The following is a 144,179-nucleotide window of genomic DNA, read 5'->3' as shown; positions in this document are numbered from 1 at the left end:
CAATGATTAATAGGCATATTAGAAGGGCAATCAACATAACATAACACTGTCAACAAAGTAGAAGCAAACTTAAAAAATAAAAGCCAGGAAACAAAATAGCTGGTAATGTATATATTAACTACATTGTTTTGAAAAGACCTTGATGCTGTCCTTCACAAGGAAATACTGTAGAGGGAATACCACTAGAATAAATGTGCCCAGACTTCCAAGTGAAGAAAAAGAAACTCTTGCATAAATTCAGATGACCACAGTGGGACTAAAAGAGCCTAACATGAGTGGGATCCAATTCTGCATGAGTGCAAGGATGCTTGCAGAAGAGGAATTCCCCATTCCCTCCTCTCCTACTGCAGACTCTTTGCTTCCACCCAAAAGCTTCTGAGGATCAAGATGCAAAGAGGAGATCGAGCAGAGGCAGTTTTTTAATGAGTGAGTGTAGGATCAGACCATCACACATGCAACTCTGGGTATTGTGTGCATATGTGTTTAAGTATTTGTGAGAGGGAGGTTCTTTTTATGCTATCAGTAAGGGGTTCAGATGAATGCCCTCAAATGTGAGGGGGGCCATGAGACTAGCTTCCCCTCACCACACATGGAAGACACACTCCTGCCATCCATGCATTCAGCTGACATGTGAAGGATTTTTACTGTGTGCACAGAGTATCCTTTGCATCCTAGCTGAATGTGCAGGTGGCGGTGCTGGGGAGTACAGAGAGTGGGGGATATAACCACTGCATGCACTCTGTAGGCAACATGTGGGCCACCTGCCACTCACTTGGTTCTCCTTGTGGCTTCTCAAACTTCCACCGCAGCTAATTTGCAGTGCAAATATGAAGGGGAAACAATTGTGATAGAGTCTGTAGTGCACAGGGAGAGTAATTTCTCTCCACATGCTGCCCTACCCATGTTAAGCTGCACTTCCCATGGGTCTGCCAAACAGCTGTAGGTAATGAGTTGCTAGGGAAGATATCATCCTAAAGCAACAAGGTATAAAACAATTTCCACGTGCCATTTTAGTGCTATGCTCACCATTCTTCATTTCTACATTTTCCACCATAAGATGCTTTCCTCCATACGTATCTGCACAGCATCCCACTTTAGAATTGTAAAAACTCGAGCATTTTATGAAACTCAAGACACCCACCACCGCCCGCCCTCAGCCTACCATTAATCAATCAAAGTAGTATAAACAAATGGCACATGGCTTTGAGTGAACGTGCTCTAACAAACTATTCCTGCACAAGTCTGTCAAGCTAGCAGCTTCTGTACCTGGCTTTTCCTTGCATCCACATACTTGATCCCTTGTCTTTCCAGGTCCAGACAAGCTGCAGAATCAGTAGGCTTTCCTAGCAGCTGGCAGTGCACGGCTGCCACGCTGTGTACAGGGTTGGTGCCCATGCTTTTTACTATTCTGCTTTAATGGGTTTTTCTAACAGGCACACACTTAACTCAGCGGTTGGGATCTATATCACGTTGAACAGTACAATTATCAATGTAAAGAAAATGCAATATATCCTGTGTGAATTTAAGCTTCCTCCTTTAATATGACTCCCTGCAGGGGCAATTTTCCTGATAAAAATTTATAGATGCAAGGGTCACTCTCGCTGCTGTGATCAGATCTGGTAATTTATTTTTTTTCCCTTAATGTCTTCTTTTTGACAAATGAGAGGAACTGAAGAAGGATAATGCTTTCTTCCCAACCACCCCCAAAACAAAGCACTTTAGTTTGCAATGTCATTTTAAGAAAAACAAGGGGAAACTTTACAATGCAAGATATTTGCATAAATTTAATCTGTGCTGTGCATTTTACACTTTGATGTAATCAATGCATGTGACAAGAGAAAATTAATCTCCTTAGACTATCACCCCAAAGAATACAGTGAGAGCAATGTTTTAGAGCAACAAGTGATTATGTGCTTAGGTTGCCGTAAACTGGACCCATCTAGGGCACAGAAGTTTATTGGAAACATTGTTTCCCCAAGTTTCATTTGAATGTTTGAGCAGCACACCAGCATACACTTACTCTTTCACTAGCCCAGTAAGTATTCTGCACCAGATTTCTAAGTGAACCTGTCTCAGAGAGTCCTGTATATTTTAAGTTAGAATGGCTGGAAACATATCTAGTCTACTGCATATGGGAAATGTTCTTGTCCCTTATGGTAACCCTTTTATTAGCTGCAACTCATCTATTGGGACCCATGATTCTCTTAAATCCTCAAAACACACAAACATTACAGATATGTATTGTTAGGTAACTGAGAGTGGAGTTTGGCATGGAGGTGGAGCAACTGTGCAGTCACAAGAATTAAGCCTTTCCACTTACTTTAATTAGATTTTTTTTTAATGATTAGCCAGTGAAACATTGTATAAAAAAAGAACTACACTATTCCAACTCAGAAGCTGTTAGTCCAGCTATGGCCTTCCTTGAGACATGTATCAAGCAGTTGCCTCAAATGCACATTTAAACTGACGCATGAGTGAATTCTCCTAGGACTTCATGAAGAAGATCCTGCCAAAGTGGACAAACACAGTAAGTGTGATCACTCAACAAATTCCCATCAAATGCTCAGTCATTTTACAGTTTATGGAACCATGGGAAAATCCAAGATGATATGTTACCATAATTTACCTCATAAATGGGGCACTGAGGAATACCAGCAACTAGGCTTCAAAATCTCCAGCTGCCAGTTGATTTGGGGAACTTTGATCATCATGTTTCCTTCCATCAGAAGAACTATCTGATCACAATCTCCTAAGTTTTTCCACAGAGTCAGCCCCATATACGCAAGTAGACCCAAGCCCATGTAGACAAGTATTAACCCAAAATTACTTAAACAACATGGAAATCGATCCATATTTGCCTGGGTGGGTTTGAATCTCTTTGCACATATGGGGCTGGCTCTATGTAATAACCCAGAAATTCCTAAGGAATGTTGAATAGGGCTGAATAGCCAAAGGAATCTGTTGTCTATCTCACTGTATTGAGAAATATATTTCTTCTGCTTTGGGAGGAGTTAAATTTGCCTCCTATGGCAGCATGGCAATATATTCAATATGTCTGGTTTCAAATTTTGGCTCAGAGGTATGTACTAGTACTTCAGACCACTTTCTCCTTTCTATTATTTTCAGACTTTGCGTTGAACATCTAGACCACTGTTTTGATATATAACTTTATGATGGATAAAATGAAACTGGATTTTGATCCAGTACATCTTACATGGAAGACTGATTCCAAGCACAAAAGCCTGTTAAGATTTTGATGTCTCGAAGCTAGGATTTTTCAGCATGAATAAATGAGAGTCAAGTCACACCTGTTCCCTCAAGCCTTTTAAGGAGTTTCTCTGGTTAGAAGACCACCACAAAACCAATCTCATTAGACAAGACCAAAGAAGATTATGCCATTCCCAACCTCCCAAACTTCAGTTTCTGACTCTAAATCAAACAAGCAGTTGAACTGTATGGGAAATAATCTGACAAGAAAGTGACAAATTCTTCAAATAACAGATAAAATATCTCAGCTTCTGGGTAGAAGCATATAGATATTCCATGCTGTTGAACAACAAATACAGAATTGTCAGCATTCTCCAGACTCTAACGAACTAAAAAAGTATGCAATATAGATGCTGCCCTTGGTCTTAGGGTTGTTGTTTTTTTAAGGGATAAAATCAGTCACTGTGACAATGTGCCATCAGTGCTCTGTGCTACTTATTCCTTTAACATTTCTTGTATTATTCAACTTCAGTGAAGATTAATGTTTGCTGCTTTTGATGCAGTGGTGGGTGCAGAAGAAGAGTCATTAGGCATTACGAATGCCTGAAAAGGCACTGAGGATTGGAGTCCAATATATAATAATGCTCAATTAAAGCATTATCTAGCATTTTATTAGTAAGATATGTCCACACAGTGTTTTCTAAAAACACTGTGTAAAAACAAGTGTTGATATGCAAGCCTTCAGCTAAGAATGTCTCAGCCAAACACTTCTCATCTTAAGCAGAATAGCTGAACTTGCAGATGCAAGTTGCACTAACTGATCCTAACACTATCTGCCCTAGAATCAGCATGGCATAGTTTTAAGCATCGTTATTCAGAAGTTCAGTTGCTTTATTGGAACTTATGCAAAGGCTGGGGTGGAAAGTTTGAGGCAACACACAAGGCCTTCATGCAAAAAACTTTGTAATGCCTTTGTAATGCCCTGAATGGTGGGAGTGGAATAGAATACAGAAGCTTGAATGGGAGGAGGGAGCAATGGAAATATAGATATAAAGATGAATAGACAATATCATTGTCTGATTATGTAATTTCCAGATTCACACAGAGAAGCTACTGTACTTTAAAACATTGTCAAGGACAGAGCTGCTCCAAACAATGGAGAAATCTATTATCCTAAAAACCTGGCCTTTTTCAGCCTGAGGCTTGTATTAACTGGGTGAAAAGCTCATAGGGGCTGCATTCCAGTAATGGGTGGGACCAAACCCCAAATGAGGCAGGGCCAGACAATCTTAGCACATAACCCTTGATACACCTTAACACAGTGGTAGTCAATATGGTGCCTTCCAATTGTTATTGGATGGCAACTCCCAAATCCCTGACCGCTAACCATGCTGCCTTGGGATGATCCAAGTTGGTGTCCAACAACATCTTGAAAGCACCACGCTGGCTACACTTGCCTTAATACATTGTTAATTGACTAGTATTAATAGAAATATTAACACGGTCATCCATTTGTCAAACAATTGTTAACTTTATCACTACATCTCACCTTCAAAAGACCAATGTAGGTGAAACAATAAAATCTGCACAATTGCATTATTGCTGCATTTCCTTGCTTACCGTACTTATTCTAGATCTTATTCACACATACCACAGAGGCACACATAATTCAAGAAGTGAATCCACACATAGCTGAGAATGGGTGTTGGACTCAAATTTTCACCAGCCCCAGGCAGCATAAGCAGGGGTCAGCTTTGATGGGAGTTGTACTCTATCTAAACCAGGAAGGCCACAGACTCCCATCCCTGATATTTAGAAATGACTGCAAAGCCTCTGGTGAACATCTCATTTGGTATATAATTCCCCATCCCAATTTAGGAGCAAACAGATGAAACCACTCCTTTACAAATGACTGCTGAAGAAACTCTACCAGAAGTAGATTTTACCATTTTCATTTGACTACTGTAAGAGGTCCTCAAAGTTTTCATCAACTTGACTCCCTGGGATGATGAAGCTTTGAACTGTTGCAGTGAGCTGGACTCTGGCAAGAGGTTAAATCTGATGTCAATTTTCTGAGATAGTTCAAATCTGTTACTTCACAGAACGATCTGTATGCTCCAAGGGAACTGACATCAGAAAACCTTTCCTTGCATTGCTCAGCATGCTGGAAAGAGAGGCACCCATTCAGAAATACTCTAAAGAAAAGAGTAATCTCCAATTTTACAGCCTTATTAGAAGCTTTCAGTTGCTGGAAGACTTGGTGACCTCTCACGTCTTTAGAGCTACATATGTGCAGCACTGGGCCTGGCATCAATAAAAGGACAATGAAGGACAAGAAGAGCAACGTACCACCAAAGATTTCACCTCCCATAATTGCCACAAATCATAATGGTCATAAACCTCTTTGAAATGTTCTAAATGATCTTGACACCAAATAATAAAATGCAGTTCAAGTTCCTTTGTTCTAGTGTCGGTGCACTACTTTAGTCGCTATAAACCTTGGTTTGCAAAAGCAACAGATGTGCTCAACAAATATAATTAATAACATGAAGCTAAATTAACTATTTTCCATCTTGGTTAATTTAAGGTAACTCTAATGGGCAAAGAGGACAGGTTAGCCTGGATTCACACTGTTGACAAAGTGCAAAACCTCAAAAGTCCATAAAAATCCTGTAACCTTCATTTCTCCACAATCTGTTGTGCAGTGACATATCCAAAGGATATAAATCACTTAAATTGCCTCTTGGCAGAATCCTAGCCTGGTTATTAGGAAAGGATTAGGCCCTTTCTTCCCTGTGTATTATCAAGAAAAGTGGTGGTTTAGATGGGCAAGCACACTCTCTACTGATGCCTCTCAATCTTTCAGTGTTGAACTTAAATAATTAGCACACACTTCCCTTTTTTAGCATTCAGGGCATTTAATCTTGGAGGGGTTTTCTTAGAATGTTAAAGATAAGTGGGTGGTGAGGTTCTTTCTTCTACAGGAAATAGATTTGCAGGCACTTCAGGAGGTGGCTAGGTTGCCCCCACTCCCCCATCAGCCTTGTGGCATTGCATTCAGAGTGTCCACTGGGGGTGACATATTTTCCCTCAATAATATATCTTGAAGTGATGCTGTGTCTAGCCACAGCAGCCTAGCCATTACTTGACGTGGCAACAAAGCTCCACATTCTTTCGTCAGTTTTACTGCATTTACTGCATAGAGGAGGAAGAAAGGTTGTTTTCTGCTGCTCCAGAGAAGCGGACATGGAGCAATGGATTCAAACTACAAGAAAGAAGATTCCACTGAAACATTCGGAAGGACTTCCTGACAGTAAGAGCTGTTCGGCAGTGGAATTTACTGGCAAGGAGTGTGGTGGAGTCTCCTTCTTTGGAGGTCTTTAAATGGAGGCTTGACAGCCATCTGTCAGGAATGCTTTGATGGCGTTTCCTGCTTGGCAGGGGGTTGGACTGGATGGCCCTTGTGGTCTCTTCCAACTCTATGATTCTATGATTTCTTGTTCATATTGTGAAGAAGAGGCATCAGTAAGTACCACCTGCTGACTGATGACTCTTCATCCAAAACCACTGATTGATGATCATGAGTTGTGCTTCCTGTTTCTACACTTCTTCCCTGATGTTGCTGTAAGCAATGAGCCTGTGGGTCAGTCAGGAGGTGGAAACAAGTTGTAGCCCTAAGGCAGGCATCCCCAAACTCGGCCCTCCAGACATTTTGGGACTACAATTCCCATCATCACTGACCACTGGTCCTGTTAGCTAGGGATGATGTGAGTTGTAGTCCCAAAACATCTGGAGGGCCGAGTTTGGGAATGCCTGCACTAAGGCGTCAGAACTGAGGTGCAGACCAAAATGCACCAGATCCAGGAAGACCACTGCTGCTTAGGCAAAGCCCTAGCCCAAACCAGGAGTCCTTTAAAACCTTTCTGCACACTGAATGACTAGTCTGAGTGCGCAGAACCAGTCCAGAGCCTGGGAACACTTCACTGCATAAGAAAGTGCTCCAACTCCTTACTATACAGGATAGCTGCGCACACAGAGCTGATAGATTCCCCACATCCCAATCTAGCCCCTACAGCTCCTGACACTCAGGAAATGGGAGCTTACGTTTTCTCCACTCTACAGAGATATGTGTGTGTTGTCTGTACATTGAAAGCTCCCTGCTCAGACATTGTAGAAGAAGCTCCAAAGTAGGAAATGTCACTCTGGCTGCATACACACCATATATTTAAAGTGCGTGTGTGCGTGTGTGTGTGTGTGTGTGTGTGTGTGTTATGGATGTTGGGAATTGTAGTTTGGTGTGGCTAAACTAGTTTCCAGAATTATTTTTGAAATGTATGATGCACAGGAAGCTGCCTTATATGAGTCAGACCATTGGTACCTTAGTACCATCAGCAATGACTGACACCAGTCTCCAGGGTTTTAGAAAGGGGTCTCAAAATCATAAATATAATGTCAAAAATAAAGTAAGATTAAACTACATATTTCATAGCTTAACATTTCAGTATTGGTTCCAGCTTTCATTTCAACACAAACACTAAAACCAAGCACACATAAAAGAAATGCTGCATCTTTTCTTTTTAAATTGACCTGGAAATAAGCTTGTAAAAGTTACTATGGTTTCATTGCCTGCAGTACTATGATGTACAACAAATGAGGAGAGATGCCAAGTTTTACACCTCAAGTTGACATCAAGTGTTCCACTTCTAGTCTGCGTGTGCGCTTTTAGAAAATTTTATCCTCTCAATAAATCATAACAATAAAATTCTATAGTAATAGACCAGGAGGTCGAGTGCAAAAGTCATTTCTCAACACTGTATTCTTCAGCTATAGGTTTTTATATACATAATGGTTCTCCCTAGTTGTCCCCCTCCCCAATAATTTTGAAATATTTATTCTTCCGATCCTATGCATTAGAACAAAGTCATAAGGACCAAATATGCAAACTTTCTTCCCCCTCCTATTTTACTTGCTAACTCATCCAATCCATAAGAGTACCAAGCCCTTCAAAGAATTGAGCTCTTAATTGAGATGTGCATATAACTAACCAGGCTCAGACTTGCTCAGCTTTAGCAAGGTTGCTCCATCGTGTGCCGATTTAGACCATGGCATAAGACAGTTTGGATAGTGTCCAATACAGGTCCAGCTAAGCATGTCTGCTCAGAAGAAAATCCCATACAGTTCAGTGGGTGTTACTTAGCACTGAAACAAAAATGCTTCCTCATAAGGACACAAGCACCATCCAGCATCCTGTTCTCATAGTAGGCTAACCAACCAGATGCTCATAGGGAACCTGCATGAGGAACCTGAGCTCAGCAGTGTTTCCCCCACTTATGATTCCCAGAAACGAGTGTTGTGGAAGTAGAATATAGCTGTTGTACCTAGTAGTCGTTTAATGCCTTGTCCTCAATTGATAGCAATATATTCTGCTTTTCTGTTCCTGTTCTCACACTGCAAGGGTGGTGAGGCATTTCAGTGGAGAAATTCTAGGATTTTTTTCTGGGTGGGGGAGCTTATGGTAGCTTTCTGCCTGGTCATGCTTAAACTTAATTGCATTCATAAGCAGCAACAGAGGTGCAACAATTTGTAGCCCAATGGGCCACCATGTTTCCCCACAATGCCTCACTAAAGATAACATGACTTCATGACATAGTATCCTTCCAGGATGAGAGGGTAATATGGCACACCCCCATTGGCTATTAGAATCATCAAAATCTATTAGGGCTTGGAAACCCCTACTTCAATTCCCCCATATATTTCTCAGTCTGTGGAGCGATGATCTGAACAAAAAATGGTCTCCCATGGTGCTATTTGCCTTAGAAACCAAGCTTCCAATGGTAACCTCCCACCCAAAGGCTGCATGGGGTGATTTTTGCTGGGATAATGGTTTAGTCACGAGGGAAGAATTAAACCACCCTGCATGCTGTAGTACTTGATGTGGTTTCTAATGATGCCCTGAGCATCATGTCCATCAGTGAGTTTTGGTTTCCACTTCTACTGCTCATTCCTTCACTTGCACCTCAGTCTGGGATATGAACATACTGAAGTTATTGTCTACCTATTTCCCCATAACCACTTAAACGTTTCTCCCTGCTTCCCTGTAAAACCAGGCCTACTGTCCTTCATTTGCTAGTCCTTCCTGTTCCCTAATAATGGAAGTACATGCAATGATACAGTGCTGGAAACTGAGAAAACCCTTCCATCTATTCCTGCAGTGTGAATGCAGCCTTGGATACCAAGTCGGGATAACCAGTTTCAGGCTAGTCTTAATTGGGACTTTGGGCAAAGGCAGAGTGCTTCAATTTGACTCAAACTTTCCCCGTTGCCTTGGGAAAAAAGAAGAGCTGTTTACTTCTTTTATAAGCCATTTCCAATTCTTCCATATAAAATCATCATCATCAGAAGCAGCAGTATTTAGATAAGTGTCATTTCCATATCCCCTCCAGCAGATCTCTGCTCATTGGGAAGAATGTTTTGTGTGTATGTGTGTGCATTTCCATGATTATGTTACAGCAAAGCATTGTGGGATTGGCCCTTTGCACTAAAAAGTAACTTCTGTATTACTAAACTCTAATAAACTGCAAACTAGGTCAAAAAAGTCAGACTGCTGGGTATAACTGTAGCCACTCACTCTATCATTACACAAAATAACAACCATTAGAAATGGTTGAACAGACAGAGATGTTGTTCAGTCTGCTGCATTGCTACTCATAAGTAAGTCTCATTTGTAATCCCTCATTAGTGTACATATGACTGCAGCCTGAGAGTTATGAGGGTGACAGCAAGGGGTTAAGGCCCAAGTGTGGGAACCTTTTTCACTGTGAGGGCCTTTGGGCAACCTTCTGAGGGCCATATGCCAGTGGTGGGTGGAGTCAGAGGCAAAAGTAGGCAGAACAATTAATAGAAATTTGGCCTTTGTACAGTGGGCTAGTTTCTACACACCCCTCTTTATCCTCCATCCAGACAAGCAATAGGGATTGTATCTAGTTCAAGGACACATTCCAGCTAGGCAAAAACAGTTGGGCGTGAGGTGGGGCAGTGAGGAGTGAAGCCTGGAGAGAGTTCTGGGGGCCAGACAGAGAGCCTGGAGGGCCATATTTGTTTGCTAAGCCTTATATTCCCCATTAAGACAAATTGCAATGGTGACAAAAAAAAGAAGGAATCCTGTTCACAGGGTTTGCTAACAACTTTGACTGGATAGTCTGCTGGAATTGATCCAGGAAACCAAATCCTTTATTGTAATTTGCATTGTACACTATCTACTGGTAGCAAATCTGTGCAATGCCACAGCTTGGTAGGTACTACGGTATTCACAAACACACAGGCCACATTCCAACTCAGAGTTAGTTGTGTTTAAGCCTATTAATTTCAGCAAGATAAAGCATCTGTACCTCTGCTGGATGGTTGCCATGATATATAATGCAAGTCCTATATATATACTGTATTGGGTGCACATTCTAGGGCTTGTTTTATGACTTTTATTGCATCCAAGCTCAAGACATTTCCTCAAGAGTGTGCATAATGCAATTTTGCAGCAGATGAGGATTAAAGGGTGCATGTGCCCTTGTTTTAATCCTTTCACAATCACATTTTCCCCCCATTAACTCACTCGTTGAGTTCCTCAATGAGCTGTGAAGAAGCTGGAGGTTTGACAAAAAGCCTCGCTATTTCAGCATAATACAGGTCCCTCACTTTCCCCTTCTAGGCGACTTTGGCGGTGCTGTGTCCGCCCTCCCCTTCATCACCCACGCTGCCACCCTGAGCTGCCTTACTGCTTCGGAAATTGCAAGTTGGTAAAGTTTCAAGGGGGTTCGGAGCCGCGCAGCGAGGGGAAATGGAGCGAGTCCCTTACGACTTCCAAGCCAAATGCAATCGACACTCTTTCGAGGACTGCCCGCCTGACTGATGGGGTCCTCCGATCCTCCTCCATCCTTTTCAACCTGAGAACGTCTTCTCCATCACATTCAGTGGCGCTTGGTCATAACATGGACTGGGAAAATACCTCAATTTCTGGATTCACTTCCCACCTGCTCTCCACCCACCCACCCTAGTAAGGAACAAGCCTACAAAACCAGGGAAACGGCAGAGAGGGACAGCGTCGCATAGTGGTTAGTGTGTCGGGATAGAGCCTGGGAGAACAGGCTTAGAGTCCTCACAGCCCCACATGAAGCTGACTGGGAAACCTTGAGCTAGCTTCTCAGCTAGCTACCTCACAGGGTTGTTGTGGAGGTTAAATGAGGAAAGTGGGGGGCGGAGAACCGTGTCCGCCACCTTGAGCGCCTTGGAGAAAAAGGTGGGATATAAATGCAAGAAATAAACAGGACGCTTCACCTTCCTGGCGAATAGAGTCAAAGTTACTCCGAGCCCCACGTTGCCGCCCTTCCCTAAATAGACCACGGAGCTGAGGAGACTTCAGCACCAGCAGACTTTAGGGGAGCTTCTCTCTCTCTCTCTCTCTCTGGCTGCCGAGGGCGTTCCCGAGCCCCGCCTGCCCCTCGACAGGCTCCCCCCAGAACTCACCTCAGCCACCTTCCTCGCCCGGCGCCCTTCCAGAAGAGCCCAAAGCGAAGCGCGGTCCAGCAAAGAGGAAGGAAACGGGAGCCGCTCCCGTTTCTTCAGCTGCTGCTGCTGCTGCTGCAGCCACCGTTGCTCGTTGCCTGGTTCTGCGCCTCCACCTGAAGGGGAGGAGCCGCAATGAAGCCGCCGCCGCCGCCGCCCTCTCTGCAAAGGGTCCAGCAGCACTTTCCACGCACGAGTCCTGGCAGCCCCACGTTGGACGCACGACTCGAGAAGCTCTCCCCTCTCCCTCCGGGGTTGGCGGAACAAGCCCTCTGGGTTCGAGGCGTCCCTCACAGGCAACCCTCTCTTGTGCCAGGGAGAGGTCGCCCACAAGAGCTGTTTTTGAGAGGAATTGGAGAGGGGCAGACCTGAGGGGAATAGAGGCATCTGCCCTGAGCAAACGACGTCTGACCCGGGCCAATCAGAATGCTCCCCACACAAACACGCGCGCGCACAGGTGTGGTGGGCGTCACTCACGTGTGCCACTGAGGAGTGTTTGTGCGAGTACTGCAACTCTGGGTTGCCTGGATCCAAGGAGAAGACAGATGTAATGGATGCTCCCCAAATATTTTCTACTGCCTTTCCCCACCCTCATATTTTTCACCAGCCGAGTCTCTTCTCCAAGGCTTTGAACGACAGCACTATGTTTCTTTATTTCATAAAATATGTACGCTGCTGATTGTAGAAACAACAACGACCCTCAAGGCAGTGTACAACCCCCCCCCAAAAAAAAAATTAAAATTATCAGTAAGAAATGTTAACAAGAATTTAAAACTTTCAAAAAGTTAAAATAGCAATAGACTGAAAACAGATTAAAAGTGGTGAAAAGATTCTGTGCCACCTGAATGCAATCCTACCTTGGCCTTCCGCAGGACTGGATTAACCATTAAGCAAAATAAGCACGTGCTTAGGGCATCAAGGGAAGGGGGCTCTACAGGAAAAAATAAATAAAGTGGAAGTATACATTATTTTCCATATTATTATAGGTTTTATTTCATTTTTATGGTTTATTGTTGTTTATATTTTAAATTAGATATATATGGGGGCACCCAAATCTTTTAAGTGCTTAGGACCTCTAAAGGTCTTAATCCAGCCCTGGTCTTCTGGTCATCGTTTTTGCTGTTCCTTCACTTCTCCTAATTGGGCTCGTTTCGGGAGTCCCTTTCCCCTGTGGTGCAACCACACAAGTTCACACTGGATCCTAAGAATCAGGGCCAGACCCATCAGCATTGCTGAAATGTGAACATACTCTCCAACATCATAGCTGCCAAGTTATCCCTTTTTTAAAGGGATTTTCCCTTATGCTGAATAGGCTTCCTCGCGAGAAAAGGGAAAACTTGGCAGCTATGTCCAACATGGAATTGCACCACAGGGAGGTCTATCCTAAAGGCAATTGATATGAGCTCAGTGATATCACTTTCAGCCACTACACTCTTGTGGAACTCTGTCAGAAGGATATGTGGAGGCTGATTGTGGTTACTCTGTGCTGAAGGTAAGGCACTCTGCAGCTGCACAGAAGACCTCTCTATCTGACCATATATTTTAATGCTTCAGTAATAGCTTTCAGTACATTTCTCTAGCTTTGAAAATAAGAACAGGAAGGTTAAGACTGAGCCATAGTGAGCTCTGATTCAAATTATGGTATGTCCTGGATATATAACTGCCTCTTAAAAGATCTAATGTTTCTAAGAAATGGTTCAGCTTGGAACAATTCAGCTTGAAGTCAACTTGATTTGCTATGGCATGTCAGGACATCATAGGCATATGGGATATGGTTGATGGAACAAAATGGTCACTCATCGTTTGTCCAAAACTGTGCAATCGTGGTTTTCAAACAGCTATTGCAGTGCTGCACTTTGAAGAATACAAAGAAAGCAATCATAATTTCAAAGTCCTAATAATCTATTGTGGGGAAACTATGCAAAGAGCTTTAATAAAAACAAGATCATTTGTGTGGGAAAGTTTAATTGGAATGTTTCAAGTAGTTGCGCAATTGGCCTTGCCCATACTTCACATTAAGAGACTTAAACAGCTAATTAGCTGGGACATATTGGGAAATAATAGGAGAAAATTAGTGGTAATTTATTTCAGCTTGAAGTTTATATGGGGAAGTTTATTGTCACGGTGTGCCACCATCCTGGGCAGCTGAAGGAGGAGCTTATTGATATTCAAATATACTTAAAATAGCAGTTCATTTTAATTCAGTGGTTTATATTAATTATATATGAATACCTAATAGCTGGAAAGCTGGCCTTTTCCAGGCACATAAGCTTCTAAAAATGCAAGGAATGTTCTTTGGGGATATCCTTTAGCATACACAGGCAAATCATATTAACTACCAGAGATTTGTTTATTTTTTAAATTGATGAGAAGTCCAAAAATATTTCAGTACCATAGACAACAGCAAAACACTAATGGGAAAAAGTGTTGTAAACCTTCAGAGCCACAAGAAACAAAACATTGCAACCCTAAAAATATGGTCACATGGTGATACGTTAAAATAAGAAAGCATTTCTCATTAGAGTAGGTATAAAATGCATGATGCAATCTTAACTTCAAATGTCAAAATATGAGCCAAAGTACCAATGAATTCAAATGACAAGAAAGAAGAATTTGACTAAACAATAGGAAGAACTTTATGATGGCTGTTCGACAGTGGAAAAGACTCTCTCAGAAGGTGGTGGAGTCTCTTTCATTGGAGGTTTTTTAAGAGGTTAGATTGCCATCTGCCAGGGATTCTTTAGCTGTTATTCCTGCATTGCAGGGGGTTGGACTAGATGACCCTTAACATTCTTTTCAGCTCTATGATTCTATGATTTCCAAGTAGAGGAAATGATTGTGCACTTATCTGCTTTTGTGAAGTCTGAAGAAATACACCCACAAACACTTATTTCAAAGACTTTTAGAAGACATCTGAAGGCAGCCCTGTTTAGGGAAGCTTCTAATGTTTGACGGACTACTGTATTTTAATATTTTGTTGGAAGCCTCCCAGAGTACCTGGGGAAACCCAGCCAGATGGGCGGGGTATAAATTATTATTATTAATTATTATTGTGTTCATTACATTTTCTCCTGCTGTTTGTGAAGGGTTCTCATGTCAACCTACATGGTTTCCCATTTCCATTTAGATAAATAGGTACCACTGTGGCGGGAAGGTAAATGGTGTTTCCGTGCACTCTGGCTTCCATCGCAGTGTTTTGGTGCACCAGAAGCAGTTTAGTCATGCTGGCCACATGACCCAGAAAGCTGTCTGTGGACAAACGTCGGCTCCCTTGGCCTGAAAGCGAAATGAGCACTGCAACCCTATAGTCGCCTTTGACTGGACTTAACTGTCCAGGGGTTCCTTTACTTTTACCTACCTTAACTAGAGATTTGTACCCAAGATTATCTGGCCTTAATTAAGCACTCTCACCACTACATCAGCCTGCCTCTCAATATAAGGCACAATCAGACTGATCACTTGAACCTAGGGCTCACCAAACCTGATTTCTTGGATAATTGCTAAGGTACATTTTGATTGGTAAATGCATGGAAATGAATCTGAAATGAAGAGTCTCAATCTTATGCATTAGCTATGGAAGAGTTAAGATGTGACACAAAAACAAAAAGGGCAAAAAGCAAGATAATTCAAAACTGAACAAGCTCTAATGTAAGTGCACTTGTTGACAATGCAATTAAGGATCATAAATAAAGTGCAGCTCTTCTGAGAAAACAAGAACCTTCAAAGATCAATAAGGCCCTTAGGTGCTATACTTTCACAGAGGGAAAACTATCCTTTCATACCTGAGCTTACACGCTGCCTTAGCCCAGACTCAATACATGCCCACCAAGATATACTTATTCCCTCTAACATCAGATTGAATGATAGATGATTTATTAGCTTGGAACTGAAATGGGACACCCAAAAAGAAGAGTTTCTGCATATTGAAGAAACTCTATAGGTATGCAGAAATAAATTAATTTGAAATTAAATGGCATTATAAAAAAAGCCAAACAAAGAGTTATCCTCAGTAACCTCCTATAATCTATCAAATACTGAAGACAACTATACTACTACAAATTGAAGGTGTCGGTAGGCGGGGATTGGCCTACCATAACATTTTACAGTATCCTGGAAGGATGATTTAGGGCTGGGAGACATACAGGTATATGTTGTTTTTGTTTAGTCGTTTAGTCGTGTCCGACTCTATGTGATCCCATGGACCAGAGCACGCCAGGCACTCCTGTCTTCCACTGCCTCCCGCAGTTTGGTCAGACTCATATCCCATTATATTAAAAGCTTTCTTCCATATTCTCTAGAGCAGAGTTGTGGAATTACAACTCCCACCAATCCTGAACATTAGCCATGCTGACTGAGGCTGATGGGAGTTGAACAACATATGGAGGATCACAAGTTCCTCTCCATTGCTAGAGTGGGGTTTGTTTGTGTTTGTGTGTGTGTTTAAAAAGGACACTTCCACTTCAGAAACCTCCCTCCCTACTATATAGATGGCAGTCAGCCCTGAACCTTTACACAGCTGGGGAAAGTTACAAATGATGGGATTTTTTTTAAATGCCATTTTCCCTTTCCTCCCTTCTGACACCTTCCCATTCATTTGTGAGCTCGAACCAGCTCTGCAAGTCTCCTGTCCTGTGGTGGTGACTGCGACGAACCCTCTCGCCGATGTTGCCAATATATTATGAAACGAAAGGATACAGGGGTCAAGCAATCCCCACTCAATTCATTTCACCTTAAAATAAACCCCTCAATTCTGGGCTTCTCAGTAAAGAAAGTCCAATTCCAGCTTTCGTGGCCTGATCTCACAAACACTCAGGGCTATTTGAATGAACAACCTATTGCCTACAGAACAGGGACTCCCTCAACTCAGATCCCTACTGTATCAGTCTGCCATATCACCCTGGCAAACTTGTGGCCCTCTAGGTTTTCACCATACTGCCCTTCCTGAGTGACTCTAGGACACAAACTATCCCCTTTTCCTTAGGTAAGTTTTGCCCTTTTCTGAGTCTCCACCTCGGTCAGTTTTAATACGCTGCTGGAATAACCAAGACGATGAATTTTATTTTATTGAGAACATAGGTTTTTCTTTTCTTAACGATGCATAAGTTTACAATCTTAGTTACAGTTATACATTAACTCTGTCAGACTTTAACTTCAAGTTATCCTAACCCTAACCTAAACCACCACTATCCTGGCCCCACAACCTTCTTCTTCCCTCTTTGTCACCACCCTCCCACTCTCCCAACTGCCAAAACAGTTATTCCCTCCTTTTTAAACCTGGCCCCGCATCCTAAAGATGCGCTGTCAGTTAAGCTGGAGGTGGATTAACTCTTTCTAATCCAGGGTGTAATAAATCTTTCATCCTGGGGCTAATCCGTTACAGCGACATTACTACTGCTACTCCCCCAGTTGTCTAAGCAGATTTTTATCTCCTTTTAAAAATATACATTTTCATGGGTACAGTGCATGCCACAAATTAAAACCAGCTACCTTTCAACTTCTAAATAGATTGGTTGAGCTTCTGTGATGTCATGAATATGCTCACTGAATCAAATAGATTGATACCCTGGTTTCTCTTCAGATTGTATAAAACCTTTGCCTTTTTCTAGAGATACGTTGAGATACATGCTGAGATAACAATAACGTGGTTGGAAAGAATGCACTTATTGCCTTTTACAGAATATAAGGAAATGGTATCAAGAGTTTATAAAAAAACTGTCTGGGATGTTGGCAGGATCATTGATGGGACTTAAAGGTATATGGGAAACTGATCTGGACTGTGAGAGATAGGAACAAAAATGGAAATCCCTATGGTTTGATGAATCAGTTAAAACAATACCTGCCCATATGAAGGAAAATACAATTAAAGTTCTGCATAGATGATATAGGATGCCTGCCTTGGGGGCACATATGATCCCTGGGTGCACATTTTGTTGGTGCAGACATAGGGGAACGTATCACATCCTTTTCCTGTTTTCTACATTTGAAGGGCCAAATGAGAATATTATAATTAAGGACTTAATTTTATTAAGGTTTATTACTGGTGGCAAGGCTACCTATTCCTAAAAATGGAAGGAGTTTCAGGGTTTGAGTATTGCACAAAATTAAATATATTGAATTTAACTGATTCATCAAACTATAGGAAAGCAAAAGGTATGTTTGGTGGGGCAACCTCAGAATACACATTCAAGGTTGTTAATAGAGCTTAGCAACTTGTTAGCATAGTTTAATTACTTTGCAGTTAAAGAGCAATAAAAAGTAGATTTTTAAAGCCTTTCAATGCATACTTACTGGTGCCATCCTAACCCTTGTAGTCTAATTATATGAATCCATTGAATGGTAGTTTTCCAGAACAATTTGTGGAGTGAATATAAGAATGAGATTTTGTGTATATGGGGTATCTCAGGATGTAAGGATAAGGAGGGGGGGTCATTGTGGTGTTTTTTTTGTAAGATTATGGACAGGAGATACTCTAAATACACGAAAGATAAGAGAAAGGGGGGGAGCTGTGGGTCAGGAAACCAAGGGGGGAGGTAGACTAAATAGATATTATAGGTTTAATTTCACCTATTGATTTGAAGTTACAAGCCAAATCTTTGGCTGCATATCTCTAGTGTCTATATTGATTTTCCTTCTGCTTGTAGAAGTTATTTTATATTTGCTGTAACCAGCAACTCAATGTACTTATTCACTGCCAGTTGTTGTTGTTGTTTTCTATTTTGTGACTTCATTTGCTGCTGAGCACCTCTGTCTCCAGTCTTAGAAAGTGCCCTATGCAGCATACAGTGGAAGCATTGGTAGAACAGACGTTGGGAACCTTTGGCCCGTCCGATGCTGCTGAACTACACTCACGTCTTCCCTGGCTATTGGCTATGCTTGCCGAGACTGATGGGAATTGTAATTCAGAAACATCTGGTAGAATTTTCCCCTTTTACCAGTACTGGAGCAGAGCAGATAACAAACTACCTACCACAGAGCTTTTTCCTTCAGATAGTTGACGTGATGGCAGATTGAATCCCCTTATTCCTGTCTCAATGGGATATTGTCTGTCGCAATTCTGGCTGATTTGGCCTTGGCAAAGAAGATCTCCTCTTTGAAAGTGCACACACACACACCCTGCCACTGCCAAGATCAGAGCTGAAGTAGAGCTCATAAGGGTAGCAGAGCCTGAAGGATGGATGAGGCTGTTCCTGCCACAGCATTTCTTCAGAGAGCTGGTGTACAATATATGTGGCATTAGTACAGTACATTTTGGGGTTACAAAGTGTTTCATATACATTAACTCAATAATCCTGTTAGGTAGGCTAGGATTATTATCACCAATGGAAAGCCAAAAGATAAGAGTGCTTTGCTATGGCCCAGCTTATACTCATGCCATTATGTTACAGCGCATCTTGGCTGCTACAATGGGCATCTAAGTCTAGAGAATCTAGTTGAAGTTGTTGAAGTCTTCATGGAATCTGTAGCCAAGTCAGTACTAGGTTATCTGTGTTACACTAGTCCTTATTTCTAAGATACAACATTACACCCGAACTCTCTACTAAAAAAAAAGCAACAGCAACTGAATAGGCAGGTTAGCTGGAGCCAAATTCCTTTCTTCATTTTGTTTGCTTTGCTTCAAATTCAGAGATACATAAAAAATATAATTTTGGTAACAATATGGACTAGGCTACCATTGAATGAACTTGCCCATGCAGCATGATAATAAAGCAGTGATATATAGATATAGATTTCGAATTATAATTCAGTTCATACAAAACATATTTAACAGATGCTTGCTAAATTTTTAGACAAATTTAACAAGCAAGCCCATGAAGTGTCTGAGGTCAAAAGGGTCCCAGGAATCTGTCCTATACTGAGTCAGATCATTGGTACATTTAGCCCAGTATAGTATTAACTACACAGACCAGCAGTAGCTCTCCAAGGATTTAGACAGCCCAACTGGAGCAGCCCAACTGGAGATTATTTTATTCTTATTTCAGACAATTTATACACTGCTTGATCATGTATAGATATTAAAAAGTCAAAGTGATTTGCAAAGAAAATCTTGGTCATCAGATGCCAGGAACCTTGGACCTTTTGCATGGAATGCATGTTCTCTACCACTGAGCTAAGCTCCCTCCCTTCACACTTTCGCCACTATGCTTGACAACAAAGGGATTAAGGTTATGCATAATAAGGAATCCTAAGAATGCCTTTTTGTAAATCGTCCCCATTAGTTTACAGGAGGGCTCTTTTCTATTAGCTGTTCACAAATTATGTGTCAATTCCACATACAAAATGACTGAGATTTTCTTCTTTCAGTTTATCATTTTTGTCCCATATCAATTCAGAATGGTTGCTGAAATGCAGTCTGTCATGGCTTTGTACTGAGAGGTCACTTAGGTGTACAGATGGTCTGAGATATGAAGCATGGAAAAAGATAGATTTTTTTTAAGATAGCTTCTGTGCTGGAGGATAAAGCCATGAACTTAGTTATATTGAATGTTCTCAGTGACTTTGAGATACATGATCTCAGGAAGCTCAGCCATGCTACAACTGCTCCAGGTTGTGTGTGTGGGGGGGGGGGTAATAACTCATTTCATAGAGAAGACCATATTGTTGTTGGGTTTGGGCACAGAGCTGTGCCAATATTTTACATTGTGTGATAATTTCAGAGTGAAGCTTATCCCTCAGAGATTCAAAACATGAACATGTTTGCCCAACCCTCAGTATTCACACCTAGTAATTAAATGTAGAGTATATTAGCACTTACAAAACATTTTATATTGTTTAAAGTGCCATGAATGTGATCTCAATAACTCTTAGCAAAACTGTGTAATGTAGATCAGCATTATTCCCATTTTACTGATGAGGGATTGAGGCACAATATACAGTAATGGTTTTCCTGAGTCCACCTAGTAAGTTCATGGCTGAAGAGACATTTGAACCAGAGACATGCCAGTTCATAGGTGAGACACTTTGCTACACTAACTCTCAGAATGTACCATGTGCTCTGTACTTCGAAACAGCACTATCATTTCTGCTTACAGCAAGAAAATGGACTGGTGATTTGATCAAGGAATGTGAATCCTGCATCTGGAAAACTATTCCCCTCAAAAGTAACTGCCTCCATGGTCTGTTAGCTTTCACATGTGTCTTTCTGTATGACTCTCAGAAAATGGAGAAGCCATTTGGTAGCTGGTTACTACTGTACATTGTACAGCATTGTCCATCCAAAAAGTTTCCCCCTCCCCTCTCCCATTCAATGCTCTGCTTATTTACAAACACCTATTATTGTCAAAGGGTTATCTTACATGCAGGATATATTTATTCAAGCTACAATCCTATACTTCAGGAATAGGGAATCTGTGACCAGATCAGTTGAACTGGGCTTATTTCCGAGTTATGAAATCGCAAGTCCAAATCATTTTCCTGCTAGCAAGCACATTTCCCATTACATGTGTGTTTCCATTTGCTTTAGTTTCCTTTCCCCTTAAATTCAGGAGTTCTGTGCAACAGTTTTCCATGTAAGTCTGTGCAGCCACAATGAACCCAGAACTGTACTTTCTCTCATGTAGTGAAGTAGGAATTGCCATAACCCTTATGTAGCTTGCATTCATCACTATATAGCCGACCAGGCATAAATCAGCGCAACTGAGCCCCAACAAAACCTTACGCAAACTTAAGCCTGGTCTGAGAGTGCATCAATATGCTTTTTATTTTTTTATTTTAGTGATGTGTGTATGCACTTTTTAAAATGTGCTTACTAAAAAAGTTATAAGAATGTACAGTTTGGCAAATTGAATTGAGAACATCGCATATGCCAAGTATACTAGCACAGCAGTGTTGTTACGTAATTGATAATGTAATCATGCTTTTAGGTGAAAAGCAACATTGTAAAACCCCAGTGGCTTAGAATGTTAAACACTTAGATGGGTGGAATCTGATCCGTCATATCAGGTCCATAATGAGACTAATCTGAAATTGATTTTATATCAAGTTTGATTATTATCATACAAAGTTTTCTCCAATGGAGTTACGGTGGAAATTATATCACAAATGCATGAGTGACGCAAATGTAAAAAGATAGGCTTTTTAAAATAACTGTATTTGAATTCAATCTGTAAGCTGCTAGATGGCATTGGTTAATATGCAGGACGTCATCTGAGCTTGGCTCACATGCCCCCAGGCATGTTTTAGCTCGGCTGAGCGACAAAAAAGGCATCACAAGCATGTACAGAGCTTGAACACTACCCAGCAGCCCTAGCCAGCCCCCATACAGCTCAGATTAGGAATCATTTAAAAAAAATTAATCTATACTTTTTATCTTATTTATTAAATTTATATTCCACCCTTCCTCTCACAGAAGCCCAGGGTGGCAAACAGCAAACTAATATGATTTTAAAATCATGCTTTAGTTGAGATTCCTACATTGCAGGGGGTTGAACTGGTTGGCCCTGGGAGTTCCTTCCAACTCTACAATTGTATGATTCCATGAAAGTAAAAAAAACATATTTTAAACACTTCAAAACAATTTAAAAGCCATCTAATTTCTTTTTAATTCAAAGTATTGAAAAACATTTAAAGTTTTCAGATCAGTGAGCCTGAGGCTCTAAGCTTTCCTCAGACGTGATACCATTCAAAGTTCAAAACTCAGTAGCATCAGGGGTGCAGGTAGGGGGGCGCGGGGGTGCAGTCCGCCCTGGGTGTCATCCCTAAGGAGGTGACAAAATGGCACACTGTGGCGGGCGGCACTTACCACAGGGCCTAGCCTGCAGTGCGCCTGAGCCACGCATCTCTCCTGGGAGTGACACGGTGGCTTGGGGCAGCATGGGGCTTGCGTCTGCCAGGCAGACTCTGTGGGCAGCTCGCCCCACCCCGCCACTCGGGTGCTGGAGCAGCTAGCTTACACCCCTGAGTAGCATCCATTCGCTTTTGAACCCTCAGTGTCAATAAAAGCAGCATGCAGTGATACAGATACATGATTCACCATGACTTATTTGGAAAAGTAACTCTATTTCTACATTAGCATCAGCAGCCTTTCTGCAAAGTCATGCTGGTATTATCTTGTCTTGGGTTTAGTCCCATTAAACTCAATTGGATTTTCTTCTGAGTAGGTAAACACAGGATTACGCTATGAGTAATGTAAAATGCCATCATGTACACAACACAGTCCAGATGCCAGAAACAGTACTATCACTTCATAAAAAACAAGACTCTTATATCAGCACCCATTTTAGAGTATATTGTGTTTTGAGACAAGATCAAATTCAATATTAAAACCTCCTTTGTTTCAAACAGAATTACTATCTTTCCATTTGATGCAATGTTTAGAGCCTGCACATTTGTGCCAAGCTATTAGAAAAAGTATTAAACATGAGGGGTCTGTGATAGCTAAGCTTGAAATCATTTCTTTTCTTTATGACATTTGCATGCCACCCCATGACATAAAGTTTGAGAAGTAAACAAGAATTGAAATAATAAAGTAGAACTATTAAAAAGAAATGAAAGCCTCACTAGAAAATATAACTCATCATGTCCACAAAATTAAGCATAGATTCAGTGGGGCAGCTGGAACAGAGAATCTTAAGAGAATCTTAAGAAAGCACATATGGGAAAAGGCAAGTTTTCAGATAGCCTGCTCCCAGTCCATTTACAGGTCTTGCAAAGGTAAAACTTTAAATTGAGCTTTGAAATTGACTACCATTTCAACAACCATAGCGCGATTTCCGATTGGTTGCAGGAGCTTCCTGCACTCAATCGGAAGCTGCAGAAACCGTGTCAGAGGTTCGGCTTCCAAATAATGTTTGCAAACTGGAACACTCACTTATGGGTTTGCGGTCTTCGGGAGCCAAAACAGATGACTACCAAGGCGTTCGACAACCAAGGTACAATTGTAGTTCCTGGGACATTTTTAAAAGCAGTTTCATGCTCAGTGCAATACAATAGCCAAAATGGGAAGCTGACTGAGTATGATGAGTAATCATAACCAATCCAGGTAACATTTTGGATGGCTCTTAAGTCTCTGGTGACAATGTTGGGTCATACTGCAAATCCAAGCCTGCAAACCACTTGATTAGGTGGACATCATTACCTGACATCAGGTAAAGCATTTCCTTTTGCAGACCAGCTTGAATTAAAAATCACATTCGGTGCCAAATGCAAACCTTGTTTGTAGCAGGGATCAACTGCACTTGGGTGCTCTGATTGGGAGTTCCTGAGTGGGGCCAATCCAAGTTGGCCTTGCATTTGGAGCCAAACTTGAAAGTCACCCATTCCAAGCTATGCTTACAGAGGAACAATCTGGAACACTCTTTAAGGGTTCCACTTGTTGCTTTATAGCAGCATTTAGAACAGGCTGAACAGAATGCTGGAGCAAAAGAAAAAATAGGTATAAATGGTGCTTTTTTTCTTTAAAAAATGTTTAGGGGTGCTCTCATTTTCCTACTCATTTGGAATATTGCTCCTCAATGAGGACAAACTTACATTCACAAAATGTTTAGAGGTATGTGTCCCCCCACGCCCCCCCCAAAAAAGCACTGGGTATAAAAGGAAAATTCCTAGATGCCAAAATCCAAGTTTGGGGCAAGTACTCTTTGGTGAGAGGACCACTGAAGAGATTTAAAATAACAAAATATGTAGCAAAATAACACATGGAAATACAGTATAAGGTTGATAGAACTTTAAAATATGTTTTTTCCAAGTGAGTTCCAAAATAGTCTAATCTTCCCCCAGCATAGGAAAAGACCACACATTTCGTAAGTTAAAAATGGTTTACTTACAAACTCTCCAAAGGTCAGGTTCATGCGCTTTTCCATACATCAGTCAGAAAGTTTGCACAAGCAGTAAAACTTAGTTTAGTTCTAAAGTGGTAAAATACCCTAAATTATAGGTGAGAGGAACTATATATAGCTAAGCCCAGCAGGATAGCTTTCTCTATGGTATTAACCCCTTCATCCATTAAGTAGACTTAAGCATGTTGGTTATATGAGGCTGGTTATCCCACAAATAATTGACCTGGGTGTATGAAAAGTATGCTCATCCTGTTAAGTCTTCATTTGTTCTCCGTCATAGCTGGTTTTGTAGTGGCCAGATTGTTGTTAGGATACTGTGTGAGTATGTTGTCCTGTCTTTAACATTTCTTTTTGTTGCTAATGCCATGCAGGGTAATAGCTCTGAGCGTACAATAGCTCACAATGCTGCACCTAGCAATAACAGCTCTTGCTATTACAATACACCAACCCACACACTGTGTTTTGCAAGGCCACTTGAATGGCATAGTGATAGTACAGCAGTCTTTACACTCCTCCCCTGAACACCTATTTGCTGGCATGACAACTCACCTGGGAGTGGGAGATATTTGTTTAGTTCTGTTTTACAATTACTAAGCTTTTATGGATAAGACAACTTTCTTTCTCCGAAATCAACAATTTTCAAATTATAAGGTAACAAATGTACAGTTATTAGGCAGTCACAAGCAACCTCTGCAACCAAGGCTAGAGGATGAGCAGCCCCCTAGCATACAACATAACTTTGGAAATATCTAATGTTGTATTTAGTTTCTTCACTTAGATGCCATTCCGGTACATGATGCTTCCATTTCTTAAGTATTGCAGTTGCTTTGTGAATCATGAAAACCAGGAAACATTACAATTGACAAGGAGCCCAGAGAGATTCACTGTTATCTGAGAGACTGACTACTGTATACAGAATTTAAATGCAGCATTTCAATTCAATCTATTCTATCGGCCTCCTAGTTACATAACAAGGAAATGAATTCATCATTGTAAGAGATATTCAGTAAATTGCAAGGGAAGGAAAGAACCACTAACCAAATAGAAGAAATATATATATGTAAAATCACATTTTCAATTACTTTTACAAACCTATTTCAAGACAAAGATAAGAAAGAAATTCAATATGAATTTTCAAAAAGCCTCTTTTATTCTCTTATTAGATGTACTAGAAAGTGATTAGCATCTCTATATTTCCCCCCTAAAGCTGAAAGAGAACTATAAAGTTGCAGGTCATATCCTTTGTAAAGCCTCAAGTGATTTCTTCCACTTTCCTTTCCCTATTACAGACATTGTTAGAGAAAGTCTAATTCTAGAAAATCACTCACAAAAGTCAAAAATCAATGTCAGGTGGAACTTTAGGGAATAGACTGCAGAGAATCTCAGGCACCAGAATGGTTTGTATGTGACTGACAGATGAAACAGAAGAAATCAATAGGATGCTTTGAACAAGGTACCACAGGAAGCAATGAATGCATATTTCAAACTGTGTAATAGTTTATGCATGGCAAACAGTACCAAGGCAACTATCCAATTACTATCACGGAATGCCCCATTCAAGAACACACTGATGACTTTGATAGAATGAGAGAAGCCTTGATGTTTGAGAGTTGTCCTGGTAGCAGCAGCTTTGCTAGCTGAGCAAAGTTAAAAGATTCTTGACAAAATAGGCCCTCTTTCAACAACAGAATTTGAATTAAGATGACCATGCTTCTTGTGTATACAAGTCTGGTGCAGTTTGCATGGGTATGATGCATATTAAGAACTTCTTAAACTAATATAGAATGTGATGAATCAATTCATACAAGTCTAGGTTTGTTTGTTTTTGGAAATTATTTTGGAATCTTAAGGGGGCACCTATTTGTTCTTTTAAAAAATAGATTTTTAATTTGACGAAGAAAAAAGGAAAAAAAAACTAGGGAAGGCGGGGGGAAGCCATCAGCTCACTTGCAAAAGATGGAACTCTATATTTTCTCAGACAGACTGGAAGCAGAATCTAGACTGTAATCCTAACCCTACTTACCCAGGAGTAAGCCCCATTTAATTCAATAGGTTAAGCTTGTATACATGGTTAAGCTTGCAGTCTTAATATAACTTCTTCTGAATGTCTGAAATACCATGATAGGTTCTTGGATGCATAAAATCCCTACTAGATTTCCTTGTACATAGGCATATACATTTAAGTCATTTCCCTGCACTTACCCTTGTCACTCTCTGTTGTTCGTTCCTAACTACGCAACAACATGATTCTGTAACAAAAAGAATAAATGGCATTTCAGTGTTAACTGAAAGTAGACTCTCAGATAGGAAAAAATGGTTGTGCTCTGCACCTTAAAGCCCATTTCAAGATGGGAGAGGGTTCAAAGGAGAGATGTAGAAATGACAAGTAGTGAATTGAGGGCTAGATGAAGTAAAAAAAGGGGGGATGCTTCACCTTGAAGTAAGCAGCTGTGTAAAGTCTTAGAAACATCAAAATGAGTATCAGTCCATTCCTTACTGTGTCTACCTAAACATAAGCTCTGTTGTGAGTATACAGTCACAATCTGAGTAACTGCAAAAAAGCTAGGATGTGGTCTTTAGTTCGGATTCTGGGGGAAGCGCTTCACTAGTAAGAACATTGTGTGCCCAGCCGCAGAGTCCCCACCTGGTGTGCCTGACTGGAAAAGGGGGTAAATAAATGGACAAGACAAGCATCTGGGAGTTAAAATGGCCACAACTTTATTGATTTCAGGTGTAGGAAGCCTTGGCATAGGCATTGTGTGTGTGTGTCCCTCTCAGCCCCATGCTGGGGAACGGAAGCATGACAGGATCAATTCAGGGGTGGGTCCATTGCAAAAAGCAGGTTTATGCAGATGCCCCCCAAATGCTGAGGGAAGCTCTATGGCCTGCTAGCCCTCCGCAACTGGCACTTTGGACAGAGACTTCCCTCCAAACCCATCTAACAGAGTACCCTGTTATCGCTGCTGCAGAGAACAAGGGGTGGGTGAGTCACCACTTCACCACACCCCAATTGGATGAAAGACTGTAGGATTCCGCCCAAGGCCTAAACCATCAGAGTTGTGACTAGTGCTATGGGGAAGGCAAATATGGCGACCGTCAACATATCACAGCAAAGCCCTCTTAGCTGAAAAGGAAATGGTCAAAGCAGTGAGAGAGGCACCGCATTGGGCCGCAACTGCCGCTCACTCACCGGGGAGAGACGGTAAGCAGCCATTGTTGGGAAGTAGATCAAAATAGAAAGGGAGGCATACTGAACAGGTGGAGGGGATATATGATGTGGCCACTGAGTACTGGTTATGTGCGCCTAACAGAAGGGTAAAGGTAAAGGGGCCCCTGATCATTTGGTCCAGTCGTGACCGACTCTGGGGTTGTGCGCTCATCTCGCATTATTGGCTGAGGAAGCCGGCGTATAGCTTCCAGGTCATGTGGCCAGCATGACAAAGCCGCTTCTGGCAAACCAGAGCAGCACATGGAAACACCATTTACCTTCCCGCTATAGCGGTTCCTATTTATCTACTTGCATTTTTGATGTGCTTTCAAACTGCTAGGTTGGTAGGAGCTGGGACCAAGCAACGGGAGCTCACCCCCTCACAGGGATTCGAACCGCTGACCTTCTGATCAGCAAGCCCTAGGCTCAGTGGTTTAGCCCACAGCGCCACCTGGGTCCCTCAGAAGGGTATATGTTGTCAATTCAGCCAGGCTTTCTTTGAGGGCAGAAGGTCTGACCAACTTCCATTTTCATTGACCGAGTAATTCCTTCTTCACTGCCACTGAGATGCTTCCCTTTTTTTACAAAGCAGGTGTCACCTCATTTGCTTCATTGATCATCCATGTCAGTCAACCAGCTGGTACTTAATTACAGATGATTAGCCATCTGTAGGTCATACTTTCTTAATGCATCAGTCTGAATACACTATCCAGTTTGAGAAGAAATTAGTAGAATATACTGTGTGTCATGAACATAAGGGGAACACCCTTCCAAGCAGTTTTTGGATTGACAGTTTTTTGGATCCAGGGTCCAAATGAAACTACTTTTATTTTGTTTATTTATATAGGTATTTATAGGTTGCATTTTAGGGCATGATGCTCACAAGGGGACATACATAAAATAATAAATCACTATGTAAACAACAATTTTTAAAACAATCCCCAACAATTTCAGAAAAGCAGCATAAAGCTGATATAGAGGCAAGAAATGTTTTATAAAGACAGATGCATAAAAACAATGTTTTTAAAAAATAACTTGGGTTAAAACTTTGAAATATGCTCATAATAATAAAAAACTGTTCACATTTTCAGTACCCTAATACTCACTACATTGTTGTATTTATTTCTAGACTTATTTTCAATTAATTCAGTCTTCAAGGAAGCTAATATTAAATTTTTAAAATACAATTTGACAAATTAAAAATACACTTAAACCAAACATAACTAAAATATGTAAAAGAGAATATTAGGTTTTATATATCTTTCACACACAAAAAACCCACACACACTTAAATACTTTATTTAACAAAATATATATTCCACTTGATTGTAACAAAACCTCTAAGCAGTTTAAAAGGAATATTAAAACTATCAATAAAAAACCAGTTAAAACAAGTACTTAAAACACTTTAAAGAAATAAAAGTCAGTGGTAAACCAGAAATACATTAAAACATGTCTATGTGCCTGGATAAGCTTGCCTAAACAAAAATGTTTTAAGCAGAAATAAAGAATATAGCAAAGTTGCTTGCTTGGTGTCAATAGTCAGAGAGTTCCAAAGTGTTAAGTGCTGCCACACTAAAAGAACAATTTCTTACTAGTATGGAATGAGTAATGCATGGCACCAGTAATAGGGCCAGTTCTGCAGAATAAAATGGTTGAGTGGACAAATATAGTATAAGGGGATCGTTCAAGTCACATTAGCCATGGGAGGGGGGGGGAGAACCTTATTTTCGGGCTGCTCCCATGATTCTGTTGGGCTGGGTGTCTCTCTTCCTGTCAGAATTAGGGACATTGCCATGACAACAAGGAACCACCTCTCAAAGGCTGTCACTGTGCTTTGCTCTTTCTTCTTCATAGCTTGATAAGCATCTCAGTAACTATATGTGAAAACAACGGGATAAACATGCTTCCTTTATGACATTCCAATCAGAATTAATAAAAATCAAGCCAACCACATTTTACAGAACCTATTAAATAAAAATTTGACTTAATTAAACTTGGGCAGTGTGAATGAGTTGAGCCTTAGAGGCTGGGTCATATTGATTCATACATCTTTCTTCCCAAGATCTAGTTTCTTTTCCCCTCAAATATTACTGTTGACACAAAAACTTGAAATTTGGAGACTAACAACTTTCACTTAGGAATCCCGAAGCATGCCAAAAACTATCAGAGCCACTACAGTGGCTAACAGTGATAGACAAATGTGATCAGCACTATTCATTTTGTGAGTCTTCAGGAAGTATGAAAATAAAAGATAGGGGCAGCAAACTTTTGAAAGCACAACCTGCATTTACTGGCTCCTTTCTTTCGTCTTTCAGATAAGGCAAATTCCACATAGCCGTGTTCCAGGAATGACACTATACCCATATTCACACCATATGTTTAAAGAACTTTGATTCCATTTTAAACAGTCATGGCTTCCCCCAAAGAATTCTGAGGACTGTAGTTTGTCAAGGGTGCTGAAATTTGTTAGGAGACCCCTATTGCTTTCACATAGCTACAATTCCCTGTGAACCACGCTGGAAACTGCAACTGGGAGAATAGTTGTCTCCTGACAGTTCTCAGGACCCTTAACAAATTACAATTCCCATAATTCTTTTGGGAAGCCCATGACTGTTTAAAGTGGTATCATAGTGCTTTAAATGTATTGTGTGGCTGTGGCCTATGAGACCTATTAATGCATTTCTTGAATGTATGCTGCAAATAAAATGTATAGTGGGAGCCGGTGGGCAGGTGCTATGTATTTTAAATGTCTAGTAAAAATTACTATATAGTTTTGGCAGTTGTTTGTTTGTTTGTTTGCTTGCTTGCTATGCATTTGGGTACCTCTTAAGAGATGTCCAAATTTTGCATGATATTTCCTGAGATCAAAGAGCAGGCGTGGCATTTTGAAACAGGATAACAGAGTAAACTGTGCTAATTTTAACCAAATTTTGCATGATGATTCATGACACCAAGGAACAATTTTTAGATTTTCATCACAGATTTCAAAACTGCACTGATTGTTTTCATTGCTTAAAATTCCCAAGCAGTGCAACTACAAGGCACCTAGTTTTAAACAAATAAATTAAAATACAATTTGTTACTTGTGCATTTAGGCAGATTGTACTTAAACTCTCAATGTCCACTACCAGGCTGTGTACCTACCTGACTGACAACTTTTACACCTAGCCCCACCCACTTGTGTAAAGAAATGTCCCTATATTCATCCATGAAATGTTAGAGGGTATGTGATCACTACAGAGTAACCAGACTAGTCTTAGTCAGGAAAGTCATTCTCTCTCAGTCATTCTCTCAAGCTTCTTTGCTGTATCCTTCACATCACAATTAAGGTCACTTTCTTCTTGACCATAAAACGGACACTTCTCTGTTGCAATTAGTTAATGGGCACTTTTCTTTCTGCTGCTGTTCCCTCATTCTACTTCTTTATCCTTGACCCTTGTGCATCTCTGAAGTGCTGCAATTAGATTAGACAGACCCACGTGACTCCAAGCTAAACAAAAGTCTGCATTGTAGTTTTGACATTTGATTCAAGAACGATGCATACGTTAATTTTATTTCTCATGTAAAAAAGAAATCTGGGGTCTAATGAGATTGGATGGCCTTGTGTATGAAAGAAATATGCAACCAGCAAAAATACGGTGTATGAAAAACACACCACTTTATTATCATATCCAACAGTCACATGTATAAGTTGAACAAAGAGGAAATCTCATTACAATTCACTAATGACTGGTATAACATAATGGTTAAGCACTTGACTTATCAGTTGGGAAGGCCTTGGATCAAACCTCGGTTTTAGTTTGTTCTGTAGTGCTTCCACATCCTTGTTTTCCAGAGTGGCTATAGCACGACAAAGAAGGGCAAAAATAAACTGGAACATTTGTGGTTTAAAAGTTTATAGGATTTCAGTGGGCAGATATGCACTGATTAGAAACTAAGCAGTGTGACCACCCCAAAACTTCATGCAGTGCATAGTTAAACTATGGAACTTGCTCGCACAGGAGGCAGTGATGGTCATCAACTTCAGTGGCTTTAAAAGAGAATTAGACAAATTCATGGAGGACATGGCTATCTATGGCTAGTAGCCATGATGGAGATGTTCTGCCTTCATAGTCAGACACAGAAATGCTTCTGAATATCAGTTGCTGGAAACTACAAGAAGGGAAAATGCTTTTGTGTTTCAGTCCTGCTTTGCATCTGGTTGGTCCAGGATGCTGGATTAGATGGGCCATCAGCCTGATTCAGCAGGTTTTCCTTACATTCTTCTGTTCTTAACTTTGCTGGTGCAAACAGCATGATCATCCCAATAGTATAATGAGCAGAAATAATCATGAATGTGTAATAAAAAAGACATCTGGAGCAGTCCCAAACATGGGCGTAGCTGGGGGCAGGGGGCAGGGGGCAGGTGCCCCCCAATAAAGTAAATAAATGAAAATACCTAACTAACTGACCAATTGCATCACAGATAACTCAGTTCTTTTCCCCACAACATAAAGCCTGCTCCCCCTAGAATAAATCCTTGCTATGTCCATGGTCGGAACCTATTTTTTGTAATAAAGCCACACTTTCTGTCCTTACTGTTTCATGACTAAGGAGGGACTGTAGCTCAGTAAGAGAGAGTGCATGCTTTTAGTGCAGAAGGTCCAATGTTCGGTTCTTGGCATCTTCACTTCTTCTTTTTTTAAGTATCTGGTAGCAGATGATGAAAAGACTTCTGCTGGAGAGCCTGGAGAGCTGCTGCCTGTCAGAGTAGATCACAACAGGTGAATTACTGGTATAAGGCAGCTTCCTGTGATTAATGTGTGGAATGAAACATAAATTTGCTTAAGAGAACTATAATCCAATGTACAGAATTGTATGTGATGGAACTGACGACAGACGTGAGTGAGTGTGGTGTTCCATGATGGATGGACTAATGGCACAGTTTCTCCATGTGGTGCATGCTATGTTTGCAATTTTCTGCTACCTTTGATGTGACATGGCATGTCTGAGCTGATTACCTGAAAGAAGAATGGTTGGCAGCTGGCTCTCATGGATGATACCCAAGAGAGAGAAGATATTACTTACATCCTGGGCACAGTATATCATTGTCTTCTGTCATGGAAGTGCTAGACCATAGAATGGATCATGCCCTGGGAAGCTTAGCTCCCATGTTAATGCTTTGTTTTCTTCCAAAGCTATTTCAGGAATTTGAGAAGAGAAAGAGGTTATTGTTCAGGGTAGAAGGAAGGCAGAATAGGATAGTCCTGACAATAGGGTTTTTGTGTGTGTGTGTGTGCCGAGGTACCAAGATATCCCCCCCCCCAAAATAACTCACACATTACACGAAATTTTAGTTTGAGGTTTTTGGCATTAATTTTGGCCACAACTTTATTTAAATACAACTGAATGTGAGTGGTTGCTTAGGCATTGGTTCTTGCCATCTGTCCCCCTCCTGGGACAGATCTGACTCCCACTAGCCTAGTAGGGGAGCCAGTAGGTGAGCACCCTCTGGGAGAGATCGGGGCAGGGGCCCAAGCCCTTGACCTCATCCCTCAGATGCTCCCTGAGGCCCTGGCCCCTAACGGGGATAAACGGACAAACATGTAGAGCCCCAGGATCCCTTTAACAGAATACCCCTAAAGGCAGCAGCAACCATGAGGGGCAGGCCCAGCCAAAATCCGTACCCCTCCGCCATCCAATTTGAACCAATGCCTAACAGCCAACCTTACAAGTTGTGACTTATTGCAGCGTAGTAGGCAAAAAAACCCACCTGGCACAAGCCAATTAGCCAAGTAGGAAAATTCCTACCAGGCCCCTGATCCAAAACAGGCGACCCTATGACAGGTGCAGCAAGGTCAAAGCAAGAACACCTAAAATTAGAGGAGAGCGGGCAGGAGATTTGTTGCAAGCAGCAAAAGTGAGAAAAAATGCTGCTTGCCAAGCCTATTTAAGCACAGAAGCTGTCAATCAATCATTTGCTACATGCTAAATTCCCCAGCAGCAGTTCAGCCCACCAATCACCCATGTGGCCATCCAAACTGACCCGCCTCTCCGCAACCCATATTCTACTTTAAGGGTAGAACCTGCTTTAAGAAAACATTTCCTTTTCAGATGGTACAGATAACAGGAAAATTGAAAGATGAGTTTTTCTGCTAAATCAGGAGTAGTAAGCTCCCACACTGGACGTGAAATAGAGCCAGATTTCATCTGGCCTTCTGGGGACCCTCCCAACCACCAGCTGTTCAGTGGGACATGTGCAGTTGCAGATCCTTCCTCTGCAGGAAAAGCCGTGCTAGGTGATAAAAGACAAGGGTGTTTGGAAATATTTCAGCAAATTTGTGTTCCTTGCAAATATATAAAAAGCAGTCCATGCATTTTGCAATTGTATGCATGCAATTTTTGGTATGCAATTGCCTTTTGAAATTTGAGACTTTTAAATAGCTATAAGGCAGGTCTGCAGTTCAACTGTACATTGACCTTATTTGCTTTCTTCTGCTGGGATTATTATTGTTGTTGTTATTATTTCAATTATATACTGCCCTTCACCAAAAGATCTCAGGGCAGGGTACAACATTAGAAACACATTACTAAACATCAGTGATGAAAACAAAATAAAAACATAGTAAAAGGTATACTGACAGAAAGCCGAATCGTAAAATAATCATAATAATAACAGTCCTCCCCCCCCCCCGACTTTCACAGGCCAGAGGCCTGGGTAAAGAGAAATGTTTTTGCCTGGCGTCTAAATACCTGTAACGGTGCTGCCAGGTGAGCCTCTCTGGGGAGAGCATTCCACAAAATATCCTACTGCCAGTAAGAAAGAAAATAAAAAGGCCTACATTTAGTTCCCACACAATTAAAATTATAGTATTTCCCAGGTTAAAGGGCTTCACTATTCAGCAGGTTTTAGCTCCGCCACTGCTTTTCTTTTAGAAATTAAGTTTGTCTCTCAACCAGTCAATAATTGTATTAAATTCTGTGGTAGGAAAACTGAAATATATCAGTTTGTTCCAAAGCCTGTTGAAGCTATTGGAATTATTGCCGCACTGAGTTCAATAAGCTTTGAAACAGTAAGATGTGACAAACTAAAATAAATCTTAGTAAAATCACAACATGGAAAATGACCTTGAAACAGGCTGCTTTTTTGCTTATACTGTACTTGTACAGTTGTGCTGTAACAAGCTCCAGGGAAATTTACATACCCATCTGGATAAAAAATATAATTCATTTACACCTCGCCACGTGGGTGAAACATGCAAATTAAAAACCCTTTTTTTCTTGTGACAAATAGTGGTCGTCTTTCTATTTTTGCCTGTAGTGTGAATTATTGTTTCCTGTTCTTTGCTCTAATTGTTTAGGGGAAAACATACAATTTACACTTCAAAGAGTTGCTGTAAATGAGTGAGGCTTTGTGCAATTGTGTGAAAGTTTTAATATTATATTGCTGAAACTCTGAGGACCTTCTGCTCATTAAAGTGAAAGATTTTGCCTAGTTTTAATTTGAAAACTGGCAAGTTTGTATTTGCTTAGTCCAGTAGAATGTGTCAAGTTTGACTGGAGAACTTCCCCCCACGATGGCCAATCTGATCAACTCCAGTGTACACAACTGGAGCATTGCAATATTTGAGTGGGGAGATAGATATCTTTAAAATTGCAGCTGTTATAGGCATAAGACACTGCACCACCTTGTCACTTACTGTTTTGTTCCTTAGCTACCTTCCTATTTACTATCAGCAGCTGATGATTCATTAGTAGCTGCTTTCCAATTACCGCTAAATACCTCCACACAGTTAGCCTGCTTAGATGTTACCTGCTATCTGCAGGCTGTCTTTACCACAACAGGAATAGGCTATATAGCAGTGTCTTAGCTTTGAGGTTCTTGAGGATATGAATCAGGGTTGCCACAGAGACGTTTTGTATAAGCAAATGTAGGCTTCTTATCAGGTGGTGTGAATGAAAAGAACCTGAAGCTGCCAAGAACAGTTGTAGACCCATGATTGCACCGATAAGTGGGGGGTGCTCCTATTTACAGAAGGTGCTCTTCCCATTGCAGTGAGCTTGGGTAGCTCAGCTGGTTAGAGCGTGGTGCTGATAATTCAAGACACAAGGGAGAAATGTGCTAAGAGGATAGCACACTTGGCAAATCCACACCGTGATCAACTCCTGCCCACGAACCAATGTCCCCACTGTGGAAGGACATGTGGTTCCAGAATTGGCCTCCACAGTCACTTACAGACCCATTGTTAAAACCGTGTTTATGGAAGACAATCTTACTCGGCTACGAGTGATCGCCAAAGGAGAAGAAGGTGCTGCTAATGCCAGGGTTGCAGGTTCAATCCCTTTATGGGACAGCTGCATATTCCTGCATTGCAGTGAGTTGGACTAGACTAGATGATCCTCAGGTTCCCTTCCAGCTCTACAATTCTACGAAACTAGTATCTGGATTGGCCACCTATTAGCTTCCCACATCCAATTACATTGGTTTTTAAAAGCAGATACAGTGGTGCCTCGCAAGACAAATTTAATTCGTTCTGTGAGTCAATTCATTTTGCGAAAAATTCATCTTGCGAATCCCATAGGAATGCATTTAATTTATTATTACTATTATTCAGGTTCCGGTTTCCGCCTGCAGGAATGGCGGACCTGTTTTCCATCTCTCTGACCTTCGTAAGGAATTTGGCGGTTGCTAGGGGAGTAAATGGCAATCCCCTACCCTCTCCGGGGGTTACGGAGAGGGGCCGCTGGCCCGCGATGCCCCCAGACCCACTCCGACTGTTTTTGGAGTGGGGGGAGCTTGGGCTGAGCACTTACGAGGGCCAGGACTCCCGGACGCTAATCTGCATGGCGGGGATTTCCATGGTTAAAGAAGATAATTAGGCTTAAATCTATGGACATACTTCAGAAGGAGGGGAAGAAGCGCTGTTTACTGCTGAGAAATTTATGCTGCTGAGGGAGAGGAGTCAAAGACTGTACTGCATCTGGAAGAAGGATTGATGGGGACGGAGCGATAAGGGAAGTGAGTTTTTATTTTTTTTTCTTCATATTGTTGCCTCGTACCTTCCCGGACGCGATGTCCTGGCTTGTTTGGAGTGAAAGAGAAGCAAAAGACTGTGTGAGTTGAACTTTATAACTGTTGTTACTGAGCATATTTTTTAAAGATGTGGAGTTGCCGATGAGAAAAGCCCCCCCCTAGTCAGACGGAAGGAGTTCTGGACGCGCTCGGAGGATTTATGAGCTGTGATGCTGTGACAAATTGAAGCACTTTTGAAATGTTTATTTCTGTCCGGCTGGCAAAGAGTTAACCCACCTTTAGCCTGACTGACATAGAACTCTGATGGGGGCGGGACTGTGCCCAGGTTTGAAAGGAGGGAGTGTCGGTTTGGTGAGTTAGGGGGGAGAGGGAGGAAGGTGTGATGTTATGAGGTGGCTTGTATGAAGACAGTTAAGAGGCTAGGAAAACTTAAAGTTAAATGTTTGACTGAGTTTATTTTGTACAACTGGAACAAAGCTAATTAATAAATGACATGTTAAAGAATCACTTATGTTTTTAACACAATAAAACTTCATCTCTGTTTTTGCCAACAAGAGGTCCGTCTGTATTTTTCCAGCGAGGTACCAGGACTCACAGCCGTGGTAACTCAAGAGAGGGCAAAACTCACCTCAGGCAGGGAGGTGGTGGTTTGTGTCCTGAAGTTACACGGAGGAGACTTAGAAGGGTAACCTGAGGTGCCAAGAAGTTGCCAGAGTGCATAGGGCAAACTTCTACAGTGGGGGAATCCAACTGAGGGAGACCCTTTACTGGAGGCAAGGGGTTATTCCTGGGGGACAGCCTAGAGTTTCTTAAGGTACCAGGTCACGCAGGCTGGAAGGCTCTCCTTACTTAGAAACCCATTAGTAAAAGGGGTTTATTTTTGAGGCGGCAGGACCAGAGGGTGGGTGTTTTCCCCTCTGGATTCCTGTGTCGCAGTGATAGTAAGGCAGAGTGGGACCAGGGTCGTCACATTTTTGGTGGCAGCGTCGTGATCGAAATTAAAAGCTCACGCGCCTAGTTTGGTTTGAGTCTGTCAGGATTTTCCTGTGAGGAAAATGACTCACGTAAGAAAACCCAGAGAGGCAAAAGGAGATGAAAGAACGGAAGGGGCTGAGGGAAGCCCAGGTTCTGAGGTAGAACTGATGAAACTACGAATTGAAATGGCCCGAATTGAAGCTGAGAGGGAAAAGATAGCAGCTGAAAGTGAGAGAGAAAAAGCTAGGATTGAAGCTGAAAGTGAGAGGGAAAAAGCTAGAATTGAAAGTGAGAGAGAAAAAGCTAGGATTGAAGCTGAAAGTGAGAGGGAAAAAGCTAGAATTGAAAGTGAGAGAGAAAGAGCTAGGATTGAAGCTGAAAGTGAGAGGGAAAAAGCTAGAATGGAAGCTGAGGAGAGAATGCAGTCCGAGAGGTTAAGGGTTCAATTAGAACAGGACAGAATGAAGCTTGAAGAGATACGTTTGCGATCAGAATTAACTAGTAGCCCAGTTAATAATGATAGTATCGCAATTAATTTAAAAAGGTTCCCCAAATTTGGAAAAGACGATAATGTCGAATCGTTTCTATTTACCTTCGAACGCGTTTGTGTGGAATTTCAAATACCTGAGGAGAACTGGATGCTTTATTTAAGACCTCAAATTTGTGGGATACTAAGTGAAATTTATGCTGACCTGAGGGAAGAAGAGCTGTCAAGTTACCAAGTATTTAAGCAAAGAGTCAGGGTTCGATGTGGGCTCACGGCTGAACAAAGCAGAAAGGCTTTTCGTGAGGCAAAAAAGGAGCATAAAGAGACTTATGCCCAACTAGCTAGCCGCTTAGATAAATTACTTGACAGATGGATTCAAGGGAGTGGAGTGAAGGACTTTGATGAGTTAAAACAATTAATTTGTTTAGAACAATTTTTTAAGCAAATCCCTAGCAATTTACGTTGGTTCTTGAGGGATAAAAAACTGAAAACTGTGGCACGGGTTGCTGAGGTCTTAGACGAACTACAAGGAGATTTCAATGAAATAGCATTCCCAAAACACTCACAGAAGGGTAATCCATGGAGAAACAGAGAAAATAAAGACAGGCAAGAAAATTTTCCTGTCAGGGAATCAGTTTCTGACAAGACAGGGTCTAAGAAAATCACTTGTTTTTTCTGTAATCGTGAGGGCCATGTACGTGCCAGGTGCCCCCTGCTGGTTAAGTCGCAAACTACACCTACTGCAGCTAAACAAGTAAAACTGGTAATGCAGTCACAGGAAAATAGCTCGCCTCAGACAGAAGGCTCAGAGAAAGCAGACAGTTCAGCTGAGACTACTTCTAAGGTCTTACAGGTCTGGAGGGCTGAGCAGGAGTGCAACCAAGATTACATGGAGCCAATTGAATTAAATGGTCAGTTTTGTTTAGGTTTGAGGGACACAGGAGCAGAAGTCTCACTTGTTAAATCCCAATTTGTTCCAAAGGAGCAGTACCTCAAGGGTCAGTCCTATAGTTTAAAAGGCATATGGGGCCCACATTTTGAAGTACCATTAGCTGAAGTTGATATTACCTACAAAGGATTTTGTGGCAAGTGGAGAGTAGGAATCCTAAATGAGTTGGAGGTACCCTTTTTAATAGGGAATGACCTAGCTAGTCAGAAGCATCGTATTCAAGTGATAACTAGGTCACAGTCTCAAGTCACTGAGAGTAATCCCCCTGCAGTTATAGAGTCACCCATAGAGCCTGGTGAGGATGAAGGGCTGATTAGCGTGCCAGTGGTCCAGGAGCACGGTGCCCAATTCTTGAGTGATCAAAAAGAGGATGAAACTATAAAAGAGCTGTGGGGTAAAGCACAAAGTCCTACTGCAGAAGTAACTGTGGAGAACCCCTGCTTATTTACCACCATTGAGGGAAGACTGTATAGAATTTCTAGGAGGAGGGAAACTGCTGCTGTTTGGGAAAGGAAGAAACAGTTAGTGTTGCCAAGAGCTTACCGGTTGCAAGTGCTACAAATGGCACACGACGCACCCTCAGCAGCGCATCTAGGCATTAGAAAGACTAGTGATAGAATCCAAGCAAGATTTTACTGGCCTGGGATGGGCAAAGACATCAAAGAGTATTGCAAGTCCTGTGTGATCTGCCAAAAAGCAGGCAAAAGAGCGGACAAAACGCGAGGCTTGTTACAGTCTATTCCTGTAATTACTGAGCCCTTTTCCAGAGTAGGAGTGGACATCCTCGGGCCTATATCCAGAGTTACAAAAAGGGGGAATAAATTTATTTTATGCCTCGTGGATTATGCTACGCGCTATCCAGAAGCAATACCTCTGAAGGACATTGACTCAAAGACTGTAGCAAAAGCCCTCATGTCGGTATTCTTAAGGCTGGGATTCCCCAAAGAAATTATAACAGATTTAGGGACATCCTTCACGTCCAAGACCATGGAAGAGCTTTTAACTCTTTGTGGAATTAAGCATGTTAAAACTACGGCTTATCATCCACAGTCGAATGGCTTGACGGAGAAATTTAATTCGACCCTGAGCCGGATGCCAAAAACCTATTCCATCAATCATCCTAACGACTGGGATGAGAGGCTGCAACACTTCCTATTTGGTTATCGCGAAGTGCCGCAGGAGAGCACAGGGTTCAGTCCTTTTGAACTCCTATTTGGACGACAGCCACGAGGACCCCTAGACTTGATGAAAGCAGCGTGGTCAGGGGAGGAGCAGATCGACAGCCCTGATGTTGTGACGTATCTACAGGAGCTGCAGAGCGACCTTCAAGAGTTACGGGAGCAAGCTGCTCACAACTTGCAACAGGCACAGCGTCGACAGAAGCAGTGGTATGATGCACACGCAAGAGACAGAACTTTCCAGCCTGGTGACAGTGTGCTCGTGTTAAGAACAAGACGTCGAAAGAAGTTGGAGATGTCGTGGGACGGTCCCTTCAAAGTGGTCGAGAGGATATCAGCGGTGAACTATTTGGTAGAGTTAGATGGGGAAGGGAACCGATGTAAAAACTTTCATGTAAATTTACTTAAGCCTTATTTTGACAGAAATAAGTGGGTGTTACAAGTAAAGGGGAAGGTGACACAAGGAATTCATTTAACTGGGTGGGGAGAGCTGAGTAAGGGCACAACTCTAGCAGAGGTGTCATTCGATGAAAGTTTGACCCCAGAGCAAAAGGAGCAGTTAAAAATAGTCCTTGCTCAGTTTGCCCAGATCTTCTCAAACATCCCAGGGAGGACCAGCCTAGCAACTCATGTAATAGACACAGGGTAAGCACATAAGTGGGAAGGAAAACATCATAGCCGACGCCTTATCCAGGTATTTTTGAGAGGTATAGGATGGTGCAAATTATTATATGAAACGGTAATAACCCTAGCAGAACATTTGTGCTTAGGCATTATAGTCTGACACATGCCAAACATGGTTTATCTGTGTACAAGTTTATGAGATGTTAATTTAGTTGACTTTGTAATATGAATGTTATAGAATGCATTGAAGTATTTTTAACCCCAAGCCCATTGCTTTGGCATTGCTCTAGTTAGTTAAGAGCAAGCCGACGCAATGTCTTTGTGGTGGGGGAGATATGTGACAAATTGAAGCACTTTTGAAATGTTTATTTCTGTCCGGCTGGCAAAGAGTTAACCCACCTTTAGCCTGACTGACATAGAACTCTGATGGGGGCGGGACTGTGCCCGGGTTTGAAAGGAGGGAGTGTCGGTTTGGTGAGTTAGGGGGGAGAGGGAGGAAGGTGTGATGTTATGAGGTGGCTTGTATGAAGACAGTTAAGAGGCTAGGAAAACTTAAAGTTAAATGTTTGACTGAGTTTATTTTGTACAACTGGAACAAAGCTAATTAATAAATGACATGTTAAAGAATCACTTATGTTTTTAACACAATAAAACTTCATCTCTGTTTTTGCCAACAAGAGGTCCGTCTGTATTTTTCCAGCGAGGTACCAGGACTCACAGCCGTGGTAACTCAAGAGAGGGCAAAACTCACCTCAGGCAGGGAGGTGGTGGTTTGTGTCCTGAAGTTACACGGAGGAGACTTAGAAGGGTAACCTGAGGTGCCAAGAAGTTGCCAGAGTGCATAGGGCAAACTTCTACAGTGGGGGAATCCAACTGAGGGAGACCCTTTACTGGAGGCAAGGGGTTATTCCTGGGGGACAGCCTAGAGTTTCTTAAGGTACCAGGTCACGCAGGCTGGAAGGCTCTCCTTACTTAGAAACCCATTAGTAAAAGGGGTTTATTTTTGAGGCGGCAGGACCAGAGGGTGGGTGTTTTCCCCTCTGGATTCCTGTGTCGCAGTGATAGTAAGGCAGAGTGGGACCAGGGTCGTCACAGATGCACTTTAAATTGGAGCAGCGACCTGAAGCTAAGTTCAGCTATAGGGCAAGGAGATCCATTAATTTACCAAGAGTTTATGGTTTGATGTTTGGGTCTCCTGCCTGGAAAAGCTGTAAATTCTATAATGATCGTAAATCTTCATGGCTATGAGAGAAAACGAAAGTGATTTGAGCTTTTTAAGATGGCGCTACTTCGAGCTGCTTCGACGCAACAGGGAGCTCCATTAAGAAGATTTATGGGGAGGCTGGACTGATTAACTCACACAGGAGAAAGAACATCTGTGAAACTTTGTTTGTTTCCCAGCTGCTGAGATAAATATCAATCGGATGAAAGTGGAAAACATCTATGTGACTGTAAGGGGAAGATCTGGATTATTATGAACTTGGAGGACGATTTGAACTTTAGAAAAAAGACGGCAGTGGACAGTTGCGAGGAATTCCCAATTTCTTGAAGCATGGGAACCCAAATAAAAAATTCTTTAGATGATTTGGCATAACATTCGGTTTGATTGATATATATATGTGTATAATTTGAAATATTGAAATATTGAATGTGATATAATTGGTTTTAATTGGAAAAATTAATAAAAATATTTTTTTAAAAAATAATAATAATAATAATTTATTATTACTATTATTACTATTATTATTATTATTACCCATAGGAACGCATTAATTGAATTTCAATGCATTCCTATGGGAAACCGCAATTCGGTAGACGAATTTTTCACAAAACGAATTCATCTTGCGAGGCAACCTCCGATCACAAAACCCATTCGTCTAGCGAAAAATTCGTCTAGCAGGGCATTCGTCTAGCTGTATACCATAGTTTCCCATCATATCTTCTATTTTTCCTGCAGCTTTTTGCATTTTTCTGATTTTAACATCTACCTGTATTGTATGTTATTTATATTTATTTTATGTTGAAATTTTAAGTATTTATTAATCGTATATGGAATTGATATCCACAATGCAGAGTGGCATAGAAATCTTTTAAACAAACAAGCAAACATTTTATATGCATCCTGTGTGTGTATGAACACCCTATCACCCACATACAATCTCTATAAGTTTCACATTTTGCCAGATCAGCTTCTGAAGAAAAGGAGTGTGATGCTTTGAATCAACAAAGAAAGGACCAAACGAGAAAATACACATCTTTAATTAAAAGCAGTTCAAGTGCTAATGTTCCCTGCAAAAAATAAATAAATAAGCCACACTGCAGCAGAATTGATTGTTTGTTTTCCAATATTTAAATCTTTGTCAGAGCTCAAAGGCAGGGGTGCTACTTGCAGTTAAACCTTGTGATAAAGTACCCTTGGCAACACTGTGTTGATTCATTATGTTAACAGCTAAGCATTTCTTATAATTTATGGTTACGATGCATTAACTGAAGTTTATAGTGCTATGTACAGAACAACAGTAGTAATTGTTCAATTCCACTTTCAGTAGTTCCATGGAAAAGTTGCAGGAGCTAAAGAAACTTCCTCATGGGTGAACCTTCCAGTCTCACAGCTGGATTGTCCCCATTCCCCACCTTGCTGCAGCCATTTCTGCCCTTTCTTGTCACCAGAGAGTTCCTCAACCCATGGGAACACCTGGGGGGGGGTCAGAGAGAAGGATTGGAGGGAAGAGCCAAGAAAACCCCACTGTGCAAGCAGATTATGCTCAATTATCTCTAGATGCAACCATTTGCCTTTTCTACTTAAATGAAAGGGGACAGCAGAACCCTTCACAGAACCTTGAGGAAGAGACCACCCTGTCTTATTCTGCAACCCTATGCATGTTTACTCAAAATTAAGTCCATAGGATTGCCGTCTCCCATTTGCCTGGGGGTCAGCCCATTGGACTCGCTGGAACTTATTTCTGTGAAGAATTGCACTGCTTGATTCTTGTTCAACTTGGGTCTTGAATGACCTTTTGTTTCAGGAAAACTGAACCTATTTACATTAGAGTCAGATTTATTTTTAATCTGAATACTGTAGTTGTGTAAATAGGACCAGATTAGCCATGCAATGATGATGTTTCTCTTCTGCTTGTGCACTGCATACCAATAAGCTTCCAGCTCAATTTAAAATGATGGTTCTTACATTTAACCTCGCTTTATGATCTGGGACCAATGTATCTTAGAGAGTATCTCCCCCAATATGGACCAAATTTAGCATCACTATCTAGCTTCTTTCCACCCAGAAAATTAGATTGTCGTGCTTCTAATATGTGACATCCTTAGTGGTTGCCCAAGTTGTGTGAAATAATCTCCAGCTTGTCTTCTTTGTCACAGTCGATGTGTCATTAAATATATGATTTAATATCTCATGTATATTTTTAAAACTGCAGTTAACATAGCTAGAGACATTGATCAAGACCTGGACTACTGCAGGTGTCAAGGGAGAATTTAACCATTGTTGCCAATGAGATCTTCATTCCTGATGCAAATAGCAGCTGGGGGGAGAATAATTTTCATGAAGACCATGAGGGGAGAGACCTTCAGCAAGACTGTGGTGGGGTAAAGGGTTAAATTCACCTTCTCTGCCCACTGCTGCCTTAATGCTGCTCTGCCCCCTACCCCAGCTTCTATCTGCATTTTTAAAAATGCATGCACTGCAACATTAAATCATGTGTTTGAGAGCCAGTGTAGTGAATAGAACATTGGACCAGGACCTGGCAGACCAGAGTTCAAATCCCCACTCAGGCATGACTCACTGGGTGACCTTCAGCCAATTATCCTCTTTCAGCCTAACCTACTTCACAGGGTTGTTGTGAGGTTAAAATGGTAAGGGGGAAATCATGCATGCCACCTTGCATTCCTTGGAGGAAAATTGGGGTATAGATATAATAATAATAATAATAATAATAATAATAATAATAATAATGCCACATGGTCCTTGCCTTATATTTTTTATGAAACTAGTAAGACAGAAAATGATCAAATATGATTTAGATTTCTGGCTAGCTTAGCATGCTTCTGTATTTTTTTTAAAAAAAAATGCTCCACCTGTCATAGGAATTTAGGAGTAACCCCTTATAATCTCAAGCAGCTGGGTTTCTTTGTTCTTCAATTGAGACCTATGCTTCTGAATCTCTATCTCCATCAGTTCTTTGATATAAACATTCTTTTGATTTTTCTATTAAAAAAAAGATTTTTATCTGGCCTAGAAAGACCAAAGAAACTAACCAAATCAGATGTAATTTACGATTTATTTGATATTGCCTATTTAATTCAGCCATGTTTATTAAAAAGGACTCCTTATGAATTCTTAATGGAAGTGTCTGCAATCACTTGCCCTGGCAATTTTAACACTTGAGTGCAAGGGGAAATGATTATAATGATTAGACTCCTGGCTCTTGTTTGATATTTTGTAAATCTTTCATTTTTTATAAGGCACCAACTTTTAATAACCAAATTTAATAGCAATTCACTTCAAAGAGTAGAAGTAAAAAAACCAAGCTTTTTTTTAAAGAAACTTCAATGCACCATGAGCAAGTGATTAAAATTACTGTTTTACCTTGAGAAATCTGAAAGATAAACGTGGGTGACTGCTGTACTGATGGGTTTTCCATTAAGGCTTATTTTAACTGTAGCTGATTGCTAGTCAGGGAACTCTTATACATGTCTACTCAGAAGTAAGCCTCATTAAGTCCTATGGGGACTTACTCCCAAGCAGGTAAGTGCAGGATTGCAGCCAGTTGCCCACCACTGGAAAGGGCATACCTTACTGCAGCACACTTGGACATTCCATTCTTTGGGAGGTTTCATTGAATAATATAGCCAGATAACAGGACTGGTCTCAATCACTGTTAGCTCTACCATGAAAATATATGAACTGGCCATTCCAGGCCACAGATTTTGAACAGAATAGAAGGCAAAACTGTGGAAGGACATGGGACTATGCACACCACCCTCAACATAAGCATCTCTGACCTCTTCAACTCTACTCCTGTAGGGTTAGTCTGAAAGGAGATTTTTTTGTGTGCATTCAACAGAACGCCCTTCAAATCTTCTACAATCAGGAATTCTGATATTTCAGGGTTTCCAGCAATGGGTAGATCTCTAACTCAATGTTCAAAGAATCACTTTTCATACCTCTCACCTCTGTATAAGATCAAGGTAGAGCTGGTTTGGGTATGAAAGTTGGGTACAGGCAGCCCCTTGGCTTCTCCACAGCTTCCAAGTATACATGAACAGGGCTAAATAGATACAGTATCCCAGTAACGCATGATCAGTACAAGCCCCAGGAAATGATCAGGTGAAATAATGTGAAGTTAAGAAGGCCAAGAAATAGGGCAGGTGCTGCAAGAGCTGTTACAAGTCAAAGAACTGAACCATCATTGGACCCTTATGAATATCTGTGACATCGCAAAGATCTCCAATTGCTCATTTCTTCCCTGTACTCACCAGTGAATGTCTACATAGGGATGAAGAGAAATTCAATTCAGTTCACATTTTAAGTCAAACCCGCCCAGTTTGCACTTTCCAAATAATACACAGATTGAGACAACCACCCTTCGAAATTGATACTCTGCTAATTTTTGCAATGAAGTTCTCCATCCAAGTACTGTAGTTAGCACAAAAATGTAAATACTAGGGTAAACTGTGCATAAAATTCATATATTTGTGAAAATAGCATTAGAAATTAGTGGAAATTGCTTTGCATTAAGATGTGTATTTGGGGCCAAATTACATACAGACATTCATATTATGAGAAATTACTGATGAATTTTCATGAGGACTTTTTAGAAAACACAAACTAATGCAGAAATGTGAAGAACTTGTGACTGGGAAAGTTAAAAACTGAGGGAAACTGAAATTGATAGATTTGGCCATCCCTGTGTTTACCTAAAAGTATGTTCCATTGAATTCAGTAAGATTTACTCTTCGGTGAATATGTTTAGGATTGCAGCCTTAATATTATGCCATATCTATTCCAAGTTGAAAATGTGTTTGGAAAAGTATGTTTTTGAGCCATTAAAAAAAATACTAAAAGATTCCATCAGTAATCTTAAGGGCAATCTCCGGAGTGATTATTCGGTTAAAGCATATTGCAAAAATTAATGAAGAGCTGTAGAGCAGACACATAGCAGACATTGGAAATATAAACTTGGCAATTATGCAAGCATATAAATTAGTAGGAAACTATAGAACAAACACCAATTAAGTCATAACAATTACAGAGGGAATAGCAGAATGAACACTAGAAGGTGAAATGCTAAAGAAATGCTGAAACATTTACATTCTGAACATTTCATGAATATATACAGGGCTCAATGTTTATTTATGCCAAATTAGAAAAACTAGAAGAATGGTTTGGCCGTAAAGAAATTCAATGTGGAAGTACTTTTTTATTTTATTTTTAATTGCATTTCTATCCCATTTTCCTCCCTGCAGCTCAAGGTGGTGTACATGGTTCTCCCCATTTTATCCCCTCAATAACGCAGCCTAACCTACAAGAGGTAGGTTAGGCTGAGAGACCGTGACTGGTTCATGGTCACCCAGAGAGCTTTATGGCTGAGGCCGTAATTGAACCCTGGTCTCCCAGATCCTTGTCTTACACTTTAACCACTATGCCACACTGACTTACAGTCAAAGCACACCAATGCTGCAACTCCATACTCACTTACCTGGGAGTAAGTCCCATTAAGCTAAGATTCAGTGGAACTTACTTCTGAGTAGACAGGGATAGGTGTGTGCTGTTATTTGATAGCACACTGTATTGATTTCACAGTTGTTTCTAAGGAAACATGCACAGCCTGTGTGTATCACAGGCTGTGTCACAATATAGCACTTTTTCATCCCAATAATAATAATAATATAAATAAATAAATAAATAAAATTATTTATACCCCGCCCATCTGGCTGGACTTCCCCAGCCACTCTGGGTGGCTTCCAACAAAATATTAAAATACAGCAATCCATCAAACATTAAAAGCTTCCCTAAACAGGACTGCCTTCAGATGTCTTCTAAAAGTCTTTCTTCACAAGAAAATAGTGGCCTAGGCAAAGTGACAATTTCCTGTGAGATGTACTCTTTCTCACAGTGCACATTGCAATGATGTCCCCGTGTTCCAGTGCACCTTCAATGTTCTGCATGAGGAAGGGAAGGTGCACAAGCAGATGAATATTTGCAAGCTCAATCCCTCTGACAACAAACTATTACCATATCACAAACTTTTTAAAAAAACAACACTTGAACATCAAGAATGTTGTCACTGGATAGTCATACTGAATTCAGCTTCTTAAAATTCAGTGTGCTGAAGTGTCTTACAGAAAGTCAAAAGACTGTTGACCATTTGTTTATCTAGTATTACTAGATCTAGGCTATAGATATATTATACAACTTGTCTGTAGAAGCATTGGATTGAACAAAAGGAGAGTATGGTTACAGATGGAAGTCTGTTGAACCTTAGTTATACTGTACTTCACACAAATCAGCTTTTTACTAAGGCCACATGTAGTGTGCACCACTGTTTAAGTTAGGGGTCTGAAACCTCTGGCCTGTGGACCAAACTTGGCTTGCCTGGCATTCCCATTTGTACTGCAAGGCCATTTTTGGAAGCCACATGCACCTGCCATACATCTGGCATAATACATGACGTCTGGTGTGCTGCGGGGCTTCAAAGGAATATTTCAGAGCTTCAAGTGAGCATTCAACTGTTCCTTTGTTGGAGCAAGGCTGATGGGTAGTAGCAGCACCTCAATGAGGTAGAAGCGGTTTCTGTTCAACAGAAACTGCCTCTCCATCCCAGCACAGCAGAGCTGTTTGAAAGTCCATTCCCAAACACCCCTCTCTGCAGTTTAAGGAGCAGCATGAGTCTGCCAGGAAAAGGGCTTTCAATCAGCCCTTTGTTGCTCTTTAAGTCTTTAAGCCAGGTGCTAACAGACTACAGGGCTGTGGAATCTACTCTGATTTTTACTTGAGCTCCAAGGTCCATTGACTGGTGCCAAATACAAAATGGTGGCTCAGATGATGAAGTCAATTACCTACTGTATCCTACACAGGCATGATTTGTATATTCAAGCACAAATCGACATCTGAGTTATTGCAGAGCAGTGAATATAATAGCCTAAGTTAGGGGGGAAGAGACGTTTTGTTGGTCAGAAACGCTTGCCCAACTGTTGCATATTATCCAGCATTCTACCAGTAGAGTATGAGGGACCTTCTACCGCTGCACTGACAAATAAACATTCCCTGTTTAAATTACTGGTGATAATTTTGTGAAGACAGTTATATTTCAGTACACAGAGTACACACAAGCCAATGACAAACCCTTTAGATAATGTATTTAGTATACATTATGCATATTTATTTTATATGTGTATAGAAGCTATTGTTGTCTTACTGCTGTGGGAAATCCATGAATTATAGCATTAAGAGCCAACATTGTGAGGTTAAAAAATTGACATGCAAACCTGAATATGTGGGTTAATGAAATGTCTAATGAAAAAAGTCATATTAATTAGTGGATTCACAGAATTCTTCACAGCTATATTTTAGAAATGCCAAAGTGTAATGCATTAGCACGGTGGGTGGGGGGATTGTGCCTTCATCTAGAGAGAATCACTCCAAGTGTCTTTGTCTTCAATCTCATGTCCTTTTCTATCATAATTTGTATGCTGAAAAGCACTGCCTCTTTTTGAAAATCCTTTGTGAAACAGAAATTGCAAGTAATGTTTATGGCCTTAGATATAATTAGGAGGGCTATGGATAGAGCTTTGTTTTTATTTTTATTTAAAAGATGGATTGAGTTTTCAAAGTTTCATTAGCATTGTAGTCTATGCTGGTAAGTGATTATGGATTTTTCCCCTTCATTGGTTTCAGATTGGTATTTGGTGTCAACATGATCTCTCTCTGAATCTCCAGAAGCCAGACTTGTTGACTGCCACACTGCAACTTGAATACCAGCATGAGTGTAGGTAGCTAAAATCTTATCACAACACTTATCAACACTAAACTATTACCAGTCTTCTTTTAGGAGATGGGCTAATTATCTGGACATTCACAATCTCTACACCCTTTGGAAACATTCTCTTGTTATCCAGCCTGGATATCAGAACATGTGTCGGGGCAGCTCCAGATACCAGATTTTGGGGGACCTAATCCTTTAAAGCCAGTCCTTCTGTCTGTTGCTAGGTATGGGATTACCAGTGTTATAAGAATAGCACTGTGTGCAAGAACCATTGCTATTCATTAGGTTGCAAGTTGTTAAAAATGTTCCCATCAACCTCAGTAATATGCTGGAAATGTAACAAGGCTGAAGAGAATTTTGCTCATATATTGTGGAATTGTACTCAAATTAAACAATATGTGCGGGGCTGTGTCAGATTATTAGAGAAATTACAGGATCCAGTTTACCAATGAATCCTGTCACAATGCTTTCAGGTTATATTTAAAAGCCAGAGAACGAATCAGACTGTTTAATGCAAATATTGAAAGTTGCTTGCATCTTGGTCATAAAAAAAGCCTGAAGAACAAATATGGTTCCATCAAATGATCCATGGCTGAAGCAAAGTTAGGATATCATGGTGATGAATAATTTTTTTACATAAAGTTATGGGAAGGAAGAATTCAGCATTGGTCAACCCCAGCTGTCAGCTGACAGCTTATCAAATAGCAGGCAGGCTGATTAATCAATGGATATATGTCCAATGTTTATGTCAAACCTATTTTTCTGTAATCAAAAAAGTTGTGGCCGAATTAAATTTAACACTGGACTCCTTGTCTTTATTTGAAACTTGCTTCCCTACCCATGGCTTCACAGTGCCTGGGTCCTCAAGAGGATAACAAAATGCATGATCAAAACTTGTTTAAAGAAACCTACAATTTTGACTCAGAACTCATCCTCCCTTTAACAAGTGTCTCCGAATCTTGGCTATACCAAGGAAATTGGCTATTATTTTCTGTAGTCTAAGGATTGGTGTCTGCTGTTAAAATGGAACATAAAGTTCACCTCAATTCCCTAAGTGTAAAGAATATACTGTGGAGATAAATCGGGCTCTTATATCCCTATAAAAATTACAAAATAGAAGAGCATGGGCTTTCAGCTGAGCCACTTTTGCAAGGACAAACTCTCAAATGTCAAGGTAAATCGACCTTCTTTCATTGCCAATGGCAAAGCATTAAATGTAGCCATTGTAAATGGACACAACAGTCAGCATGGACATGCTCTTGAGCAGGCATCTCCAAACTGCAGCCCTCCAGATGTTTTGGCCTACAACTCCCATGATCCCTAGCTAAGAGGACCAGTGGTCAGGGATGGTGGGAATTGTAGTCCAAAACATCTGGAGGGCCGAGTTTGCCTATGCCTGCTTTAAAGAATGCTCATAATGAAAGTTATGGTTACAGGTAGGTAGCCGTGTTGGTCTGGGTCGAAGTAAAATAAAAAAATTCCTGATCTTGACCTTTCCTTAAACCAGGCACCCCCAAACTGCGGCCCTCCAGATGTTTTGGCCTACAACTCTCATGATCCCTAGCTAAGAGGATCAGTGGTCGGGGATGATGAGAATTGTAGACCAAAACATCTGGAGGGCCGAAGTTTGGGGATGCCTGGGTTAAACCTTATACATATGCTGCTGAGACATTTTCAAAACAAGCAGAAGAGAAATTCCTAAAACATACCTTTCCCTTCCATTCTAATTTTAGTTTGCTGTTTTCTGTGTGAAGTGTATTAGTTGCTATAGAAACCACTAGGGCCTAAGGGTGGGTATGGTTTTAAGTATGAAGGTCAATACCTGAGTTATGGATCCCAAATTAAGGTGCAAAATTATTGTAAAATGTTTTTGTTTGGTATGAAATACTATGGGTGATATCCAGTGTTGTGGAAATGGACCTCTGCTTGTACTATGAGAGTTTCCTTTCCTTCATGCTGCAGCCCTTGTCTCACCTCCCAAGTCTCATCCAGAGGGGAGGCCTTTGAAGAAGTCTTAGGAGGTGATGAGGGCTTCAATAGCTCCTGTTGTGTGAGCGGAAGTCTGTTCCTTTCACACAGGACCGGCTCTAGGGGTAGGCTGGGTGGCGTGGGGCGCCAGGGTGCTGGGCCGGCAGAGAGGTGCTGTGCGGTGCGCAGCGTCCGCCCACGAGGGCGGGGGGCGCCGGAGCGATCTCTGCACCACAGCGCCAGGGCGCCCGACATGCTTGAGACGGCCCTGCATTCACAGATGGATATAACTGGGTGACACTCTATTTAACACTATGCTGAAGCAAGCAAATAGGCAATAGAGGACAAACTGATGAATAAATAGACGTGTGGACACACACAAATATACTCAGCCTAACCTAAGAGAGTTGTCATGAAGCTAAAATGGGAGGGGACATGCAAACTATTTTGAACTTACCGTATAAAGATGGCATATAAATGTAATAAATAAGATAATAAAAAGGTAAATTAAATAAATAAATGACCTGTCTTTCACACACACTCACCCTTATGTACATATTCCAGTAATGTATGGTGGTGATGCTTCTCTGATCTCCTACTTTTGGCTGTGTGACTAGGCTCATCTGCTTTGCCACACCAAGCCTTCGCTGCAATAAGATCATTCCTTCACAACATGTCAGCTTTTATTTATTTATTTATACTTCTATTTCCTGAAAATGGCTTTGTCCCTTAAGTTTAGCTTTAGGGGGAAGAAGTCTGTTATGACATGAACAAAGCAAAAAGATGCACTCACCTTGCGGAATACTTATAATCATGTCTTCTGCTGAGAACAGAAAGAATTAACAAGAATGCAATCTGTTAACAATCAGGTAGATTGGGTTTAATGTTTCTAATCATCTCCTTTCCACAATTGTTTGTTGCATATTGAATCTGAATGAAGGGAATAATTTAAGGGGATGTTTTCTGTTTTGTTTTGTTTACAATATATGTGAAAAGGCTGCCCTCTTCTGACAGAAGAGCTTTAATTTGTTAAAAAGGAATCATTCTCTTTCATTGTATAATTTGTACTTTGGAGTCCATGTTTTATTATCCATATGATTTTTTATGGAATAAAACATTTAAAAATAAATGGGTATATTTGGGGGCAGGGACCTCCCCTCCCCTGTGCCTTGTGAGAACTTCCTTATTGTCTTCTTTTAACTGTTCTCTGAGGCGTTTGGTACTAAATACACAGAATAAAACACATGTATGTTTTGTTCCCAAGAATATCCTTCCCCTGGATTAAAAGACCAATGACATTTAAGCCGCTTTGGATCAGACCACAGGCCTCTCTAGCCCAGCATTCTGCTCTCACTGGCCATCTAAACACCCTGCAAAGCCTACACACAATAGCACAGGCATCCCCAAAATGCGACCCTCCAGATGTTTTGGCCTACAACTCCCATGATCCCTAGCTAACAGGACCAGTGGCTGGGGAAGATGGGAATTGTAGTCCAAAACATCTGGAGGGCTGAAGTTTGGGGATGCCTGCAATAGCACCTGGTATTCAGAGGTATAATATGACCATTATGGCAAGTAGCTTTGATAGCCTTATCCTCCACGGACCTGTCCCCTTTCAAAGCCATTTAATCTGGTGGCCATCACCACATCTTGTGGTAATGAATCCCTTCACTGTGTGAAGAAATACTTCCTAAGAAGAAGAGGAGTCCTGCTGAAGTGGAGGTTAGCAGGGTTTCAGGGAAAGCAGAGGCGTAGGAAGGGGGCAGGAAGGGGGGCAGGGGGCGGTCCGCTCCGGGTATCATCACTGAGGAGGGTGACATTCGGCATGCAGCACACCTGTGACTCCCAAGTGTACCCCAAGCTGTCATGGGGGGGGGGGTTGGCAAAAAAATTCTGCACTGGGTACCACCTGACATTGCTACGCCTCTGAGGGAAAGAAGTCATTTTGTGTGAGTGGAAGTCTATTCCCCTTGCAGACAGATGCTGTTGGATGTCACTTGATATAATCTTGTTCTCACAGTGGTCAACTAGATGTGAATGGGAAACCCACAGGTAGGATCTGAGGGTGACAGCACTGTCCCCATTTGTGATTTCCAGCAACTGCTATACAGAGGTATCCTTCCTTCAACAGTGAATGTAGAACTCCCTCTTGCTTTTCCTAAATCTTCCATCATTCAGCTTCATTAGATACTAGTTCTAGTATTATGAGAGAGGAAGAAGATCTTCTATTGAATTTTGCCACACCCTGCATAATTTTGTGGGCTTTTATTATGTCCCCTCCCTCCTTTCATGTTCATTTTGATCATTATTCCTTCTGTTTCCAATGGTGGCCAACCAGAAGTGTCTGGGAGCTCATGAATATAGCACGGAGGCAATGATCACTCCCTGCTGTTTAGCTCCAGTTAACCATCTCCTTAAATATCAAATTCAATTTTTAAAGTATATTAAAAAGGTGCAATCATGTCTCAAAGAAGTGAGGAGGCCATTGCTCTAACTTGTTGTAACCAAAGACAGAATAGATCAAACCACTCAGACATCAAGTAGTGTTGTTTTTTTAAGAACCCATAACAGTTTACAAGTATTGCTTTAGAGCAGGCATAGGCAAACTCGGCCCTCCAGATGTTTTGGGACTACAATTCCCATCATCCCTGACCACTGGTCCTTTTAGCTAGGGATGATGGGAGTTGTAGTCCCAAAACATCTGGAGGGCCGAGTTTGCCTATGCCTGCTTTAAAGAATGCTCATAATGAAAGTTATGTTCGAGCAGAATTTCCAATGTTATATTTTAAACAGCTCTGTGACTGTTTTGAATGGTACTGTCTGACACATAAGAGGAGAGGTGACATCTCCTCTTAGCAGGTAAGACTTCTCCCATGACTGTGAAGCTTACACAGGAATCTTTCTAAAGGGTTAGAAGGGCAGTGACAGTCCTGAAAGGCACCAGCTGCCTGCGCCCTGGCTCACATCCCCTATATATACTGAGGATTGAATCCAGAAGGTGAATATCCATTAGTGAGAGTGGTGAAAATAAAGCAGCAGCCAGAGTCTAGTTCAGGGGTAGGCAACCCAATCGCCTTCTAAATCCGGCCCGCAGACGGTCCAGGAATCAGCATGTTTTTACATGAGTAGAATGTGTCCTTTTACTTAAAATGCATCTTTGGGTTATTTGTGGGACCTGCCTGATGTTTTTACAAGAGTAGAATGTGTTCTTTTATTTAAAATGCATCTTTGAGTTCTTTGTGGGGCATAGGAATTCATTCATTATTTTTTTCAAAATATAGTCTGGCCCACCACATGGCCTGAGGGACGGTTGACCGGCCCACGGCTGAAAAAGATTGCTGACCCCTGGTTGATAGTGAGCCACCTATTAAGGTGCCTGATCATACTAACTGTTGATGTTAGGCATAGGGTGTGTGTTTTTTACCCCCTATAGCCTTTTTATGAACACAGAAAGTGCGAATCATAATTTCCCACATGGCTATGTCTCACCTTCCTTTCTGGTCTCAATGCTGACACATGTTTTGACTCTTTGGGAAATAAATTCTGGTTCATGTGCTGGGTGCAGCAAAATGAGCTGTGACCTGGTGTGGTACAATCATGCCAAACAGTTTACTATGCACCACTCCTTGAAATGAAGAGTGTGGGAGCATAATTATCCTAATGGAATATATTGTTGTTGTTGTTTAGTCGTTTAGTCGTGTCTGACTCTTCGTGACCCCATGGATCATAGCACGCCAGGCACTCCTGTCTTCCACTGCCTCCTGCAGTTTGGTCAAACTCATGTTCGTAGCTTCGAGAACACTGTCCAACCATCTCATCCTCTGTCATCCCCTTCTCCTTGTGCCCTCAATCTTTCCCAACATCAGGGTCTTTTCCAGTGAGTCTTCTCTTCTCATGAGGTGGCCAAAGTATTGGAGCCTCAGCTTCAGGATCTGTCCTTCCAGTGAGCACTCAGGGCTCCTTCCAGTGAGCACTCAGGGCCCCTTCATGGATCAATGCCTTGTCGTGGCGAAGGGGCTTGAATAACTCAGAGAAGCTATGAGCTATGCCGTGCAGGGCCACCCAAGATGGACAGGTCATAGTGGAGAGTTTTGACTAAACGTGATCCACCTGGAGAAGGAACTGGCAAGCCAGTCCAGTATCCCTGCCAAGAAACTCCATGGACAAAGACAATGGAATATATTAGTTATGCTTAATTCCCTTTCAGTGCCAGTTAGCACTCATCAACCAAAGAATGAGCTTCATTCATAACTCTTGTGAAACTTTTTGTTCTCTTTTCGCTGTAACAAAACATAGATTTGTCTAAGACTATATTTTGACTCTTTTTAAAAAAAATTGCAGGTGAGGGGGAGATTTTGGCATAATAAGTTTACTTTCAATAATATTGTCATATATGTCCCTTGTAAAATGTTAAATATAAATCACTGCCACAATCTTCCCAAGCCCTTTAGTATATGGAAGCAGAACACGTTTAAGTACTTTTCTGCAAATAAGTGCTAATGAGGTCTCTTTGTTATTGCTGCAACAAACTAGCTACAGATTCTACATTTACTCCTGGGGTATACTGTCTTCAGATGAGCAAACACCTTCCATTATGGCTAAAATGGAACGAAACCTCATTTTAAAAAAAAGCAATTAAGAATTAAGGCTGCTGCCAAATTCCAGTTTTGCTCCAGATAGGGTTGTGGTTTTTGCTCCTAAGCTTTGTGGTCTGGAATTTCAGCAAAGATGGGACACACTTCCATTTGGCTCTGCTCCTGAGCTATGCATTGTGATTCTACCTGCCTCTGAAGAGATAAGAAAGTCAAATCTTCATCGTTCAAAACCCACACCATATTCTGTAGATGAGGGCTGCATACAATATTGCAACAGCAACAAAAGGTTGCCCGTAGGAAGCCTGTTGCCACAGCAACACTCTAATATATAAACACACTTCCCACATTATCATAGCTAAGTAGCATTAAGATGCCACAAGACTAAAGTGAGCATACGTAAGACACACAGCCCAACATTCAGATGTATTGCTCATATCATTGCCCTACTCCTGATCACACCCACCAACCATTACAGAGGCTCTGGTTAAATCAACACCAAATGTTTAATGGTCATATCAATACCACATCTTTAAAGCATTTTTCTACCACTTTAAAAAGTCATGACTTCCCCCAAACTGTGATTTGTTTAGGGTGCTGAGAGTTTGGGATGCCCCTATCCCCCTTACAGAGCTACGATTTCCAGAGTTCCCTGTGAAGAGGAATTCGTTATTAAACCACTCTGGGAATGGTAGCTTGGGGTGGGGTGGGGGGTTGGAAACGGACATGGGCCTCCTAACAACTTTCAACACCTTAAACAAACTACAACTCCCAAAATTTCACATGCCTGAAAAAATGTACTTCACGTGTGCTCCATTAAAGGTTCCCAAGAGAAATGTATTCTGTATCACATTTTAAGTAGCAACTTGCACACCGCTTGAAATAAACACATCTTTATTAAATGTACATTAAAATAATAATGTTCACATGCTTAAGAATATATGAGTCCCTGTTAGATGCCTGTTTATGAACTGCACACGTGGAACATATAGTGGAGGGGAACTTCAGGCCCCTCTCTCCCTGGCCATTAGAACTCCCTGCAGGACACATTCCCTCTTCCCAGACCACTCTTTTTACTGGCCTTGCACTGCACCCTCCTCTTGCCTGTGGCCCTCGGGTTGGAAAAGGTTTCCTACCCTTGAACAGTGGACATATCCTCCAGATGGGTGAATAGCCAGAGCCTATAGCTGGCATGTGCACTGGCACCTAGGGAAGAGGACAAGCACATGCATTCCACATAGCACCTTTATGCATTCCGTATCTATGGGTTTCGAACACCTGAAAGGGGCTAAACTTTTGCTTCTTTGTCTAGTTTTGATCATTTCTAATATCCCAAAGTAGCAACTTGATCCATTTTATAGTCTCAGTTTAGCTGGTTTTTGTGTGGTTATGGGCTCCAATGTGCACAATGTGGCCCTCTCCACCAACAAGGCCTTTTCCAATAATGCACAGACCCAAAGAATAATCTCAGCAATTTTATCTTCCTGTTTTCTGGCACTACTGTACCACATTTGTCCGTAAAAGCAGTTACATTTGTCTAACATACAGTCACAGAATCATAGAATTGTAGAGCTATAAGTGACTACGAGGGTCATATAGTCCAACCCCTTGCAACGCAGGAATCTTTTGCTCAACCCTGAGATTAAAAGTCTCATCCTCTACCAACATGAAATTTATTGTGGGGGAAAAGGGGAATCCATTCAATGTTAGCCATACTCAGAAAAGACCCACTGAAATTCATTGAATGGTGCATTAGTTTCAGTGGATCCACCCTGAGCAGAACTTAGCTGGATACAACCCAATGTTTTCATGTACTTTGCTATGCACATAGGGATGAAATTATAATTTCAATGGGACATCAGCAGCATTGTGTGCAAGAAAGTAGTCTAGGTTTACACAGAATATGATTCACAGTGTCCATTTTCTTCTTGTTAATTAGAAATTGATTGCTGGTAGCAAACACATCTTTATGCATCAAAAATATTTGATTTTCTTGTAGCAGTTCTCTGATCCTTAATCTGAGCCAAAGTCTTTGAAAGTTCAACCTTCCTGAAGGGAGCAAGTTTAGCTCTATGCCACTTCTCGGTGCTGTCTGTGCTTTATGCACGCAGGTGGGTTTGAAAGATGCTATTGTTTCACACTTCAGTATCAATGGCATGGAATAGGTCTGAAGGTCATTTCAATATTTTCCAGCAGAACAAAATCAAACCTACATAGCTGAATCCTGTAGAGATAAAAGTGATATTATCAATAGAAAGACTACCTATTCTGTTTTGTTTTGTTTTGAAGATGCTTTTGAAAAATGCACTGATCTTTACCCATACAACTACTATACCATAACTAAATTGGAAGCTGTCTTCATTCCAGCCTCAGAAAGGCAAGAAAATTCCCTATACCATATATATGGGGATGACACATAACAGCTAGGCACTGTGTTTGACTTCTGCAAAAGTTTTTTGTTTGCCATCTTCATATCTTCCTCTTTGTTCAATCTCACACTGGGTATATTTCAACCTCTTTCTTCCTCTTTCTTAATTGCAACCTTCCCTCATACTGCTTTCCTATCTTCAGCAGTTGTCCACCTTTTGCACCACAGGCCCCCTATTTGCAAAATTGCCACCTTCAAATCCTCTAATAGGATGCAGCTCCTATTGATTCCCCTTCTGCTTCCCCTTTCCATACTATGCCACACACAGACCTGCTAGAAGATTATATAGTGCATGCTCACTTGCCTATTTAAAGCACTTTTACATATAATATCTGAGATATTAAAGGTAAAGATAAAGGGACCCCTGACCATTAGGTCCAGTCACAGATGACTCTGGGGTTGCGGCGCTCATCTCGCTTTATTGGCCGAGGGAGCCGGCATACAGCTTCCGGGTCATATGGCCAGCATGACTAAGCTGCTTCTGGCGAACCAGAGCAGCACACGGAAATCCCGTTTACCTTCCCGCCAGAGCGGAACCTATTTATCTACTTGCACTTTGACGTGCTTTCCAACTGCTAGGTTAGCAGGAGCAGGGACCAAGCAATGGAAGCTCACCCCGTCGTGGGGATTCGAACCGCCAACCTTCTGATCGGCAAGCCCTAGGCTCTGTGGTTTAACCCACGTCCCAATACAGTATGTGGTATTAGGAGGCTCTTAATCCTGCAAACTACTTAGAAGCCATCTGGGCTTCGAAAATCTTTATCTGAGCCTTCTTTTATTCTTCTAATTAAAGGTGTCAGTTCTCATGGATACCTGTTGGTTCAAAGTCTCAAATGACCCCACCCCCCATGTGTTCAAACTGAGCTTCTGAGTGGTCACTAGAAGGTCAGCCAGCATGCAGAATGACAGTGCCATGTATCAAAAAAAAAAACCCTCCCCGTGCTCTACCATGATTTTTAAGATCACCTGGGAATGTTCTCCTAAATACACCACCAATGGGCCAAATCAAGATGACAAGGATGTACAGGGGGGAGTCGTTTTATATATCGATTTTTACATAATGCTGCACCTGCACTGTACAATTGGAAAGCTTATCCACACTACTATTTTTTGAGGTGTTGATAGTCAGCTCAAACATTTCCCACCAATATTTGCATAGCAAAGTGTTCTTGGGGAAACGCCTCTTCCACAAAGCACACACAAAAAGGAGTCATGTGACCTAACGGCCCTTTCCTCAAGGCTATTTTTCCAGGTACGTTGTGGCGAGGGAGGGAGGTTGTGTTAGCTGTTCCTCCAGTGCCTTTCCGCTTTGTACTTGATATTGTTGGCAGATCACAAATTAATATAATTTTTGGAGCATTATTCTTTCATGCCAGTGCAATTCCTTATCTATTTTTGTTCTAATTTAATTAACATTTAGAGCTTGGTTAAGTACTGTTGTTTTTAACATATCTCTGAGTGTTTATGCAATTACAGTAATGATGAATAACTACAGAAGCCATATGTGTGTGCTCACATCAATTTCACATATTTTACCCAACTGCAAGACGCAATTATGCAATTACAGCCTATGATTGTGTAATAAGGAACTTTGTGCAATGTAATAATTCAATTGTCATTCCAGCCAGACTTGCATAATTGTATATGAGCAGCAACAACAAAACACACACTCAATACAAAGCACATAATATACTGATAAATAAGTTCAACTGCTTTCCATATGAAGCATATACAGAACTAAAACCTTAGGGGTCACAATCCAATGCATTGGCTATGCACACTTAAGTGTCACTGAAATGAATGGAATTTAGGTATGTCTAATTCTCTGCTGGATTGTGGCCAATGAATTCATGCCTGAAGCAAGTAATAGTTAGGACTAAAGCAAGTCTAGTGGAGTATACAAAATGCTGCGCAGAATGCAAAGGTAATTGGCTAAGGAAATTATTTTTCGAGCAGTCACAGCTCCCCCTACCATGGCCTGAGCCTGGCTGTCAGGATTAGAACGAAACCCTGGCCCAAGACAGCATTAACAAACAAATCTTCCCTTTTTGTATTATTTATGCTACCATACTGTAATAGGATTTGTGGTTGGTTTGGATGATGCCGGTAGGTCCCAAACAAGCCTGTGAGGCAGAATTTGTGAGATGGGGGTCGCAGTAGACTAGGAAACTGCTGAACTGGTCAAACCAGACTCTTCGTAAGCTAATGACCCCAGCTAGGGCCAGCTAAGCACCCTGATTAGAATCTAAAAGAGCAGGCCCATGTTGCTATGAAGACAACTGAGATGTGAAGTTCTTCAAGAGGGAGTAAGCATCTTTCCCCAGCCCCTCACTTGGTTCCAGCAACATCATATTGTAAGTAGGAGAACAATAGCAGAGTTAGTGTGCAAGTTTGGCTGGAAACTGGAGAGAAGGACTTGACTTCCTTGCTGTGCTGAATGAGCCCTTCCATCCTGTGTTCCACTCGAATATATGTGCAAATAAAACAGATATCCACTATCCTTCATTCCAAGGAAACGGAACCCCAGGTGAGTGCTGGAACCTCTAGAGTCCCTCACTACTCAGAGATGGGGGTGCATGCAGCAATACTTTCACTGACCACTTGCAGTCTTTAGCTTGGTGTTATGCATGTGCATGCATGTGCACATACTACTCTGGTGGCATGGGGCCTATTCATTTCAATGCTATTCTCATACTACCTAACCACCCTCTACTGCAGGACTTAAGAACCTGTGGTTCTCAGGGTGCTGCTGGACTACAACTCCCATCATCCCTGACCACAGGCCATCCTGACTGGGGCTCATGGGGTTTGGAGTCCAATAACATCTGGATGACTGCAGGTTCCCTGCCATTGTTCTACAGCACCCCCTACTCCATGCTGTCATTGAGCAGAAGACCTTAATGGGCTGCTCAGCTATCTTTTTTGAAATTTCAGCTCCAGGTTCAATCAGGTCATAGTCACATTCTCCTGTTGCCATTGTGCAACATACTCCCAATAACTTATTCCCTGGCCCATTTGTATAAAATTTCTCCATCTTTCAGTCATCTCCTGATCCTCGTAAGATCTATGTGCTAAAGAGCATTATAAAAGGAATAATTCTGCTGCTGAAATCAAAGTTAGATCTCATACAAACTGCTACAGTTCTTTGTTTATAAGGCTGGCATTATTAGTAGTCATGTTAAGGACTATACATAAAAAGATGTCCACACAGAGGCTTCCAAATAAGGCAATCAATGCAAGTTCTGTTAAGTTGCAAGAAAAACTATATGCTTACCTTTGGGGATCTGAAAGCGACTTTAAACTCATTTTGAGGATCCTAAGCTTGTACTTGCGGCCTATTACATTCCTTGTAGAAAATGTCAATGCTATTTTGGATACATTGTTGAAATCCACGTAAAATCCAGCAAGCAAATGGGCTTGTCTATATTGGTGAAATGTAGCTGCACCGCTAAGGAGATATCAGGACACATTATTAGTTCAACACCTATTCTACGTCTTTACAACTTGCGGCTCTGCAAACCAAACACAGCCTGCCACCCATGTCTGCCAGTTGATAATCCTTGCTTGTTCTTGCAATCCCAGGCAGGTAGCAAAAATAGCCAGTCTTCAAAACAGGAAGTGAGCCTGGCCTGAGTGATGGTGAAGAAAGACATTTAAAACAGAGGGGCATCAGCAGGTGGGGAAAATGTCAAGCATCCTGTATATTCTTTCTCAACTATGCATGCTTTCTCATCCACACATAATCAATAAGTGAAAAACACCAGTTATGTTCTTTGTGTTCCTTATATGCAGCGGTGGGGCTTCATGCTCCGCCACCGGGGGCGGAGAGCAGGCACGCTGCCCCCAGTGATGTGGCGCACATTTTGGGGGTGGGGCGCGCCATGCGTGGTGATGTGGCACACATTTTGGGGTGGGGCGGGGTGCACGTTTTGGGGGTGGGGTGGGCAGCGGTGATGGCACCCCTGGGATCGAGTTGCTCAGGGCACACCGCCCCCACCACCCCTATCTCCCTACGCCCCTGCTTATATGCCTGATATTATTTCCTAGCTTTGAACCTGCCATATTTAACTTGTTGGAACCAAGCCAGGTGGCAAACTCATCAACACTGATGAGACATGCTTATTTTCCTTTAGGCCAGCACTTTTGCCATTGCATCACACTGATTAAAAGACAAAACAGACACAACTATTTGTATTTTGCCATGTTTCTATATATTTATCTTCAAACTGGCACTTCATTCCAAATGCAATTTACTGAGAAATAAGTATCACTTATCTCCATGAGACTTAGGTATACTTATGGCTGAAGTGACTTCTATAAAGAAAAGATCGACTAAAATAAGACCCACCTATTAATTTTGGATTCCGCTGTATTTCCAGCACCATCTGTTATTTTGATCTTTATGAAACCTCTCCTACTATTTCTGTTCCAGGTAATAATATCCACAGAGTAATGATACACTGAAGAGAGAAGAGGAAAGAAAGGTAAATTAATGCAATAAAATATTGTGCTCAGCAAAAAAAAAAAAAAAAAAAACCTCGGCTGCCCTTCCCCAAGTGGTGCTATTGCCAGGGATTTCAGTTTGAGAGCACTCTTGAGATTTGTGATCTCTTTGCATATTTGTAAAGGAAACATACACTGCAAACATAGCATAGTAGAAGCAAATAGTGTCCGGTGGCAGGCATCCAAACCACTGATCTTGCCTTCAATTCCCAGAGAGCAACATGAACTTCTACAACCCCCAGGCTGCATCCAGTTCAGCCAGAGTTCAAAACCATCTGTTCTGTACCAAGCTCCCCATCTCCAAACTGTCCATCCCTCAGATTCTGATGGGTGGGGAAAAAATCCAGACTATTGAGTGTCATTAAAATCCCTTTGTTGTGTAGACACCAATCAAGTTTGCCAAGAAAAAGAGAGAAATAATAGGTCTAGGTCTAGGTCCTCCTCCTCCTCCTCCTCCTTTGGCGATCACTCGTAGCTGAGTAAGATTGTCTTCCATAAACATGGTTTTAACAATGGGTCCGTAAGTGACTGTGGAGGCCAATTCTGGATCCACATGTCCTTCCACAGTGGGGACATTGGTTTTCAGGCAGGAGTTGATCATGGTGTGGATTTGCCAAGCGTGCCTTACTCTTAGCACAAAAGGTCCATGCTAACCTTTTCTTCCCCCCCCCCGCTTGCTGCTCACCCCAGTTAGGCCGCCTTTGCTAAACATCACGCATTCCGCGTCTCCCGTGCCCCCCCCCCCAGCATACACGACGGATATTTCCATATCGCACAAACACAGACTTATTTATTATTCTGAAGTCTCGTTTCCCGTATTTCTGCATTGTGTTCCCGCATTGTGTGCAAAAACCCATAATGAAAACCACCACTATTTAAATGTGCGTGTGCGAGGTAGGCTGACCAAGTCTTTAAAGAGCATTCCAAACACGTTCTTTTCTATTTTATCTTATTTTTATTGTTGTTGTTGTTACCTGTGCTACTATTATTATTGTTACTTTTATCCCTATTTTTATTCTTACTTTTTCAGTTTCACTTTTTTAAACCCCCTTTGCTTTCCCCCATATCAACACTTTTATATCATTATTATTACCCCACCCCCACCTTTAATACATAGACCCCCCCTTTGTTACCAACCCCCAACCCCCCCTTTACTCATCTCTTCCAGAAAAAGAAAGTATTTAAAATACCTGTTTAAAACTGGAGGGGTGTGTGCTTCCCCTGCCTCCCCAGTAAAATAATATGCTAGTTCACAGCACCCCACACAAGTTAAATAATATCAAGACCAAAAAGGATCCGACTGACAGATTAGTTTTTGGTTTATTAAATACAGTTATATATTCCAATTATACAGTTATATATTCCAATTATACATTTTATCGCGAAACTATGGGTTTTTTTCTTGAAGCGACACACCACCCGAGTTATGCTCGTTTTTTTTGGTGACTTTTGACACACCAAGCTTAAAAGGTTGTCCATCACTGGTTTACTAGTATTCAGCTCATGATGTGGTGGTGTTTTATGCTTACTATGCATTATTGTTTATTGTAAATGGTGCCATTGCCATTCTAAGAGAACAAGGGAGAAGTTTGTGGTGAGCTTTGGCACCTCTTTTTCTAGAAAAATAGCACTGGTCATATGTACAAGTAAAACTGTGGTGATGATATTGTAATTGCCCCCTAATCCCTGTTTCAGACTCCACATAGCATGCAAGGATTGGCTGACACACATCAAATTCTCAAATTTTAAAACCAACAGAAATGTGAGCATCTGAAAATCACATTGACATACAAATCATGATGCAATGAATTGGAGCAAGCACCTAGCTAACTCTCTTCTCTTTCTTTGTAATTCTTAAAATATTTTTTTTTCTGATTATCCAATGCAAATCCAGCTGAATCTCATTTCCAGCTCATTTGTCATCTTTTACCAGGTGCCCAGATAATTTCCTTTCTTCGGCTTTCCCCCCTTCCTACATGTAGATCTTCTGAGCATAAACAATACAGCAACAGAGAACGAAGTTTAATCAAGAATGTGCTGTGCTATCTGTACAGCAAAAAGCGGTTTGTTCATAATGTTATTAGATAATGAAAACTGGAGAAAGAGGACAGAGAATGGTTAATCACTTACTGCAGAATGGGTCTTTGTCTGAAGTGTCAAAGTAAGCTCTTGTCACAGGAGGGTTCTTTTCAATTAAACGGTCCTTCCACTTATCAGCATAATAACCTGAAATTCAAATTGGAATGTGCTCAGCAGAAAATTAACAAACAAAGGAAAGATAAAAATCATGAAGATTGGTTTTTGTTATATAATGTTCTGGGAAATCAAAACTAACATCAGCTCATAAGAACTTAGACTCAAGTAATGCACGCTGAGTTCTATTACAGTCAGTGGGTTTATGCACAGGAAAATGGATTACACTTTGGCTCCTTTGTCACTCAAGCTATAATATAAGATACGTGTGCATTCCTTTCTGTCTTATGTCACTATTAGTCATCTTACTTTACTGATTTACTAAGCTTGTGGCCCAAGCAGAAGATAGTGTGGTGAAGAAGAGATACTCAGAGAGTAGCCACAATTGCCCTCAGTTCCGTTGAATTAGTTGGCTTAACTGCTTTTCTTTTGTCTTGTGCAAACCATAAGGACAAGAACATGCCCCAAAACAAGTCAGTTTCAGTAAGTTCTATTTACAGGTAGGTAGCCGTGCTGGTCTGAGTCGAAGCAAAATAAAAAAATTCCTTCAGTAGCACCTTAAAGACCAACTAAGTTTTTATTTTGGTATGAGCTTTCGTGTGCATGCACACTTCTTCAGATACCTGAAGAAGTGTTCATGCACACGAAAGCTCATACCAAAATAAAAACTTAGTTGGTCTTTAAGGTGCTACTGAAGGAATTTTTTTATTCAGTTTCAGTAAGGTAACTTAAAACCTATTTGGAAGACATCAACAGCAATTCCTGGTTCATGTGTAACATGGTTTGATTCCTGGTTTGATTCCTTGGTTTGCACCAGAAGCGAAGCAGAAGCCAAGGGGTGTTGTGCAGGTGTATGAAATACATGCATATAACTGGTTTATTAAGCTAATGTTTAATTATCTGTGCACAGCCAGTATCTTCATTATTGCACAACCAGGAAATTATCCATAGCATGCTGCTTCCACTTGCAGGATAATTAATAACTCTTACCCAAAACTGGACATGGGAGTGGCTGAAAAGCTTCACAGTGCACGCATTTTCCATTCCTAAAATTTACGTACGAGTCACAAGGGTATCCAGTTACATTACAATTCTGTTTCAAGGATGCCATGTACAAGAAAACAGATCTCTGATGATCACATTTAAAATATTGAGCACCTTAAAGTAGAGAAAGTATTACAAAAGAAAGAATGAATGAAGCAATGCAATGTTAGTTTTATAAAAGCAATACTAATATTATTAAGCAACAACATTTCAAGTCCAACTAATATTTTCCTTTTATAGATTATCAGCAGTGTGTTTTTTTCTGGGGGGGGGGCGCGTGCAGGGGTACACATACCCCTAAATATTTTGTGAATCTTTGTACTTTTGTCCATTTACTGTATTTATTTTCTCCCGATTTGAACTATAAAATGGCGATTTTCTTGAGTCAAAATGAGAGTATCCCTAAACATTTTGTTAGGGGAAGAAAGCACTGATTATCAGTGTAAGACTAGGTTGTCATCTAAGTATATATAAAAGCTTGCCAAATTAATGTGAATCTTACCAAAAAAGGCTGCCTGTCAAATAGTGGTGGCACATGTGCTGAACACTATTATGTTTTAAAGTGGCGAGTTTGACTTTTGCATCGTTTTGTGTTTTCCTACAATCAGTTCTTTCACAGATTCCCATCATGGGACACAATAGCCAACTCAAAAGTAACTAGGAATATGAGATAGCTGATGCAAGGAGGAGTGGTCCCAGGGTTCCATACAGAAAGGCATTTCAAGACCACAAAGAGTGAAGTTGCTGCTGAGGCAAAACATGCAAGGGAGAATAACGCCATCAAGGGTGCATGTAAAGAATATCAGTCAGGAGGACCATTCCGACATCCTGCCAGGAAATACATTTATTTGAGTAAAGCCAAAATGATGCTAATATATTTGCCAGTTGATTTGTGAAAACCCAGTTGACTCCAGAGCAGGCATCCCCAGACTTCGGCCCTCCAGATGTTTTGGACTACAATTCCCATCATCCCTGACCACTGGTCCTGTTAGCTAGGGATCATGGGAGTTGTAGGCCAAAACATCTGGAGGGCCGCAGTTTGGGGATGCCTGCTCCAGAGCATAATCCTTCCTGATGTTTTTATCTATCAGAATTAATTTATCTGTATTTACCACTGAATATTGTTTTTGGGCATCCAGGTTGATCTGTTCCTCCATTTGGGTAGAAATCGATGTTTCCCAAAGGCTCCCTGAAACCCAAACCTAAGAAAAATCAGGTGTCATTTCACAATAAATGATAACATTTTTCTCATGCATTTGTCAGAATGTTCAAAACGACAAATAAAAGAGAACTATTATTCATATTTACAAAGATAACAACAACCAATGAGATTATATTATGGAAATGTAACTAATGGATGCACAGAAGTTGAGGGTGAGGAGGGATGTTCCTGCAGGCTCAGAAAAACTGGAACCAAGACATTTTCCAGGCCTCAGTGACACATAACTAAGTGACAAGTGTGTGACAACTATGTGAACGATGCTTTGGCTAGAATATCCTATAGGTATCTTGCATGGGGTGAGTAGGTGGGTTATAAATTGGCCAAGGCTGGTCATGTTTTCCCTGGAATAGCAGGTGCCCCTTTCCTCAGCCAAACATACTGACCTGCCAGATGCCATTATTGGGCCAGCCTTGATAAATTCTAAGATTGTTCAGGGAACCAGACATAAAGCACAGAAGGCTCTCCTTACTGAATGAATTGAGTTTGAACTAGTGTGTATTAAAGACCAGCCAGTAGTATTGCTTCAAAAGAGTAAAAAACTGTTTTTGCTTTTGTTTTGTGGTTATGTATAAGCCTTTCAGAACACTTGAAATAGTTATTTTTCTCCCAGCCAACCAGATTAGGGGTGCAGGTAATTATTCTCCATTAGGATAACGGAAATCCAAAATGGTATAATTACCATCAGTATCAGTATGAATAACATCAACAAATTGAGCATCACTGTGATCCAATCTTTCACTGGGCAGCTTTCCTCTAAATGATGGTCCTGCTGGGTCAAGACCTGGTATGAAAAATGAAAATTTTAGCTTATTGTACACACACACACACACACACACACACACACGGATGGATGTACATACGTATCTGTAAATAGTATTTGAGTGGAAGCAGACCACAGCAAATTCCAAATTTCAGCTATGTGCATGACTATGGTCACTTACTTAAACCTACCCTAGGCACTGTACCTTATATCGGGTGACTAAACCAGCTTGACTTTGTTTGCTTTCTATGACAAATTGAATAATTCATCATAGGGAAACAAGAATGTGAATGCAGAATAAAACACCAGAATGTCCAAGTTTTTAACACTTACCTGTAATTCTGCGAATTTTGCCATTGTATGCCTTCCCAACAAATCCAGCTATATGAGCCCCAAGGCTTACTCCAATCATATAAAGAGAGTCAAGAGACGCTCCATTTGCCTGTCAGTAAAAATGTATGGATAGAAGGTTATACCGTAGGAATTTGAACCATAGAGGGCAAACCAGCTTTTATTCTTCCTTCTTAAATGGCCATGTTCCAGCTTTGGATGTCCAAATGCTTTTCAAGAGGAGATGAGACATGGAACAATTTTTCTAGCAACTTCAAAAGGAAGTTCTTTGTAACAGATAATTAATATCTTTGTTGTCTCTTTAACAATACAAAAATGCCATATATTTAATACTAGGCAATATTTACCCACATTGACTATATTTCTGGTTATTTCTACATAGCATGGGCAACCATTTTCTTCAGTGCAGCTAAGCAAGGGGAACAAGGAGACTATGACCACATTCACATCATATATTTAAAGCACTTTGATACCACTTTAAACAGCCATGGCTTCCACCAATTAATTATGGGAGCTGTAGCTTGTTAAGGAGGCTGAGAGTTGTTAGGAAAGAGAGCTACAATTTTCAGAGTGGTTTAACAATCAGTTCCTTTTCCTGGGGAACTAGCTCTGTATTGTTTACAATTTCCATTAACATGCAGTGGCTTTCTGGGATTTCGGGCAGAAGTCTTTCCTTGCCCTAGCTGGACATACTAAAGATTGAACTTGAGGCCCTTTGTATGTCAAGCTCTTCCAATGAGCTACAGCCTGTCCAGGTTTGATTATTTTTTTGCAATTGTAGACCTATCAAAATGTGGGAGAGTACAAGAAAGTTCAGTGTTGCACATGGTAGCAAGTTCAGCAGCATGCTTCAGCAGGAGTTTGGAGCCACTGCATCATCAATCATGAAAGCAGCCACTGCTAGTTTGCTGTGGCTGATGAGCGTCAGCTCTAAGGGCTACTTCACACATTTCATTTTTCCTAGAGGGCAAGAAATTTCATGTCATGAAAAAGTGTGAAAGCTACGCAGATCCTGCACAGACATTTTTTTTTACTGTGTTGACAAATCCTGGGCAAGTATGATTGGCCATGGGTCTGTGGCACATATACAACCGTGGAATTATTGCAGTGTTAGTTTGCATTGCATGTGAGTTCACACATTTTTCTGAATAAGAATATTTTCCAAATACACAAAAGCATAATGTGAACAGCAAAGCAAACAGTGAACAGTCATACATCTCATTACACCCTTATACTAGGTACATTTACCAAGAATTAACCAAGGTCCTGTCACCCTTATAAGACAGTATACTGGATTAGATAGAGGTAAGTAGGCTGTTGTGCCATGGCTTCCTTACCAGCATTTTGTCAATAAGTTTTTTCAAAATTCCTACTACTGCCTTGGCATTGTTAACAGCAGTAGGATAATACACAGTCGTGGCACCCCGATTCCAATCTACCGTTATGACATTGCTGTCTTCTTTTTTAAGCAGAAGCTCTTTAATTTCATCAATCCATACTGGTGGGGAACCTGTAAATCTGTAACCATGAATAATAATAATAGTTTGCTTGGTCAGCTTTAGATGTGTGGAAGCCATTAGATTTTTTTCACTGAGAATCTCTGCACAGTTTTGGTTTCTCCGTGTGTGCAAAAGCAGTTGTACTTTTACATTTGTACCAATCAGAGCATTGCCTAAGTTAAGATGAGTAAATTTAGGGCATTCTTGTCCTGTATCTGAAAGATAAAATAAGTGAGAAATAAAACTCTTGATCAGTTAAAACAATGCTTTTTAAAACCACAATTTACCTCACCGACCTACAAAGTGTATAGGGAAACTTACTTCATTACTATCCTGTTTTAGTTTCCCAATGGAGCTTGGCCTCATAGAATTGTAGAATTGGAAGAGGCCTCGAGGGTCATTTAGTCCAATTCTCCTGCAATACAGGCATCTCAACACATGGTTTCCCATCCAATTTGAAACCATACTGGACCCTGCTTAGCTTTGCAAATGTGCTAGTGGTTTATTGCTGCATCAGAATCAGCAATTTACCCAAGGTCACCCAGCAAACATCATAGCTCACATGAGAAAGAATTTGAACCTGGGCTAGCTGGTCCAAGTCTGCTCTGTTTAATACAATGCTGCATCTGATTAAACAAACCATTTTTATTATTTTTTTGCAAATGTTTCAATGAGTTTTACTATTATGACAAGCTTACACCTTCCTCATCTTATGTACCTAAAAATGCATTCAAATTACTGTCATTCAAACAAGCTCTATCACAAAGAATGAAAACTCCACCATCTCTAACTTGTGTTAGTCCTTTTAATATAATGTGTGCATTTTTACAGTTAGAATGGTTGCTTTTAATATCTTTCTGTCATAATGTCAAAAATAATGCCTGCAGGCTGAAAATACCTACAATGTAACTGCTACAATACAGAAATGCATTGGACATATACAACTTGAATATGTTAATTAGGCATCCCCAAACTCAGCCCTCCAGATGTTTTGGGACTACAACTCCCATCATCCCTAGCTATCAGGACCAGTGGTCAGGGATGATGGGGATTGTAGTCCCAAAACACCTGGAGGGCCGAGTTTGGGGATGCCTGTGTTAAATGTAACACAGCAAACATAAACTGTTCCACAGTGTCAGTCAACATCAATGCAAAATCTCACATTGATCTTCTGTCATTTTGTGTGTCTGAGACACCCATATATTCATACAGATATAATTTATGATCTGTCTGAATGTGAGAAGTAAATATTTTTTTAATAATGACTTAGGCTTCTGTTCTAGGTTTGTTTCGTTTGTTTCCAGCCTTTTCCCCAGACTCAAGGCAGATATAAAACACAGTTAAAATAGAAAAAGATAAAAATATATTAGGATAATCATTAAAAAGCAATTAAATGCTAATCAAATTAAAACAATATTTAAAAATGTATTTAAAATACAAAAGCACCAATGATAAAAAAAAATCACAGCAATAATTTTTTCCTTCAAAACAGTCAGTTCCTAAGGGCCTGTTTGAATCAAAAGGTCTTCACCTACCAGTGGAAGGACAACAAGGAGGCAGCCAGTCTAACTTCTCTGGAAAGAGAGTTCCAAATCAGGGAGCAACCACTAAGAAGGCCCTCTCCGGTCCCCACCAAGCATCCCTGTGAGAGTGGCAGGACCAAGAGAAGGGCTTCCCCTGAAGTTCTCAGGGCCTGGGCGTGTTCATATGAGAGAATAGTTTGAGAGTAATTCCCATTCTATGCAGTGGAACTTATTTTTGAATAAGCATGCTCTGAAGAATCAAGGTCTTAGATGTTTAAATTGTATGAATCTGCTTTATACTGAGTCAGACCACTGGTCCATCCAGCTTAGTGGTGTCTTTTCTGACCACAGCTTTCTAGCCTTTTAACTGTAGGTGCCTGGGATTGATTCTGGAAACATTTGCATGCAACACACATACTCTATCACTGAGCCAGTCCATTCTACTATACACTATATTCAGCGGTAGAGCTACACTATTACATCTCAGCAGCAAGGGATTATATTTTTTCCTCTCTTTCGCCACACAAGGTCAATCTAGCTGCCATTTTTTTGTCCAGAGGTCAAAGACACCTTTATTTGTTTTACAATGAAGGAATAACCTTTGTACTGTTTGTGAAGGAGTCACATTAATCTGACAGGCACTGAGAATGATGACTCACACAATACCGTCTGAAAGTCTGAAATGTATGCCTTCGTTTCCTTATAACAAAAATACATGAAGAACTTTTAATTGGTTATCTTACCTGCTCTCACACACCAAGCCATGAAACAGGTGAAGACACATAATCCCAACACTGGTGATCTTTGAAAAGCAGCATGTAACCACCACATTTCAGGAGGGTGTTGCCTTCTCCTTTTAACATACTGCCGTTTGCTTCAGTATTCCATTAAGAGACACTGATAAAATGGGTGTGGTGTGCAGAAGGAAGTACCTGGCAGAGTGAAACCCAACCTTTATGCTTTTGCAATCTGTTGACTCCTCCTTTCCAGCTAACTTAAGTAGGCAGTTTCTGTTCCTTTTAAACTCTCTTGGACTTCTTGGAACCTTGTTTTACAGGATTCTGTATCTTGATAGCAAATACTTAATGCAGAATGCAAGAGGCAACATTACAGGTTCAGTGGGATGTAGAAGGGATTACTTCCAGTTGACCTGCTTAAAGAGCATTCAGCCTAACCTGTTTGCAGAAAAATTAGACAACACTGGTGATTTAATGTGTATTCACCCTGATTTGTTTATGGGGATATTAGACAGAGATGTGTTAAGCAACAGTTCTCCCATGCTTTCCAGTACATCTTCCCACCATCTTCCTCACTGGAAGAAGTCCAGTCTTTTGAGGATGCAGGTTTCTTGTCCAAGAGGTTCAAATCAGTTTTTATACATTGAAAGCACCATCATGCCACTTTAAACAGCCATGGCTTCCCCTAAAATTCCTGGGAACTATAGCTTGTTAAGGATGTTGAGAGGTGTTAGGAGACTGTTGTTCCCTGCCAGAGAGCTACAATTCCTACGGTTACCTGGGATTGTTAAAGCACTCTGAGAATTGTAGCTCTATGGAAGGAATATGTAGTGGTCTCCTAATAGCTTTCAGATGAAATAGGAAAATTAATGTGTTCCCTGGAAGGGGTCCCAGCCTCATATGGAAGACGTAACCCCGGGAAGGAGCACCTTTGATGAGGCTCCACTCCGGTCAGGAGAAAATGACAGAGACCGCAACCAGGATTCGATAAGCAAAGTCTGATCTTTATTTTATGACAGAAAGCTGTTGCAACAGGGTCCCCTGCTCATGTACAGAAGGCAGAGAGAGGACGACTACAGAATTTCTGGTCCTTTATACCTTTTGTTCTACATGCAAGACAATGATACAGAAAAGGTGGGAAGGAAGGATTAACATAAGGAAATAAAAAAATTCTGTGGAACTTTGGGCATGCTTTGATGTGTCTTTTGGCGGAAGGTTGGAACAAAAGGTGGGTGTTTGATGTTCCATTTGGTGGAGGGTGGTAAAGGAAAAGAATGTGCCTTTCCTTTGATTTAAGCCTTGATTTTAATGATCTTATGTCTCTTCCTCTGTAGGAAAGGACCTTTGAAGTTTCCTGGCTTATCAGTATGTAGATAATGTTTAACTGGTTTGCTTGGGAAGCTGATCACAGTGTCGGTGTGAAATCCTGCTTTTTCTGTGTTTATTTATTAAATAAAGTTCCTTGTTTGCGTAGCTGTGTGCATGCTTTGATAGCATGACAGTTTCAGGAGAAGCAAGAGAATATCATTCACAGAAATACAATAGCATTTAAAATATTTGAGCCAAGGACCCAAAACAGGATTCTGAAAGGTTGAATCACTAACTAAAGGTAATGCAGAGTCAATTGTTACATATTATGTGAATAAAAGATACAATTTAAATGAATACATTTCAAGTATTAAGGAAAGCAGGTTACATTTTATAATGAATACAAGAAATGAGGAACACAATTTAAATGGACATACTGTACTGTACTCAGATACGAGGGAAAGGGACACATTTTGAATGGATACACAAAATATATTTCTTAGAGCAACACTTATAAATGGATACACAAAAATATAGCTAGTCTCAAAACAATCTCTAACAAAGGCGGACCCTAAATTTCTTGGGGTAAGTTTGTGAGAGTCAAAATGGTGTCTTCCTGTACTGTTTCAGACATATGGTTTATATATTTACCGGTATGTACGTTTTGCCTTGTACAATTATGAACACCCACTATATATCTAAGACCTTAAAATTCCTACAACACAGAACCCTTAACAAACTGCAGCTCCTGGGATGGTTGGGGGTGGGGGAGAGTCATCTAGAACTTTTTAAAGATCAAAATTTAAAAAAAATGTCATTGTAACAAAGCATTTTGCTGATACAGTACTCAATCCTAGAACTCTACCTCACTGAAATCCTAGTGCAATATCAAGATGTGCCACAAGATGGCAGACAAAATTTAGGAAGCCTCCGATCATTTAAAAAACCCCACCCGTGTCTCTATTACTGAAATATGTTTAATAATAGTTGCATGCCCAGGGGAAAAAATGAACATTAAACGCACGTACCAACACATTATACACCAAGTAATAACATATAGCAGATCATAAGGGCTGTGATCACAGGGCAGCTGGTGGGAGGAACAGCCCAGCTGTAAGAGGAGGCTTGTTCAGCAGCCTCCCTCACTTTCTCGGGATCTTTTCCCCATAAGGAAGGGTAACAGAAGGTAAGAGAAATTAGACTGCAGATAGGTGACGAGTTAGGAGGGCGGGGAAGTAGAACGAGATGTTTAGAGATACCAAGCATGGTGACGAGACGACATCCTGGGTAGCGCTATGACACCCTCCAGATGTTTTGGACTACAACTCCCATCATTCCGAGCGAGCATGGCCAATCGTCAAGGAGGATGGGAGTTGCAGTTCACAACGTCGGAGGGGGGGTGACCTTGGGCGCTGAAATAAAACTGTAAAAAGTTAAGAGAATGTGTTTGCAAAAATGAAATAAAAGCACACATATATAGTTTAAGTCACTGCGCACTGCTCTGGACCACGGAATCGCCGCAGGAGGTAAAAGAGCGCAGGGGTGACTTTGCTAATTCAGACGGCGGAGAGGGAGGGGTGGTCTCCTTGCAGCTGGGGAAGCCCCGCCCCTCTTCACAGCACCGTCAGTCAGTTGCTAGGATACCCGAGTAGGGAGGGCCCCGGCCATAGCTGCCAAGTTTTCCCTTTTCTCACGAGGAAGCCTATTCAGCATAAGGGAATTTCCCTAAAAAAAGGGATAACTTGGCAGCTATGGCCCCGGCCCAGCTCTCTTGTCCGTCGCGCGCGCGCGCGCGTCCGATGCTTTACAGCCTCTCTCGCTTAGCTCCAGCTCCGCGGCAGCCCCGCCCCTTTCCATCTCCCCATCCCGTTCTCCATCTGCTATCCCAGCACGCAGATGGGGCTGCCGCGTTGACTGGCTCTTCCCTGCGTCTCTCGCGCACAGCTGGGCTGCTGGCCGCTGTCATGACAAGCCCAGGGAGGGCAGACGAGCCGGACCGGACGCTTTTCGTGGGGAACTTGGAGAGCCGCGTGCAAGAGGAGATTCTCTACGAGCTTTTCCTGCAGGTGCAAGGGACGTCGGGGCGGGGCCACCTTGGCAGGTGGGCGGGGCGATCTGGAAGTGGGCGGGGCTGGCGAGCCCTTGGCAGCAGGGAAGGAATGCTTACAAGGAGCAGCAGATGGAAGATTTTTTTCAGTAGTCTTAAATTCGCAGTATGAAGCAAGGCTTCAGTCCTGTTCCATTCCATCGAGGATGTGTGAAAATTACCAAGAGGTGCCTTAAACAAAATAAAATGGAAAGATAAAATAGTCATCAGAAGCTAGGTATGCCTAAAACAGGGCTTTATTTATTTATGGTCCCCCCCCCTTGTAAATATTCAAGAAGCTTGACATTCAGGGTGGCTGGTCAGTTCTCAAGGTGACTGAAAGTAAAGGCAATACAAAATGAAAACTACAACCATATTCTTAAAACCCAAAAAGGTTGCCACCTTTTCCTCCATGTTAGGACTGTGGTGCTAACCCCCCCCCTACACCAGGCAAAAATTTAACAAGTGAAGCTTTCTGAGGCACAGACATAAAATTAGGTGAAATGCTACATTTATTTCCCTGTGGCCTGCAAGCCCTGTGGGGGTTGGACTAGACCCTTGGGATCCCTTCCAACTCTCAGATTCTATTATTTTATGTTCTCCCCATCTTCTCAAAAATTCTCAGACAACCACTGAAAGCAATTGGAATGGAAGTAAAGGAAGGAGATGTAATTGATAAACAATGTTGGGAACTTCCCAGAGAATGGTTGCAATCTTAGATGGAAAAGGGCCTCTCTCTTTGTTTCCCAGGTGCCAGAATTCATACATACTCGGTATCATTCATTGCTTTCCAGGTTTCACCACAACTTAATCATGGTTCTTGTTGTGTTTTGGCATGCCAAGCAACTGATAATAATAGCTTACCACACTCTTAATAATAAACAAAATAAATGGGGGAAGGTTCATGGTTTCCTTATGTTACTTCTTCATCAGGCTAATTGCTAGCATCTTGTCTGGACTTATCCCCTCCTTCTACAGTGATATTGCTGGAAGGCTTTTCCTTTGTTCTTTTTCTCTCAAATTTTTTTTATTCATTTTATAATTTTCCTTTGTTCTGTGTGCTTCATACCCTTCCCGTTTTGGTTTTCTTGCTTCTACATGGATACTTATATTTCATAAAGCAGAAATGCTTTTATCTCCAGTAGCACAGCATAAATAATAAATGACGGGAAGGTCCTGCTTGTTCCCACCTTCACTAAATTGGCACCTGATAGCTTTCTGATAACTTTGTTACATGCATATGATTCACCCATGCTTTGTACCTTAGAGCTGGTAAAACAGAAATAATGGTAAACTAGATGTTTTAAAGCTTTAAAAATCTAGCTGTGCTTGTAGCTTGCTTGAGCAGATATTTTTATTTATTTATGAACAGGGAGATCTACATGTTAAAAAGAACAAGCTCCAGAATACTTGATTTGCTACTTCCTCTCCTTGAAGAACTCCATCATCTGCAGTAGGCAACCTTGAACACCAGACTGGAAAAAATTTGCTTCAGTGAAACTTTTATTTTCTGGGGTGGGACGGTGGGATAAAACAAACATTGATTCTCCTTGGAAAAGCTGAAGGCTTCAGTTATGACTCTGTCAGATGTGATGTTTCCTTTTAAAACATTGGAAAATGTATAGGGCCATTATGTTGGGCAGCAACTGATATTTGACACTTTTGAATACTGGCAAAATACAAAGACATCTAGCTTGTTTTCTGTGAGTTGTCACATTCTTATCACATGCCCCCTTTCATTTTCATCAAGACAGAAGTGAGTTTTATTGATTAATTTAGCAAATCTTTGTTTTCACAAATTCCTGCCTGAATCTGTTATAATGAAGAGATGCTGAAGATCCATATAATGTCATTTTTTACCAGTTTTTAATATATACCTATCCCTCAATCATATTTCACCAGTATACACAGCAGTTAAAAGAAGGAACAATGTCTGTTTATAGCAAAAAACATAACAGTCTGCTGTATCAGGCCAATGGCCAATCAAGTCAAACATCCTGTTCTCACAGTAGCGAACCAGATGCTTGTGGGAAACCTGTTCTCACATGAGCATTCTGCTGGATTTCGTATAAAGCCTGAGGAGCAAATGTGAAGAGGATTACACACAAAAAAAAACATGATTAATCATTCTGCTCTTTGGGCTGTAGACTCATCTCTGCCTGACAAGAGCTTTTGCTCGTTTGAAGAGTGTCAGAATTTCTTTATCTTATTTCCCTTGCTAATCTAGCACAGAAAAAGAAGATCAAGATACATACAGTCTATTAACCAACAATTGGTTCAATCTCTTCTTGGATAGCTCTTATATTTATTTACCTGTAGATCCCTCTACAGTTTTGCACTTCCTTCTTGTTTGTGCAGTATAACTCATGAACAGCAAACAAATTTCAACTGCTCCAAAATGAACAGCCAGATGTGTAGAGTTCATGTAACTCCTGTTTTAAACCACATGCACTGGTTGCCAGTTCATTTCTGGGCCCAGTTCATGGTGCTCACATTAGTGTTTAAATCCCTGAATGATTTAATCCCCAAATATTTGAAAGACTGCTTCTTTCTCTACAGATGTTCTTGGGTATTAAGACCAGCAGAGGGAGCCCTCTTGGTATTTTCACCAGCCTCAGATGTTCACGGAATGGCAGCCTTGAACAGGGCACTCTCTGTGGCAGTCCCTATGCTGTGGGAATCCACCCCCCAAAGGAAAGCCACCTTCATTATGTAGTTATGCTGAAGACACACCTCTTTACACTGGTCTTTGACACCTGAGATTTATATATATATAGGACCCACCTTATTCTCTTGACTGGAACAGGTTTAAAGGTAAAGGTAAAGGGACCCCTGACTGCTAAGTCCAGTCGCGGATGACTCTGGGGTTGCGGCGCTCATCTCGCTTTACTGGCTGAGGGAGCCGGTGTTTGTCTGCAGACAGTTTCCGGGTCATGTGGCCAGCATGACTAAGCTGCTTCTGGCAAACCAGAGCAGCGCACAGAAACGTTGTTGGCCTTCCCGCTGTAGCAGTACCTATTTATCTACTTGCACTTTGACGTGCTTATGAACTGCTAGGTTGGCAGGAGCAGGGACCGAGCAATGGGAGCTCACCCCATGGCGGGGATTCAAACCGCCGACCTTCTGATCAGCAAGCCCTAGGCTCTGTGGTTTAGACCACAGTGCCACCCGCGTCCCTTGTAACAGGTTTACAACAGTGTTAATATTGTATTTTAAAATTGCTGTAGGGCTCAGAGACCTTATGGTGAAAGGTGGGTAAGAAATAACAACAACAATTAATTTATTATACAGTATTTTGGACTGCCCTCATATATCTCCAAAATATCCTTAAGTGCCTTGCTAGTTGCCGTAGTCCATGTAAATTGCATTAATAAGCTAAATAGAATAAAATGTATGAATAAAATGTCATGAATATGTCAAGGAAATCTTTGTATATTAAAGTAAAATTACAGCATAATGGCATGTGTTTGTTGCAATGCTGAAATAGCTGGTACCCATATTATATTCCTTTCCCCCCTTCTTAGCAAGCCTTAGAATCAGCAAAGCTGTTTCCTTCCTGGGATTTATGAGAAAGTAATGCTTAAGTTTCTTGCAGGCTGGACCGGTAACCAAAGTGACCATATGCAAGGACAAAGATGGAAAACCCAAGACTTTTGGATTTGTCTGCTTTAAACACACAGAGTCAGTGCCTTATGCCATAGCTTTGCTGAATGGGATTCGTTTATACGGAAGACCAATTAAAGTGCAATATCGGTTTGGTAGGTTTAGCTACCTGCCAACAATTTTATTTTACAAAACCTGGGCATATAATGCGCAATCCTGACATGAAAAGTGATTGTTACTATGTTAGTGGATCCATATTTAATGCATTAAAACCAAATCTGAGACCATAAGACTTCTCAAACTAATTGGTATATTGCATTTTTACCCTTTAAGACATCCCACTTTCGCAACAAGGCAGAAAAAAAAAATCCCGAGTTTATCACAGTAAAAATATGATCGGGTAATAGATATATTCTTCTGGGAATCAATAATAAATGAGAGCCGACTCTTACAAAATATATTATTATTTTACAGTCTGTACTTTGCTACCCTCCTAGCAGTGTGCAACATTGTAATGTGTACACTTGAAACAGCTGGTCTTTTTCAAATTCCTTTACTTCAGACTTTCAAAATGTCTTTGTACAAAACTCCCCCCTCCCTCTATTATATCCATGTAGCAGGATAGATGCCGCATTGTTCTGTAATCTTTCTATCAAAACTATGTTGTAATTCCCCCCTTTTTTCAATAGAAAACTTGAAATATGTAATGGCTACCAATATCATAAATTAGTAATCTAGTCTTTCCTTGAAGAGTTGTCAGTCTGTTATGTTATAATCTGCTAATCCTTTTTTATCACTGCTAATCTCTTATTAATCTTCCTGACCACTTGCAAATTGAAATATATCAATGAATCAGTTATTCAGAAACTTACCTTGGCCAGGATCTATATAATATCTTGGTTTCACACAAGGATCTTGTGCTTTAGCCTGGGAAAACTTGTAATTTTGGTTCTTTGAACGCATCTGGACAACATACTAAATCATTAACTGTTTTTGAACCTTTCAGCCATTTCAATAGCAGTCTGCCATACACTATTAAAGACTGCCGTTTGAGAAAAAACTAGTCTAGAACCCACTTTTTAAAATTGTTTAGGGAAGTTTTTAATATTTGATGTTTTATTCTGTTTTTAATCTGTTGGGAGTCGCCCAGAGTGGCTGGGTAAACCCAGCCAGATGGGCGGGGTATAGATAATAAATTCTTCTTCTTCTTCTTCTTCTTCTTCTTCTTCTTCTTCTTCTTCTTCTTCTTCTTCTTCTTCTTCTTCTTCTTCTTCTTCTTCGGGATCCAACTAAAGCTGCAGTCCTAACCGTGACTAAAAAGCAAGTCCCATCAAAATCAATGGGGCTTAATGGTATTCCCCAGTAAGTGGTATTGGGTTTGCAGTTTAAGTCATAATCTGAGAACCACTGGAAGCAACAGACATTTAAGTATATTTATACAGTGGGTCTGCTCTTGAGTATAGCCTCAATATTACCCCGATTCTTGGAGACCAATAAAGAAATTACCATTGGGGCTTGCTATGATAAAAATGTCTCCCATATTAACTACTGAATAATGTGCCCCTAAATAAAATCATTTTCCATTTAAAAAGTTTGCATAAAAGTAGATTTGGTTTTGTGAACGGAAGACTCCAGGAGAGGTTTTGCAGGATTTATTGGGTTTTTGGAGATGGGTGGAAATTGTATTGGATTGGTTATGCACTTGGTTTTAATTTTAATTGGTGTTTACAATAAACTAATTATAGTACTGTAGTATGATTGCTGAATTTTGTTTCTATATTGGACTTAATTTCTATATTGTAAAGTATGTTAAGCATTCAGAAAGAAAAATGAAATCAACTTTTGACTAGACCAATTTTAATCAATTTAAAAATTACTATTATTCCATTCACAGGGAGTTCCCACTGTGTAGAGTTAATCAATCATTGCCAGAATGTGGAACATGATATACAGTCATCAACACGCAGGTAATGGCTTTTTTCCAGTATAAAAATATCATGGAGTTTAGTTTAGACACAACCTCTGTTCTTATACCCAATATTATGTGGTATATGTGCACTGAAAGTATAGACTAACCTTCCAAAATGTTCAGTTTCCCACCCGCTTCTAGTGCCATATCCAGTTTAGCTCCCTAAAGCAATAATCCAATCATTTTTGCATTCTGAATTAGTTCCTAAATTATGTATAATGTATAATGTTCAGCCTTAATGTCTGTCCTATCCTAGGACAGACAGTGCCTGGAAACTTCCATTTCACTGTATCTGAAGAAGTGTGCATGCACACGAAAGCTCATACCAAAATAAAAACTTAGTTGGTCTTTAAGGTGCTACTGAAGGAATTTTTTTATTTTACTTCGATCCAGACCAACACGGCTACCTACCTGTAACCTGTCCTATCCTATGTTTACTTGCAAGTAAATTCTACTGTGGGATTTATTCCCAGGTAAGTATGTAAGAATCACAGCCTTAGTATATTCCCATCTGAAGGAATAAGAAGTTCTATAAGCTGACGCAGACTCCAGTTCTATCCCCTGGCTGGCAGTAACAGGGCCTGAGGGAGCCACACCGTTTAAGGTGGGAAGGGCAAGAAAGTGTGGGAGGGGATGGGCAAGACAAAATGCTCCCAGGCTGTCACAGTGAAGAGGTCAATATCCCACTATGGCAGTGGGGTCCACACAGGATCCAGCAAATTCTATGCTGGCCCAGGCACGTAGCAAGGGAGGGGCGGTGGTGGGCAGTCCCTGGCTCCAGACCAGTGGGGGCAGTATGGGGCCAGGGGCGGGGCAGCGCTGCCGGCCCCTGGCCCGCCCCTACCTCCTCTGGCCGAGTGCGCCGCCACCCTCACACGCTGGCCGAGGACAGACGTGTGGACATGCGCAGTCCATCCTGGCACGTGCGTCGTGATGTCATGACACATGCATCAGGCCGCGTCGTGACGTCACGACGCACGAGCCAGGGCGGACTGCATATGTACCACCCTGGGCAGCCAAGCAGCACCATTTGCCACTGTGCTGGCCCTGCCCCCATTGTAGCAGTTGCCATTTAGGCAGGTGCATTTGACCACTCCTTGCTGATGGGCATAACTCCCTGACATTGGAGACTGGTAGAAATAGGCAGGGCTGGGTTGCTCTGCTAGGCTTCAGATCCGCACAGATTTATCTGGGAGTAAATCCTGCTGAACATGCAAAGGATTGTGTTGTAAAGAGCCCAAATCACATCTATACTGTATATGTATGTACTGAAAAAATGAGTAAATCTATTAGCATTCACTCAGCATATTCCCCCTACTTGCTCTTTTTATAGGAATTTAGAGCCTTATGGCGGTACTCCATTACCTCTAAGTCCTTTTCAGGTGAATAATAGTCTACCACAGGGTTATTCTGCCTTTCAGAATATGGTAAGTTTGAAATAATGGTCACAGATCTATCACAACAATAGATAGTGTAGAGACACTTTATAGGATGTGTACTGGAAGGGGAAGCTGCCAAACACATACCTTGTGGAAACTCTTTCCCCCTTTCCCATTGTATGGCTTTAGTTATCAACCTGCACCCATACCTGAACAGCTGCTTAGTGAAGCCAAGATTATAGCTGGCAATCTGCCCCTCTGCGCCAGCTGTGCCAACATCCTTCTGGAAACAGAAATTTACTGGACTCTGCAACAAAACTCATTAGGCTAGGCTGTCTTTAGTATTGCCTAGCCATGTCTGATAGATCCAGGCCAATGAGTTTGTAACCATTTTGCTGGTCATATTGAGCTGCAGCAAAAATTGCCTTTCTTCAAAACAAACAAACAAACAAACAAAAGACCCCCCCCCACATTTATGTCCTCAGCACTTCCAATATGAAGCATTCTAGTTGTGAACTTCAATTATATAAAATGGGATGGAGGCAATCTTTGATTGCTTACATTGGCATGTCTGCTACGCATAATTTCACGTTAAGACCCCCTTTAAGAACCTTATACATTAGTGTGTCGTGCTTGAATTGGAAATGGTTTTGGGAGCAGACCACAGTCATGCCAAAATTCATATCTATAACCAACGTGTGTGTGTGTGTGTGTGTAAGAATTACGGTACTTGATTTTTACAGTCTACCTGATAAAGGACTGGTGTAAATCAAAGCTTGCATACCGACAGAAACATGTCCAGTACCTTTCATTCTCTAGAACTAATGCAGCAATTCTCTTCCAAACTTTAAAATATTAATTTACCTTCTATTTTCTAGATGGCGTGTTTCTTAGCACACCAATATACCCCTTATAATCCAATGGGACAGCAATTTCCTTGCTATCAGATGGCATCACCACCGTTGTTTCCAAGTCTTCCTGTTCCAGCCTATCTGAATCCAGGACAAACTTCTTTTGAATGTGTGTACCCAGAGCCAAAGAACCACACACAGTATCTGGCTACGGAAGGTTCATCTAAAAGGAAAAGGTCTCAGGAAACTAGTGACAGTGATAGTAGTGTGGGAAATGACAGGAAAAAAACAAAAAGAAAGTCAACAAAATTATAAGGACATAAATATGTGTACAATGGGGTTGACTACATGGTGCCTATTTGCATTCTACTAAGAAATAGGACATGGCTATTGTGGTATATAAGATTATTTATAATGGTTTAAGGTAAAGTATTATAGAAGTTACACTCTGATTAAAAGGGAGAAATAGCATTTTTTGGATATATTTTTAATTACCTTACTACTTCACAGGAAAAAATATATACAAAGCATTGTAATCTCATCTAGTAACTTTGTCCACAGTAAAGAGTGGCTGTCTTTAGCCTGGCTTGCAGTTATTCGAAACTGTTTATATAGTTTTTGGTCCTCGTGGTTCCTTACATGGCTGCAGGAAATGCATAAATAGCATGTGGAGGTACCCTTTTCAGCTTTCCCACATCATGGTGGAGAGTGGGGCATTCAAATATGTACTGTAAATGAAACAAAATACTTGTGTACATGGAAATCTAACATGTTAGGCTTAGGCTTAAATTAAGCACTTCTCTCAACTATGCTAGCTTTCCTTGGGGAAGTTGTTTGTTATTAATGTGGAGAAACATGCAAATATATAACTGCTCACTTACTGGTTCAAAAGGGTCATAACACTTGTTATTTCTGCAAATTTGAATTGGCTTTAAAGCAATCTGAAGCAACTTTCAGCTTGATTCAGCTTGAGGATCTAGTGCCACGAAATTCTGTGGGATTTACTACTAAATGTGCAATATAATTGCAGTCTCACTTGGAAATCCAAGAACTGTATGGGAACCAGAAGGATTTCATTCTGAGTAAATATATTTATGAAAAGAATGCCAAATCCATATGGACACAAGGGACACAAATAAGAATATTACTGGGTGCTATTGAAGGAGACATGAGAATGAAGTAAATTTTCTCTTAAGATATGCCTTGTTTGCAAAGTTGTTTATGAATTCAAGGGACTAGCCTTGCAATTCAGGATTGCAGAGTATATATAGGCACACATTATTGGTTAAGTTCTTTCCCACATGCAAATGTTGAAAGGCTTGAATTTTCACACGATGTCACAATGTGATGCAGGTAAACAATAAAGTTTATTGCTAAAACCTGCTTTTGGTACTTGGCAAGATATTTCTATTTCATGACCTATGCAGATATGTCTTATTCCTGTAAAACTGACAAGAGAGAACAATTGGTTACTTTTCTATTACTAACAGAAACTCAGTTATTTTTAATATTTCAGTTACAATCTGGGGTCAGAGTCACCCATTTACATTCATACTTCTATCATGTTGCATACAGTGTTTTTCCGTGATGTCAGTTCATGCACCTGCTGGTTCCATGCAGTTATGTGTAGAAATCAAGGTGTGTACAGTACATGCAGCTTTCTGTGAATCACATCACAGGTTGCATTCAATCGCACTGTTACAAAGACATGCCTTCTCTTGTAGACCTGACACTGTATGTTGGTAGTCCTGACCTTCCAAGTGCCATATACATAGATTCCACACGGCTTCATTACAGAAGATGGTGATGAAACACTGCAACTTTGGGAGAGCAACCCCTCCTTTATCCCCATGTGCTTGTTAAGTATTACTTGTAGGGGGAGGGGGGGAACAATCCTTACCGATCTCCTGGCTGATCAGTACATTTCTAGTCATGGATAATATTTTTGATAGGAAGAATTCTGAAGTTCCTACACACCAATTCATAGAAATGTTAAAAACGTTGCTGCTTTTAATATGCACATATTCAGTTTTTTAAATGGTGATAAGTACCATTAAGGCCAAGCAGGATTGGACCTGTGCTGAGTGGAGGGGGAGTTTAACCCTCCCACAATCCGAATTAAAATCTCACCTTCCTCCTTGCTCTTTGCTTTGGGAGGGACAATTCCACTGACCAATGATGGTGATGTGCAACCACGTATTCATAAACAGGTTGTGCTGGTTTCTTGGCATCTGCCTGGGAAACTATGAAAAAGAAAAGCTAGATGAACTTACTCATTGCAGTAAAACTAGCCTGAAGGGAAGGATCCAGAAGCTTGCTGGCTATCTTTTGGAAGCATAGGTTCTAACATGTCCAGTTCTGTGGGAAACAGGGCAAGGTGTTCCAGCATGCATAGGCTCCTATGATGATGCTATTTCATACTCATCCCAGTCTTAAGCAAGGTAGTATAATCTCTGAGTCCTGGGCAAATCATAAATAATTACTAAGCTCTGAAAGTGCTGGGGGATAAATAACCCCCAGGTGGCAAAAGCAGACCTTAGTCTAGTCCGGGGTGAGGAAACCGTGGACCTGGTGTTTGGTGATCTCGAACTACCATCATACAGTAGCATCCGGAGTGCCACAGGTTTCTTTATCGCTGATCGCCGTCTCTCGCCCTTACTTCACGGCTGTGTCCTAACGCGTTGGAGGCAAGGGGAAAGGCGCAAGTCAGAAGCAAGTCACCATTGACACACGCGGGAGAGAGAGGAGCGCGCGGGCGTGGACGTCAGGACTTTTGCTTTGGAGATAAATCGCGCATCTCCCCATTCACCTTTCTATTCAACGCTGTCTCCGGGCGGCTGAGATCGGGAACTCCGCCCCCGATTTGCCGGCGGCGGCTGGATTGGTTCCTTTCGCTTTCGATCGGAGGAGCCGAGCCTGTCGATGCAGTCGTCGTCCGGGGGGGCTGCTGCTGCTGCTGCTGCTAAGCGGAAAGCATCTGTTGCTGAAACTGCGCTAGGGACGACGGGCGCTGAGCTTCCGGGATCAGCCGGGGATATGCCGGGGGACTCGTGGGCCAACAAGGGGGGCTCCTACGAGCGCCTCCGGCCCTTCAGCCGAAAGGTAATTGCAAGGTGACTCGCTCATAGATAGATGGGTTTTGCATGGTGTTCGCCGGGGGGGGGGGGCGCGCACGCGTAAAATCCGACTAGGTGATTCCAGGCGGTGTGGCTATTTCAGGAAATCATTGTCCTTAAGCTTCCAAAAGCACTCTCCCGGCCCCAGCTCCAACACACACGCACGCGGAAGGTTGAGCTGGGAAATCCTAAGAGACCCCCAAAATAAATTAAAAAGGTGGATATGGTTTTTCTCTAGAAAGACATCCTGTGTGTCCTCCAGCTCCATACACTTGGGATGGTGTGCGAAGGAGGATTGGTTCCTACTGTGCATCCCATCACATGCTGAGGAGCGCTAGTTAAGCTGAGTATGCTCTGTGTTCAGATAGGTGCTGGGAGGGACCTCTAGGGTGCTCTGGTTAAAATGCTAAGAGGCTCAAGGGGGCAGGTTAGGATATAGGCTGCGTCTGGGCAAAGCATAAAGTGGGGTCAAAGGCAGCCGGAGCAAATGAGTGGCTCCTCTCTGCACTGGCTGGGCCTGGAGGCAGAAGCTTACATCTGTATGAATCAAGGTCTCAAGCAGCTTCCTAGCTTGATCCGGTTAGCCCTTTGCATTCTGAAAGTTGTTCTTTACTGCTGACAGCTTGTAGGCATGAAGACCCAGAGGAGTTTATCAACATCTAACTTCTTATTTTGGAAGTGGTCTCACAACTACCTGGAAGTTGCATGCACCCTCAGATCTGGAAGATCCTGTTCTCTCATTCCTTCCAGCAGCACCTTAAAGACCAACTAAGTTTTTTATTTTGGTATGAGCTTTCGTGTGCATGCACACTTCTTCAGAAGAAGTATCTGAAGAAGTGTGCATGCACACGAAAGCTCATACCAAAATAAAAAAAATAGTTGGTCTTTAAGGTGCTGCTGGAAGGAATTTTTTTATTTTGTTTCGACTATGTCAGACCAACACGGCTACCTACCTGTAACCTGTTCTCTCATGTTTGCTATCTGGGCGGTGAGAGTACGGAGTGGAAAGGACAACACACTCTGAATGCCCTTAGTCACTTTGACTCTGGACACACAGGGCTGAAATAGAAGTGAAGCAGATTAGTTGTGATCAAATTTCCTATCTAGAAAGCCACTTGAAAGGAGGAAGGGTGGGAATTGAATTGGGGTGGAGGTGCTGCTGCTGCTGCTGCTGCTGGGGATGCTTAATTAACCTTTTTGCCCCATTCCACTGTCCTGATCAAAATCACACACATCTGTACACACATCCCAAACTGTTACTAATTCTGCTGATTGAAGTAATGGGGCTCTGAGAAGCTGAGATTTAAGGAAAGAATGCACAAAGGAGGCAGGTTTCCGAATAGAAACAGAAGCAGAGAGTTTGGGAAAAAAAGAAGAATTGGGAACAAGTTTCACCCATTTCTTAGGGGGAAAATATATATGTCGTAAACAGACTAGATGTCACCTAAGCCTTTTAAATTTTGCCTGCCCTAAACCTCTTTACAGAACCAGCCATTGTGACTTTGGTTGGAACTACAATACTTGATTCAGTCATAGTTCCTTCAGTCTCTATTGTTTAAGAATGTCTATACTGTATGTATGTCTTTTGGCATGCATACGAAAAATAAAAGATCTAGAAATGTATATTCCGTGAAGTGCCCCACAGTTTGATGACACTACAGAAATAATAATAATATGCAGATTAGAATAGTATGTGTAATTCTTATTTCATATAAATCTGATAGCAAAGTTGTACACTTCTTCTGAATTCTTTTTATATATACCGTACATAGGCTGGACACAGTGAAAAGGCTTTAGCCTAGTTTTTTCTTGTTTGCTTTTTTACAGAAATGCAGTCCTGAAGAAAGTGCTTCCTTTTTAAGCAAGATAACATATTCCTGGTATAGCAGGTACAAAAGTTATATGTTGTTGTTGTTTAGTCGTTTAGTTGTGTCCGACACTTCGTGACCCCATGGACCAGAGCATGCCAGGCACTCCTGTCTTCCACTGCCTCCTGCAGTTTGGTCAGACTCATGTTGGTGGCTTCGAGAACACTGACCAACTATCTCGTCCTCTGTCATCCCCTTCTCCTTGTGCCCTCAATCTTTCCCAACATCGGGGTCTTTTCCATGGAGTTTTCTCTTCTCATAAAGTGGCCAAAGTATTGGAGCCTTAGCTTCAGGATCTGTCCTTCCAGTGAGCACTCGGGGCTGATTTCCTTCAGAATGGATAGGTTTGATCTTATTGCAGTCCATGGGACTCTCAAGAGTTATATGTTGTTTTAAATTTACAATAGAGGTGCTTGTGCTTAACCAGAAACTGGAAAGATAGGAAAGCTTTTAAAGCCTTGTCTTATAATTGATTAAAGGTTTAATTATTTGTTTTAAGCCACACACACCCCAGAACAAATACACACTTCCATGTAGGTCTGCAGCTTTGGTAATAACAAACCGGAGAAACATGCCCCACATTGACTTATCACCCTTTGTCAGAGGCCTTATGCCTCTGAATAACTAAGTTGCAGGGAACAACAGGTGGGCAGAGAGCTGTTGTGCACAGACTTCTTGCATACTCACTTCCCTAAGTCAACATACTAAGATTATTATTTTTAAATGTTCTTTTTGAACTCCCCTTGGAGAAGTTGAAACATCTAATGTTGCTAGGTGAGTCAGTCATCACGAAGTATTATGTTAATTACCTGTGATGGTTTTGCACAATTTACATCTTTTAAATCATGGACTTGTTTTGAAAAAAAAAGTCTAGATTGAACGGCTAAGCATGTAAATGATACTGGCTGCAAATGAGATATTAATATAAGCTGCAACTTTCTGTATCGCTGCATCATGTGCTTATGTCTCATATGTGTATATGTATACATAGGACTGCAGGCCATTGTACAAGATTTGGAATGGCCACCAACTGACCAGACAATGATTTCATGATCAGCAGGCTGTCACTCCTGTTTAAGATACTTCCTCTTTATATAGGCCGCAGTGCTGCTTTTTCCCAGCTCTGCCTCTTTCAAACTTCCTGTTCTTCCTGATACTGGCAATTTTCTCTGTTGGGAGACACACAGTAACATTGGCTACAGTATTGAACCTTTGACATATTCTTTAAGGATGTTCCCCCTGAGGAACTTCCCTCAGGCTGCTCTTCTTGATGGGTTCTGTTTTGGAGCCATGTTGCCACCTGTCTCCCTGCTGTTGTCAGAATGGTCATATTTTCTTGTCACAATATTGTGGTTAACAGTGAATGAACAGCATGCTGCTACATGTAGCCTGAACTCTCCCATTTTGCCTCTCCCTTGGCGTCTGTGGGAGAAACCAATCATGGAGCTGCAATCTAGGTTGGCTCCTTGTGGTAAACCAACCAGGGATCCTGGTTAGTTGCTCCCAAACAAGCCAGGATTCATCAGCCAACAACGAATTATGGTATTATTTCTTCTGCTTGTGCCAGGAATGTAGCAAAAGGGGAGCAATTGGGCTGCATACAACAGCACACTGCTGGTTCACAGAAAACCATGATAAGACAGTAACTTCTGTCTTGTGTGCTGTGCTTCCCTCACATTTGATCACTTCTTTGGCTTCATTTTCATAAGCTGAAATGTAAAATGCAGTTCTAATTACCCATAATGTAGAACCTCTGACCTTTTTTGGATTGTGTGAGCAAGTTCGGCCCCTGTTTCTATTTTCCTGCATACTTCTAAAGCATGCCATGGAGGTTTCATAACTGTTCACAAAACAGATGAGGGGAGTGAGTAACCAACACTATTTCCTTTTATTATTATGGAAGCAAATCACATGGAACATTTTCCCTGTGGTCACTTTGTTGATTTGACAGTGTTTTATAGATGTTGGATAGAACAGGGAACTAGATTTTAACTATAGAAATAAGCACTTTCTCAATTCTCTTCTCATTCCTTTATGTTTTACTATCTTGTTGGTTGTTATTTATCTTCGAACTGTTTTGTGATTAACTTGTCTTTTAACAGATTTATAACTTTAGGCTATAAGAAACCATTGGAAAGGGAAGACCTGTCTGAGCTCACTGAAAGTGTTTCATCGTACATTGTGTGTCCAGAGTTTGAAAAACAGTGGAGAAAGGAAGTATTTAAGAAATCCAAGGACATAAAGGTAATTCTGATGACAATAAAAAAGATGTCCCTGAAAGAAGCCATGGGCTTCCAGAGGCAAGATTTATAACCTGGCCTTGAAGAACTGGAATGACTTTTCATCTCTTAAAGAACTCCTGTGTGACACATGCATATGTTGCTGCTTCTCCTTTTACCTGTTTTCTCCACCCAGTCTGTCTCTTTAGATTGCAATACCTGTGTGATGCTTGCTCAAGATGTTTCCCTGGAATGAACACCTGATCTCATCAATAGATACATGATTTAATGCCTTAGATGAGTAATCCCTTAGGTGAATCATACAATTTATACCCTTCATGCACAGTGAGAACTGACCATCTGAAGCAGGATGATGCCTCTTAGAGTTTATGTATGTTGCTCTATGCAACTACTGGAAATCTGGTAACAACTGATTTAAGCATGTTGCTAGGAATGAACATTGATGTTCCTTTGGAAGCTTGATGCTTGCCACTGGATATACTAATTGCTTCACAGTAAACATGTATGCAGAGCCATTTTTTAAATGTTACTGTACATTTATTTGTTTTAGAAGGGTTTTCTTTTGTTGTAGGCAAACAGCATTTCCATATTTTCAGATCTCATATCTGTTTAATCCACAGGCTCCTGCTTATGAAGATGTGACAAAAAAGCCAATTTCCCAAAAGCCATCTCTCCTTTCACCACTATGGCAAACATTTAAATTTTTATTGATCAAGGTGGCTATTCTGAAAGTTGCAACTGATTTTTTAGCTTTTCTGAGCCCACAGATTATGAAGTAAGTTTGCAAATATGCCTTAATATCAAGCTGGCAGATCCAGGTGCCTTGGGCTTTTCCATATCTTCCTGTTGCATGGTTGAAATTTCTTGCAAAAAATCTCACAAATGAGAGATAAATGAACATAAATTATATATAAAATTAATTAGCTGGAAACCAGCTATTGGCTTGCAGGAGGATTACTCTTCCGAGTAATTGGCCTGGAAAATCTGGACCATTGACAGTAAAATCTGACCTCCTCTGGCTGTTTAATTACATACATTTGTGATACCGCTTTGTTGATTTTAAAATAATATGCTTTTTTAAATCAAGTATTATTTGGCTTGAAGGAGATGATTTACCAATTGTGCTTCTTGCATGTTGATACATTTTCAGCTTGAATGAAATGCAGGCAGAATTTGCATAGTTTGTTGAAGTCAGAGATATGTAGTCTGCGTTTAAGACATTAGATTAACCTGATGTTATCACTTTGGCTACCACTGCCATCACATGCATATGTCTGTCAGATAATGTTTGTGGGTTAATTGTTAGCAGCTTGCAGGTGGTTACTGTGGGCTGTATCCAGTGGTTACTTTGTGCTAGCAATGAGGTTCTTCTGTTTATGCAAGGTGGAGCACCTGGCTCTCACTTATTTCCCTCGCCTACTGCATCTTTCTCTATAAAGTTACAGAGCATCCTTCAATCATCAAGAGCTGATCAGTAGATAGGGAGGGTTGGTGACATCAGGTGCCTTGTCTTGTGAAAGCAGAAGTGCTTTATGCTAAGGCTAAGACTCCAAGGCTACTACAGCAGCCGCCTTATCACAGTTAACTCTGCTATTAGTGCTGCTCAGTTTAGGAATGATCCTGCCCCTGTCAGTGACATATGGAGACTGGGCTGCCTGTGCAAATGCATCAGAGGCCAAATAGTTTCTGGAATCTGCTGCCAGCATGTTGCAATGAGAGTCATATTTCTATGCTTTCGACATGATGGTTCCCTCTGCCTCCATATGCAAAGGCCACAGTCATCCACTGTATATGCTAAGCATTCTTGGAGCACATAGCATTTCCTACACTTAGGACGCAGCCTTTGAAGGGGTTCTGTGTTGAGGGTGGGATGCTGCAGATCATACGGATTGTGTCCCAGATTGAGAGGATATTGGCTGAGAGGATGGTAGCCACACTTCAGCTAGCTTACCCATTGCCTTCATCTGCTCTCAGTCACAGGGGATGGGCTGGCACACTGAAACCCACCCAGGCATGGCATCCAGCTTGTCAGGACCTGGGTGAAACTTGGCATCTTTGTTCAATGTCCACACTCTAGAAACAAGAGTGTTTCACCCAGGTGTTCCTGGTTTTTCAATCAAGTGGATCTAATAAAAGTTGAAAGCTTATTCCCTGTGTTATATGAATAGGAATAGGGTCATAATTTGCTTTAAGAATAAAATAAAATAAACTTCGCTGTTTTTCAATGCAGGGAAATGATTCTGTTGTATGAGCATTCCTCTGCTCCACTCTGGAATGGCTATGGGTATGCAGTGGCTCTTCTGCTTGTGGTTGTTATGCAGACACTAATCCAACAGGCCTACCAGCGCCTTAACTTGCTTACTGTTGGGAAAATTCGAACTGCAGTCATTGGCCTTGTATACAAAAAGGTAATCTCTCCTGTCTGTCCATATCGAGGGCGGCCATGGGGGCAGTGATGCCTGCAGAAGGGAAACGCCCACTGCCCCTTCCACACTTCATTCCTCCCAATCCTTGGGATGTGGGCAGGGGGCCGTAGTAGTAGGCTGTTATCAGGGAAAAGAGGCAGCCTGCACAAGTGAATCCAGCTTGTTCAAGCTGCCTTCCCAATTCCCCCTGCCCTGCATTTGAGGTCTTCCCTTCAGGTTCCAGGGTCCTCAGGACAGACCTTTCCAAGGTGGCACTTAGGTCTGCCTTGGGGAACAGAAGGTGAGGAATTTCCTTTCCTTATGTCTCCTCCATGAGTTCTTTCAGAACTGAGTGGCAGATACTCTGGTTAAAAACCAAAGTTCACACATTTTTAAAAGGTGTTCAGTCTGGTATTTTCAGCTTTGGGGAGTGGGTAGGAGACAATGAGGACTGGAAGGTGAGCAGGCTTTTTGAGCTGTTCCACTGATTTATAGAAAGTTCAGATATTGACATCAAGTACAGTAGATTCTTGCAAAGTGGATAATATAAATCAGAGGTGGGGAATCTTTGGCACATGGGGCAGTCTTGACCTGCCAGAGCTTCCAGTTTGGCCTGCCAGGCTGTTATTCTAAAACCATGTCCACTTGTCAATCAGGTGATGTTAACCAATTCAGTCCTGTTTGGTTCAGCTGCACACACTAGTTGATCCCTGCAGAAAACAAAACTGAGCGCCGACCCATCTGTTGATGCATGGGGAATTCCATCCTGCTTGGTTAGGGTGTGCTGGCCACTTCCCAAAAGGAAGTGGCTGACATACCCATACCTTGTAGAAAGTAAGCTTGAACTTCCCACACATTAGCTGATGTGTGGGGAGTTAAGTTCTGCTTTGTCGCTATCTCCCTTCACTCCTATGGGTCAACTTTGACAAGTTGTTGGGACTATGCCTATGTCAATCATCTGGCATCATTGTGATGTCAGGTGATTGAGAAGTGGATGGCCCCATCCACCTGTCAGAGCTGGCCCATGGGAGTTGAGGGGAGATAAAGATCTGCCCCTGGGTCAAAGAAGTTTTGTCACCCCTGATCTGCTAGTGGAAACAAGAAATTATTGTTCCAATGTGCAATGTGTATATAAGTTTCCTCATTCATATTAATAGTGAATGCAAAGTTCTGCTGGACTAGATTGATGGAGGCATACTTAAGTTTTAAAAGCATTCCCATAAATCCATCCAGATAATTTAAAGTGGCCGTCTTTTATGGTTTTGTATCACAATGGTAGGACTATTACAAAATGTGTTTCCAGAATATTCATTATATCATCTGTCTCTCCTTGGCTGCAGGCTTTAAATTTATCTAGCTCTTCAAGAAAGAAGTATACAACTGGGGAAACTGTCAATTTGATGACAGCAGATATCCAGCAACTCACGGAACTGGCAGTCAACCTCCACCTCTTATGGTCAGCCCCCTTTCAGATCCTCCTGGCCATTACCTTCCTTTGGCAAGAACTGGGCCCCTCGGTGCTAGCAGGTGTTAGTGTGCTGCTTTTGGTGTTACCAGCCAATGCCTTTTTTGCTGTCAAAGTCAAGCAGCTAAAGGTAAGGAATTTCAGTTGGATGTACTGTAGAAAGTTGTTGCATTATAGGGAGATGATCATTTTAATTTGAATGGTTTGCATCCTGAGTTAGGTAAGTAAGTAAGTAAGTAAGTAAGTAAGTAAGTAAGTAAGTAAGTAAGTAGAAGCACTGAGGCTTTCCCAGCCCCTGATCCCTCCGTTGCCCCCTCATGCCCACGCAAAAGCAGCATTGACTTCAGGGCATGATGCCACTTGACAGTGAGCAGGAGGTCTCCCAAATGCAACAGGTCTGGCACATTACATGTTGAAGCTAAGTGTGAAGCTACCTGAGGAAAGGTTGGGTTTCTAAGAGAGGTTGGGTTGGTCTATGTGTAGCATAAGACAGTAGTCATCCTAGAAATGATTTATCTGTCCAGTGACAGGTTTGAAGTGGGAAGTTGAGAAGGATCTTAAATATCTCAGTATGGAGTGTCTATGTGAAACAAAGTGCAGCACCTTTCAAAAGTAGCAACTAAGCTATCTTTGAGTGCAAACACATAAAGTTCTAGTTTTGCTCCAAAGGTGCCTTATCCTTACTTAGATCCTCTGGGTTCCCCTTCATCTAATTATAATAACTTACTGCTGTTAAACATAAACCCTACCACAAACACTTAATTGAAGACCTCTGCTGTTGAAATAAAGGGAAAGATTTATCTAATAACACATCTAGCACATTACTCAGCACCCATCTTAAGTGAGGGTGTTTGTCACACAAGTTAATACAATCCAATATATCAGGTGCTAAATGAGATTTATCAAATCTTCTGTCTTTAAAATGCTTATTTTTTTTTAAAAAAAAATAAACAAAAAAGTCCAGTCCTCTACCAATGTAAGTAAATACTACAGTTATTCTGCCTGAAACATTATTGATTTGCATTCTCATTGGCTGTATCAGTTGTGGGATATTAAACATATATGGGTTATGCAGTATAAAAAGGAACCTTTAATTCTATAACCTTTATTAATAAACTTTATCGTTTTTCAGAAAAGTCAAATGAAGAGTAAGGATCAACAAATTAAACTCCTAAGTGAAATCTTGCATGGAATAAAGGTAAGACAGATAATGAACCTGTATACTTGCTTAATCTAATTATGGAGGACAAAATATGTCTCATTTCATAACCACATGTAGATTATTTTGAGCTAACTTGATAATAGATTACGCACTTCCCCATTTCTGAACAATTATTGTTATTATGATTCATTCCCTTTTTTCACTATCAAAAAAGTGAAAGTTTTCAGGAAGAGTGCACTATATTTCTTTCAAGGTGACTCTCATATCACTCATTCAGAGTTTGGACTGGGCAAGCTTCTGCCATACAGTGTGCTGCATCACAACCAGGAAATTTCAATGCCCTAATTGATAAAACTAAGCCTAAGTGCATGCAACTGAAACAGCCACATATTACTTGTTTAGCCCTGTTTAGGCTTACCTCCCTTCTCCTTCCTTTCTTCTGCTTTTTCTCTTGTGTTACATCTTGGATTGCAAGCTCCTCAGCGCAGCAATTTGTCCTCTTGCATGCCATAAAGTGTCGTGCACACTGATGGTGCTAGAGAAAAAACCAATTGCATCAAGCAGAGGTTCTTCTATTTAACATGTAGAACAGGCTCCCTCAACCTCGGCCCTCCAGATGTTTTCGGCCTACAACTCCCATGATCCCTAGCTAGCAGGACCAGTGGTCAGGGATGATGGGAATTGTAGTCTCAAAACATCTGGAGGGCCGGGGTTCAGGAAGCCTGATGTACTGTAGAATGTCCCTGCCTGAAAAAGAATGGACTACCTGATCACTTTGTGTCTCTTAGGGCAGGGTCTCTCTTTGAGGTAATAGTCAAATTGTGATGGTGTCCTCCAATATAGAATGGAAAAGTTGCCTCTGCATATAGTAGATCCTACTTTTCACATAGATATGAGGGAGAGGCTGCATGTTTGCACTTTAAATTTACTATACAGTAATAACACACGTTTGAGCATAAATTTGTATTTCACAATATTGCAAACTGGTACCAGTGTTTCAAAATGTACATGTCTGTTTAGATTCTCAAGCTATACGCATGGGAGCCATCATATCAGAAAAAGATTGTGGACATTCGGGAACGTGAAATTGATGTTTTGAAATCCTCTGGCTACCTGACAACATTCTCCATGTTGACGTTGACTTGTATCCCTTTCCTGGTGTGTTTTTAATGAAATAGCACTCATTTATACAGTTGGGTAATTATATATCATACATCTTGTTAGGCACAATACAACCCTGCTGTTAAGAACCATTTTGCTACCATTAAGAATGTGTGGAACATATCCAGGTTTTATCACATGCTGGTTCACAAACCATCAGCGTGTGAAGCAATCTTTCTCATTGGGCAACAAATGGAGCAATTTATTTAAAATAAATTTCCTGATTACAAAGTAGGGTTTTGTTTTCATGCTCAGATTTTAATTTGATGTAACAAGAAAGTAAAGAGTTTGAGTGGGGTGATGCTGAAGGAAACATGGTGGAAGCAAAATAAAATTTTAGGGAAAGTCTGGGAAATTATATGAATGGAGGAACAATTTAGGATCCAACCCAATGGGTGTAGTTTAAGCTTAGTTTGGAATATAATGCTAGTTGTTAGGTAAGACGTATAGTGCATTTATGCTGCTATAACTTTGCAGTTCATTTTGAATGTATAAGTTCCATTTTAGCATTGCAGCTTAATGCTGTTTTGGCTTTAGCTGTAGGACAAATCAATATTATTTGCATAGCAAATAGTCCAAAGTGTGCATTACTTATACGCTTGCTTTCTCTATGAATATGAAGATTTTCAACTTTCAGTTGGAAGTAAGCTAAACTAAGTGAAATGGCACTTAAGAGAGCTTGGTTTTTGCTAGTGGTTTCTGCCAAGGAACAAGTTGTTTCTTGTCAGTCATGCTGTTTATTAGCAATAAACCAAAGCACTGTTCAGTTAGTACTACTGAAAATTGAGCTCTTAACCTATGGGCGGAACCCCATTACTTCTTTCTCTTAAAGGTCTCTTTGACTACATTTGGAGTCTATTTTCTGTTGGATGAAGAAAATGTTTTAACCGCTGCTAAAGTGTTTACTTCTATCTCTTTGCTTAATATTTTACGACTGCCTTTGTTCGATTTGCCTACAGTGATTTCTGGAATAGCTCAGGTAAATATACTGTTTGAGCGTATGTTTGAAAGGATATTTGTGGTACTTAAATAACATTTATTAATGTGCATGTTTTTCATCTTTTAGTTAACATTTAAAATGTATTGGTTCATGCTGCTAGATAAAATTATAAAGGACTTTGCTAAAGTGATGTGCATACTTTAAAACACATACTATTCCCTTTCCAAAGTTTATCTTGGGTGTGTGTGTGATGAATCTCTTAGCACATCTTGAAAGTTGGGGCTGTTTCTCTTAACAATTGCATATAGAGCAGGAAGGTAACGGCCCTAGATTTTAGAGAAAATTTGATGTTTGAGTGTGGAAAGCCAAACTGATATGGCATCCATCGCTTTCTTCCCTGTTGCTATTCTCCCGATACAAGTGCATCTGCCCTCAGTTCAGTTGCCAGAGGAAATAAGCATCAAGGGTGGGGCAGAGGTATAGATTGCCTAAAAATTGAATCTCAAGAGGAAGGGCCAAGAATGCCCCCTCCCCTGCTTGTTGCTCTTTTTGCTCTAAACATTGTACAAACATACTTTATAAATAGTTGGGGTAGGTTTGAATTTTAAACAAATGACTTCCACTGTTAGAATAATTTTGGCTTTAAGATCTCAATTTCCTGAAAACTAGGCAAGGGCTAGAGAGTCCAGTGATAACGAGTGTGACACCCTGACTCATAGGGTTGCCATATGGACTCCTTTTCCAGGGCACATCCTTTTTTTCATGGGTAGAGTCGTCATTGCAATCCACACTTAAAAGCAGAAGTTGGCATATGTGTCTTCTTTTCTGCTCTTCAAATTATGGCAACCCAAGTTAGGTTGGCCCCCTTCAGTGATGATTTTTATCTGAGCAGTAAAGGCTTTCTAAGGTTCTGTCCACTTTTTGACCTGTTTTGATTCCTACCTGTTTCTGATTTTTTTTTATTGCCTTGTTTTAATGCTCTAATTTATCATTTAACTGTTGTAAGTCACTTTGAGAGCCCTAAGGTGATTTATAAAGGATGTTGCAATGGGGTATCTTCTGTGATCATGATGCTTTACCTTTCATTGCCAGCCATGCTGCAAGCTACCTTCAGCAGTGAATTACTAAATCAAAATCAGCACGAAAACAGATGAATACTTAATGCAGCCTTCCTTAGCCTGGTGTTCTCTAGGTGCTTTGGGCTAGAACTCCTCTCAGCCCCATCTAGTCCACCCAGAAGGCACCATAGGATTGCTGTCTTATTGTAAGGAAGTAGAGTGTGCTCTGCTTTGCTTACTAGAGCCTACAGAGAACCAGCTCCCCACATGGCTAAAGAAAAGCATATGGGACACTTTTGCAAAGATACAATTTGTTTTCAGCCTCAGGTTAACTGTAACCTGTGCAGCGTCACTTTGCTTTTGGAAATAGCAAAAAATCTCTGCATGGATCATTAGAGTAACATCCTCAAAATCATTTTGTAAAATCTAAATGGACTAAGTGTGTACCTGTTTTTGCAGACAAAGGTTTCTATAGGTCGTTTAGATGATTTTCTGTCTTCTGAAGACCTCAACCCTCAAAACATCCACACAGATTACAGTGGGGGTAAGCTTTTCATATGTTTCCAGTATATGACTAATGCTTGAGAACTTGGGCTGAAGAGTCTGTGTCTGTTAACTTCAGTTGTTTTGTTTCTGAACTTCAAGATCATGCATTTAGATTTGTTAACGCCTCATTCCGCTGGGAGAAGATTGGAGCTCCAACCTTAAATAAGTAAGAAACAAACTATATTTATAGTCTAATGCAAAAATCTGTATTCATGTGCTAAGGTCAATGTCCTGGATACTGGGTTGAGTGGTCAAATGAAATGGAGAAATCATACATCCTATAGTGAGGGGGAACTGAGGGGAAAAGCCTTATTGGGAAGAGAAGGAATCTCAAAAAGGGCAAATAGTTGGAAGATCAGATTTGCAAGCAACATTAGTACAGGCAGCTCTGCATTTTTCATATGCACTACAACTGACAACAGCTATAAGAATGGTCCTGGCATCCTCTTCTGCCTAAAGCAAATCATCATGTGTTGCACTAACAGGGTATCCAGCCACCAGAGCTGTGCCTTAACTTGGAGTCTGCTGGTTATTAAACAAGGTGAAAGCTCAGTTCCTATATAAGGTCATCTAATTCAAACCCCAGTTGATTCAGACAACTCACTACTAAAGTATCTCTCATCTAACCTCTGATTAAATACCTCCGTTGAAGGAGAAGAGTTCACCATCATTTGAGGCAGTCTGCTCCACTATCAAACAGCTCATACTGTCAGGAGGTTCTTAAATATTTACTTGAAATTCTTTTTCTTGTAATTCAAACCTACAGTATTCATTTGAGTCCCAACAAATTTCCTCCATCATCTGTGTGATAGTCCTTTTAATAATTGATATACAGCCATGATCCCTCACTCTTTAAGTTTTCCCACGCCACCAACAGTAATTATGTGTGTGTATATATAATAGCCATGTGTCTGTGTGCATCCACAACAAAATAAAGGAACTGCCACAATCTGTATGGGTGACATGTTAAAAAATTAACTCTGGTCCACCGGTAAACAGTAGAACATTTGCCAGGTTCACCAGAGACTTAATGCTACAAAATGAATTTGTGCACTCTGTAAATGTGCCAAAAGCATTTGAAGATGTGGGTACCCGCTCTCCATGGATACCCCCCATGCCCCATGTTTCACGCATGCGCTAATAAAAGGGGCCATATGAAACAAACTTTAACTAGATGAGGATGGTAATTGTAATTTGAGAGGAATGGATGGTGGATTCTAGCTATGATGTGAGTAAAGCCTGTGGAAGGCCCTGGAGCAGAGACAACCCTTGTTGTGACAGCATGCAGTGGTGGTTGAAACGCTAGGACCCTCTGCATGTAGCTTTGCAACCCAGGTGATCCAAAAGTACAAGGAGGGCAGGATATTGGTTACTGTTGAGTAAGGAGTGTTATTCTTCAGAACAACCATTAAAGAAATTCTGCTTCTTTACTTAAATATTTCTAGATTGAACCTGGAGATCCCAGAAGGTTCCCTGGTTGCAGTTGTGGGTCAAGTAGGAGCTGGAAAATCATCTCTCCTTTCTGCAGTTCTGGGAGAAATGGAAAAAACAGGAGGAATTGCCCAGAGAAAAGTAAAATGAGACTGTTTTGGCTTAAACTAATTTTCATTTTGAAAATGTTTATTGTTTGAAAGTGTATTTTTTCTGTGTGTTTGAGTCTTTGAAAAATTGCATTTTTTTCATATTACCTTTTAACAGGGTTTTTTTATATATAAAAGAAAAGAAAAGAAACACCCTGTGGCTCTTCTTGAACTCTCAGGAATTCATTATTTCTCTACACTGATAAGGGTTTGAGCCAGTCCTACTGTAGGCTTATTCTAGTAGTGTAGCCTGAAGAGACCCAGAATTGTAGTGTCTGCAGGAAGATGAATATTCATTCATGGAGTTCAGCCCTTCTCAGAGCATTGCACACTTTAGTGTGTTTTCTTCTTTCTTTCAGGGTTCAGTTGCTTATATGTCCCAGCAAGCCTGGATTCAGAATACCACTTTACGAGAAAATATTCTTTTTGGCCTGGAACTGAACAAGCTCTACTACGAAAAGGTTTTGGAAGCATGTGCTTTGTTGCCAGACTTGGAGCAATTACCAGCTGGGGATCAAACAGAAATTGGAGAAAGGGTAAGTGAAAATGCCCATGTACGTGGAATGTTTATTCAGGGTAGGTATTAAATTTAAATGTACCAGGAAAGAGTAGCAAGATGTTCAAGTTCACGTTTACAGACATGTCCCTGTGCAGTTATTGCATGAAGAAATGTCACTTAACATTTACATTTAACATTTAACATTTAACATTTAACATTTAACATTTAACATTTAACATTTAACATTTAACATTTAACATTTAACATTTAACAGGTCTTCCTGTAGGACAGGCATGTCAAACCTGCGGCCCTCCGGATGTTTTGGCCTACAACTCCCATGATCCCTAGCTAGCAGGACCAGTGGTTGGGGAAGATGGGAATTGTAGTCCAAAACATCTGGAGGGCCGCAGGTTTGACATGCCTGCTGTAGGAGTTCTATATGTTTACAAGAACACATCTTTTGACAGAGATCCTTGGGGACTGAAGTGTAAATACTAATCAGATATGGTGAATCTGTGGCCTTCCAGATATTGTTGGACTACAACTCATCTTCCTTGGCCATTGGCCATGCTGGCTGGGCTAATGGAAGTTGTGGTTCAACAGCATGTGGGGGGCCACATGCTCTCCACCCAATATTAAACACACCAGCAGGTAAAAGAGTGAAACTTGGCCAAAGCACAGGTCATTTTCTAACTACTCTATAATCTTGTTTTTATACTCTACTGATAAGAGCATTTCTTTTTTAATATTATCAATATTAATGTGTTATATTAAGGATTTGGGGGCGGGGCAGAAAGTACATTATTGTTTTTTAAAAAAGTTTTGAATAGTATTGGCCTTATTTTTTCCTAGGGAGTGAATATAAGCGGTGGCCAGAAGCAGAGAGTCAGCCTAGCTAGAGCTGTCTATAGCAGTGCTGACCTCTATTTACTAGATGATCCCTTATCTGCAGTAGATGTCCATGTTGGGAAGCATCTTTTTGAGAAGGTGATCGGGCCCTCAGGCTTATTGAAAAACAAGGTAGGTAATGATGCTTCTTTTCAGTCTTTGGAATTAATACTTTTAATGTGTTTCTCCTATTTAACAGTGTAAAATATAAACATGGTTGTGTTTTCTTTCTCCCAAGACTCGCATTTTAGTGACACACAACCTTGCAGTCCTCTCTCAGACTGATATAGTTGTCATGATGGAAGATGGCAGAATTACTGAAATGGGAAGTTACAAAGACCTACTCTCTCAAAGAGCAAACTTTGCTGAGCTTATTCAAACCTTTGGCGGAGGAAAGGAAGATGAAGACATGCCCTCAGTGTCAAGTAGGCAACAAAATAGATTTGTACAAGCCAACTTGCGTTATTTTGTTTTGTGACATTTGAACCTTGTGCTCAAAATGATAAAAGCCAATGCATGTGTATTGTGCCCGCCTCCCTTCAGACATACCTGTTATAACCCTGGTTTCCATAGATTTGGCTTATTGCCAGTGCTGTCAACTTTCCCTTTTTTGCGGGAAATTCCCTTATTCAGCGCCCTTCCTTTCATATCCGGGAGCTGACAGCCCCATAGGATTCCTTATCTTCAAATCCGGGGGTTGACAGCTATGCTTATTGCCTCCATGACATGTAGGACTTCCCTAGTTTCAAACAGTAGCGATGACACCTTATCTGCTACCGTGTTTCTCCTAAAATAAGACGTGCCTCTAAAATAAGCCATGGCACGATCTTTTGAAGGCCAAAAAATGTAAGACATCCCCCCAAAATAAGACGTGTTGGGGGAGCCAGCGGGACGACCCAGAGCGAGCCGGCAAACGCAGCAGCGCGCGCTGCGCTGAGCCCCAGCACAGCGGGAGCCCCAGCACAGTGACGCACGGAGCTCCGGCTGAACGGGCCCCAGGACCCGGCAGCGGGCGGCGCGTGAAGCCGCAGGACCCGGCAGGAGCCGGCAGCAGCCCCAGCCGCGCCGCGCTGCACTGCGTGAACCCCAGGGACCCAGCAGCGGGTCCTGGGGCTTCGCACAGCACGGCTGAGGCTGATGGCTCCTGCCGGGTCCTGCGGCTTCGCGCGCCGCCCGCTGCCGGGTCCCTGGGCTTCACGCAGTGCAACGCGGTGCGGCGCGGCACGGCACGGCTGGGGCTGCTGCCGGCTCCTGCCGGGTCCTGCGGCTTCGCGCGCCGCCCGCTGTTGGGTCCCTGGGCTTCACGCGGTGCGGCGCGGCGCGCGAAGCCGCAGGACTCGGCAGGAGCCGGCAGCAGTCCCAGCCGCGCCGCGTGAACCCCAGGGACCCGGCAGCGGGCTCAGCGGGCGGCGCACGAAGCCGCAGCACCCGGCAGGAGCCAGCAGCAGCCCCAGCCACGCCGCGCCGCACCGCGTGAAGCCCAGGGACCTGGCAGCGGGCGGCGCGCGAAGCCGCAGGAGCCAGCAGCAGCAGCCTCAGCCGCGCCGCACGAAGCCCCAGGACCAGGCAGCGGGCTCAACGGGCGGCGCGCGAAGCCACAGGAGCCGGCAGCAGCCGGCAGCAGCCGGCAGCAGCCTCAGCCGCGCTGCGCTGCGTGAAGCCCCAGGACCCAGCAGCGGGCGGCGCGCGATGCTGCAGGAGCCGGCAGGAGCCGGCAGCAGCCACAGCCGTGCCGCATGAAGCCCTGGGACCCAGCAGCAGGCTCAGCGGGCGGTGCAAGAAAGCCCCGTACCATACGTAACAATAAGACATCCCCTGAAAATAAGCCGCAATGTATTTTTTTAAAAGAAAAATAAATATAAGACGTGTCTTATTTTAGGAGAAACACGGTATATATGTGCATGTAGGAATCAATTACTTTTTGTCTCTCTTCCCAAGGAGCTCTGGCAGAATAGGGTGTCTCCCTGTGGGTTGGCTATAAACTTATAAAGTAGGTTAAACTGAGTGGGAGTGCCTAGACCAGGGACACCAGATTCCTTCATGGGTGAGTTGTTGGAATTTGAACCCAGATCTCTTCATTCTAAGTCCAGTACTTTACCTATGACACCATACTCTGTCATGAAACTCACCATTTAGATTTTATAGCAAATAGCATGTAAAGTGCAGTGGGATGGTACTCAAGTGTGATCTTGCTGCCCCATCATGCACTGAATGTTCATTGCATTTCTACTGTATGTGTGTGTGTTTAATAATTCCATCTTCTGCCACTTTGGGCTTCTTGAACCTTTTAGGATTCCAAGATCTACTAAAATCTGATGCATGGAAAAACAAGATAACCCAGTTTATTTTAGCCAGAACTTCTTTCTGACTAGCCTAGATTATTCACAACTGACTGTATTTGTCTATGGGATTAACTCTCTAGAAATAACAGTCCAACTATTCTTTGTGTGTCCCTCCCATGTGGTGAAGGAGAGGTGGGCCCCAACCCTGATCTCGTCAGAGGTTGTTGGCTCTGATGGGCCTTTTGATTGAAAAAGGAAAGAAAAAAGTGAAGAGATAATCACTTGTATAAACAAGTCATTTGTAACAGTCAAATTAATCCTTTTGCTTAAATTCAGCTAGCTTTAGATGCTGGAATATCATATTATAATATTTCAGTACTTCTTTTGTGCCCAGTGGAATGGATGGCTGCAATAATTTTGTTGGGGCAGCGGGAGGGTGGGGATCAGTGACCGACTAATGAATGAACATAGAAATTAAGTTCACATCATCTGAATATGTTTAGTACCAGCAGTTAAATTGTTAGTTTCTATCCTGATGAATGTTCATTTGACTACACTTTAGTGTGTTGAATTCAAAAACTTTGTGTTTGCACAAAAACACAAGGTCTCTTTTATGACTTTGCACAAGCTCCATGCCTGAGCAGGGAGGAGAATTCAGAGATATGCTGCTGTTTGTACAAGTCATTGCATAAGCTGTCGTTTGATTTTGCACAAAATGCCTTCTGCTAGATCTTGCAAAACAGCTCATGGTGCTGTTCAGCTCACAGTACCATTGCCAGAATTTCTGGTGGCTCTGGATCCAACCCAATATATCGTAGGTATTTCAGTAGGTAATTATTATTATTTATTATAAATCCTATCTAACCTTATTCTTAAGGTAAAATCAAAACAAGAGACCACATCGTACCAAAGAAAAGACAGCTGGGGGGGAAAGACAGGTGAGTACTCAGAAACAGCTGCTAGAGCCACTTTTCATGAGATAAATGTAAACTTTTGTTTGTTTTAAAGTAGGGTTGTATTTTTTTTCTTTATTTTACTGTTTTATCTTTTGTAAGCTGCTTTGAAGTTGTTATTTTTAAAGTGCAAGTGGTGTATGAATTTTATGAAATGAAGTATACATGATAGCTCAAAAGGGAGAAATGTAGAGCTGCAAATGCATTCTGAAGAGGGACCAGCAGATCTCTTATTATATATATTGGCTGTAATTTGGATCTTGTGGATCCAGTGGTGGCTGGTGCCCCCAAAGCTGAAGGCATACACAAAGAAACTCTAGCCTTGCTCAAACCAAGATAATAGGATATGTGGTAGTTATGAAATTGGAGGATTCTTGCAGAGTAGGTAGCCGGCTTTAAAGATTGACAGAATCATTATGCAGCAGAGATCAGGATAGTGTAGCTGTAACTAACCATCAGCCCTGCAAATACCCAGATGTCTTTCTCCTTTTCTGCAGCCCCAGTCTTGGGGATGGGGGAGTTCTAAAATGGAGTTTTCAGTTCAGTACTATATGAAAACCACTCTTAATAGCTTTCACTCCTAGAGTGGAGACATCCAAAGAGTTCAACGCCATGAGTGAGTGTTTGCTAAATTTCTGTCTTGCCTTTCCTTCCAAAGGCAGCAAACAACAAAGTAGTAAAAACAATGCAATAATGCATCCTCCATCCTCTTGAATCATTTGCTTTTCATTTAGATTTGTGGTGCAGCCCTCTTGTGGGCATATTATAGAAACACAGGGCAAGATCCTAATGCCCATGAGTGGAATTGGGCTCTTTGTCTATTCCCCACTGGAGCACACTGTGCCAATGGAAAAGCTTTTCTCATGGGACCCCCCCACCTCCCCCCCCCATGGTGTGCAATGTGATATGGGGAGCTGGAACAGGAAGGAGGAATTGGTGAAGGAAATGCAAGTGGCAATCTCCTTTGTTTGTGCTCCAGTTCCTTATTGTGCACTTACGCACAACTGCGGGTTTGTCTTCTTCAACCCTCCTTTGATATAAGTGGCCTGAGGCTAGGGCACACCTGTACTCCCATCCATCAGAGAAGGCACAGTTTCTGCCTATTCTGTAGAGGACCTGTAGGTTTTAACACCCACAACTTATTTTTAGATGGGTTCTATGTTTCGTTTTTTTATTTTAATGTAAAACAGCTTTTATAGCAATTCTTCTTTTGATCAAAGGAGTGCATTCTTAATGAAGAAAGAAAAAGTTGCCACTGGTTCTGTAAGTATTTTTAAAATGTTATTTTCATGTCTCTAAAATGCAACAGGCAGTTAAAATAAACTGAAGACGCAATCATGAAATCAGTTGCTTGAAGGGGAGAATGTATTTTTGAAGACTCATTATTCGAAATTGGGCTTTATAATTTTATATTGGGTTTGAAGAAGTATAAATCACTTATTCTACCTACTTAATTTACCAAGACTATCCTGTCTGCATATTGTACCTCTCATGAACATCTTTTATATTTAGATGAGAATGTCAATTGTTTTGAAGTACCTACAAGCATTTGGCTGGTCATGGGTGTGGCTAACCGTTGCAGCTTACATAGGCCAAAATGTTGTAGCCATAGGCCAAAATCTGTGGCTCAGCACATGGACAACAGAAGCAAAAGAAATCAAAGACTACACAGAATGGAGACACTTAAGAAACTACAAACTTAGTATCTATGGGTTCCTGGGATTCCTACAGGGTAAGCCTACACATATGAGGCATCTGACTATTTTCTTTGCTTTTCCAAGTTTAGCTTCCTTGGCATTCCTAGGAATTCATGTAATCCGGGGTCAATTCTTGCAGTCATTCTGCAAGGTTGGCCCCTTCTTTCTGCTCACCTACAGATGGCAAAGGAGGCATTTAATTGTTCATTAATATTACAAACTGTGCTTTAGTGTGATGCCACTTAACACAAGCTAGGGAGATCTGTGGAGGTGGTATGCCAAAGGCATGCTTTGTAGGAAACAAACAGTTCAGGGAACCTCTTTGGGAACTGCTTACTGTGATTTTGCATGCTCTGGTACCTGCAGGCTCTGGTACCTCAGGCTTCCCAGCAGCGTTGAGTAGATGCTTGGGGTTTCCTGGAAGTTTGAAGGGCCCACTGAGTTAAACTCTTTACTTCATCATCTCTCTCCATACTTGAGAGACCAGCAGAGAGGATGGATTAAGGTTCACACAAAGCTATCTTGAATGGAGAAGCTGCTGTGGTGAACTCTTTGAAACTAAGTAAGATGAAATTCTTAATGTTGCCTTTAATACTGTTCATCCAAGGTTTTTTGGTTTGCTGTGGTGCATATGTGCTCACTAGAGGATCTCTCTCTGCATCTCGGTCTTTGCATCATCAGTTGCTAGACAGTGTGCTCCACCTTCCACTCCAGTATTTTGAAACTAACCCCGTAGGTCAAATCATCAACAGGTTCACAAAGGTAAGGAGCAAATACTCTCTGTCTGTTTTGTGTGTCAACTTTGGGAGGGTGGTCAGAACCTGCTGACTCTCATCCTTGGGTCATGGGAAAGTTACTCACCCTTTCCTGCCCCCCCCCCAGTGTGAATGCGTCTCATACTGTCATCACTGGAAGAAGCCATTGGTCCATTTTCCTTTCCATGTTGACAGTGACGATGATTTCCAGTTGGAAGGATGCATAAGCAGGGCTAGATCACCTGATTTTTCCCCCATCTAGATGCCAGCCCTTACTCAGAAGAAACACATTCTGTAAAGTTTTTTTTAATATCCCATTTCTTTAGTAAATGTATGCCCCATCCTTCCAATCAGTTTGCATTGTTCTGGCCAGCTTTCAACAATTTAAATAAAACAATCAGTTAAAATCAGTATCTGCTTGAAAGATTCTCGTAGCAGCCTGTCATTACCTCTGTCATTACCTTTCTCATTCTCTTTTTCTTTAAATGAAACAGTAAAAATATCTTATTAGGTAGGGAATATCCATTGGGAACATTGCAGTTGACATGCCTTCATGTGCAAGAGAATTTTTGCCAAGGTTCAGGCAATGCAACAAAATCAACACCACTCACTCTTGATTGATCTGTGGTACCCCCGTCAATTTATTCCAGCTTTTACAGCTATTTCCTATTTCTTATTTCTTATGAGACCTACAGCCACTGGCTCAAGGCACCACCAGGACTCACCAGCTCCCCGCTGAGATGCTGTCAGTCGTTTTGCACTCTGCACACGCTCAGAAACACTGGGGCCATAACCTGTCAGTGTTTTGAAAAAATATGGCAAAGCTTCTGACCTGCTTTGCCTGGCACAAAAGACTCCACGAAAAGAGTGTCCTTGCAGAGTATATTCTGCTTTTATTCTTAAAATTCTTTAACTGCAAAATGACTAACTGTACAGACATCAACACCACCAACTTTCTCCAACCAAACAACCAACACCCCAGCAAAACACCACTCTATATATACAGGTACAATACAATAAGGTGAGAGGTTGCATGAGTCACCGCAGGCTGCTGACTCATGCTGACTCAGCTCCCCCAGCATTAAAGAAACAGCGGCCAATTTTTAGCCGTGACAGGTTAAGTATCAACTGCAGTGTGACCTTGAATATATTTTATTAAAAAATTAAGAACACAACAACAAAAGAAGCACAACTATGTATAGCAGTGTAGCACTAAAATAATTTGCGCATTTATTTGGAAGTTAGAAAGTGTCTGATTAGGTGTACTTAATCAGATTGAAAAGAGATGTAGGCTGTATTCACATGGCTGGTCTGTTTTGCTGACGTTTCACTGTTATTTTCCGCATTATATTTCAGTTTCATGTAAAAGCTACTTCTGGAAATCTAGCAGAATCTAGTGGCAGTTTTGTGCTCATTTCCATGTTAATTGCTTCTAGGAAAATTGTGTGAATAAAGTCTGTTCCTGGAAGGCAAGGGAGGGATGAGTGCATTGCCAGGGTTTACTTAGATGTTGGGCTTTGACCCTGTGGACTTCACTACTGCTTCTGTTTCTGATTTTTAAAAAAATGTTCTTACCCCCCTCTTTCCAATTATCCTAGGATATGTTTGTAGTTGATATACGTTTCCATTATTATCTACGAACCTGGTTGAACTGTACACTAGATGTGGTTGGAACGATCCTTGTGATTGTGTATACATCACCCCTGTTCATACTGGGGGTTCTTCCACTTGGATACTTATATTTCACTGTGCAAGTAAGTTGAATAAGTGCCAGGCTGAGCATTCAGAAAAATAGTAATAAAACGTATCCTTGTTTTACTCCCATTTATTTTGATTTAATTATTATATCTAACTGAAAGGGAAGAGGGATTCATTCCTCTTGAGCGGTTGACTTGCATTGCACAATTCAGGGGAAAGTTTCTGTTCTGTAATCCGAGGCCTATATTTATTCTAAGATGTAGGGGATGTAGGAGGTCTTCTGGTCTAAGGCAATATTATATATTTTAAGAGTTTTGTATGCTGCCCTTTGCCAGTAGGCCACAGAAAGGCTTACAACAATATGATATAAAACAATACAATTGAATCAAAACAAAACAATGCCATAGTGCCTAATACACACTTCTTACCTGTCCCTCCCTTTGTCTGTTTTCATTAGCGATACTATATTCCTAGTTCCAGACAAATCCGACGGTTAGCTGGAGCTACACAAACACCAATAATTTCACACTTCAGTGAAACGCTTGTAGGTGTATCCACAATCAGAGCATTTGGACATCAGGAAAGATTTCTTAATCAGAACAAAGATGTCGTCAATGAGAACCTGGTTTGCTTCTACAACAATGTGATCTCAAACAGGTACTGTATTAATGATCCTAGGTTATCATGGGAAAGGATTTATACACAGATTAGGAACATAGGAAGATTCCCTATACGGAGTCAGACCAATGGTGCATCTAGTTCATTTCAAGCGACACTCAACGTATGTGGGTATTATGTTATGGGGATAGCGTGTAAATCAAAAATTGAGTATAGTCAAAACACATTGGGTTCAATGGCGGGTGGGATTGTCAAAGTTCTTTCCCCAGAAGTAGCTTTTTCCCGGGATGCCCGCCCCACTTCTGTCCCCTTTTACTTTCTAAGCGCACAAAGCTGAATGCACACGTTAAATGTCTGTAAGTTGCAAGTTACCTGCACCGGCTACACTGACAGACAGCGGCTCTCGAGGGTTTCAGGTGGGGGGGTGTCTTCCAGCCCTACCTGGGGGGGGGGAGGGATTGAAACTTGGACCTTGGACACATGCTAGGCAGGTGCACTACAACTGAGCCACAGCCCTTCCCCAAAGCACCAAGCTATATTCTTATTTTAATTGACAGGACTGAAAATGCAGATATTTCTAACTAATTTGATAACTGTGTAATTGAATCCTAATTAATCTGGGCATGCATTTGTGACAGGTGGCTGGCTGTCAGACTTGAATTTCTGGGAAACTTGATGGTCTTCCTTGCTGCATTGCTTGCAGTGTTCGCTGGGAGCAAGGTGGACTCTGCTACTGTAGGATTATCAATAACATATGCACTGAATGTAAGTAAGTAAGCATTTTTTAAAATGCAGTCGCAGTACTTGGAAAATGGATTGCAAATTCAGTAGGAGTAGAATCATTGATGTTACAGTAAGGCAAACTCTGTGGTAATCCAGCACTTCTAAGAAGTCTCAAAGAGCTTCCAACACATTGGGTTGTCTCCAGATAAGGGCAAGTGGCTCTACAATTTGCATATCAAGTCTCCCTAGCTCATTCAGTTTATATTCCCCTTTCCCATCTGAAGGGACCCTCTGGAACAGCATGGAGGGGCTGCAGTGGGACAGGAAAATTAAGAATTGTCTTTCTGCTCACACAAGATACAAGATACCTTTGGATCTAAGCCGTTCAGTATGCCTAGCAGCACACCATTGGTTTTAAGTATTTCTTAAAACAGGGTAAAACTACCATCTCTCTCTCTCTCTCTCTCTCTCTCTCTCTCTCTCTCTCTCTCTCTCTCTCTCTCTCTCTCTCTCTCTATATATATATATATTCTATGCAGTGACTGTCTAGAACCACACATATTTTAACAGGTTAAACCCACTGCAACAAGTTCTATAAACAAGTATTCATTTATTTCAGATAACTCAGAGTTTGAATTTTTGGGTCCGAAAAGCATGTGAAATTGAAACCAATGCAATCGCCATTGAAAGGGTTTGTGAATATGCAAAGATAGACAAAGAGGTAAACAGTTTTTGTAAAAAGACGATAAGCATACAACTTGAAATTAAGGAATGAATTTTTTTAAAAAAAAATAATTGGCAGAGAACTGGAAGGCTCAAACCTTTCCCAAGTTTAGGTTGTGATTGCTGCCGGAGTAGCCTTTAAAAGGTTGGGATAAACTGCTGCAAAGAGCCCCTGCTTTCAGTTAGTCCCTGCTCTTCTGTGTAAGCAAAGAGGAGTAGGGACTGAGCAAGGAACCCTATGCTTTGTACCACATTGCTGCTCAATGCTGCTTTTCCACACAGCGATGAAGGGTACAAAAATTGGGGAAAAGCAAGAAGACCCCTTGTTCTGGAATATGACGGTCCTTTTCAAAGGTTGAAAGGATCAGCATGCAGTGGGCTTTCCAAGAAGTTCCCATGTATCTGATGGTATCAGTTACGTTAGCTGATGGGCAGGTAGCCATGGGCCAGAGGTACTTGCAAACTTTTGCAGCACAAGGATTTGTGCTTGTGCAACAGAACTTTCTCCCCTCTCTTCCCCTTGCCCGCCCTAAATTTGCTTGCAGGGTTGAGGGGAAAAAACACAGAACAGATTTAAGGGGTGCACGGGGAGGAGATGGGGCAAAGTTCCATTGTGCAAGCACAAATCCTTGTGCTAATGGAAAAAGTAGCTTAGCACTTCCTTGGATAGAAGCCTGGGCAGGCAGCTTCAGCTTATGACATCATCATCTGCAGTGGTGGAGGGGCTAATTTTATACATTGTGAAATACTTTTAAGTACATGTTTTGATGCTCACTAATTTGTGGCTTGGTTTATCTGCTTCAAAGTTTGTTTATCCATTTTAGCCCCCTTGGATACTATCCAATCGTCCACCTGTGGGATGGCCCAAGGAAGGAATAATACAGTTTGTAAATTTCCAAGCTCGGTACAGGTCAGATCTGGACTTGGCTCTACAGGATGTAACTTTTCAAAGTTGCAAAGAAGAGAAGGTAACCTGCCAAAACTAAGTACTCTGTTATACCTGTTTCCCTTTTAAAAATTTCTTCTTCTTCTTCTTTGGCGATCACTCGTAGTAAGATTGTCTTCCATAAACACGATTTTAACAATGGGTCCGTATGTAACTGTGGAGGCCCATTCTGGATCCACACGTCCTTCCACAGTGTTAAGTAACATAGTGAAACTGCTGTCGTTTTAAAATGCACATATATTTTGAAAAGTACTCTTGTTACAGATTGGAATAATAGGAAGAACAGGAGCTGGCAAATCGACTCTCACAAATAGCTTGTTTAGGATAATAGAAAGAGCTGGAGGCAAAATAATCATTGATGGCATTGACATATCAACTATTGGTTTGCATGACCTACGTGGCAACCTGAACATTATTCCACAGGTTAGCATTGTGTGTGTGTGTTCTTTTGTGTCTGTATAATATCCACACATAACAATTATTTTATAAGCTTTAGTCTTTTGAATTCTGTCATCATTCTTTTTGCAATAGTTTTAATGAACTTGTCAAAAAGTATTGTAATCCATTAGGTCCACTTGTTGATTTTGCAATGCATTTAACCACCTGCTGTCTTGGAAGAAACCAGTCCTTTACTATTGTAGGAGAGGGGGAAATAGGGCATAACATATGAAACATGTATCAGGAATGCCTGCCCAGGGATTCAAGAATTTATGCCTAGTTAGTGGCATATTTCAGAGTTCTTTCCACCCCGTCCCATTTCCTGTTGCATGGGATTCTCATTGCCCACTGATCTCCTGCCTTTTTTTCAAGTGCCCTTCTGATGAAAGCTTACTCCAAGATAACTGGCATGACAACAGCCTTTGGCTTTGGCCAAGTGTGCCATCCATTTGCCACAAGGGAATAGCAGCCCATGGTCTTTCCCTCCTGGTCTTCAAATGCAGCTATCTTTACAAATAAATTTGCCATTTACTCTATTTGCACTCAAGGAGGTTGATGCCAATCTATTGCTTCTTTGCAAATATCTCCAAAACCAGTCAGGATTTAATAGCTTGATGATGGGGAGGGGAGGGGGAGGAACAGCAGCCCTTCCTGACCCCCCTCCAAAAATTATATCAATCTGAAACCTAAACTCTTTAATATTATACTACATGGAGATACTGTCTAGACATTATTCCATAGGACCCGGTCTTATTCTCAGGGACACTCCGGTCAAACATGGATCCACTTGGAAGATACTCTGATCTTGAACTGTGGGATGCACTGGAATTGTGTGACTTGAAGAACTTTGTACAGTCACTCCCAAAGAAACTTCTCCATGAGATCTCTGAGGGTGGTGAAAACCTGAGGTATGTCTTAAACTATGTTAAGGGGTGAGCTAAGTCACCTGGAGAATAAAGATCTCCCCTAGCAGAGGAGTACTAGTATTCCCAAGTGGTGTTCTACTGATGAAGGTAGTGTTACTTGGCAGGGTAAAGTAAGGGACAAAGGATGAAGAAACATTACCATTCTCTACTTGGATGTCTATTCACCTTAGACCTATCCAGAGATTTGCAGGGGGGTTGTTCTTGCACACATTAAACTGCCCTAGACGGAGTCTGTCCCCATATCCCCATATTTGCTTCTCAGACTGGGAGTGGTTTTCTAATGGGATGCCCAAGACAGGCCTTTCCTAGCACTGTTGCCACCTGCGATCCTTTTGTAGTCATCTTTTTTTGTGTACGCACACAAACATAAAACTTGCATGCCTATTCAACAAGATGGTGCAGCAGTCGCCAGCTGCCCAATCATAAATGGAGGCCTAGCGCCATTCGAGAGCACATATTAAAATTGTATTTCTGTTTTTGTCAGCATGGGGCAGAGACAGCTTGTCTGCCTGGCTCGTGCTTTGCTACGAAAGACAAAAGTATTAATCTTGGATGAAGCAACAGCCTCTGTCGACATGGAAACAGACAATCAAGTGCAATCCACAATCCGGTCAGAATTCCACAATTGCACAGTACTAACCATTGCCCACAGGCTGCATTCCATACTGGATTCTGATAGGTATGTTGCTCTAAGTGGCATGTGGTTTTCCCACCCCTCCATGCAGCTCCTGAAAGTAAAGGGATAAACTGGTTTCCGCTTGGGCCTGCTGCAAACAAAATCTCCATCCCACCTCAGTTTCTGTGGACTGTCTCCTCATAAAAAAGAACTGCCATCTACTGCCTATTGAATGTTAGGTAGGTAGCACTAGTGGATTCAGTAGAATCTGCCCATTGTAATACACACAAAGCTTGATGGCAAAGTGTGTTTGTAGCCAGATTTGTAGAATCAAATTTGCTTGAGAGGTCAGCACTTTTTAATAGAAAGTTCTTTGGAAGAAAGGAAGCTACCTTGTATCATGTCAGATTTATTCATCTACCTCAATACGGTTGACTCTGAGTTCTCTCGTCTTTCACATCACTTGCTATCTTCTGTTTAAATAGAAATTTAACCTTCAAATCTTCAACATGCAGAGCATGTGCTCTTATACTGAGCTGTTCCTTCTTCCCTGTGGAGGTCAGGAACCTTTTGCCTTCCAGAAGTTGAGACTCCAACTCCTGTCCAGCAACAGCTGGAGAATTGCAGGTTCCCCTCTCCTGCCTTAAAGTAGTAAACCTTCAACCCAGAAATCTTTAATTAACAAATGAACTACTTAATGTAAAATTTATTTTGCTAGTTGATCAGCTCTAACTCTTCCTAGATTAAAGGTTTCCCCATTGCATTCTGTTTTGCTCTTTCAGGGTGCTTGTTCTGAACTCTGGAAGGATTGCTGAATTTGATACTCCAGCCAGGCTGCTACAACAGAAAGGCATATTTTATGAAATGGTATCAGAAGCTGGAATACCACAGGAGGCAAACACCGAATCTTTAATATGAACACAGTGCTTATTATTTTCCTGAATCCTTCTACAAGAATTATAGCAATAGTTACTTCATTTTATAGGGAAATTTTAAAACGAAAATTAATAAATGTTTTTAATACAAGGTGTATGTGTCTGTTTACATTATGAAAGTTATTTCTGCAAGAATGTTTTAGCAAACTTGTAGCAGATTATTAATTACAAGGAGCATGATGAGAATCAGTTTAGCCCCTCTGGCTCTGGAGCAGCCTTTGCTAACACGGTGCTCTTTGTCCATTTTGGACTGCAACTCCCATCAACCTTGGCTGTTGGCTGGGACCGATGAGCTGCAGTCTGGACATCTGACTGGGGGAAGGGAAGGGAGGCCTGCGTACACAGTATCATCACCAAGTATTGGGGGGGGAGGGGCTTGTTACAAGTTTGAAAAAGCATGGCATAAAAATCTGAAATGAAGCAATGTTTTATTTTAGTTCCTAAACATATACCCTGTTCCACTTTCTTCCTGCCAGTTTGTCATTATGGTTCAGGGTAGACAGTATTGTCTAATGACCAGATAACGCGCTACTACTAAACTCAAAGTACTCCCAACAAAAACATCACATGACAGAGACATCCTGTGATGGTCCCAGAAAATGCAAGTGAGGTAGGACAGAACTGCACACTTGGACATTCCCCGCCATAAAACCAGGGGGCTGGGGAATCAAGTTTCCTGCATTTTTTTAATGCTTCTGCTGTTGTCATAAAATCTAGCAAGTTCATTAGCCGGTGACACCAAGCCCTTCATTTTCCATAGCCCAGTTCAATTAAACGATAAACCAAGGTTTGTTACTGCCACAAGGTGCAGTTAGCCTTAAGAAATGGGAAGCTGCTGTTCCAGCGTTTGCAATAAACTGCAATTTTCCATTCTGTAGGAATGAAACTGGGAAATTGCAATTTCTTCAGAACTGTGAATTGAAACTTCTCTCTTTCTCTCACTCAGAGAGGGCAAGGAGAAGAGAAACTGTCAGCCTCAGAGCAAACCATGGCTTGCCATTGTCTGAAGTGGGCTGGATGCTCTCTAGAAAATCCTCAATCTGCAGAGCAAATACTCTTAATATTTCAGAAAATTCTGTGTATGTGTTGATTATGGAAATCCTTCCAAGCCTTGACATACCTCTGCAGTCGCATTATTAAACTGCTATGCTATGTTGTAGCTGAGATTCCCCTCCATCTTATAAACACCCTAGTTTAATTGCCATGACCTCATTTACATTCAGTAGGGCAGTCTCAAAGTAAGCACAACAGATAGTATAAAAAGTCTTTTATTCTGATAATACAAAAAGACAATTTTGTAAATGCAGTCTCCAAACAAAATTATCATTTTTCCACACAGAAAATCTGCTTCACAGTAGCCTGCAACCCAGCTTAATCGTTTTATGTGCCAGTGTGAAAGGAACTGTGGTTCCAGCAAGAGATGCTGATACAAATGTTACTTAGCTAACCCATCAGGATTCCAACTGATGAAATAAGCCTGTCCAAGTCTTATTTTTCTCATGACTATTTCTTTTTTTTATAGAAACCTGTGAGAACAACTTGAATGCCTGTGTGTGCGTGTGTTTTAAAGCCAAGGCTTCATTAAGAAAAATATTTTACTATAATTATTTGTCTAAAAATAGGGGCCATGTTATGGTTTACAAGTTTGCCATAAGAAGTTAATGTCCAAAATACATTTACTCCTTTGCAAAACAACTCTAAATCTTCAAGTGAACCTTAAATCTGATTGGGTTCTGCAAGCTACTGCACCAGCACAGCAACTCATAGGGGGCAGTTAAGGATGCCAGTAAGCTGGCTCCAGCATAATCAAATCAGTATGGGTGGGGAAGAAAATCAAGTCTGCTTCATTTGCCATAAACAGAGGCATGCCTTAACAGCTTTTAAAACAGTTCTTTAGAGCTAGGTCCACCAGAGATGGTTGCCTTTCTGCTCTTTAGAAACTTCTAGAAACTATCCTAATTGATGATATACCCAAACTATCAACGGCTGGAAGTCTGCAACAGTTTGACTTCCATGGAGCTTAATTTTACCTAGATTTGACCCAAACTTGTACGGTTTTTGCTTGTAACTTTGCCTTGCCATGTAAAATCATCACTTGGCAACTTAAAACTTGAATAAAAATGGATTACAGAAAGCTGTGAGGCAAAGCTTTCTCTTCTTGCCAAGCTAAGCAAGAAGGGTAACCCCTTTAATATATGGAAGTGCTACAACCAATTTTTAAAGGCAACAGGAGTTGGCCTTGTGTTGGAAAGTTTAGGAAAAAATGTGAGCTGTAGGTTCCTCTCATTACGAGAAAAATGCAATTTATGGTTGCGTTCCAACATTCTGCAAGTGGATTTCCTATTGCATAACAGGACTTCACCTTCCTCTCCCCCAAAATCTGCTACAAAGGGTCTGTCCCTCGCCAACCCCCCAGAGAAGATTGAGGGAGTAGGCCAGGGCTGTATGGGGAAAGGGGGAAGGAGAATTCCCATTGTGCAAGAGGAAGTTCATTTCTCACACAGCCATCTGCTGATAAAATGCTATATTCTATCGATACTGTAAGGACAGCCTGAGAATAAGTTTGATGTTTTCTTCAATTCCTTCAACTATCTCTGATTCACATTCTCAATTTATTTGGTTCACCTCTTGTTGCTGTACACCTAAGATATTCAAGTCTCTTTAAAAGTAAAGACTGGTCTACTTCTTTATATCTGAAGTAAGAAACAATGGGTCCGAGTTCCAATGAGCTACTGAGGCTCACAAGTGGATTTCTTTTTATTTGTTTCTTTCAGCAGCCGATAACCCGTGAATTCAGAACACCTATGACTTATGACAATCTACTTTCAAAATCCAGATTTTAAAAGCAGTTTGCTCTGCAGCATGGGTTAGGAGTCAGAAGATCCTTCTTAGAACTAGCTGTCCAGCTCTTTAAATCCTGATCAAGTAGTTGGTGGTCCTACTAATAGCAATATAATCTTCAGTACCTACACAAAGACTACAGGGCAGTTCACACATGGCATCCTGCTCTTTACACAACTGGTTCTGCTCCTTGAAAACATTCTCCATGCCCTGTGTCCACCACCACAAAAAACAACCACTCAGAACTAGGTTTCAGCAATGTTCTTTGAGCCACATTGTACAGTACATTTCGCTCTACACACGTGATTATGACGACCTCTGACAAAGTGCCTATGTAGACAAACCTGGGCAATGACATATAATGTTTGTTAACTACCTCCTCAACAATGATGACACATTTTCAACCACCATAATCAAGAAAATTTCTAACCATTGTATCTCAGGTTTGCACATCCTATTTGAGGATGAAACACTCAGTATTGTTTGCATTAACATTGCAACACTGTGAGCATTTTGACACTTTAGGATTACAGATTAATCTCTATGTCATTAATTGAAAATTTAGAAGCAAATCTAAATCTAAAATAAACAGTAAACAATGAGATGTTTACTTCAGTGCTGACTAACATCAGCAGCCAGACAATACCAGTTTTCTTATTAACAAGAATGGAGTGTTTTCAGGAGTCCTGAAATATTTAGTTTCAATACTTTCTACAAAAGCATAGACTGAAATTGCTACTTCAACTTTTTTGATGGAATGGTTAAAAAGACTGTTCTCTGAATTGCACGAACTGTAACTAAAGCAAAGGTAGAGTTATCTGCATTATGGAATTTTTCAGTAGTAATAACTGATCAAAACCAAAAAATCCAAGTTTTACACTAGCCTTGTTTGGGGCACAACATTAGCCTATAGTTTAGTGTTAAGTGAACAAGCCTCAGGCGCATGCACTCCCTCAAGAAAACTTGAACAAACAGGCTAGTCTTAATTTTGGATTATTGCAACAAGCCAGCTTTAAAATAGTGGCTTATGAAGCTGGCTTCTTTCAGTAAACCATAGTTAAGACTAGCCACAGTTTGGGTTCTGGGTGTAAAGCTAAACTGCAGTTAACCAGCTTCTAACCTACTCACGACTGCCTGAGAACAAGGAAAGTGGGAGCACACAAACCAGAACCTCATTCACATAGCACTAAACCATAGTTTTAGAATTATGCTTGAACAAAGTCAACATACCATATGATCATGGAGTTTCCAGTGATAACACATACAATTGTGAACTTCCTTCAGCACATGAGTAGAAACCATAATGTTTGCCTCTTACTACCTTACACTAGAAATACTAAGAGGTGTCCAAAAGTGATGATTCCCCATGGCTAATGTTAAGGAATGCATTAGATTTTTGGTAGGATCTGCAGAACAGCTCTTGGTAAAGTGCTACTATCTAAAGCACATTCAAGCTTGAATGCAACATTAAGAAAAGTGCTTTTAAATGTAATTTAAGATGAACTTCAGCTGTGCTATCTGCATTAATACTGCTACTGCCAGGCCAATTCACAGTCAATACATATTCCTGGGAAATGCCAGGAAACAATGCCAACACTATCTCCCTCATTACTTCAGAATGGTTTAATTCCATTTTCAAGTAAAGAAGTCTTGAGGTTCTGTTGATTATTAAATTAATAAAATAAAATAATGCTTCAGAAACAATGTTTCTGATCATTGGCTTTCCTTAACAAATGAGCTCATGTTTTCCTGTAGCTCAAGCATTAACAACATATTTTCTTCTTTATATATCTAATCCCTTACAAGGGACTCAGGGGAGGAACTAATGTACACTGAACAGTCCAACATGCTAATGGATTTAGGTTAGGACATATAGAGCCCTGCTTAGTTCTGGAATTGAAGAAAATAAAATGGGATAAGAACACTGAAGTTTACATGAAATTTGTCTTTCGTAAATGCCTGTTTGGAATTTCTACAGCACTAACTTGGAGGGGCCAAGATCCGCCCACAATTCCAGCCTGAATGGCCACCCCTATTACCACAGCTAGATCTGGGTCAACAGAAGTGTTGGGTTTCTTCCCAAAGAATTCTGTAATAACTTTACGTATTCTTGGAATTCGGGTGGAGCCTCCAACTAATACAATCTCATCTACTTCTGTCTTGTGTAGATGTCCTTCTTTCAATACCTGCTCAATGGGAACAAGAATCTTCTCAAAAAGGTCTTCATTTAATGTCTCAAACAGTTTCCGGGAAATTTCTGTTTCAAAGAGAACTTTTTTCCAAGGGACGTTCTGTGTTTCTGGAAGTCTGCCCTTCAGGTCCTCATTCACCCCTGTTTCGATTTCTGAAGGGACATTTACATGTTTGCTGTATACCTTGTTGTCTTCCTTCAGGGATTCATGTTGGTCCTTCCGCTGTGGCATAGTAAGAGAAATTCTGATTGTGGAAGAGTTGTGAACTGTCAAGTTCAATTTGACAGCTTCTACAGCCTGTCTGAGTCTATGTATCTCTTCCTTTTTAGAGGGCAGCGAGTCATATGTGTGATGGATCTCATCATATAGGTATTGCATCAGCCGCTGATTGAAGTCCTGCCCTCCAAGTTTGTTGTTGCCTAAAATACAAAGCCCACATACAGACAATTCACAGCAATTGAAGACAATGATATACATAGCTTAGAAGCATAGAACTGAGGAGTTGGAAGAGACATTGAGGGTCACCAATCCAACCCCCTGCATGAACACACGACCCCAAAATTAAGTGTCTCTTGCTCCACTGAATGAGCTATCTCATAAAACAGGTGGTTTCACTGAGCCCTTGAGAGGCTGCCACAGACAGCTGGTTGGCTGTGCTGAGCTTGGTGCATCATAACCTGGCTTCAGCTAGTCACAAGTATAGGTTTATTTGGAAGCAAGTTCCACAAAAAAAAATCATTGGTGCTCACTGTCCAGAAAATATATTAGGAATAAATGGGACACACAAAAATTAAGGCCAATAACTCGACTCTCTGACCTCTCTATGTTCACCTCACCATAGGGAAGACTCACAGATTTATTTATTTCCTTTATATTCTGCCTTTCTTCCAGTACAGGACCCAAGGCTCGTTTCATGACTCGTTTGCTGCAACATCAAGTGTTAATTTGCATGAATGGGCAGACCATCACAAATGCAACACTTCGGACATGGCTTCTACATCTTTCCATGTAATCTTAACTACAGCATTTTTCAATGAAGTCAGTTCACATATTCAGCTGCCAGTGATAAGCATGAGTGTATCCAATGGTATGCAAGCAGGGAGGGAAGATGTAGAACCAACCTACAACTTGCTGTATTGGAACTGCCAAGTAAAATTATTTTAGTGACTCAAACCCTAGCCTTAAAGACTTTTCTTTACCTGCCATGGCTCGGGTCAGAAACATCCCTCCTTGCTTGTTCAGCAGAGAAACATCCAACGTTCCTCCACCCAAGTCTACAACCAGAACGTTAGAAACATCAACTTTGTGGAGACCGTATGCCATGGCTGCTGCAGTGGGTTCATTAATTACCCGCAAGATTTCCAGTCCTTCAAAAGATAAAATAAGTTATCAATATTTTTATTTTTGCCTCCTATTCCATCTAGTAAAAGAATGATTCTAAATAAAATATGACGACTGAGTGGAAAGTATAAAATGATTAAAGCTTGTAGACTTGTGTCTAACTCTCCTTCAGAGTTACAAATGGTTACAAAAGTCTCCTTCAGACAACAAATGGTTGTGTATTTGTAAGTGATTTTGTTTCCTTAGTGTTGTTTCTAACCCTGCTTGTCATTCTGGACCAATTTCATTCACAATTTCTAACGCTGCACAAGTCAAAGCCAAAGACAAGTCCATGTTGGCCTACTATAATATAAGCTCCAAGTATGGCATTATGAAAATAAACTGAGTTTAGCAAGAATATAAAGGAAAATGTGCATCACCTGCAAGTCTTGCTGCTTTAATAGTGTAGTTTCGTTGTCTTTCATCAAACTCTGCTGGCACTGAAATAACTGCTCTGGAAACAGGCATTCCAAGGTAGTCCTCTGATATCCTCTTCAGTTTCAAAAGGAGTTGAGATCCAATATATTCTGGTGTTACATTATAAGTCTCATTGGTTGCAATGGAAAATTCAGCAGATCCCTTGTTATTAATAATCTGAAAAACAAGATAAAAGCAGAATCTTTAAGCTACTATCATGTAAATATGAGTGAGTGGAACTGCTTGTACACAGAATTACTCACTTAATTCTGAGTGAACATGCATAGGAGTGTGCTGTTAAGAAGTAAAATTCCTTATCTATTCATTATATTTATATAGCCACCTCATGACAGTTCTTTGGGTGGCTCACACAGCAAATAAAGTGTACTCTAAAACAAAATTAAAACTCCATATGTATAGGAACCACAGAAACATGCCAGAATTCATCATAGAGGCTTTATTTTTCATTAAAAATGATTTGTCTGAACTAGACATTACCTGAAATCACATGATACATATGATTTAATTAATATTTAAGAGTGGTGTAAATTTAAGCAGTTCCCAGCAGCACAAAATATATTTCCAAAACGTAAAAACATTGCTCCTCATTTGTACAAAGCACTTCTAACCTCAAGGCCTCAGCTTCACCTATTCCTAGAACAAATGAATCATCTCAGGTCTTCTAACTTATCACACAGCAGTGAGAACTGTGGGTATCAAACACTCATTGGCAGTTAGCTGGTAAACAAAACATTAAGCTCACCTTAAATGGGTATCTGCGGCTCTCACTTATCAATTCTTTTGGCGTGAAGAGCTTCCCTATAAATCGCTTGGCGTCATACACAGTGTTCTGTGGGTTTGAATCTGCCAGCTCTAGCCCATCATACCCCACATAAATATCTCCCTCCGTGAAGGACACTATGCTTGGAATGCTGTGGTGCCCACTTTCATCAGGAATCACTTTCACTTGCCCTGTGCCAGGAAGGAAAACGCCAACTGAACAATATGTGGTGCCAAGGTCAACCCCTATTACTTTTGGTGTGGGCATAGGTAAATACTGTTGGGCCAGGTATCCAGCTAATAAAAGTGTCAAAATAGCAGAACCTGAAAGGAAAGTAAAAGTAAAAGAAAGTCAGAAAATTAATCCCAGAAGAAGTTAACACACTATCCATTTTTTAACAGAATTACAGAGTTGAAAGGGACCCCAAGGGTCAACCAGTCCAACCCCCTGCAATGCAAGAATCTCAGCTAAATCATACATAGGAGGAACAATTTTTAGAACAGCTATTGTGTCACTCATATTTTATTTTTATTTTATTTTAAAAAATCTAAAGATCCTCAAACCATTTAGATTTTAATACACTCCATGGTCATTTTAGCTGCATCTACTCTAGCTCTAGAATATCATTTTTGAACTGTACATAATATTCCAAAAGGGCTGCATTATGGATTTGAATCAGAGCATTTTGATACTGAGAGTTTTGTTTTTAATCCCTTTTCTAATAATCCTAGCACATAATGTCTTTTTCACAGCTGCCTCACTGTTGGCATTTTCACTGAGCTATCCACTCAGATAAAATCTTTCTGATGAGTCATGGGCACTGGCAGTTCTTTGAAAGAGGTCCATCAAGCCTTTTCCAGTACAGTGGAACCTCGGTTTACAAATTTTCGGTTTACGAATGCCGCGGACCCATCTGGAACGGATTAATTCACTTTCCATTACTTTTAATGGGAAAGTTCGCTTCAGTTTATGAACAGACTTCCGGAACCAATTGTGTTCATAAACCGAGGTACCACTGTATTGGCAGATGGCACACACATTGTCTGTGTAACAAACTCCAAACTAGAAAGACAATGAAAGGCACCCTCCTAGAGAAAACCAATAACTTTCATCTTCAACTCCTTCTTCAACTGCTTCACTAAACACTCCTCTTCCTGCGACTCTGCCAATCACTGATCAGTTTCCCAGAAGCAAAATTACAGATACCAAAGTCTGCAAAGGAAGTGCTTTAACACTCTCATCCCCTATGTCCAGGACCATCCTGAGTCAGAGCAGCAAATGAATAGCAGTGACGCCGGTCAAATTATTTTGGTACCTGAAGCAGAAAATCCCACAAATGCCTCTCTCCCTCCTGGGCAATGAAAATACTATATGCACACAAAACCATTTATAACTTTTCATGATACCAAAGATCAGACACCTAAGGTGATCACTTTTTTTCTGGTTGGCAGCAGCTCCACCCCTCCCCCTTTCCTCATAAAATACCACGATACAAAAGCACAAAATCATTAGAACTGTCCTACAGGGTCAGACCAAAAATTCATTTGGCCCAGCGTCTTGAGCCCAAAGGGTCCCACCAGATGCCTTCAGGATTCATAGAATTGTAGAGTTGGGAGGGACTCTAGGGCCATCTAGTCCAACCCGACAGCGGTAACCAGAGATAAGAACACAGATCTCCTGCACTTTTAGTAGTTGTGCAGAATCCCCTTTCCTGCACAGCGAATTAGTGGGGGAGGCAGACTCTCTTGCCCAGACATCCCCAGACTTCGGCCCTCCAGATGTTTTGGACTACAATTCCCATCATCCCTGACCACTGGTCCTCTTAGCTAAGAATCATGGGAGTTGTAGGCCAAAAATATAGAGGGACGCAGTTTGGGGATGCCTGCTTTTGCCTCTAGCCACCATATAAGCAGCGCATGAAGGCGACGTTCCTCCCAGCAGCTGGAATTCAAACGCACACGTAGACTGCCTCTGGAACTGGAGGCTCCCTTCAGACACCTCCAGTGCCCTGCGTGTACTCAAAAGCTTTCATTTTAGCTTCGAGTATTCCGGCGTAGAGTATTCCGGGTTTCAGTGGCGGATCTAGGCCAAGGTCCCCCCCTCCTCCCCCGAAAGAAGGCAGGCAGGCAGGCGAGAATTTAGGGTGGATCTTAACGAGGCGCGGAGCAGAGGCTGACACAACCACCGACTCGCTTTTAGCCGGCCCCTCTCACTCACCCAGCACCGTCATCTCCCCGGCCATCTTCGAAACTTCTCGCTGTCCTGGCCCGGTCCTATAACGCTCCGCCTGTTGTTATGTGTGACACTCGCCGTCTTCCTGGGCCGTTTACCGGTGTGATGACTGTACCTTCGCCGCTTGGGGGGTGGAAAAAAAACCTCGCGCGACGCGGCGCATGCTGGGAAATGTAGTTCTCATCATAATACCCCAGCGCAGTCCGTAGGCAGAGAAACTACAATGCCCGCCAGCCCGACGCATCTCGCCGACGCGCACTCTTACGTGCCTCGCTGACCCCTCCTCTCAAGACACGTCACCCAATCCGTGCGAAGGGGCTGATGGGACGTGGGAGGAACTTTCCGTACAGAGGAAGAAGGGTCTGTTATGACAGCTCTTCCTGCGCTTTGCCTGTCGGGAATGGTAGTTTGTTGTCTTTTGTCGGGCAAGCTGAGCTGCTTCGTAGTTTTCCTGATGCTTATCGTTAAAGTTTTTGTTTAGCTTGCTTTTGGTAAATTGTATCAGCCACCACTCTCCACTCCCCCATCCCCTTTTTAATACCTAGTTAAGGACTAAAGGCATTTTGGACTTTCCAGACTCAGAGGATGCTTAGAAGCATTTACAGGGAATGCATTTTCAGAGCTGTGGGCTGCCTGAGCCAGTAGAGGGCGAGAGTGGAAGTGCTTGGAAGCAGCTGAATGCTACAGCCTGTTCCTGTGAGTAGGTAGCATCTTCCGTGTGATTTGGAGCCCTGGTCGCAGCAGGATTCCCAGACGCGTTGAAAAGCCTAGCTCTGTGTTTTTATTTATTTACTGCTTTTACAGTATATCCCAGCTTTATATTCAAGCTGCTAAAGGTGCCACCCGGTGAGTTTCATGGCTAAGTGGGGATTGAAATCCTGGTCTCCCAAATTCTAGCCTGGTGCTCTAATAATCACTGTTTTTAAGGCTGCACAGGCTAAATATAGGTATTAAAATGAGTTTTACATCACAGCAGTCTTTACATGTCAATGAAATGCTTCATGTTGACAAAAACAGATTGACAAGCACAGCTTTTTGATACAAAACCACCCTCCAGGAGCTTCTGTAGGAGAAATTGTGTTGGAAATTACTCTCTGGGAGTAGCCATATTGCATTTTCACCCACACAATTTTTTCCTCACCTTTTTGGAGAGGGTAACCCCAGCCCAATTAATTTTTTTCTCCCTTCTAACTTAGGAAATCAGCTGTCAAACAATGGACAAAGGCATACTATTATGACTGTCTTAGGAACCAGAAACAACAAAGAATTTTGTGGCCTCTTAAATACGTACATATTTATTGTATCATATATTTTGTGGACTAGAATTCACTTCTTTGGATGTGTGACATTGGTGGGCATACATTAAGTACAGAGAAAAAGGTATAAGGCAGGAAAGCTGTGTTGTTGTGTAGTCGTTTAGTTGTGTCCGACTCTTTGTGACCCCATGGTCCAGAGCATGCCAGGCACTCCTGCCTTCCACTGCCTTCCGCAGTTTGGTCAAAACTGTATAAGCAGTTATACTCATTTCCCACTAGGTGTCAGAATATTGCTGGAGATGCGGATTTGATAGGACAGTTTTGAAGTGTTTCAGATTCATAGAGAGCATATTAACCTTTGGTAATCTTTATCCAAATTTTTGCAGATGCATAAATCATAAAGAAGCCTCATCATTTTCTGCCTATTATATTTAATTCTCTAGATCTAACAAATTTACTGAACCTTCCTATGAAATCATTCTGGAAGCTGACAATGAAATCCATTCTTTCATTTTCACATTTACAGTCACGACGTTAACGTCATGTTAGCCACAGTGGTTATTTTCAGGGGGAATATTGCATGAAGACAGTAGGTCCTTCACAAGTGCAGTCAAAACCATATGTTGTGAATCTTGTGTCTAAATTCAATTTATGCAATGGTGGATGCTTTTAGGTTTCTCTTTTTAAACAATCCTGATGCATTCAGCAACCACTGTTATAAAAGTATTTCAACTTGGCAGGAATCTTGCATGCATATGGTGAGGGTTGGGTTGCTCTAGAGACAGAGTTAAATATTCTCCTTTTAGCTTAAAGGGAAGACCCCCTACCCACTTTAAAAACTCATTTTTATTCCTGCTCCACTGTTTAGATTAGTTGGGGGTGAGGCTAAATTGCATCTTCAGGGTTCAGAGGTGGTTGATTTGAAAGGTGGTTGTGGCAGCTTGTTATGCCAGAGGCCCCCAGCAGAGAGCAGTCAAGTTCTCATGGGAGAGACAAAGGCAGGGAATAGGCACTGTTTCACTATGACAACTGGTTCAGGACAGTTATGGGCAACCTGTGGTCCTCCAAATGTTGGTGGACTCCCAAGTCCCATCATTCCCAGCCAGTGTGCTCATTGTCAGGAATGATGAGAATTGTAGTCCAGCAATTTGGAGGGCCATAGTTTCCCCAAACCTGCTCAAGGGAAAGACACGTGGTGGTGGTGAGCTATTCCTCCAGCAGCCCAGCAGTTGCTCTCTTCCTCCTCCTTCCCTGCTCTTCCCCACAGTACGTACTTTGGATGTACAGTGGTACCTCGCTAGACGAACGCCTCGTGCAACGAAAAAATCGCAAGACGATAACGTTTTGCAATTTTTTTGGCAGACTCGCTAGACGAAGTCTATTTTTTCTATGGCTGTGCCATAGAAAACTTCGCAAGACGAAGCAGGGCGCCGCAAGGAGGAGAAAGTCAGACCGAGCCTCCTCCAGGGAGCCCGCCCACCTTGCGCTTCCGCCGCCGCCATCACCCGGCTTCCGCAGGGACATGGCGATTGGCGGCGCTGCACCGAAACGGCAGCCGAGCAGCAGCCGGATCCCCCCTCACTCTCACCTTAAGCCGCCGTGCACGGGAGAGCTGCGTGCGAACAGGAGAGCGCGAACGGGAGAGGCCAACCAGACAGCCTGCCTGCCTGCGCGTGAACAGGCTGTCTGTCTGGTTAGGCATGAGGGTCCGGCTGCTGGTTGAAGGAGGGAGGGAGCCTCTCCCTGGCCCTCCTCCTGCTTCCGGCCGTGGCAGATGAGTTGGCGCCTTTTTTGTGCTTTTTTTGCCGATAGGAACGCATTAATTAAATTTCAATGCATTCCTATGGGAAACCGTGCTTCGCAAGACAAAATTTTCGTGATACGAAATGACTCGTGGAACGCATTAATTTCGTCTTGCGAGGTACCACTGTAGAGAGATGTCCAAGGGACCAGCTACAGATCTCACCTCTAGTCTCCTTGCAATTTCTCTCCGTATCATCAATGGTCTCCCCTCCTCCCCGCAAAGTAAAGTGGGCAGCTTCAAGGCTCATATGTAGCGACCAGTTTCCCTGCTCTCCCTATAGTGTATTAATATTAACCTTGAGTTGTGTTGGCATGTACAGCTTAAAAGCAAGGAGATGGGAAGTTGATTGGTGTCTTATGATGAGCTCTAAATGATAGATGCTCTGACCTACTTAATAGATGCTGAATATTTTAGGATATTTCCAGACATGGCTTCTAGCTGCAGAGTGGAATGCAATCTTTCTTGAGCATCTGAAGATACGCAGACAACAGCCACAGTCTGCCTACTGCATCAGAAGATTTTTGTGTAAGAAATCTTTTTATGTTCCCATTGTAATAAGAAGCAGAACTATTTATTAGTGGTGAAAGTCATTATCTGTGAATTTCATAGAGATCTTAAGCACAGAATTACCGGGTTAAGAGTAAAATCCTATGAGCCAATGGGCCTGACTGATATAAGGCAGCTTATATAAGAGTTAATTGTTGTGTTCATTGCTCTATACACTTTTACCTCTTGCCCAACCCACTGCTGACATGTGACAACTATGTACCACTTCATATAAGACTACTTTTTAACCCAGGGAAATCTTCTCAAAAGTCGGGGGTCGTCTTATACTGCCCTGTGAACCAGTTGTGAACCACCCTGAGATCTTTGGATGAAGGGAGGTATAATAATAATAATAATAATAATAATAATAATAATAATAATAATAATAATATACTACACAAGTCAATGTCTGATGCACAAACCAATTGAATTAGTTTGCCCAAATAAGGAATAACCCTTGTTGGTTCATACTGAACCTTCTTGTTGGCAGATACTAGGTTCCAGGCAAGGAACCAGAGTTGTTGGAACTATATTCCCACTTAACAAAAAACAGGTACCGTACAAAGCCAGAAGGGCTACGGGCATAAGCGTAGTGGGTTACTTACAAATACAGTAGCCATATTTATGTTCAAATCCTGTGAGCATTAATGGGGTGGGATTGTCATTGTTCTCTAAAGTAGGCAACTATGACCATACCGGGTGGCGGGGAGAAGTTAGGCATGTGAAACCATCTCTGGATTGTGTTCATAAGCTTTCAGGTGGTTAATATTGTGCCTAATGTTGGTGGAAATAGAACTCGACTATTTTTAATGCTAGGACACAGCTACTATTAAACAGCAAACTATCCTGTCTATTAGAAGTTGCAGCTACTCTTAACAAACATCATAATATACAGGACTAGCTGTGCCTTTGGCATAGTTTAGAGGCAACATGTTTCATTATGCTCAGACTTCATTTTATTTATTGTTTGCTGCTTAATGTTTATTCTAGGCACTATACACAGTTTAAGCAACAGAAAAGTTCTTTGCCTGTGGCTCACAATCACAACCTCTGTGACTTTCAGGCAGAGGTGAGAGGTGTCATTAGTATGTGAACATCCATCATTATTTTACAGTAGGATATAGTTAATCAATGCATAGTGAGATAATGATTAATAAGGGATAATGCCCCATTGGAATTGTTAAAAACCCAATCAATTTTTTATCATTCTCTAGGTATGGTCACGTAGAAACTATTAGACACTGTGTAAGACAATTTGTGAAGGTGCAGAAAGTCCAGCTCCAGTAGACCTCATTGTAATTAGTAAAGTGAAAACTTCCAACTCATCAGCATAAGTCAAGGTCCTTAGTGCTATTGTGCTTTATATCTTTCCAGAAATCTCTAGTCATTTGGCATCCAGTTTGGTTTAGCTGTAGCCTCTGCTAAGACTTACAACATACCTGGAGGGTTCTTAGAGCTATTTCTGACAATACTGATGGAATCATTCCGACATTAGTCAGATTATTCTTACAAGAAAAGCAAAAATGTTACCCACGACCTGTCTCATTTTCTCAGCATCACTCCCCCTATGCTGTCATGTGAGTAGCAAGTGTCTGTTTTGCCTGGAGAAAAAGTTTGTTGAAAGCAGATACTGTAAACCTGCATTCCTTGCAGAGAGGCTGTACACCTCTCTTGAACATGATCTAGCTGTAAAAATAGAAGCAACTCTTTCCTGCACAAACCGCAGAACAATAAAAATATCCAGCAAGGCTCTCTACCTTTGTTCTGCCTGGCCGGAGTTTATAGGCCCATTGGGCTGCATCTTAGCTCTTTATGTAACTCGCCATTACTATGTTCTCTGTACCAATTTTTGGTTCATTGTATATGCCATTTAATGTGTGTCTGTCTGTGTTAGGGAGATCCTCTGCTATGCTTCTGAATAACTATGCATTAAGGGAACTTACACTTACTGAATTTTTTACAACAATTATCAGCTGCAGTTTCCAATTCCCTAATTTGTTGTTTAGTCGTGTCTGACTCTTCATGACCCCATGGACCAGAGCACACCAGGCACTCCTGTCTTCTACTGCCTCCAGCAGTTTGGTCAAACTCATTTTAGTAGCTTCGAGAACACTGTCCAACCATCTCATCCTCTGTCGTCCCCTTCTCCTTGTGCCCTCCATCTTTCCCAACATCAGGGTCTTTTCCAGGGAGTCTTCTCTTCTCATGAGGTGGCCAAAGTATTGGAGCCTCAGCTTCAGGATCTGTCCTTCCAGTGAGCACTCAGGGCTGATTTCCTTAAGAATGGATAGGTTTGATCTTCTTGCAGTCCATGGGACTCTCAAGAGTCTCTTCCAGCAACATAATTCAAAAGCATCAATTCTTCAGCGGTCAGCCTTCTTTATGGTCCAGCTCTCACTTCCATACATCACTACTGGGAACACCATAGCTTTAACTATAGGCATGTAGAGGAAACATAGTTTTATAATGTAAAGCTCCCTTGCTGCCCTGTCCTATAGTCCTCCTGTCTCTGAAGCTCTTTTACACCTGGATTTTTACTCTTCAAGCTGCCTTCTCAATAAATGCCAGTACAAACATGTGATTGGCCAAATTTTGGCCAGTCCATCATTTCTACTATACAGTGGTACCTCCGGTTGCGAACAGGATCCGTTCCGGAGTCCCGTTTGCAACGTGAAAAGCCCGCAAGATGAAGCGCCATATCTGCGCATGTGCGTGGCGTGATTTTGTGCTACTGCACAGTACTTTCCAGTACTTCTGGGTCGCCGCGGGACACAACCTGAAAAAATTTAACATGAAGCGAACGTATGACTGTATATTGATTGTTGCCACCCAACTGCTACAGCTTATCAGCAAAGCATACAGTTTTCCTAAATGAGTCACATTTGTCCTGTTTCTTGACATCACACTCGATTAGCATTTCCCTAGTGGGTCTGTTCCAACCCTCAGACAATTTCTGCCCTCCAATCTAGTCATTTTCATCAACAGCTACTTTCCCCCACTGCAGTCATTTATAGCCCACCCTTTGCCTTGTGGGTTACACACAGCTCAATACAATTAACCCACGTACTACATAAATATTAAATGGCAGAGATAGTCTCATCTCGCTTTACTGGCCGAGGGAGCCGGCATACAGCTTCTGGGTCATGTGGCCAGCATGACTAAGCCACTTCTGGTGAACCAGAGCAGTGCATGAAAACGCCGTTTACCTTCCCGCTGGAGGTATTTATTTACTTTTTATTTACTTGCACTTCGTGCTAGGTTGGCAGGAGCAGGGACTGAGGAAGGGAGCTCATCCCATTTCAGGGATTCGAACCGCCAACCTTCTGATCGGCAGGCCCTAGGCTCTGTGGTTTAACCCACAGCGGCACCCACATCCCTTTCCACCACTAAACACCTGTGCAAAAACTTGTGGCTTGATCTGACACTGAAATGTATAAAATTATATGGCCAGGTGCACCTCAGAGGAGAGGTCATTTCACAACCTAGGAGCCACCACAGGTAAGGCCCTTTATGCACTGCTGCCCCATGAACAGAGGACAACAGAACTGTCAGCAGGATGTCCCATGCAGATGTCAGCAGTTGGGCAGTTCTATATGGGAAGAGGTGCTCCTTCAGATATTTCGGACCCAAGTTGACTGGGCTTTCTATGTCAATGTATGCACTTGAACTGGTCATTATGCTGACATAAATCCATGGATTTTATAGTATCATTAATTTTTTTTATCTTTTTAAATAAAATACTTAATTAAAAAAAACCATTTAAATTTAGCACACACTGTTTCTTAAGAGAAAAGCAGTCACCAAGTGGAGAGTCCAAATCAGATTGGGCTTTGTAGCTGGTTGAGTGGAAATCTTTCCTGTCTTCACATTTCCCTATTCAAAATTATCCCTCTCCTTCCCATGCTACTAGCTCATGTGCTGTTAGGAGAAAACGCAGACACAGCCCAGGTACCTGTCTGTCCATCCACACTCCGCTATGGTTTGGGATGTGGTTTGGGACAGTGTATCTGTAGATGGAGAACAAGTTGATTTCCCCTTTGCCCCCTTCCATTTCTCCACTCTTCTGAAGTGGCTTTTCATTTTTTAAAATGGTGTTGGGGTTCAGTCACATGTATTTGCATGCAATGTGTACTTAACCCCTTTCCCTATTTCTTTTTGAGATGAGTCCACTTTGGATCTCGCTGTTTCTTCCAGTTCCTTGCCTGCCATGGAGTCTTCTTTCAGTGTGACATGTGTCTTCACCTAACTGTACAGCTACACCTAGCAGGTTCATTCCAATCTAAACACCCACAACATAAAGACGGTCAAAGATATTCTAATTGATTTGTATGCTGTCTGTGCAAAAGATTAGGCTTTCTGGATGATGTATTCGTCACAAATGAATCAGCTTTTCCATATGTGTTTTCCCTCTGTTATTATTGCAATTTAAAACAAATGCTTTTAAACTGCTGTTAAATTTAAATTATTCCATCTAAGTATTGCTTTCTAGTTTTCCATCTCAGCAGACACTGTTCCATTTGAATAGCAAAATGGACACTGAATCAGGGTAGTTAGAGACAGAAAAGCCCTATTAGGCTAGAGTCCATCACCCAGTAAGTGCAGGATGTAATACCTTGACAGAGGCCATATCAGATATTAAATTGATATAGTACATAAGCGCTCCACATTAACTGCAATTATAAAGAAAGAGGACAGCCAGGGAGTGAAATTTTCATTGGAATAATAGTTTAGTAATCCTGAAAGCAAGAAGCAATATCCAGCAGATTAGTACATGAAAGTGTCTATAAAATATAGTAGAGATGGGCAACTCTCTCTCTCTCTCTCTCTCTCTCTCTCTCTCTCTCTATATATATATATATATAGATATAGATATATAGATATATATAGATATATAAGCACTTATGCATTTCCAGTATAAACTCCAATATATGTCACCTTATTTAAGCATCATTTCTATAAAAATGGTGGATGACTCCCAGGTTGTGGTCTTGCCACCTTATCAAGCAGGTCTGAGCTTGGTTAATGACTGCCTGACTACCACATGTACACTGTCTTGGGCTCCATAATGGAAAAAAGGTGTGGGTGTGTGTAGCCATTCTCACTGCTACACACACTGTGTAATGTAGATATAAAGGTAAAGGGACCCCTGACTCTGGGGTTGCGGCGCTAATCTCACTTTAGTGGCCGAGGGAGCCGGCGTTTGTCCACAGACAGCTTCCAGGTCATGTGGCCAGCATGACTAAGCCGCTTCTGGCGAACCAGAGCAGCACACGGAAACGCCGTTTACCTTCCCGCTGTAGCAGTACCTATTTATCTGCTTGCACTTTGATGTGCTTTTGAACTACTAGGTTGGCAAGAGCTGGGACCGAGCAACGGGAGCTCACCCCGTCGCGGGGATTCGAACCGCTGACCTTCTGATTGGCAAGCCCTAGGCTCTGTGGTTTAGATATATATCAAACATATAAGTTGTTTTGTCTAGAGTGCTCTTTGTTCTCAATTTTTTAACTGATGGTTTTAAGGAGGGAGCATTCAGTGAATATGCTGCAAGGGTAGCCAATATGGTGTCCTCCAAATATTTGTGGGACTACCAGCTCCCATCATCCGTAACTAATAGGCATGCTAGCTGGGGCTGATGGGAATTGGAGCACAACCACAGCTGGAGGGCACCACATTGGCTATGCTGGCTTAAAGGTTGACAATGGCTGATCTAGCCATTGTACATGAATTTTGTGCAGATGGCTCTTTTCACATATTTTGTGCAGATGGCGCTGCAGGTTACAAAAACATTATAGTAATTAGTGTTGTCAAAAATATTTCTGTAATGCAGGAGAGTTGTCAGTTTTCCCGAGAAAACTGCGGTGACTTCTTTGCTGAAAGATTTTGAATTTCAGCATTCTGTAGCTGCAGTGGGTATCATAAATTTGGATATTGAGCTGGGGAGCTGCAGCTACCTTGGAGATAATTGATTTCCTCCCTGAAGTAATTTAGTAGTGTTCACTTCAGAGAACATCTTTCTGATTATTGACTCTTTATTATTAGTCGTTTGCAAAATTATTGCTATAGCTACGAAAGAACGTCACAGTTCTCTCCAACTTTGGCACCTTTCCTTGGGGTTTGCTTTTTCTGCCAAGCTGGCTTTAATAATCTTGTGCTTGCAAAGAGAAGCTGGTCTCTCTCTCTCTCCCCACCCCCCACCCCAGAGAAGTAGGAATTTTGGCATCTTGGTTCTTTTGCCAGCCCATGCATTGATCTTAGAACTACTACCATCTCATGTAAAAAAGTGCTTTGAAAGGGTCAATGCCAATTATCTTTCTGGAGTAATCACCTTCCAGCAAGGCAAGGAATATTTACCATTGACTCCAATATGTAAAAGATTACTCTGTGCAGTGTGTATGCATTTCCACCTGTGAATAAATTCTCATGATCTCCGTTAAAAAAAATAAAAATCTTATAGGCAGAAGGTCTGGGACAGGTACATAGTCCTGCCAGCAACAATATCCAACGTGGAGCCATTCCCCTTGCCTTGCAAGTTTAGCACCCTATGTTAGGAGGCCACTGCTTGACAAGGGCAAGCCCTCTATGCCTCCTTCCCAGTTTTTAGCAACCTAGACCACCTCTGTGCACAGCTTACTCCTGACCGTCAGCAGGCAGCTGGGCCTGATATAGAAGAGAAGCTGAGTCCTAGTAAGTCACATTCATTCCTGTGCTAATCTATTACAGTACATATATCTGGCAGTCCCAAGGGCTTGATTGACATCCTGCATTTGACTGAAAACCTGAAACAAAAACCAAGGATTGTCAGGCATAGGGGGGGGGGGGACTGTTTTCAACTTAATAGGTCCCAAGTTGGGTTGGCCCAGTGACAGATGCTGGGAGTATCCCATCTCTGCTGAGGGCTGGCTCAAGACATTTTACCACCAGAGGCAACTGTTGGTTGCAAAATGAGTGCTGCATGTAAATCAAGATCCTATGGAAGGTCACAAAGAATACTGGGTGCACTAATGGGAGTGCTGTATTAGCTGTACTGGTGTGTTTGTCTGCATAGCCCCTACCTTGTCCATTCCAGGAAGTGGCAGTGATGTCACTGCTAGAAGGCTATTGCTGCAACTTCACCCCACCAGCTGAACAGAGCAGGGTTGGTGAGGTGTGTGGCCTGGAGAAAATTCTGAGGGTTGGATGGAGATGCCTAGAGGGCTTTATTAGACCTGTGGGGTGGAGGTTTCCCACCCTGTCTTATAGAATCAGAATTGTAGAGCTGGAAGGACCACAAAGGTTATCTAGTTCAACCTTCTGCAGTGCAGGAATCTTGTCCAACATGGGGCCCAAACCCACAACCTTGAGATTAAGAGACTCATGTTCTACCAACTGAGCTATATAAACAACTCATTGGATGCCATTTTACCTCCTCCCCATCTTGAAACTTAGCCTTTCTGTTCATTGCAGACCTTTCTTGTGACTTGCCAGATCAAACACAGCTCCTGGGTTTGAAAGAGGGAAACAAAAGGACTGTCAAGCAACTGCTTTGAGGGTCCTTAATTGTGCTGGCTCAGCCTCACAGATAAGATATTGTGAGTTCTGGGTTCTCTTTGAAGATTTGTGCCAAAAAGAGTGGGAAACACTACCCTGTTCCAGACTGAGATGAACCCATCACAGCATGGAAGGCAACAAGTTGAAACCAAACTTCTAGCATTTTTATTGAACAGTCACCCTCTGTTCTAAAGCTGCATATTTGGGGGTGACCTGTACAGCCTTCTCATTCTGTATCTCCAGTAGAAGAGAGTTGGGTGCTGAACGGCTTCAGTACTTCCTGTTTCTGGTAGTTTTCAAATTTTTCTCCTAATAAAATTAAACATTTTCCTTGCTGCATCTTAAGGCCATTACAACTTGCTTAGTGCTTATGCACTAATGAGAATAATTGGTCCATGTCTTTGGTGTAACAGCACTTTGCATATTTGAAGACGATAATGCCTCCCTTCTGTCTTCTTTCCCCTTCGAATGATGAGGCTCGAGTCCCTTAAGCTTCCTTCAGAGCTGTTATTTACTGACTCCATCATCATTTCTGTTGCTCTCATCTGAACTCTCTTCAGCTTTTCTCTCTCTCCTCTAAAATGTGGTGCCCCACATGGCATGCAGCTCTCCAAATGAGGCCTGCTGGTGCCAAGTCAAATACGAAAAGCCAAAGTCCATTCCAAGCTGTACAGGCTCAGTGCCAAATACAGCAGAATAATTACCTCCCTTGTTTGTTTGTTTTTAACATGTGATATTACTATTAAGGCAAACCACTGTCATATTGTACTGTTGGCCCTTATTCATTTTATCTATTTCTTCTCTTTATCAGTGGGTATAATCATTCCAACTTGCTTTAAGAAAAAAGCAACCATCTAACCACTGATTCTATCTGTTCTTGGAATGTCCAGTGGGTTACTAGGTAGTATCAGGATGTGCATATGAGGTTATTCATCACCAGGCTGATTGTGTGGTGAGGATTTTATCTATATATATAAAAATGTTCCCACTGCGTAACACCCTCCCCCCGTAACTGCTGAACTGAATTCCAACAAATTTGGCCACAACGTTCCATGCCCATCAGGGAGGGATCTGGCATTAAAAAATTATCAAAAAACCACACCTTTCACACCTAAAATAATGATTAAACACAAAAAGTGGCGCCCCATTAGACATCACCAGCAGAAGCTCTGAAGACTCCAACAGCATCCAATAGAAAGACAGATCGCACGGTGCTGCCTCCAAAGCTTCACCACCAGATGACACCACAAAATTCTCAGCAACCAACTGAAAACAGGCCTTTTGCAGCAACAAGGCCCAACATTGCCCAGCAGACTGAATAGGCCGCAGCAGACTAGGCCGCTTTCCAGATTAGGCCAAGTGGAGGTAGGGGCCTGCCTGGAAGTGGGGTGGGGTGGTGAATAGGGGGCAGAGATAGGTAATGGATCAGAACAGGGTGGGGGAGACACAGGGATGAAACTAGACTGCAGCAGACTAGGCCACTTTCCAGAATAGGCCAAGTGGAGGTAGGGGCCTGCCTGTGGGGGGGGGGGCGGGGGCGAAGGGATGAACTGGGGGATGGGGGGAGGAGGGACAAAACAGGGTGGGGGAGACACAGGGATGCACCTATGTAAACATAACACACGAAAAACAGGGAGGGGAGTCTGAAGTGGGACTCTCAGGCTCCATTTAACAAACTGAGCCACCCCAACACGTGGAATGGCCAACTAGTTTTATATATTTATAGTTCACCTTGAGAGAACCTTCATGATGTGTCTTAAAACACATACAGTCACCCAGAGTGGCTGAGGAAACCCAGCCAGATGGATGGGGTATAAGAACAACAACAACAACACAGAACACCAATTAAAAACAATTAAGTTAACAATTTGAACAACAGCTATTATCAACATCATTTGCTTTATTCACAGAAGTGGCACAAAGCAATGCACAATGCAGAAATAAACACTAAAATCCAAAATAAAGCATGAATAAAAGAAGAACTGCCAATACTCATCCATAAAATGTATATTTCAAAGGGCAGACCCAACTCAACTCTCCTCACTAAAAAGAAGAGCAGAAGGACAGGCCACAAACATACCTAAATGCCTTTAAATTCCACTTAAAGAAACCAATCCAGATTAGCAGGTTTTTCCAGTCTAATCTGTTTGCCCTCATTTATCCCAGAACTGCCTCAAGACACTAGTTCAGGATTTCAGCTGTCTCCTTGAGATTAGTAGATGGAACATAGAGTTGTGTGTCATCCACATACTGGTGACACCTCAGTCCAAACTTCTAGCTGACCTCACTTAGTGGTTCCATGTAGATGCTAAAGCAGTTCAAGATGTTAAACATCTTCCAACTGCTATCTCATTTAGCATACATAATTGAGACCTTAGTTCCAGATTGATATTCCCAGAGCCAATCTCCTGTTAGCCAGTCTCTGACTTGGCTTTCATCACTTGGGAACGTCTACCATAATCACTTTGTCTAATCACTAAGAGTTTAAATCTTAAACTGGAGGAGGCCTTGGAACCAGAGGGCTCTTGCTTTCTCTTTGTTTGCTTCTGTGCTGCTTGGAAGTCACACACTGAGCTGCAGCTGCTACAGTGCAATGAGGAAGGAAGTTAAACGAATCTGTGGGAGAATAATAGAGAATTTGTGGAACTGAATTCCATATTATGTAAATTCATAAATTGATATCTTGCTTATATAGGTTCATCCTCAGCACAGAATCCTTGCATTGGTGGTAAAGCCCTTGTAAGCAATCAACATGCCTAGGATTGAACTCTAAGGCATTTTTAAAACGCCCAAACTATTATGGAAGATTTTTCCTCCCCACTGCAGACTTCTGGCTCAATTTCCAGAGCCTTGTGTGTGCTGCTACAAATTGTTTCATTGTCTTCTTATATCTCTTACAACAAGCAGAGCAAAAGATTTCTCTGAAGACTGATGCCTGCAATTAACTGAATTACTTCAACAGGGTGTAGCTACAACAGATTGAAAATGGGGCCAGCCACTGTGCCAGTGGCTGGCTGATGATCCTGCTGTGCCAATAGTGGGAGAGAGAGAAAATATTTGCCAGCTCTCAGTGAAGGAGTTCCTGCTGTGACAGCAGATCTCGCTTGTGTGCTTGATTTAATGTCCCCAATTACCATATCTTTGTAATTATGATCCGTGTCTGATGAGGATGGTGGAACCTTTAAGGCCTTGAGCAGAGGATCTCAGAGTCTTATAAGGATATAATGTCTTCCATTGATCTTCCTGCTTTAATGTTTCATCAACTCTGCAACCAATTGATCATTCCTTGAATAAAAACTGTAGCATTACTGTATGCCAACACTTGTGATTCATTTTCACTTAGCTAATCAAAATGTTGTTCCACAAGACCCTGACGATGTTCAAGATGCTTTGTAGGAGGTATTGCCTGAATCCAAACTGGCTGCCTCAGATGGCATATTTCTTGAAGCCTTATCAAAATATAAGACATGAGTTATTAATCATACTATCTTCTCTGAAAAGGCACTCAGGTGGTCCACTGAGCTGTTTCACTGCTATTTTTGCCAGTTAATAAGAAATCTTATTTAATGTTTTTTGTAGGAAAAGATAGCTAACACATAAGGATCTCTAACACACACAAATATACAGTGCTAGTAATCTTTGTGAAATAAAGAAAAGGTTCTGAGCAAATCCTATTGCAACCATTTTATGTTGTTGCCCTGATTCAGTCAAAGTTACCCTTAAGGTGACATGAGCTTTAACCAAGGTTCATCCTTGGCTCTGCAGCTCATGGTTTGTCTGGAGGAGACAGACCATGAGCTTCGGTTCAGACAACATGTTAAGCTGAACCATAGCTTAGCTCATAGCAGCAGGACTGAAACCAAACCAGCAGACACAATCTTCTCTTCAGAACCTGCCATGCTTGTCCATATGCACGAAGCCATGGTTTGGCTTAACACTGCATGCAAACCACCTCTGTGTGCAGAAGTTGATGCAAATAGACATCTGGGTCTACATTTGATATTGTTGTAGAATAATGAGGTTGGGACAGGAGAGGGTTGACAGAGCCAAAGGACTATTTGAAGTTTTGGTCAAACCTGCTGACCAGGCTCTGAGAGCTTAAGGTTAGATGATTGCTGTTTGAGACAGGACCATCTTGGATGGACCGTCTTGGAAAGTTCTGAATGAGAAAAATCTGATCCGAGAAGTGAACAGCCTTTTTCCCACCCCCAGCCAAAGTTGTTTTGATGTAGGTATGGCTCTTTTCACATACACATCATGCTGGGGGGAAAATGCCTCATGCTGGGGAAATAAGATTCCTGCATTGCCAGAGGTGGAGTAGATGACCCGTATGTTCCATGTTCATATTATTTGCTTATTTATTTTGCAAGTTGTTTAGATCACTTAATCAAAAAATAAATTTAGAATTTGATACTACCTTATTAAACTGGTTGTAGCAAAATTCCTCTCAAAGGCAGTAAAAATCTGAAATCTGTATGTACAGACGAAAGCTCCTCTGTTGGCTAGCATGGCCAATTTTACACCTTAATATCTGTTGATATTTATTATTGTTGTAAGTGTATTTTGGGTCTATGGACCGCAATAAATCAGTGTGTGTGTGGGGGGGGGGTGTTACGGAAAATAAATAAAATAAATAAATGAGGTTTCAGTAGATCAGATGATCAGCGGACTTATGATTACATTCCTATGTTGAATTAGCCAAGATTTTTCTTGAGAGGTAAACTGACAAAAGTCTGAATATTGGTGGTTTGATAAAACAAGGACCACATTGTTCAAAAGAATGCAGTCAACCCAGACATTGGTTTTTTTTTGGGGGGGGGGGTAAGTCCTTGGTTTAAATAGTTAGGCACAGCAAATAGTATTTAAAACACACATACATAGTGATTAATAAAAATGAAGGGTTATAGTGCTTTGCCCTGTCAAGAAGAATGGAGAGCAATGTCAATCTGCAAGGTTTGAACTCTGAAATTATATTGGTCCAATTTGTCTGAATGGGTCTTGCAGTGCATTGATTCAGCCCTTAACTCCAAAGTTCCCCAGAGCTTGCTGATTTGACTTGGAATAACCTCCAACAGTTTATATTTATAAAACTCCGGTTATGTATTTGTAGGAATTCATTAAGGTCTGTGCCCTCATCTGTCCTTTGCTGGCCACTTGGAAATACTTCAAAATTATATTGAGGCTTTTGGAATTCCTAGCTCTGTGTAATCCGGAATATGTGATTTATTAAAAAAAGATGCCAACTGCAACATTGAATTATATTTGTTTTCAGAAATACCAGATCAGCAACTAAAATACTTTTAAAACAAACAAAAGAAACCAAGCACTGACCTGAATCAGTTTCACTGATTTCCTTGAAAATGATTCTCTGTCAGGGTTTATATAAGACACTGCAGGTGTTTGTAAAAACATGCTGATTTTGAAGTCTTGCTCCCATGCTTATTTTTACACAGCTAAGTCAACCCATCTGGATGTTCTTTTACAGAGGCTTTCTCTGTAGTAAACCAGTTTTGTATTGCACTGTTTCAATGGATTTTCAATTGTATTTCTGTGTTTTATTGTCTTGCAAATCACTTTGGGACTTCTTTCGGGTACATGATGTGTTCTGTAAGTTTAAGATACTAAAACTTAATAATAAACATTCTGTGATCTTCTAACACATATAGAAATGTAGCTCCCTAGTCATTTTAATAACAGTAATAGAGCCCTTCAGGATAAGATCAAAGACCCATTCTTGTTCTCACATGAGCCAACCAGATGCCTATGAGAAATCTGCAAATGGGACATGATCACAGAAGCACTCTTCTCACTTGTGATTTGCAGCAATACTGCCTCCAACAGTGGAAGTAGAACATATCCGTCATGACTAGTAGTCACCAATAGACCCATTCTTGATCAAGTTGTCTGTCCGCCTTTAGAGCCATCCAAGTTGGTGACTGCCACTGCATCTTGTCATAGTGAATTCCATATTCCATAAATATGCACTGTTCCAAACTGTTCAGGGAGGCTACGTTGATAGAAAAGGCACTTCACTTCAGAAGTTATTCCTCCACCTGGGGGGGGGGGCAGAGGAGCCTTGTGCTCTGGGGTGGGGAGGTAAATGTACAGACCCACTTTGTATCCACATTGACCCTTCATTCAGAAAATGAGTGAAGAGGTCTTGAGTTATGTTACAACATTTTCAAGGCTAGGCTAGTGTGCCAAGTATTGGAAAAGATGACTTGGGTTGACTTCACTGAATCAAAGAATGACTGTATGAACTGACTCTAATACTATCCCAGATAATAACTTTTGTACCCACCAAAGGAAGATTGGAAGTGGGTTGCCAGGTCACCATTACTTTGGCTGTGGCAAGGGCACACCAGATGCTGAAAGAAGTCTACAGAAGCTAGTCATGTGTTTCTTGAACAATATAAAATAAAATTCTGTGGTTCACTGTAGGGGAAAAAAACATTTCAAAACTGCTGATCTAAAGAAACAAAGATTCAGCAGAAAAGCTAATGATGACACAGCAGTCAGACCAAATGCTCTTTTAAATTACCTGTCTTTACAGTTTCCCTTTCCTCCCTTTTCCCCTTTTCTTTTTTGGCGAGGATAGGGTTCTGTACCTTCCCAGACCAATACTCCTGACTTCAACCAATTGCTTTTGCTTCAATTATTTCTAAACTACTGATGGGCCTTTCAATTAGTGCTGCTTGCATAATTCCACACAAGGGCTTCCAAAGCTGCCCATTACATGGCAAATATTCCTCCTGATTAAGCAAAGGAAGCACTTGATTGACTTTTGCTATAAATGCTGACATTCTGAGGCCAAAGATAAAACCCATTTACAATCTTGAAAGCATTGGGGCTATCTTTAGGAAAGATTTCAACTTCAAGAGAGGTGTTGGCATTGTCTTGGATTAATGTGCATGTCTTAAAGTCTTTGTATGCCAACACACTGTGGACCTCTGCTTTCCTGACATGGTTATATG

General features: G+C 41.5%; 4 protein-coding genes across 7 annotated transcripts; 2 read left to right on the top strand and 2 right to left on the bottom strand.

Moving 5' to 3' along the window:
- Window positions 1–57,414: 57,414 nt before the first annotated feature.
- Window positions 57,415–73,050, bottom strand: LIPI (lipase I). 2 transcript variants are annotated; one of them, XM_035116146.3, is made up of 10 exons: window positions 72,802–73,050; window positions 70,374–70,750; window positions 69,019–69,127; window positions 68,605–68,706; window positions 67,816–67,905; window positions 66,650–66,817; window positions 65,597–65,692; window positions 63,312–63,423; window positions 62,238–62,411; window positions 57,415–58,759 (listed from the first exon to the last, which is right to left on the bottom strand). In XM_035116146.3, the coding sequence occupies exons 1-10, from the start codon at window positions 72,887–72,889 to the stop codon at window positions 58,684–58,686; spliced, it is 1,392 nt and encodes a 463-aa protein (XP_034972037.3). In that variant the 5' UTR covers window positions 72,890–73,050; the 3' UTR covers window positions 57,415–58,683. The 2 variants fall into 2 exon arrangements, with proteins under 2 accessions (XP_034972037.3, XP_088524113.1); XM_088667987.1 differs by having other exon boundaries at window positions 70,374–70,554; window positions 72,802–72,981.
- A 737-nt stretch (window positions 73,051–73,787) lies between these two features.
- On the top strand, window positions 73,788–85,375 carry RBM11 (RNA binding motif protein 11). Its single transcript, XM_035116733.3, has 5 exons — window positions 73,788–76,169; window positions 79,785–79,947; window positions 81,687–81,759; window positions 83,095–83,188; window positions 84,019–85,375. The coding sequence occupies exons 1-5, from the start codon at window positions 75,855–75,857 to the stop codon at window positions 84,304–84,306; spliced, it is 933 nt and encodes a 310-aa protein (XP_034972624.3). The 5' UTR covers window positions 73,788–75,854; the 3' UTR covers window positions 84,307–85,375.
- Window positions 85,376–86,721: 1,346 nt separating this feature from the next.
- Window positions 86,722–116,322, top strand: LOC118084808 (ATP-binding cassette sub-family C member 1). Of its 3 annotated transcripts, none has more exons than XR_009557484.2 (28): window positions 86,722–87,093; window positions 88,935–88,996; window positions 91,078–91,219; window positions 91,836–91,990; window positions 93,446–93,623; window positions 94,961–95,215; window positions 96,218–96,283; window positions 97,268–97,405; window positions 98,241–98,387; window positions 99,866–99,950; window positions 100,052–100,118; window positions 101,398–101,524; window positions 101,892–102,068; window positions 102,884–103,051; window positions 103,158–103,344; window positions 106,079–106,139; window positions 107,375–107,417; window positions 107,667–107,886; window positions 108,459–108,613; window positions 110,205–110,360; window positions 110,762–110,961; window positions 111,561–111,687; window positions 112,265–112,366; window positions 113,193–113,336; window positions 113,579–113,737; window positions 114,513–114,660; window positions 115,163–115,357; window positions 116,077–116,322. XR_009557484.2 is itself a non-coding variant. In XM_060273640.2 (28 exons), the coding sequence occupies exons 1-28, from the start codon at window positions 86,914–86,916 to the stop codon at window positions 116,210–116,212; spliced, it is 3,999 nt and encodes a 1,332-aa protein (XP_060129623.2). In that variant the 5' UTR covers window positions 86,722–86,913; the 3' UTR covers window positions 116,213–116,322. The 3 variants fall into 3 exon arrangements, 2 of the variants coding, with proteins under 2 accessions (XP_060129623.2, XP_088524112.1); XM_060273640.2 differs by having other exon boundaries at window positions 114,494–114,660; XM_088667986.1 differs by lacking the exon at window positions 112,265–112,366 and having other exon boundaries at window positions 114,494–114,660.
- A 1,159-nt stretch (window positions 116,323–117,481) lies between these two features.
- HSPA13 (heat shock protein family A (Hsp70) member 13) lies at window positions 117,482–126,351 on the bottom strand. Its single transcript, XM_035114804.3, has 5 exons — window positions 126,058–126,351; window positions 123,823–124,163; window positions 123,023–123,236; window positions 122,462–122,629; window positions 117,482–121,681 (listed from the first exon to the last, which is right to left on the bottom strand). Exons 1-5 carry the CDS (start codon window positions 126,080–126,082, stop codon window positions 121,002–121,004), a joined length of 1,428 nt encoding a protein of 475 aa, XP_034970695.3. The 5' UTR covers window positions 126,083–126,351; the 3' UTR covers window positions 117,482–121,001.
- Window positions 126,352–144,179: the final 17,828 nt, after the last annotated feature.

Source organism: Zootoca vivipara, chromosome 4 (genome assembly GCF_965207765.1).
Source record: "Zootoca vivipara chromosome 4, rZooViv2.hap1.1, whole genome shotgun sequence".
In the NCBI taxonomy this organism is placed as follows: domain Eukaryota; kingdom Metazoa; phylum Chordata; class Lepidosauria; order Squamata; family Lacertidae; genus Zootoca; species Zootoca vivipara.
The sequence above is the reverse complement of the archived record's forward strand: the minus strand, read 5'-3'. Positions and strand labels throughout refer to the sequence as shown.

Bases quoted from the DNA above. Each gene is read 5' to 3' on its own strand.
- RBM11 (XM_035116733.3), top strand. From the start codon at position 75,855: ATGGCCCCGGCCCAGCTCTCTTGTCCGTCGCGCGCGCGCGCGCGTCCG. The intron at 79,948-81,686 runs GTAGGTTTAGCT...TTCCATTCACAG, and splicing joins TAAAGTGCAATATCGGTTTG to GGAGTTCCCACTGTGTAGAG. The intron at 83,189-84,018 runs GTAAGTTTGAAA...TCTATTTTCTAG, and splicing joins ATTCTGCCTTTCAGAATATG to ATGGCGTGTTTCTTAGCACA.
- LOC118084808 (XM_060273640.2), top strand. From the start codon at position 86,914: ATGCAGTCGTCGTCCGGGGGGGCTGCTGCTGCTGCTGCTGCTAAGCGG. The intron at 91,220-91,835 runs GTAATTCTGATG...TTTAATCCACAG, and splicing joins AGAAATCCAAGGACATAAAG to GCTCCTGCTTATGAAGATGT. The intron at 112,367-113,192 runs GTAAACAGTTTT...TATCCATTTTAG, and splicing joins ATGCAAAGATAGACAAAGAG to CCCCCTTGGATACTATCCAA.
- HSPA13 (XM_035114804.3), bottom strand. From the start codon at position 126,082: ATGGCCGGGGAGATGACGGTGCTGG. The intron at 124,164-126,057 runs GTGAGTGAGAGG...CTTTCCTTTCAG, and splicing joins CGGGGAGATGACGGTGCTGG to GTTCTGCTATTTTGACACTT. The intron at 121,682-122,461 runs GTAAAGAAAAGT...TTTGTATTTTAG, and splicing joins TCTGACCCGAGCCATGGCAG to GCAACAACAAACTTGGAGGG.
- LIPI (XM_035116146.3), bottom strand. From the start codon at position 72,889: ATGTGGTGGTTACATGCTGCTTTTCAAAGATCACCAGTGTTGGGATTA. The intron at 66,818-67,815 runs GTAAATACAGAT...CTCTACTTTAAG, and splicing joins CCCAAAAACAATATTCAGTG to GTGCTCAATATTTTAAATGT. The intron at 58,760-62,237 runs GTAAGCATATAG...TTATCTCTACAG, and splicing joins TCGCTTTCAGATCCCCAAAG to GATTCAGCTATGTAGGTTTG.